The 144179-nt window shown below is 44.1% G+C and overlaps 1 protein-coding gene across 1 annotated transcript; it reads left to right on the plus strand.

Annotated features, from left to right (window-relative positions):
• Positions 1 to 4191: 4191 nt before the first annotated feature.
• Positions 4192 to 77563, plus strand: LOC141083506 (tetraspanin-11-like). The gene is made up of 8 exons (XM_073567810.1): positions 4192 to 4380; positions 18037 to 18134; positions 27473 to 27664; positions 65748 to 65822; positions 66340 to 66444; positions 67166 to 67327; positions 69106 to 69192; positions 73315 to 77563. Exons 2-8 carry the CDS (start codon positions 18048 to 18050, stop codon positions 73390 to 73392), a joined length of 786 nt encoding a protein of 261 aa, XP_073423911.1. The 5' UTR covers positions 4192 to 4380; positions 18037 to 18047; the 3' UTR covers positions 73393 to 77563.
• The last annotated feature ends 66616 nt before the right edge of the window (positions 77564 to 144179 follow it).

Genomic DNA, 144179 nt, shown 5'->3' on the forward strand with positions numbered 1-144179 from the left:
AGAGTGATTAATTCTATAAAGAGACCCCAAGGTGTTGCTATAGTTCAGCGTGGAGGGCACAAGTGGAATGTGACCAGTTTCCTCTGCCTGTAGACACGTCGCGCATCTTCCGCCAGGATCAGCCGAATCATTCACTGCGCCTGAGCGGAATTCGCGCAGGCGCAGTAAATCAGACCACCGCCATCTTTGTGCAGACAGATAGCGCCGGTCACATTAAAACTGCGCATGCGCTCCTCCTGTACAAAGATGGCGGCGGTCACTGAAGCATTCGGCTGATCCCAGCGGTAGTGTGTTCACGATGGTATTCCGCTGGTGGTACAGCGCAAGAGGCTGCGTACAGCTTATACAGTGTGTGTGTGTGTGTGGTGCGTACGTCATATACAATGTGTGTTTGTGTGTGTGTGTGTGTGTGGTGCGTGCGGTGTATACCATGTGTGTTTGTGTGCGGTTCGACGGTGCAAGAGGATGGTACCACCAGCAGTTTCCATATTGAGACACACATCACTTGGGTGTCCCAATATGGCGGTCGGTGAACTTCCGATGCTTGGATTTCTGGGATCAGGATGTGAAGACATTACAAGGTAAGTATATATTAAGATGTTTTCTGCATTGTACCTAAAGTTGGCATTTCTCTACTATTTTATTGAAATCGGGGTATGGTTAAAATATTAAAGTTTTTGATATATATTTATCAAATAGCTTTTTCTAATAACCGATACAGTAGCCCATGAAATTCTATTATGCATGAAGAATGGAGGCAATTATAAGAACAGATGTACTTATCAATAAATAGGGTGGCAGTAAATCATCTCCCATGGCTTCCACTACATGGTGCCTCTTGATGAATTAGGTGATTTTTACACTAGAGTACTAAATACATTTTTACAGTTCTTTACAAAGCTGTCCGGAAGCACTAGCTTTCAATGGGATCAGGCAATACCCTAATGTCTTTGGGACCTGGTCTATATCCCTATATGGAAAGAAGGTTGGTTGTCTCCCAACCGCTAATGATCCCCTTTAAACTTTGTACTAAGCTGAATATACTGTATATGAAGGAGTTGAGGATGATATATAAGTCAGAATGTCTTCAATTTTTCTAATGGAGGTTATCCAAGATGAGACAACTATGGCTGCTTTCTTAAAAAAAAATCAGACATGTTTTTCTAATTTTGGACAACCCGTTCAACATTCCCACCCAACTGTGAGTCGATTCACACATTTTTTGGACCAGCAGAACAGAGTACAAGTCTGACACGTTGTGAATGCCTGGAGAGGATGGTGTAGGAGTAGTTCAAGCTCAATATCAAAGCTATCAGCCATGTTTTTCTAATTGTGGACAACCCGTTCAATATTCCCACCCAACTTTGTTGGATCACTAAGCAGCCATTGCCTTTACATAGTATGATTTCATGCGACTAATTAGCCTGGATGAAGACAGAGTGACTTCTTCTTACCCCCGTCTGGTACGCATGAACTCTGGTGCATTTCCTAACAATTTCTCCATCTATGACTCGAAAGGAGACTGAACATCACCTGTACATAGTTATGGGGGCAGATATATTTGCCTAAATTGATTTATTTACTTGGAACCACTTGGACTTGGACCATGGAAAATGAATAGCTAATTGACTGCTCTCGAAGAGTGTTTCAGGCATGCTTAGTAATAGTTCACTGACTCGTGTGGAAGAGTGTTGTGGGCATGCTCAACGATCTATCTGTAAGAAAATGTTAGCTTTCACTGTTTTCTTATTTGCGTTGATAGCAAGATGACCGCTGAGTGATCTCTAAAGTGTAAGCCTATCAGGAGACATATTGTACTTCATGATAGTGGTAATATTTCTTTGATATCACTTGTGTTTATTTCTGAAAAAATCATAAATTTGGTGAAAATTTTGTAAATTTTGCAATTTTCCAACTTTTAATTCTTATGCCCTTAAATCAGAGAGTCACACAAAATAGCTAATAAATAGTTAATAAATAAATTTACTATGTGCAACATGATGCCCATATTGTTAGGATTAGAAAGAGTGCTGACTACTGGGTTGCCACTCTGTTAGGTCCACGGTACGAGAGTAAATTTTGCCAGATGCCCTCCTCCTGGAAAGGGACCTTTGCGTTCTGGAGTATCGATACACACTTGTAGACAATCTTAACAGTGGTTTTCTCCTAGACAGCAGTGAGGCACACAATGAACATCACAATTATAGACCTCCAATCCCGGGAACGTTGAGTCGTCAAAGCAAAAACATTAGCAGCAGCAGCAGTGTAAGTGCAAGAAGCAATTTCTGTTAGTCGTTTCATACATTTTTTGGACCAGCAGAACAGAGTACAAGTATAACACGTTGTGAATGTCTGGAGAGGATGGTGCAGGAGTATCATAAACTCAATATCAATGTCAACAGGGGGAATTTGGACCCTTTTGCATTTTGGACTTCAAAAATTGATGAGTGGCCTGAGCTCACCTGTCACGCCTTGGAGGTTTTATTGTGCCCGGCAGCCAGCATTCTCTCAGAACGTGTCTTCAGCGCTGCTTGTGGTGTCCTGACGGATAAGCCTATCTAGCTGCCCCTGAAAGTGCAGACCGCCTAACTGTCATCAAGATGAACAAGTCATGGATCTCTAATGACTTTTGTACCCTAGATGCAGGCTGGGCAGACTAGGCAAATGTATAGATTTTAGAGTCATGTATTGATCTCGCAGTATTGCACTCTGTGACACCTTTGTCGTGGCTTCTGTGCCTGGTATTGCTGTTGCTACTGATGTTACAAAAATCAGTTGGGTCTCCATCTTGTGGGTTGCCTGTAGTCGAAGGCGTGTCAGAGGCCCATTATACTATTTGTACTCTGGGGAAATTGATGACACTTTAGTGGTGCGTGACAATATTTTTTTAAAATGTGGAGACTCCAAGTTGGGTCTCCATCTGGTGGGTTGCCTGTAGTGGAAAGGGTCTCAGAGCACCATTATACTATTTCTACTCTGGGGGAATTGAGGCCATTTTACTAGTGTGTGACAATAATTTTTTTTTAAATGTTTGCACTCCAAGTTGGGTCTCCTTCATGTGTGTTGCCTATAACAGCAATGCTCCCAGACTGGCAGGCCTCCACTTACTTTCAGTCAACTACTTGTATTACTTTTCTTAAATGTTTCTAACAATAGTAGTCTACGAAGCTGATATTTGTGCCACCTAAGCAGAAAAGCAGGCTGAGCTGTTGCATGAGGTATCAGGGCTCCCAGCACAGCAGGACTACGCGGATACCTCACCCACATCGTCTTAATTTCTAACTTAAATTCAAAGCTCTAAATGCTGGCCCAGACCCTAATACCTCATGCCTGACTGCTGCTGTGCCATTATAGCATTTCAACTGTGGGTCAATTGATGCCACTTTTCGTGGTGTCAGACCCTAATTTTTGGAAATGTTTGGACTCCAAGCTGGGTCTCCTTCATGTGTGTTGTCTGAATTTGGCAAGCAGAACTCTCACAGCACCAGGCCTACACGTGACACTCATCCACCTGTTACTGATCAATGTTTCAGCTAGAAATGCTGCTCAAAGCCCTGTCCCATGTATCCATGCTGCGCAATTATACTATTTGTACTCTGGTAATAGATGTCACTTTTCCTGGTGTCTGCCTCTAATTTAAGTTGCTTTGGCAGCTTTATGTCCCCCCCCCAAGGTGTTGTCTAAGCGTTTGGTTTTGCCTCCCATTGAATTCAATGGGGTTCGAAAATGTTTGGCGAACTGATATATTTCGCCGATCCCTTAAAAGGTTCACTCATCTCTACTAGTAAGCACTGTTTTGTAGCTGGCCAGGATCATTGGAGAGAGCTGTTACCTCCTAATCCCAGCAGTGCTTACAAGCTAGAAAGCAGGGGTGGTCGGCCTCCTAGGTAACCGACTGTAAACAAAAAAAGAAAAGTGTTAATATCTCAAAAAGAGGCTGCAAATATTAACAAGCAGTAGATTTCAAAAGTGCTTGGTTTTACAAGCCCTATTCAACAATATCCATCTCTAAAAAATGGGAATAACCCCTTTAATTTCCCAAAAAATGAGGCACTGGAGGCAAATATATACTTCATCCAGTAGATGGCAGCAGTCAACTACCATCGCGGCTCATCTCTACATGGAAAAAGTTGGAGCTCCTCCAAGCAAAAGTTCAATTAGTTTTCCTCCTCATTCTCTGAAACTATCATAACACAGGATCTGCTTCAGTCAGCCTAATGATGAGACATGCTCGTTAAAAGCCGCTGTCTCATGCTCAATAAAGCCACTAGCTCTCGGAAAAAAAAAAAACCCCTTCATCATTGATTACACTGTGTTTTGTTCAGTTTCCGCAGAGGACACATAAAAATTCTCCTGTTCAACAGTAAACACAACAAGGCGGTAAGTGAAGGCTGCAGAAGCCTATGTTATAGCATTTTAATACGGATTATAATAGTCCGATTGTCATTATACTTATGTGGTCCTTGTAGATATGTCCTTTGGGTTAATAGTATTTATGTATAGATGTAGCAGAGCTGAATGTGTCATTTAACTGTTTCGCTTGTGCATGATGATTACTCTGCAGTCCTTCGTAAAATCACATAATGAAACCTCTTGTTGGCGGTTATATAGTAAATATCGTGGAGAAGGTCATTGATTTTGATGTAGGTAAAGCTGATTCATGTTAATCAATGTGTCCAATTAACCTTTTGTACTTTACATATTTTTGGCTGTTATTTTGACTATGGGAACACCTGTGGTGATGTAGCAGAGCTGAATGTGTCATTTAACTGTTTTGCTTGTGCATGATGATCACTCTGCAGCCCTATGTAAAATCACACATGTAGTTAAAGCTGATTCATGCTAATCAATCAATGATTCTAATCACCGTATTGTAGTTTACATAGACTTGTATTGTTCTACCTTGACTATGGGAACACGTGTGCTGATGTAGCAGGGCTGAATATGCCATTAAACCCATTCAAGGCTGCATCGCTGAGGACAATAAAAGCTGCCTAAGTGGAGATAATGTGTGTAGGATTCCTTGCTCAATGAACAGGAACACATCAATATATCACAACCTCATAACTCTATTACTTTTTTATGATTTATGCTTTAATTTTGACATAATCTACTATAAAAAACAGAAAATTTTGCTATAAATTTGAACTTCAATGATTTTTTATATGATTTCTCTACACAGTTACGTGTACACAGCTCGGATGCAGACCTATATGTCTTGATGGTTACGGAGTAGTAAATAAGAAACAAAACCTTTGTACAGTCATATTCTGCAGTCATCTGTTTGGCTTAGTGAACACTATGTTTGCACTCATTGTCAATAGTATACGTTGGAAAGATTTCCTAAAATGTACCTCCTCCGTATACCATTATGTAGTCATACGTTGGTATACATGACTCATTAGGGCCAAAAGAAAACCCCTATAGTTTTAGTTAGGTGGTTTAGTGTGTACAACTGTATGTTACCAGGTCCCCCGTCCTCACTATATTAATGTTTACCATGTCTCGTATCCTGTGTCCCGTTAGTCCAGTATAGCTAGTCCTTGTTCACGTGTCCGCTTTGGTGGTGTCCATACCATGAAACCGCATCGGCGGTACCTGAACTGTTTCCTGAGACAAGTGTGTCTAACCTGCCCCTGTGGCCATCCCATTTGTTATACGGAGACTTCACAGTCTGAACCTGTCCCAAATGGCCATCCTGTCTACACAGTCTGAACCTGTCCCAAGTGGCCATCCTGTCTACACAGTCTGAACCTGTCCCAAGTGGCCATCCTGTCTACACAGTCTGAACCTGTCCCAAGTGGCCATCCTGTCTACACAGTCTGAACCTGTCCCAAGTGGCCATCCTGTCTGCATAGTCTGACCCTGTTCCAAGTGACTGTCCTGTCTACACAGTCTGAACCTGTCCCAAATGGCCATACTGTCTACACAGTCAGAACCTGTTCAAAGTGGCCGTCCTGTCTGCATAGTCTGACCCTGTCCCAAATGGCGGTCCTGTCCGCATAGTCTGAACCTGTCCAAAGTGGCCATCCTGTTGGCGCAGTCTGAACCTGTCCCAAGTGGCCATCCTCTCGGCACAGTTTGAACCTGTCCCAAGTGGCTGTCCTGTTGGCACAGTCTGAACCTGTCCCAAGTGGCTGTCCTGTTGGCACAGTCTGAACCTGTCCCAAGTGGCTGTCCTGTTGGCACAGTCTGAACCTGTCCCAAGTGGCCATCCTGTTGGCACAGTCTGAACCTGTCCCAAGTGGTCGTCCTGTCTGCATTGTCTGAACCTGTCCCAAGTGGTCTTCCTGTCCTGTCTAGGAATCTGAGTCATTGGCTAGACCTGTGGGGTCAGCTGCTATTGCCCTGGAGTGTAGCCTGGTAGCTACCTGCCACACAAGCTTGACTTCACCACTAGAGGCTCCAGTGAGCACCAAGGTAGCTGCTTAGTCATGCCCCTCCAGGGTAAGTCCAGTCTGTGGCACAGTGAGTCCACGAACCATGTGTGCCACCTGAGTGCATAACAGCTTAACTTAGACATATATGCCTGAATGCTTCTCAATTTCCTACTTTATCTCTACCAGGGAGAGAGTAGATAGATTAGGTCTCTTGCCCACTAAGGTTATCAACTGAAACCGATCTGCCCAATATTATCTTAATAGCCTTCTCTATTACCTTGGGTGACAATAATTTGATCATATAGAGTGGTCAACTTCGTACTGTCAATCTAGACAGATCTACTGAATAATATCTCAAAATCTACTCTCTTACCAATGGTGGCAGCAGTGTGGGCAAATAAAATAGGAAACTTACTCACAAGCGTTGCCAATCTGTCCAAAGCTGCCCAGATCTAATTGTCTTCCACGTTACCAACAATCATGACATATAAATTAGGCAACTCAACCATTGGTATCATCAACAAAAGTCTGACCAATAGTTTTTCAATATTCCATTCTATTGCCATGGGTGGCAGTAACTTGTACAAATGGAAATGGCAACCTATTCATTGTTATTGCCAACCTACACAGATCTGTCGACTGCTGCTCAATGCCTTTGTCAATTACTAGGGAGTCCAGCAGGGCAAGCAAATAAAATTCAGCCATTGGGACAAAGATTTGCCCAAAGTATCTTTCGCTCTTAGCAGTGGTGGCAACTCTGTTGGTCAACAGAATAGTCAGCTAAGTAACTGGAGTCTTCAACACAGACAGAGCTGTCCAGTAGCTTAGAATAGTATCAGCAACCTACCTACCTACCCATTGGACATATTAGTCAAACAGTTGCCCAGTATCTTCTCAATGTCCTTCAAGACAAACAGCAAAGAGTTTTCCAATATCTTCTCAATGCTCTTCAAGACAAGAAGCATTTAGGTCAAGTAGAATCTTCAGCCTACTATCAGTATCGCCAACCTAAGAAGATCTGCTCCAATGGATTCTTAATGCCCTTCTCTCTTTTGTCAGAGGTGAGATAAAATGGAATAGGCAACTTATCCACTGGCATTGTTACACAAGACCGATAAAGTCAATACCTTCTTATCTGAGGGTTATCGGCAGTGATAACAGAAGGGCAAGAACTTCCTTTAGGAAACAAAGAGGTGTCATATACCAGCACCACTTATTCTTTACATCTTCATATGCATTCCTGACTATAGGTGAGCAGATCGAATACATGTCCAATGTTTAAGAATTTGTTATACCCACCATTTTTTCATTGCTTCAGGCAGAGAAAGATCACATAACCTCTGGTGGGCTGTCCCATAATGCCTTCCAGCTATCGCATCATCTGGTGTAGCACATTCCAATCAGGAAAAACTATCGGAGCCAGTATAAAAACAGAAGCAGGAAATGCAGCAGTCACTTATGGTGAATCAGGATAGTGAGAAGACATCACAGCTCACAATTTAGCTGGAAAGATAGGTAGGAAAAAAAACATAAAACAATGAAGAAACTGCAAGGCCACATTCACATGTTGCAGCCGCATGGCGTAACTGATACAAGAACACATCGTTTTTCAGAAATGTATAAAATGGCGATATGTGCATGCAGCCTAAAGGAAGTGTGTGTGACATTAACATGCGAATAAGACAGAATAGTGTCATATAACTTTTTCTGGGCAACTGATGGCTTTGGAGAAATTTTGTGTTAGGTTCAAAGTGAGTTCGCAGGTCGGTGTGGTTATACGAGCTCTGAGGATCGGTGCAGCAGGCAAGAATATACACAGACTTGGCACACTCAATTCCAGAAGTACAGGTGCGGCAGAATGAAGCTAAGATTAATGCAGAGATGGCAGAATGAGGGTTAACCCGCTGGATTGTGGGTGTACAGAATCAGAGAGTTAGGGCACAAATGGAGGGAATCTAGATTCTTACTCCTAAGACAAGGGTTCGTGTCATACTGTGCCTTAAAAAGGATTAGGGAGATGATGACGTTAATAAGCCACAATGGGAAACGTTCAAAATCCGACGTGGAGCACAACAGAGGGCAATAGATCCAGGTGAAGGAAGCGGATACACGTGTACAACATTTTGATTCCAAATCTGATAAATTTAAATTTGGAAATATTCGTCATCTCCACCCCTATGTTACGGTATATACCACGATATCGGCAATATATTCCAGTTTACGCTCCTTTTCCTCGGTGCATCATTTCAGAATAAACACCTCCAACCATCATCCTCGCTGTAAGAATTCGTTATCGCGCCCTCTGATTTTTATTAACGAAAGGGAATGAGAAATTCCCTGCTCATTTTTTAGCCCTTATATTGGATATACTTTACCACGTAACCAAGTTTCACATCTGTCTACTCTCTTCTTCGCTCGGATGTATTTCACCAGGCAGAAAACACTTATTGAGTTCATGACTTATTAAAATTGCAATTTACCACGAGGGGAATCGGAACTGCACACAGATGGGGTAATTTAAGTTAAAAAGAACTCCGAATTGAATGTGTTATTTTCCTTCTGTGTGTTCGAGCTTCTTTTCACTACTTAAGAATAGGTAATTTAGTTGCGGAAGAAACGGCAAATTCAGGTCAACGGAGGTTTTATTCTCCCCATCTCGTATTAGAAGCATACGTAATTACACAGAGAAAGATTCTGTACAATCGCAATGATCGGAAAGATAAAACAGCTTAGATGACTGAACTCCATTTCATTGACTTGACCCCATAGTTGTACAAAAGGGGATCACATCATTACTGTTCTGCCTTCATACACGTTGACACGGTGTGCAATTTAGCATACAGCGTAAACCACCTTCTATCTTCCAAAATAAGCAGACTGTTCTCTGTAGTCTAGCTTGTTTATTGGTGAAGAGTATAGAACATGCGGTAAAACTATAAAGAATACAAATGACATGGGTAAGTATTGGGCAGATGATCACACAGCTAACACAATTGTAGGAAGTATACGGTGTGATGCAAACTTTACATAGAAATACACAGTGTCATGGTCCAGTCTGGAGTTTATCTTCTGCCGTCTTCACTCCGGACAGGTCATGCGGGGGTTAATCTCCTCAGCCTCGTTCTGGAGCTAGCTGGGCTATTTCAGTCTCTCACAGCCTGCTGACCAGTGTTAGTGATAGCTCAAGCTTCCAGTTTAGAGTCTCTGACCCTTGTACCTTGGTGATACTCCTGCCTTTGACTGATATTCATGTGTATGATAGGGACTGATCTCTGACCCCGTCTCTTGGTATTCGTCTCTGCTGTTACGTTCCCTCTCTGGCATCTGACCCCCTGGCTTGTACCCCGACCACGTATTTCGTCTCACGTTTTGGACCCCATGCTCATGTTCTGGCTTTCTGACTCTCGGCTTGGTATTTTGACTACGTGTATTGCTGCTCCTTCTGGTACTTCTGCTAGTTTCTGACTCGGTTCGTCTGACTATTCTCTCTGATTACGTGTGGCACCTGTGCTGTTGCTCAGGGTTGCTGCTCTTAGTGTGTAACCTCTCTTCCCTCACCAGCTCCCCCTTTTGGAGGTTTCACTACATTATCACTAACCAATACATTTAAACGGGATTTTGCACTTTTTTTTCCTCTGGCCATGGATCTGCTGCATAACTTGGCAGATCAAGTGTCCAGTTTGACGCAGATGGCGCAGGACTTTTCTGTGAATCATCAGTCCCTTGTCATGTCTCATACCCACTTACAGAAAGAACTGACTGAGACTATTAAGACCATGCAGGGAAACACCTCTCATATTGTTTGTCCACCAGGTGACTCTGTAGATGTTATTTTGTACTCTCCTGAACCCTCAGTTATACTTCCTGACACATTTTCTGGCGAAAAGGATAAATTTCACATATTCAAGGAGAGTTGTAAATTATGGTTTTCTCTTAGACCCCGATCGTCTGGGGATGAGACTCAGCGGGTGGGGATTGTTATCTCCTTACTTAGGGAGGGTCCAAATCCTGGGCTCTCTCGTTGCCCCCTACTGCCCCTGAACGGATGTCGGTAGATAGGTTCTTTGAGGCCCTAGGACTTATCTATGATGAACCGGACCGTGTTAGGGTGACAGAGGACACTATTATGGGTCTGGGGCAAGGGAAGCACTCAGCCGAATGGTACAGCTCCGAATTCCGTCGATGGTCCACTGAGGTGTCCTGGGACGACTCCGCACTGAGATGTCTGTTCAGGAAGGTACTGTCAGATTGCTTGAAGGACGCTCTGGCTCTCCATCCACCTCCCAGCTCATTGGAGGAGGCTATGACTCAGGCTCTCCGTATGGATCAGAGACTGCGGGAGAGAGGTGTTACTCCACTAGGGTTTCCGTTTTTCCCTGCTAACGCTGATGTTTTGCTTCCATTTGAACCTATGGAGGTGGGAGCCACCAACCCCCAGGAGAAGGAGAGGAAACGGCGACGTGATGGAAAGTTATGCTTTTACTGCGGAGATCCCGGACATTGGAAAAAAGACTGCCCCTCCTGTCCTCCGACTAACAAGCGGCTGAGTCTGGGTGATAATCGTGGAGGTCACCTAGACTCTCAGGTACCTTTTTCTTCATTTTCAAAGATACTGCTAAAGGTGGAACTTGGTGTTGAGAACGGCTTTTTCCATACGTCGGCTTTTGTAGACTGTGGGTCATCCCTGAACCTGATTGACTCTAAGCTGGTGGCTCGCTGTAGATTAGGGACAGTTAGGTTGGGGACTCCCTTAAAAATTGTGGCTATTGACTCTACACCTCTCACTAAGGATGGTCTCCATTTCATTTCTAAAGAACTCACCCTCGGGTGGGGGCCCTACACCAGGAGCGCATGTCATGCTTTGCTTTGGATAACCTCCCTGCTGTCCTGGTGTTAGGGTTTCCCTGGTTGCAACGGCATAACCCGGTTATTGACTGGGGGTCCCGGGATATTGTTAAATGGGGACCTGGTTGTTCTGAAAATTGTCTTGCTACTGTGTCTGTCATCCGTCAGTCTGGAGGGTATTCCGGAGTACCTGAAAGATTTTGAGGATGTGTTCTCCGAAAAGGAGGCTGAGGTTCTACCACCACACCGCCCATTTGATTGTGCCGTGGATCTTGTTCCCGGTGCCAAATTGCCCAAAGTCCGGCTGTACAATCTCTCCGGCCCTGAGCGGTCTGCTATGAAGGAGTATATCTCTGAGAGCCTCCGTAAAGGGCACATACGGCCATCTGTCTCTCCTGTGGCAGCGGGGTTCTTTTTTGTAAAAAAGAAGGGTGGTGGTTTACGCCCATGCCTCGATTTTCGAGAACTGAATAAAATAACCATAAGAAACACTTATCCTCTCCCACTGATACCTGATTTGTACATCAATTGTCGGGGGCCAGGTGGTTCTCTAAGTTGGACCTCAGGGGAGCGTACAATCTCATCCGTGTGCGGGAGGGGGATGAATGGAAAACTGCATTTCTCACCTCTGAGTGTCTGTTTGAAAATTTGGTTATGCCCTTCGGTTTGACTAACGCACCAGCGGTATGCCAGAATTTCATTAACCATGTTTTTTCTGATTTTATTGGACGCTTTGTAGTTGCTTATCTTGATGACATACTCATATATTCTTCTGATAGACAAAGTCATATGGGTCATCTTCATGCGGTTCTCCAGAGGCTCAGGGATAGCTCACTCTTTGCCAAATTGGAGAAATGTTCATTTTTTACTCAAGAATTGTCCTTTCTAGGGGTCATCCTGTCCACTGAGGGGTTTCGTATGGACCCTAGGAAGGTACAGGCCATTGTAGATTGGGTGCAACCCAGAGATCTCAAGGGTCTTCAGCGATTTCTGGGTTTCACCAATTATTATAGAAAATTCATCAAGGGGTTCTCTCAAGTGGTCAAATCCCTCACTGATCTCACCCAAAAGGGGGCGGATCTCAAAAACTGGTCAGCTCCAGCTGTTGCGGCGTTTTCTTTTTTAAAAGAGCATTTCATGACTGCTCCGGTACTGGTTCATCCTGACTTGTCTAAAGCATTCATCATAGAAGTGTATGCCTCTGAGGTGGGAGTGGGGGCTGTGTTGTCCCAGGGGCCCACCACATTAACTAACTTAAGACCTGTGCCTTCCTTTCTAAATAATTTTCCTATGCTGAAAGAAATTATGATGTGGGTAACCGAGAGTTGTTGGCCATTAAATTGGCTTTTGAAGAATGGAGGCATTTTTTGGAGGGTCCTGTCCATCGTATCACTGTCATTACAGATCACAAGAACCTGTCTTACATTGAATGCGCCAAACGTCTGACTCCGAGACAGGCAAGGTGGTCACTTTTTTTTTCCCGATTTCAGTTTTCCATCGCTTTCAGACCAGGTTCCAAGAATGTGAATGCGGATGCCTTGTCTCACAGCCTAGATCTGGTATCGCCTCCTGAGCCTCCTTCCTCCATTCTTCAGCGCGGGGTGGTGGTGGCTGTGGTGTCCCCGAGATTGGAGCAGGAGATTCGTGAGGCCCAATCTCTTGCTCTTCTGTCCATACCTGAAAATAAGCTCTTTGTGCCTGTCCAGTATCGGTTAAGGGTGCTTCGAGAGTTCCACGACTCAGCTCTGAGTGGGCATCCTGGAATCTCGGCTACTCGTAAAGCCATCACTAGGCTGTTCTGGTGGCCCTCGTTGGCTTCTGACGTCACCGGTTTTGTGTCCTCCTGTGAAATTTGTGCCCGCGCTAAAGCCTCCCACAACCGGCCGGCCGGGGAATTGGTGCCACTGCCAATTCCAGATTGACAGTGGACTCACCTGTCCATGGATTTCATCACCGATCTCCCACCCTCTAATGGCAAAACCGTGATCTGGGTAGTTGTGGATAGGTTCAGTAAACAAGCACATTTTGTACCCTTAACGGGCCTTCCTAATGCTGAGACTCTATCTAAGCTATTCATTGAGCATGTGATTCGGTTGCATGGTGTGCCTGTCAGTGTGGTGTCTTATAGAAGGGTGCAATTCGTGGCAAAATTCTGGAGAGCTTTTTGTAAAAGGCTGGGCATCAGTCTGACCTTTTCATCGGCCTACCATCCCGAGACCAATGGTCAGACTGAAAGGACCAATCAGTCTTTGGAGCAGATCCTGTGGTGTCTTGTCACATCCAGACAGGATGATTGGTGCTCTGTGATACCTATAGCGGAATTCGCCTTCAATAATCATGTCAATCAGTCTACTGTTACATCTCCTTTCGTCTGCAACTATGGGTTTCACCCTCATTTTGGTGAATTCTCCAGACTAGATTCGGAGTGTCCAGGGGCTGATTCGGCCTTTTTGCGGTTGGAGGAGGTTTGGAGGGAGGTTCAGAGAAACATTGGGGAGGCTCAGGGCAAATATAAATTTTTTGCGGATAAACGACGTTCGGTGGGGCCGACTTATCAGGTGGGGGATAAGGTATGGTTATCCACCAAAAACATAAGGCTGAGAATTCCCTCTGCTAAGTTGGGTCCCAAGTTTATTGGTCCATATGAGATTTTAGAGGTGATTAATCCTGTGGCCTTTCACCTGCGTTTGCCTCCGTCATTACGGATTCCTAATGTGTTCCATAAGGCACTTCTGAAGCCGTCGGTGCCTTCCTCTGATGAGTCTCCCTCGCACCCGCCACCTGTTATGGTAGATGGTCAGACCGAGTACGAGGTGGAACAGGTGGTGGATTCTCGCATGTTCCATCGTTCACTTCAGTACTTGGTCCATTGGAAAGGATACGGTCCTGAGGATCGGTCATGGGTGCCGGCGCGTTCGGTCCATGCGGATCGGTTGGTCCGGGCCAATCACGCTCGTCATCCAGGGAAGCCTGGGGGTCCAGTGGCCCCCCATTGAGAGGGGGGTACTGTCATGGTCCAGTCCGGAGTTTATCTTCTGCTGTCTTCACTCCGGACTGGTCATGCAGGGGTTAATCTCAGCCTCGTTCTGGAGCTAGCTGGGCTATTTCAGTCTCTCACAGCCTGCTGACCAGTGTTAGTGATAGCCCAAGCTTCCAGTTTAGAGTCTCTGACCCTTGTACCTTGGTGATCCTCCTGCCTTTGACTGATATTCACGTGTATGACCCGGACTGATCTCTGACCTCATCTCTTGGTATTTGTCTCTGCTGTTACGTTCCCTCTCTGGCATCTGTCCCCCCGGCTTGTACCCCGACCACGTATTTCGTCTCTTGTTTTGGACCCCGTGCTCATGTTCTGGCTTTCTGACTCTCGGCTTCGTATTTTGACTACGTGTATTGCTGCTCCTTCTGGTACTTCTGCTCCTGCTAGTTTCTGACTCGGTTCGTCTGACTATTCTCTCTGATTACGTGTGGCACCTGTGCTGTTGCTCGGGTTGCTGCTCTTAGTGTGTAACCTCTCTTCCCTCACCAGCTCCCCCTGGTGGAGGTTTCACTACACACAGGTTTCTAATTACATCTACTGTGCACTGGCTGCTATACAGTTAATAACATCTCTGTACAACACTGCATTGCAAGAAAAGATATTAATCTTACCAGATATGCTTTACCAGGATAACAAACTTACCAGGATAACGAACTCAAGTTGGGTAGTTAACAGGAGGACAAATAAACATGTGTGTCCTATGAAATACACAGAAGAAAAATGGCATCTTCCTCTTCCCAGAATACATTGCTTCAATCCCACAATGCAACACTATGTCTGCTATTAAAGGCACAGGCTATAATGCTATTAAAGACAAGGCTATTCTATAAATTCAGCCACCACTACATGGTGCTATAACTAAACCAGCACATAATACAAACATATTTGCCCTATATTCATAGGTCAGAACAATTACATTGTGCTGCTGGCAGGGACGGTCTGGGGCTGAAATTCAGCCCTGGCCTTTGAAATCGCATAGGCCCATGCTGTCCCAGTCCTGAGCACCAGATGGGATATATTACTAATATTTCCCTGGATGGAGGAAAGCAAGATTTACTACAAGACCAATATTTCTAATGATATCCGTGGCCTGCTGCGGTAAGTGATGGAGTCAGTGACTTTGTGATCCATCACAACTCTTAGGATATGAGTGCCTTGAGAGCACAGATTCTGCTAACAATGTAGCAGACAAGGCGGCCCACAACCAGACCAGCCCTTCTGGCATTTGCCAGAATTGCCAGATGGCCAGTCCAGCCCTGGCTGCTGGAGTGCAATTCACTTTCTTCTATAGACCAAAGGCCTAACCCAGTATCAGAACACCCAACTATCTGATGCTATATTGGACCCCAAAAGTCAGACACAACCTCATTTGGAGTTAATTTTTTTTTTACATTGCTCTAAATTCTTGGTCATATTGTTTTGGAAAACCATGGTATATTAATAGATAGAACAGATTGTTGCAAAATCAACGTTAAGATTATGATTTGTTAAGGATGATTCTTATGGTATTAGACCATCTTCAAATTCTTCGCCAAGATCTGGAGACAGGTAGTGACTTCGTACAGTTGCAAAGTCATTGAAGCCCTAGGAATCCTACAGGTTGTAGCAGATTTTGCTACATGGATAGGCAACCAAACACAAAGGAGGTATGGCTTTTTTGAAGGGTACCATGGTAAATTCCTCATGCTGACATGGCTTCCAAGAAGGTCTTTGGTAAAAATATGAATAGAGTCTTAGGTATAATTTGGAATAGCATAGTGATTTCTGGTCCTATGTCATGATCCCACCTTGGTAGACCCTTGCTTTCTCCATTGAATCTCATGTGGGGTACAGCACCTTTGAGATAGATTTTGTAAAATTCCCCCAATAGTATGGAGAACATTTTGGGATGTAAAGACTAAAATAACAATGAAGAACATCTCTTCTTGAAATAACCTTCTTTTACGGGTTCACAACAAGTGAATTCTGCATCAGTTCTTGGATAGATCGATCGGGCCGATGAATTATATATAAGCTGAAATGTTCTTCAGATAACTGTCTTCCATCAAGCTGCGAGCTGGAACCATTTTTTTAGGTAAAATGCCAAAATTAAGTCTATTATTAATAAGATCTTTAACTCTGAGAACTCCGAAAGCTTCACAGATTGCACCAATTTATCAATATTCTTAAAGGGAACCTGAGAGCTGACACGTTACCCGATCCACGGACAGCATGTAGGAGACTCTGAATGAATTCAGCCAGGTATGCTTGACTCTGAAACTGAGGCTTTTCAAAGAAAACAATATTTTAAAAGGTGGCTGGGGATTTTTGATAATTTGTTTTTATTTTTCATATCCCGGATCTAAAAAAAAAAAATCTTGCAATTTCCAAATTCAGACCTAACATACTCATTCTTTCTGTTCTTTACATGGACATTAGCAGCAAGAAACAGACTCAATTTTAGAAGTGTAATCTGGGCATACTTTAGTCTGAGACAAAGGTCATTGTGTGGGTAGGTGGAGGAGGTGAGCTGTAACATCTGCTATTGTGAAACGTGGATCCTATGTTATCTACTGTATATAGAGGTGTTATCAGTCACTGTACAGGAGGAGGAGGAGGTAAGCTGGGATATTACCTATTGTGGATGATGGATCCTGTGTTATCTACTGTATATAAAGATGTTATCAGTCATTATACAGGAGGAGGTGAGCTGTGATATCACCTATTGTGAATGGTGGATCCTGTGTTAACTACTGTATATAGAGGTGTTATCAGTCATTATACAGGAGGGGGAGGAGGTGAGCTTTGATATCACCTATTGTGAATGGTGGATCTTGTGTTATCTACTGTATGTAGAGGTGTTATCAGCCATTGTACAGGAGGAGGAGGTGAGCTGTGACATCACCTAGTGTGAATGGTGAATACTGTGTTATCTACTGTATATAGAGGTGTTATCAGTCATTGTACAGGAAGAGGAGGTGAGCTGTGACATCATCTATTGTGAATGGTGTATCCTGTGTTATCTACTGTATATAGAGGTGTTATCAGTCATTGTACTGGAGGAGGAGGTGAGCTGTGACCGTACCTAGTGTGAATGGTGAATACTGTGTTATCTACTGTATATAGAGGTTTTATCAGTCATTGTACAGGAGGTGGTGATCTGAGCTGTGATATCATCTATTATGAATGGTGGATTCTGTATTATCTCCTGTATATAGAAGTGTTCTGTCATTGTACAGGAGGAGGAGGTGAGCTGTGACATCACCTATTGTGAATAGTGGATCCTATATTATCTACTCTATATAGTGGTGTTACCTTTATTATATTTCTGTGATCATAAATAACGAGACTGCTGTAAAGTTTTCTATACATAACATGCATTCTGAGGCTAATACTATATATATCTATATAGGGTATATGGAAAAATTATCAAAATGCTTTAAAAATATTTAAAATACATTATTTAACTTAAGTATCTGATTTAAACAATGGGTTATTTTCTGATGACACGTTACGCCTATAATATTGTTTTAGGGATGTACATGTATGTAGGGATCTAATATGGAAAAACTCTTTAATTAGCAGATAAGGTTGAAGCAAATAATATGATGATAACAAAAAATGGAATCTCACTTTAAATCATTATTTGTCTCGGTGTCTATGAGATCCGTCCTGGTCCACTGATATTTACTCTGCAGAGAACAGAAAATCAATTGTTTACTAAATACAAATATTCTCTTTGAAGCGTTTAGAACACGAGCGGTTCGTAAGTTATTGACTGTTTATTTTTAGATTCGGCGGAGATGGGTCATGCTCTGGATGAGGAGAAGGATGACAGGGGCACAGTCTGTGTCAAATATCTGTTGTTTTTGTTCAATTTCTTCTTTTGGGTAAGTTCATCTTTTCAAGAGTTGGATTCAAAAATTCTGATAAATTTGTTTCTGAATTTCATTAAAACAAAAAATAGAAAATTATTTTTTGACTCTTATATTGACTGCCTTAAAGGGAATCTGTCACCAAATTTTTGCTCCCCCATCTGAGAGCTGCACGGTGTAGAGGCAGAGACCCTGATTCCAGCGATGTGTCACTTACTAAGGTGCTTACTGAAATTTTGATAAAATCACAGTTTTCCCTCCTGCAGATCTTCCAGTTCTCTGAATGCTGAGCTCTGTATAACCCCGCCCACACCGCTGATTGGTAGCTTTCTGCCCATGAACACAGAAAGCTACCAATCAGTGCTGGGGGCGGGGTTCTACAGAGCTCATAAACATGCTTGACTATTTGGCACCAGGTTTACCATTCCTGATAAAACTGTAATTTTATAAAAACTATATTAAACAGCCCAGTAAGTGACACATCGCTGGAATCAGGGTCTCTTTTTCTATATTATGCTTCTCTCAGCTTAGGTGGCAAAAACCTAGTGACAAATTCCCTTTGAGAGCAATTTAAAGAACATTACCTAGTTCTGACTGTTCAGAATGTCACGCTTGTAGATCGTGGACTCACTGCACCATGGACCGGGGAGCGTTTGGAGGGACGTGACTAAGTAACCACCTGAGTTTTCACTAGAGCCCTTGATGGTGGGATTAGCCTTGAGCTCAGGTGGATGCCAGGTGCTACACCAGGACAGATCCCAGTACTGCAACAGTAGAGCCACGGGCTAGGACAGCAAGGCAAGACTGGATACACATGGTACTGACCAAGGCACTGGTTCAAACCTGACAGACCCTGGAACCAGAAATGGCACGTGGGTTTCTGGCACATAAATGGGGTGAACATAAAACTCATGGGGCCCCATAGCAGTAGTATGATGCACTCTCCATAGTCCTCCCTATAGTATTATGCACCCCTCATAGTTCTCCAAATAATATAAAGCACCCTTCATAATCCTCCATGCAGTATAATGCACAGCCAATAGTCATCCATGTAGTTTTATGCACAGCATATAGTTCTACATGTAGTATAATGTACAGCCCGTCCTGGTACAGTGGGTACGGAAAGTATTCAGACCCCTTTACATTTTTCACTCTTTGTTTCATTGCAGCCATTTGGTAAATTTAGAAAAAGTTCATTTTTTTCTCATTAATGTACACTCTAAACCCCATCTTGACTAAAAAAAACAGAAATGTAGAAATTTTTGCAAATTTATTAAAAAAGAAAAACTGAAATCTAACATGGTCATAAGTATTCAGACCCTTTGCTCAGCATTGAGTAGAAACACCCCTTTGAGCTGGTACAGCCATGAGTCTTCTTGGGAATGATGCAACAAGTTTTTCACACCTGGATTTGGGGATCCTCTGCCATTCTTCCTTGCAGATCCTCTCCAGTTCCATCAGGTTGGATGGTGAACGTTGGTGGACAGCCATTTTCAGGTCTCTCCAGAGATGCTCAATTGGGTTTAGGTCAGGGCTCTGGCTGGGCCAGTCAAGAATGGTCACAGAGTTGTTCTGAAGCCACTCCCTTGTTATTTTAGCTGTGTGCTTAGGGTCATTGTCTTGTTGGATGGTGAACCTTTGGCCAAGTCTGAGGTCCAGATCACTCTGGAAGAGATTTTCATCCAGGATATCTCTGTACTTGGCCGCATTCATGTTTCCTTCAATTGCAAACAGTCATCCTGTCCCTGCAGCTGAAAAACACCCCCATACCATGATGCTGCCACCACCATGTTTCACTGTTGGGATTGTATTGGGCAGATGATGAGCAGTGCTGTGATGGGTTCTGCTAAGTCGATTTCTAGAGTGGACCCTCTGGGTCGTGGCACCCACCCCGGGCGAGCTGACCTTGTGAGGACCACCCCCTATACAGGGAGTGTCAGGGGCAGGACCAAGGGGGTGAGCCACCACGACTGGTGGAACCAGACGGACGGCTCATGGAAGACACAAGTGTGAGTGTCTGGCAACAGGGAACGTGCAGGATACAAGCAGGGTACAAGCAGGGTACAAGACAAGGCAAAGCAGAATCACAGGGTTTCTACAGTAAAGCATGGTCTCAGGGTTTCACCAGGTTCAAGACGTAATTGCGAGGACACAGTAGTACATAGCAAAGCGCGTGAGAGGGCACACCAAGATTCAAGGCATGGTACGTGCTAGGTGGCATGCCAGGGTCCAAGGCATATTGTGTGCTAGGAGACATGCCAAAGTCCAAAGTTCACGGCATGGAGCATGTTAGGGAACACACCAGGGTCCGAGGTTCAAGGCAGGGTGCGTGTTGGGAGACACGCCAAGGTCCAAGGCGGGGTGTGTGCTTAGGAGACACGCCAGGGTTCAGGCAATGACCTGAGTAATAGCAGAGTTCTGGCTAGGACCTGCGCATGCTTAGGGAGCACGAGGAAGCAAGCCAGGGAGCAGGCAAGGGCCTGCGTGTGCCAAGAGGCACGAGGTGCACAGTGCAGGGACAGCGTGATTGCAAGGAAGCACAGAGGGCACGACTGAGGCACTGGCAGGCTGGTCGGGCTGAGGCACAGAGAGGCGGGCACGACTAAGGCGGGCATGGCTGAGGCACAAGCAGGCGTGCATAACTGAGGCGGACACGGCTGAGGCACAAACAGGCGGGCAAGGCAAGACCAGGCGCGTGCATAGGGCACGTGGGGAAAACAAGGCAAGGCAAGGCTAGGCAAGGTACAGACAGAGTACAGAGCATAGAGCAGAATGTAGGCTGAAGCACAGAGTCGGGTAAAGAGAAGAGAAGCGGAGCGTATGCTAGAGCCCAGAGCCGGGTCAAGGAAGAAACTAGGTACAGAGCTAGGAGCGGAACGTAGGCTAAGGTACAGAGCCGGGTAAAGAGAAGAGAAGCGGAGTGTATGCTAGAGCCCAGAGCCGGGTCAAGGAGGAGCACTGAGTATGAGACAAGACTTGTACTAAAGGAGCACGATAGGTCAGAATACAAAGATAGAGCTCAAGGCAGAGTACATGGCCAAAACAAGTACAGACAGCACGGTGAGGCATAGTACAGAAACAGGGTTGTGCAAGAGAGCACGATAGGACAGAACATAGGAAAGAAGCAGCGCCTGTGCCAAAGGGGCACAACGGAGCAGGGGAAAGGAAAGCCACACAAGGCAAGGTACAGGACAAGAGGCGAAGTACAGGACACGAGGCAAGATACAGAGCATGAGACAAGTACAAGCACAAACCACAAGACGATACAGGACACAAGACAAGTACAGGACACGAGACTTAAGTACAAGCACAGAGCGTGTGCGGAGAAGCACAACAGGGCAGAGTGCAGGGGCACAGAATACGGGGAGCGACCGAGCAGAGACCAAGCTGGCCTAGCAGGGAAGCAACACGATAATCAGGCCCCTCCCATAGGAAGAGGCGGCCTGATATAGGGCATAAGCACTTGGACTTCCGGGTCAGGACCATAGAGAGTACTTCTGGGTCAGGTCCTCCAGAACCATAGCGAGGACTACTGGGTTGGGTCCTCCAGGACCATAGAGAGGAACGCTGGATCAGGTCCTCCAGGACCACAGAGAGGAACCGTTGAGTCTGATCCACCAGTACCATAGAGAGGATTTCCAGGTCGGGTCCTCCAGGACCATAGAGAGGAATGCTGGATCAGGTCCTCCAGGACCATAGAGAGGAACCGTTGAGTCTGGTTCTCCAGGACCATAGAGAGGATTTCCAGGTCGGGTCCTCCAGAACCATAGAGAGAGTCGCTGGATTAGGTCCTCCAGGACCATAGAGAGGAACCGTTGCATGCAGCATGGAGATGAGTGCGCACCGGACACAGGTGTCAACCGAAGGATCCAGCACAGGAGATGTGCGTGCGTACCAGCAACGGCGCGCAGCCGTAAGGTGAGATGCGCGTGTGCACTAGAGGGGGCTCCCGGAGTGGCCGTGATGACCCTGCTCCGGGGATCATGCGGTGCAAGAGTGGCATGACAGGCATGACAGTGAGGATAATGCAGCGGAAGAGGCATGACAGGCATGACGGGCGTGACAAGTGCCTGGTTCTCTCCACACATACCACTTAGAATTATCACCAAAAAGTTCTATCTTCGTCTCATCAGACCAGAGAATCTTATTTCTCATAGTCTGGGAGCCCTTCATATGTTTTTTAGCAAACTATATGCAGGCTTTCATATGTCTGGCAGTGAGGAGAGGCTTCTGTCCAGCCACTCTGCCATAAAGGCCCAACTGGTGGAGGGCTGCAGTGATAGTTGACTTTGTGGAACTTTCTCCCATCTCCCTACTGCATCTGTGGAGCTCAACCACAGTGATCTTGGGGTTCTTCTTTACCTCTCTCACCAAGGCTCTGCTCCCACGATTGCTCAGTTTGGCTGGACGACCAGGTCTAGGAAGACTTCTGGTGGTTCCAAACTTCTTCCATTTATGGATTATGGAGGCCACTGTGCTCTTAGGAACCTTGAGTACTGCAGAAATTCTTTTTAACCTTGGCCAGATCTGTGCCTTGCCACAATTCTGTCTCTGAGCACCTCGGCCAGTTTCTTTGACCTCATGATTCTCATTTGGTCTGACATGCACTGTGAGCTGTGAGGTCTTATATAGACAGGTGTGCGCCTTTACAAATCAAGTCCTATCAGTTGAATTAAACACAGCTGGACTCCAATGAAGGAGCAGAACCATCTCAAGGAGGATCACTAGGAAATGGACAACATGTGACTTACACATGAGTGTCTGAGCAAAGGGTCTGAATATTTATGACCATGTGAGATTTCAGTTTTTGTTTTTTAATAAATTTGCAAAAATTTCTACATTTGTTTTTTTTTCAGTCAAGATGGGGTGCAGAGTGTACAGTAATGAGAAAAAAAATGAACTTTTTTGAATTTACCAAAGGGCTGCGATGAAACAAAGAGTGAAAATTTTAAAGGGTTCTGAATACTTTCTGTACCCACTGTATATGTTCTCAGTCCTGGTATATAGCGCTCATCCTGGGCCCCATCCTGATATGTGTCCCCCATCCTGGTATATGGCCCTCATCCTGGTATTTGTCCCCATCCTGGTATATGGCCCTCATCCTGGTATTTGTCCCCATCCTGGTATATGGCCCTCATCCTGGTATTTGTCCCCATCCTGGTATATGGCCCTCATCCTGGGCCCCATCCTGGTATATGTCCCCATCCTGGTATATGGCTCCGCTGTCATTCAATACATAGAAAAAAACACAATAGTCCTACTCACCTTCCCAGCTCTCCCATGCCACGTGGCGTCTACTTCTGAAGCCAGCAGCTGACTTTGGGGTGCAACGAGAGCACTTGATGTCCCTGTCATGCACTCCCAGTCACGTGTATGCAGATGTCAGCTGCTGGCCTCTGATTGACAGGCATTGTGTATTGCGGCGCACAAACCTAACTGTTCCGTGATTACATTTTCACAACCCAGCAACTATTTACATATGACAGAGACTCATTTTTTTTATTATTTTCCCTATTGTGGACACTGGACAGTTTTAGATATCATATTTTTATACTTCTTTATGTTTTTCTATTATTCACCAGCATTGATAATAAGGCAATGACAACAACAATGGTGAACTTTGCGGTCTCTTTAAGTTTCTAATTTTTCTGTCTTTCATTGCAAACATTCACGTTTTGCCAAAATTGCGGGAGTGCGCATGCATTGACCGCTAGCTCACTTGGACTTGTGATGCAGCGGACTGTAGCCATTACCACCCCTCTTCCATAGATTGCTGGATGACTCACATGACCATGATCCCAAGTCATGTTTAATCACGAGACTCATTTGACTAGCGCTTGCGCCATACCCTCCATGGACGAATTATGTCATTCACTGAGTTCATTTTCATTGGCCTATCAGGGTATTTAAACTGTGACATCTCTTGCCATGACACGTCCCCACACAGAAGAAGCTGGGCAAAACGCGCGTCGGGCAGGGGGAGACTCTCACTATAGCGATTTACTTGTTAGGTAAAAACATCTATAGTGGGTGGTGGATGTAAGCATGCCCCAGGACTTTGACTGACTGCTGGTTCTGTACTGATGTGCTGCACCACAAGCTGTCAATCAAAGTTCAGGGGCTTGCTTACAACTGCTACGCACAGTGCTGTGAGCGACAACTATAACCACACCATGACTGAAAGCTGGTGGCTCCCAGGAGGAATAAAGTTCCTTTTTCTCCCTGGAGTCGCTCTTTCAGTATGGCACCCAGCACCTTTCTAACACTATTATCCTGTGGTTTAACCCTATATCTGCAGGTAATAGCATTATGACACCTGGCTTGTTCCCTTTAACCCCTTAGTTCACTACAGGATTTCTGCCAGACTGACTGATTCAGGGTTGAGCAAAAGTAGCAAACGGTGAAGGCGACTATATTTCATTTACGTCTGGGTTTAGTGCTCCTATAAAGGGTTAAAGACCAGCGTAACCCCTTTAATAAAGCACACAATTGTCTACAATAAGCAATTCTTCATCTGCGGGGGCCTCCTGGAGGAGCTGAGTAATCAGGAGCCTACACGCCGCTGACTGCTGGACGCATAATCATATTAGACAGAACTTAATAAAAGCAAATATCCGACACTGAATTATTAGGATCCGCTTCCATTATAGTCATGGATTCTTCATGCATCAGCCCTAAGGTGAAATCGAAAATTTTTTTTTTCCCCCTACAGTCCTCCATAATTCAGTTTGCTCAGTGATACATTACTGTGAAAGCAGCCGGTCAGCTCACACGTCCCATGTAGATGTATATTTAATATGCCTCGTGAAAGATACTCCCCGAAGGAATCTGCAAATGGGGCTGATTGTAAACCGCGCAAATCACAAGACCGATCTCTCCCCTAGGAAAGCTCTCTCCGGGACATTTTTTTTTTTTTATTCATCGAGCTATAAAGGTTGAAATTATCACGGCTGAATAATCCTAATATGTGAAAAACCATAAGCAGAAAGAAGAGCGTTTTTCTTCCGCTCGGTAAATGAAGGGTGCGGGGCTAGTTCCTTAAGACTGCGGCAAGGAAAACTGGCTGTTCTGACCTATTTTATCTGGGATTCGGTTCAGCTCATTAATTATTCGTCGAGTCGTTATGCTAATTTTCCCTCTATTCATGGCCATATTAGCAACTGATCGGGAAGAGTTGTAGAATGGCGCCTTTAAGTAACGGCTCTAAGATACGGTGGTGTGGGGAGAGGTACTCATCTCTTTCGTCCCGGCACGCTACGTGAAGATGAGGGTCCTGGCTGGGTGTGTAGGCTTCGTTTATGGGGGCGTTACGCCCTTGAAGGCCGCATCATGCTGGTGTTTTTGGCTGGCTAGGACCAGACGTTAAATAGTTCAGGGAGACCACCACTCTCGAGAATAAACTGTCTTTTACTTAACACTAACTAGGTGGGAACGATGTACAATAGATAGCGGGTGCATAACTTCACGAACGTCTCCTTTACGGTACGGCGCTTCTTCACACACACTCTACTTCTTCCAAGCTTACTTGTTTCTGCCTCAAGTTTCTCTGTCTTCACCACAACCCAGCACGGTACTACAGTCCAGTAAGTAAGAGTCCAATACTTCAACCCGCGGCTCCCCGTCTTTGTCCCTTATGGGAGGTAGCTTGCCACTATGGCCTTTACTCAATTTGCTGACTTACGCCTTGGAACTCCTGCCCAGGGCACTCTTTGTCTCACGTTCCCTGTTCCATCAACCCGTTACATCTCCTGCTTGCGCACTCGAGGCTGTACTGTTAGGTGTCCTGTCACAGGACCCGTCTCCAGTTCCTGACTCTATCCTTCGGTCACTTCCCTCTCGCTCTCTCTACTCAGGATCACGCTATCCACTGCCTTAGTCTCCACTCACGTCAGGGACCTCCAAGTCACGCGGCTCTGCTCAGTAGTCAGACCTCAGGACTGCTTCTGTTGCATGCTCGAGCCTATCTCACTTCCTGATAGGAAATTGTCTCTGTCCCTGGACCTTAGCCCTTCCACTCTGGGCTAGTCCCAATCATTAACCCTAACTCTCTCTACTGTCGGTCAAACGACAACGCCGTCAATTATAACGCATGTCACAATACACATTAACCATCATAACAATACGCGTGTCTGCAAGGCAGAATGTGGGCAGTATGTCAATCTCCTTACAGAACAAGAAGGACACAGGGATCACCTTAGGATTTTGAATTTCTTGATGGCACCCTAGAAGCCAGAGACATGACTAATGGGTGCAGGGGTGGCACCTGGGCTCTAATAATAGTGGGTCCAAAAGGTCCTTCTATCACATATGAGAAGACCAATATTATTATGGATGCATGATAGCTGTGGGCCCTGTTGGAGATTCAACTTTGAGGATCAGCAGCTTAAATTTGCAGGGATAGAATTAACATTGGCTCGACTGAGTCTTCTTGATTTCTGGGGAGCTTTCTTAGGTTAGGGAGATCACTTCTATCAATGACCCTTGGTTTGGTTGATCTACAAAAACAGGTCAGTCTTGCACTTATTTTCCTAAGTCTCATTCCAACGTCCATTTTTCATGCATAGCACTAGTACCTGTGGCATGGAAGGTCCACAGATAATCAATGAGACATGTCCAATTTTGATCCATGGGTCTGATCCAAATCATTAATGCAAGTCAACGGGTGGAGAACATTTTTTTTTTTATTTTTTCACTTACAAGAAAATCGGATGACACTCGTACCTCACTCTGATCAAACTCTGATTTGGGTCTGATCAGAATAACTTGTCGGTTTTTCTCATATGACACATCGAGACAGCTGTCCCCCAGGCAAAGGCCACAAATATACCGTATAATACCCTGCAATCCAATATTTTATTTCTGAGAAATTCACGTTTTTCCTAAAATGTAAATGAGCTGTTAAGATCTATGGGTTGAATGTAGATCTCCCTGAGAATCTGCCTTCCAGAGCTTATTTTCCACTGTGAGACATGTAATGACTGACAGTCTGCTCTCCTGATCTACATGTCTCACATGCCTAACACCCCTTTTCATTTAAAATAAGCTCTGGAGGCAGATTCTAATGGAGATCTATGTCCAGCCCATAGATCTTAACAACTCATTTACATAAAAAAATGTGGATTTCTCAGGAATAATAATCTTTTTTTCTGTTGCGCATTGTTCTGTCTACAATGGGAGAGAAATGTGCTTAGCCCTCACCAGTCATCTAGCAGCTAAAACAATTCCACCTGCTTTGAAGGAGGTCGTGGCCCTATTACCTCTTGGGCCCCTCAGGTTGTACCGATGATTTGTCCGCCCCTTGTGAATTCATTGATTTAGAATACTTTTTGTGCAATTGTTCCTTTTTCTTGCAGATTGGAGGAGCTGCGGTCATTGCAATGGGTTTATGGACTTTACTGGAGAAAAGCAATTACATCGCTTTCCTTGCGAACAGTACCCTGTCAGTATCGGCATACATTCTGCTTTTCGCTGGCGGTGTGGTCATGATCACCGGTTTCCTTGGCTGCTGCGCTTTGATTCGAGAACATAAGACCTGCCTTTCGATAGTAAGTATACCCAATGGCGTGCTAAAGGGATTGTATCAATCGGTGTCACCGGTGGCCGTTCTCTCCCCTTTTTCCTTTTCCTTTCAGCAGTTGTTGTATCCAATAAGCTAAAGATGTGAAAGGGTTAAGTCGGTTTTACAGATACGACATGCTCAGTCCAAGTATGGACCACATTGTCCAACCCGCCCCCAGGTCTACTGATCTGAATTCAACTGCCTCGTAGGCAGATATGAGGCAGGTTTGTTCAGGTCAAGAAACCTGTAGCCGGTCCGGCAGTTTTGGTCCAAACTCAGACCAAACAGATGGAAGTATGAAACGTGGCTTAAAGAGTAAACGTCATTTTCATTTTTATTTAATAAATCAATAAGCAACTTTGTAATATATCTTATCAGAGATATCTGCTTCTTTCTCTTCTTGGACTGATCTTTCATTCTGAATTCAGGGGTAAAATCTGTAATATCTGTTTTCAGTGATGACTGATTTCCTCACTACTGAGATACGAGATGACAGTTGGTGCTTTTAAAATTCTATGGAGGAGAGAGAAGCTAGAGACAGACACAAACATTCTAGGGAGGAGCTAGAGGCAGACACAGACATTCTAGGGAGGATCCAGAGGCAGACACAGACATTCTAGGTAGGATCAAGAGGCAGACACAGACATTCTAGGGTGGAGCTAGAGGCAGACACAGACATTCTAGGGTGGAGCTAGAGGCAGACACAGACATTCTAAGGAGGAGCTAGAGGCAGACAGATATTTTAGGGAGGAGCTAGAGGCAGACACAGACATTCTATGGAGGAGCTAGAGGCAGACACAGACATTCTAGGAAGGAGCTAGAGGCGGACACAGACATTCTAAGGAGGAGCTTGAGGCAGACACAGACATTCTAGGGAGGAGCTTGAGGCAGACACAGACATTCTAGGGAGGAGCTTGAGGCAGACACAGATATTCTAACATAGTAACATAGTTTTGAAAGCTGAAGGAAGACCTTATGTCCATCTAGTTCAGCCTATTTTTAGTGCAGCTGTTCTGCATTGTTGATCCTGGGGAAGGCAAAACACCCACAGAGTAGAAGCCAATTTTCTCCATAGGGAAAAAAATTCCTTCCCCTAAGCTGGGTCAACCATCTACCTATAATATTCTGTTATTCGTAACCTTCTATACCGTTACTCACAAGAAAAGCATCCATTCCTTTAAATTCATTCAGTGAGTTGGCCATCACCACGTCCTCAGGAAGAGAATTCCAGAGCCTCACTGCTCTTACCGTGAAGAACCCTCTTCTATGCTGGTGCAGAAATTGTCTTTCCTCCAAACGAAGAGAATGCCCCCTTGTTCTTGTCACAGTCCTTGGTACAAACAGTTCATTGGAGAGATCTCTGTATTGCCCTCTGATATACTTGTACATATATATTAAGTCTCCCCTAAGTCTTCTCTTTTCTTGAGTAAATAGACCTAATTTTGATAACCTTTCTGGGTATTGTAGTGAACCAACTCCATTTATCATTTTAGTAGCCCGCCTTTGAACCCTTTCAAGTTCAGTAATGTCTTTCTTGAGCACCGGCGTCCAAAATTGCACACAATCCTCCAAGTGTGGTCTAACGAGTGATTTGTACAGAGGGAGAATTATGTTTTCATCTCGTGTCCCCAGACCTCTTCTAATGCATCCCATCACCCTATTTGCTTTGGTGGCAGCTGCCTGACACTGGGCACTCCAATTTAGCTTCTTATTAACTAAGATGCCTAAGTCTTTTTCCATGTCTGATTTCCCCAGCAGTTTCCCATTTAGTAAGTAATTATGGCATCTGTTTCTCCTTCCCATGTGCATAACCTTACACTTATCTGTGTTAAACCTCATTTGCCATTTTTCAGCCCAATTCTCCAATTTACTCAAATCTGTCTGTAGTTGCAAACTGTCCTCCTTTGTGTTAACGACCTTACATAGTTTTGTATCATCTGGAAATACTGATATTTTACTGTGTAAGCCATCCACTAGATCATTAATAAATATATTAAATAGTAGGGGGCCCAATACAGACCCCTGTGGTACCCCACTAGCAACCCTTGCCCAATCTGAGTATGCCCCATTAATAACCACTCTTTGTTTTCTATCACTAAGCCCGCTACCTACCCATCTACACACATTTTCCCCAGCCCGAGCTTTCTCATCTTACTGACCAATCTTTTATGTGGGACAGTGTCAAATGCTTTACAGAAGTCGAGATAAATGACATCCAATGATTCTCCTTGGTCCATTTGAGAGCTTACATCCTCATAGAAGCTGATCAGGTTAGTTTGACAGGAGCGATCCTTCATAAATCCATGTTGATATGGAGTTAAACATTTCTTAACATTGAGATATTCCATAATGGTATCCCTTAGAAACCCTTCAAAAATTTTACCCACAACAGATGTTAAGCTTACCGGTCTATAGTTTCCAGGTTCCCTTTTACACCCCTTTTTGAATATTGGTACCACATTTGCTTGCCGCCAATCAAAAGGAACAGACCCTGTTTCTATAGAGTCTTTAAATATAAGGAATAGAGGCCTGTCTATCACATTACTTAACTCCCTTAATACCCGAGGGTGAATGCCATCAGGGCCTGATGATTTGTCAATTTTAATCTTACTAAGGCGGTTCTGCACTTCTTCCTGGGTTAGGCAGGTAATACTTAATGGGGAGTTTACATTATCACTCTGCATTTCCCCTGGCAAATCCTTTTCCTGTGTGAACACTGTTGAGAAAAAAGTATTTAAAACATTTGCTTTCCCCACATCGCTCTCTATGATTTCACCCTCATTGTTCTTTAAAGGGCCGACACCATCAATTTTAATCATTTTGCTGTTTATATAATTAAAGAATAGTTTGGGGTTTGTTTTACTTTCCTTAGCAATGAGTCTCTCAGTTTCCACTTTTGATAAATGTATTTGTTTTTTACACATTTTATTTTTTTCTCTATAACTTTTTAATGCTTTTTCATTGCCTTCTTGTTTTAGCTTCCTAAATGCCTTGTTCTTGTTATTTATTGCCGTTTTTACATCCTTATTTAGCCACATCGGTGTTCTCCTGTTCTTAGCCCTTTTATTTCTGTATTATTTCCCATTTATTTTCTGTGCTCCTATTTTTGAGGACATTGTCCTAATCAATTCGGGGAAGGTCCTCTCTAAGCTGATCACACTTTGCTTTCCTGAAATTCAGCGTTTTCGTAACCCCCTTCCAGGGCACCTTACTGAAGGACAAGTGGAATTGTATTGTATTGTGGTCACTGTTCCCTAGGTGCCCATCGACTCGGACTTCTGTTATTCTATCTGGCCTGTTGCTTAAAATTAAGTCCAGAAGGGCTGTCCCTCTAGTTGGGCCCTGCACAAGTTGTGACAGATAATTATCCTTGGTCACTGACAGAAATTGGTTTCCTTTCTGAGATACGCAGGTTTCAGTTTCCCAGTCTATGTCGGGGTAGTTGAAGTCCCCCATAATAATCACCTCATTGGAATTTGCTGCTTTCTAGAGAGGAGCTTGAGGCGGACACAGACATTCTAAGGAGGAGCTAGAGGCAGACACAGACATTCTAGGGAGGAGCTAGAGGCAGACACAGACATTCTAGGGAGGAGCTAGAGGCAGACACAGACATTCTAGAGAGGAGCTAGAGGCAGACACAGACATTCTAGAGAGGAGCTAGAGGCAGATACAAACATTCTAGGGAGGAGCTAGAGGCAGACACAGACATTCTAGAGAGGAGCTAGAGGCAGACACAGACATTCTAGAGAGGAGCTAGAGGCAGACACAGACATTCTAGGGAGGAGCTAGAGGCAGACACAGACATTCTAGAGAGGAGCTAGAGGCAGACACAGACATTCTAGAGAGGAGCTAGAGGCAGACACAGACATTCTAGAGAGGAGCTAGAGGCAGACACAAACATTCTAGGGAGGAGCTAGAGGCAGACAGACATTCCAGGGAGGAGCTAGAGAAAGACACAGACATTCTAGGGAAGAGCTAGAGGCAGACAGACATTGTAGGGAGGAGCTAGAGACATACACAGACATTCTAGGGAGGAGCTAGAGGCAGACACAGACATTCTACTTCAAGTTTTACAGAAACAACAGTTCCCGTTCTCCACAGAACTTTATGAGCACCAACTGCCATGTCCTGTCTCAGTAATTGGAAAGTCTGTATTCACTGAAGAAACACTTTACCTGTGAATTGAGAATTTTGTGAATTAAAGATCAGTGAAGGAGAAAACAGCAGATTTCTCTGATAAGATATATTACAAAGTTTCTAATTTTCACATGTACTATTGATATATGGGAAACATTATTTTTATACATTTTAAGATACATATTTTTAAAATGTTTAGAAAACCATTATTCATTTCCTTTACACTTCACAAATATTTGCTACTTTGTGTTGGTATCAATAAAATGCATTAAATTTTATGGGACCAAAGTGAAATAAGTTAACAGGGTATGAATACTTTTTCAAGGCAATGTATATGCATTCTGTATGTACATAAATATTTTCTTTTTTTAATAGGTTGTTATAAATCTCACTTTTTTAAGGGTTAGTCTAATCTCAGAGACTTATACAGTATGTATGCAGTGACCGCAATCATAATTTATCATTTCTTGAGATATTCCACTATTAGACTAAAAGGCTGAGCTGTGCATATATGTATGTAGTGAACTCAACCCCCTAGAAGCCTAGATAACCTAGAAGTTATAATTTAAAGGGGCAATCTTATCTCTGACATTTATGGCATTACATAAGAAAGAAATATAATTGTCCAGTGGATGCAATTACAGCCTTTAGTCTGGTCTCTTAACCCCAAAACCAACTGGTTGAGGTGGAGAGAAAGAATGAAGAAGTGTGCATAGAGTGCTCCATTTTGTCTTATCGGAGATATGGGGGAAAAAAACAACTGAATGTAGGGGGATGGGCATGTTGCCAACACCCCTTTAGAAGCCTTAATTTAATGTTGTACAGTGTATGGTGTAGTGTGTATTGTGTGATACGTAATGTTATGTGATGTTAAGTATAATGGCCACCAAGTGGCAATAACGTTGTTGTAGTCTGCCCAGCAACAGACAGTAGGTAAGGTAAGATAGAATTAACTGTTGGGACTAGCCCAGAGAGGGTGGGGCTATGCAGCAGGATCAGAAAAGACTTCTTAATAGTTAGTCAGAAAGAGCCCAAAGTGTGCAGAGTAAAAACCTCAGACCCTAGTGTCAGCTGTGCTGCATGCAGTAGGTGTCCCTGTGGCAAGAGATGAACCCCCGGAGCAGATAGTAAGATCACGTAAGAGAAGATATAGCAGAGAAGAGAAGCGAGTAGCAGTTCAGAATTGGGACAGAGACAGTGAGAGAAACAATATCGGGCCCTGGGACAGGAAGCCTGGCAGGATGGTATGGAGTCTTCGTCAGAAAGGAAGCAAAACATAAAGGGAAGCAAAATGAAGAGAATATGTATATCACTGTAGCTACTGAGTGTCTACGGTAAAGAAAGTCACTTTATGTAATGAGCCCCCCCTAGTGGCAGCTGCTCAGAGAAATGATTGTATCAGTGAAAACGTACCTGTAATTTTTTGACTATGCTGTCATGTATAGAGAAAAAAAATACTATTACTGTCCATTATATGACTTGCATGTTGCAATTTTCACCAGTTTTCTCCCTCTTCAGGCTCTATCTCCAATTTTCACTTTTCTTTGAACTAGTAGGTGGAGAATAGCTGCTGAAATGTTTCCATAGAAAGGCACAAATTCCTGTTCTTCCCTTATTTCGTACAGACACAGGCAGCAGCAACATGGAAAATATTATACAGCAGGACAGAGCTGTGTTGCTGTGAATCCAGCACTGGCGTGACATGAATTTGCTGGAAACATGAAGCATGATCTGCACTCTGTTGAGTGCACCTTACTCTTCTTCCTCCCTACCCTCTTTATAGAGTAACAAGGTTTATGTAACTTGACTCCTCACTGTTCTGGCAGTCCAACTTGTGGGATTTGAGCTTTTTTCTTTTTTTTTTAAAGTAAATGGTGAGCTCAGAAGACAGGATTAGAGGGAGAAGTGGCTCATAAGGGGAGAAAGAATCAGGTTTTTTTTTTTTACTTGCTTGTACTATTGATTTATTCAAAGTTTGATGATAACTGTTAGATTGATGTCGTTCTGAACGATCGGACCCCTAAGAGTCAGCAGAATGGGGATCCCTTGTCCTGTCTCTTCCAACCGTAAGTTTTTGGACAGAATTGCGCCCTAATGCACCTCCATAGGGGTATTGTGTTTTTGCCCTGTAATTGCAGCTTTAGCAATTAAAATCAGATTATAACTCCCATCACCCAATGAATAAGCACCAGAAATGTGTGTAGATGCAGAAGTTTTGGACTGCAAATTTCTATTTTAATTTCCTGTTATACAGCTCGAGTGAGGATATCTTTAAAGGGAATCTGTCACCTATTTTTTTGCATATAAGATGCGGCCACTGCCATCAGGGGCTTATCTACAGCATTCTGTAGATAAGCTCCTGATGTAACCTGAAAGATAAGAAAAATGAGTTATATTATACTCACCCGGGGGGCGGTCCGGTCGGGGTCGCGGTCCGGCTCTGGTGCCTCCCATCTTCTAGCGATGACGTCCTCCCCTTTGCTTCCCGTCGCGGCTCCGGCACAGGCATAGTGCTCTGCCCAATTGAGGGCAGAGCAGAGTACTGCAGTGCGCATGCGCCGGACCTCTCTGACATTTCCTGGCGCCTGCGCACTGTAGTACTCTGCTCTGCCCTCAACAGTCCCACTGGAGAGAGCACTGCCCCTGGAAGAAATGAGTGAGAGGAAGGGAACCTCACCCAGAGCAAGGCAGAGCCATGGCATCAGACACCGGCGAGGAGACAGGGAGAAGATGTCGACTGTCTACAGTGAGAGGTCTGCTCTGCTCCGTTGCGTGGAGGCGAATCGGGCGAAACGCCGAATTAGATCCAATGGTCCCGTCTGTGAGATTCAACCTGAAGGGGAAGAAGGGACGCCTACCCGAGTAGTCCCCCGAAGTATATCACGCTCTGGCCTGTCACAACATCCCGAAGGAGGGGAGAAAGTGCCACGTGTCCCTGAAACGCTCACTCCCACGGTTCCCGATGGTGATGAGGAAGAACCACTTGCCTTGTTCTCTGAAATGGATAGTTCGCCGCCCGCTAGATAGCTGCTCCATTGAACTCGGACGTACTCCCGTCCTCTATGACCCAACCTGACTCTACCACTCAACCTGAAGTTCTGAGTACTCTTAACGAGAAAATTCAAGAGGAGTCACAAAGTACACGCTGGTGTTTAGCCCCTGCGGTATGTACAAAACAACTTTTTTTGGCAGAATATGGTGCAAGAGAGGCATAAATGGATGCGAAAATTGTGAGCATCTGACCCACCTCCAAAGAACATAAAGGATCCCGAAGAACTCTCGCCCGTGGAATGGTGAGTTAAAGGAGAGGAAGTGTGTAAGGGGGAGGACCGCACCACGGGTACCTGATTGCCAGGGCCGGAACTGACGAGGCTGCATCCCCTGTTGCCTGGGGGAAGTAATAGTAAGCTGGACCAACCTCCAGACCAAGGGGGGATATAAAGAAAAAGTGCGCGCACCAGAGGGAAGTTTGGCGCCAACCCAGGGCAGCGCGCAGTAAGGTGAGTGGCGTTCTCCATTCCCCCCCACCGAGTACCGGCACTGCGGCAGCCCCCGTCATCTGCAAAGGGACCGCTGTAGAGAGAGAACCCGGGCGTTCTGCAGCAGTTCAGAGAGAGGAGTGCTCCATCCTGGGAGCACCAGCATTGCGCAGGCTAGCGTCCGCCATCTCCGACGTGCAGTGTGTGCCCGGTGACTAACAGAGAGTAAGGCGCCATATGCTCATTGTCCGTGAGTACAGTGCACATGCCACATAAGAGTGACCGGGTACAGGACAGACACTACCACCCTGATTTTGCCAGTTTATATTTGCCAAGCCACGTTGGGCTCGAACAGGACTGTGGCCTGCACCCTTGTCAGCTACTGCAGCATATGGACTAGGGGTTCAGTGGAAGGTAGCGGAAACCGACCACTTCCGCCAGAAGACGGGGAATTGTTGTCTACAGGATCCCATTGGAAAAAACACCACATCAGCCGTTGTCGGCGCCATTGACTTCATAGTCTGAGGAACTAATGACTTTCTAGCTGGATTCAACAGAACTGCCTTTACCCTATCCTTTGTTCTTTAACTCTGAATATCCTTTGCAAATTGTACTGCTTAATCCCCCATCTGGCTGTTACCTCTCTGCGTGGAGTATTCCACTGTATACAGTAGATAACACAGGATCCGCTACTCACAATGGATGATATCACAGCTCACCTCCTCCTCCTGTACAATGACTGATAGGCTAGCGCCTCTATATACAGTAGATAACACAGGATCCACCATTCACAATAAGTGATGTCACAACTCATCTCCTCCCTTTCCTGTACAATGACTGATAACAACTCTGTATACAGTAGATAACACGGGATCCACCATTCACTATAGGTGATGTCACAGCTCACCTCCTCCCCCTCCTGTGCAATGACTGATAACACCTCTATATACAGTAGATAACACAGAATCCACCGTTCACAGTAGGTGATGTCACAGCTCACCTCCCCCTCCTCCTGTACAATGACTGATAACACCTCTATATACAGCAGATAACACAGGATCCACCATTCACAATATATGATGTCACAGCTCACCTCCTCCTGTACAATGACTGATAACAACTCTAAATACAGTAGATAATACAGGGCCCGCCATTCACATGGAGTGATGTGATATCACAGCCGGCCTGGTTGAATGAAGCATTTCTGTACATATGCCTCCACTGCTCCATTACCCATCTATAAGGCTGGCTTTACACATCTGAGATAACCGGTCCAAGTATGTCCATGGGTCTCCAAATCTGAACTCAACAGTCTCATACATGCAAAAAACATCCAGCAGGAGGGCACTGTAATGGGGTCTACCAAGCTGGGGTACCTCTTTCAGTACCACCCCGTGTTTTCGGAGGTCCACTCTGCGTTGGCTGGAGTCTGAATGAATGACGCTGGCTGGAATCCCTGGGTTACATGGGCGCATATAAGAGATCACTGCTTCTCCACGTATTTCCAGTCTGACAACACTTTACTCACAGGACACAGAATATATCACACAGATACAGAGGGCAGGTCAATAGAAAAGCGGCAGGCCAGACATGCATTACAAAAGCCACAGGTGGCCGGAGCCTGCCAATGTTTACTGTGGAAATTACAAAGGTGGGGGGAGGGCGGACAAAAGGGGAATGCTGATGCATTAGGGACATGCATCTCACATAGAACCTATTATCCATACATATAACTGCACAACATATTCTTGGTGCTAAGTGGTTCGGTAACACGTAACACGGCTCACCTTTTCAGCGACGCGATCGGCATACACAGTCTGATCCTCAACGGATCGGTTTGGGGATGACCGAAGTTTATGGGGTTGGTACAAGTTCCGTTTGTCGACTTAGTCCATCGGCGTTACTGTTTTGTTTGCCGGGTCTGTAGTGGATGGTGAAGTCCAGAGGTTGTAGGGCTAAACTCCACCGCAGCAATCTGGCGTTGTCTCCAGAGACCCGATTAAGCCAGACTAGGGGATTACGGTCAGTTAGGAGGGAAAACTGTCGTCCATACAAATATGGTTGCAACTTCTTGAGTGCCCATACTACCGCCAGGCACTCCTTCTCGATGGCCGCATAGCTTACTTCACGGGGCAGTAGTTTCCGACTCAGGTAAGCTACTGGGTGTTCTTTGCCGTCCGGCCCGACTTGGCTTAGTACTGCCCCCAATCCAAACATAGAAGCGTCCGTATGAACAAGGAAACGTTTAGTTGGATTGGGTGCGGCCAATACAGGGGTATTGGTGAGGGCGCCCTTTAGTTGGCAGAAGGCTTCCTCACACTCTGAGGTCCAGGTTACCTGGCGGGGTTGGTTCTTACGGGTCAAATCAGTGAGGGGCTTGGCTACGCTTGCTGTAATTGGGAACGAATTTCCTGTAATACCCCGCTGTCCCTAGAAACGCCATGACCTGGGTTTTAGTGCGTGGGATGGGCCATTTGGCTATGGCCTCAATCTTGGCTGGTTCTGGTCGCTGTTTCCCACTTCCCACCCAATGCTCTAAATATTGAACCTCTGCTTTGCCCATGTGACACTTGTTTGGGTTCAGGGTGATTCCGGCCTGGTGGATCCTGTCCAATACTGTCTCTAGGTGATTTAGATGCTCTTCCCATGTCGCACTGTAGATGGCGATGTCGTCTAGGTAGACACAAGCATAGTCCTGGAGACCATCCAGAAGCCGGTCAGCCAGCCTTTGGAAGGTCACCGGGGCATTCTTCATCCCGAATGGCATAACTCGAAACTGGAATAAGCCGAACGGGGTGACAAATGCCGACTTGGGAATAGCGTCAGGACTAAGGGGAATCTGCCAGTAGCCTTTGCATAGATCGATGGTGGTCAAATAGTTTGCCCCCGCCAGCCGGTCTAACAACTCATCCACACGCGGCATGGGGTATGCATCCATCACTGTTTTCTCATTGAGCTTACGATAGTCTACACAAAACCGTGTAGTCCCATCCTTCTTGGGCACTAACACTACGGGGGATGCCCAGGGACTATCTGACTCTTCAATGACCCCTAAACGCAACATCTCTTGTATCTCTTGTCGCATCCCCTCTCGTACAGACTCAGGGACGCGGAAGGGGTTTTGTCGCAAGGGGGTCTGATCCTGGGTCTCAACCTTGTGTTGTGCCAGGCGAGTGTACCCCGGTCTCTCTGAAAACATCCTCTGTCGCAGCCTCAACAACGCCTCCGCCTGTTGTCTCTCCCGGGGGCCTAGGTCTTCACCCAAGTGTACCTGGTACCATGTTTTAGACTGAGTCCTTTCCCCTAAGACATCCGGCAAGGGAAGTCCGGTTAAATCCTCTGCTTCAGGTGCACAGATGGTCACTACATCTTCAGGGCGCTCCTGGCAGGGCTTCAGCATATTCTGCTTAGTGGGCTCTAACACCAGGACCTTCTATCCTATTTCCAAAGTGCGTTCTCTGGCCCTCCGATCGTACCATATGCGCTGGCGCCGCTGGGTCGCCTGCATGTTCTCACGTACAGACTGAGTCAGCTCCTGTAGGCGGTCCCGGAATTCCAGCACATAGGGTACAATAGGTACCCCTTCTATGAGGCCCTCCCCTTCCCAGTGTTCCAGCACGAAGTCTAGGGGTCCCCTTACCCATCTCCCGTATACCAGCTCGAACGGGGAGAACCCCGTGGATTCTTGGGGCACCTCCCGATAGGCAAACAGGAGGTGTGGCAAGAATTTCTCCCAGTCCCTGTAGGTCCTGGTAAAAGTCCCAATGAGCTGTTTTAATGTCCCGTTAAAGCGTTCACACAACCCATTGGTTTGCGGGTGGTACGGGGCGCTTCTAATGGACTTTGCGCCGCACAGCTTCCACAGTTGGTTGGTCACCTCTGCTGTAAACTGGGTACCCTGGTCCGAGATAATCTCCCAGGGAAATCCAACCTGTGAGAAAACCTGGAGCAGGGCGGCCGCCACCGTTCTGCCAGTATGTTAGGTAACGCAACCGCCTCTGGATACCGTGTGGCATAATCTACCACTGTCAATATATACTTTTTCCCGGACGGACTGGGTTTGGCTAACGGCCCTATCAGATCGACTGCTACTCGGCTAAATGGTTCCTCCACAATGGGAGGGGGCGTAATTTGGCCTTACATCGATCCCCCCTCTTGCCAATGCGCTGACAACTGTCACAGGTCTGGCAGTACTGACGAACATCATAGGTTACCCCCCGGCCAAAAGAAGTTTTGTGTCAGACGATGCCTGGTGCGACTGACCCCGAAGTGCCCGGCCAAGGGTATATCATGAGAGATTCGCAGTAGCTCCTGCCTATACTTCTTGGGAACTACCAGCTGTTGTTTTATACTGGGGCTCGTCCCTGTGTGGTGCTGCTCTGTGATCTGGTAGAGGAGTCCCTGCTTCCATACAAACTGTTCCCCTTCCAGTACTCCTCTCCCCTCCTGTGCCTTCCCACGATATCCCTCTAATGAAGGATCCTTAAGTAACTCCCTCTTAAATTCATCTGGGGTGGCCCAAGAAATGTGTCTGGCTATAGGAATACGTGCAGGGCTGGGATGTCTTACCTGGGCCTCCTCTGAGTATGATTCCGCCTCCGCAGCTCGAGCTTGTCTCCGGGTGGTCACAGGATATGTCTCAGCCAGAGGGGCCACCGAGAATGCAGACAACATGGGCCCCAAGTAATTTCCCAGCAAGACGTCTGCAGGCAAATCCTCCATCAAGCCGACCTCAACAAGGCCATCCCCGACTCCCCAGTTCAGGTGAATCCTGGCAGTGGGTAGTCGATGTATAGCTCCCCCTGCTACACGGACTGCCACTGTCCGGTCCGTCTTCTCTTGGTCCCGGACAAGATGAGGCTTCACAAGGGTCAAAGTTGCTCCGGAATCTCTTAGTCCCTGCATATGTTTCCCATTAACCCACACGACCTGTCGATGCTGTTGTCGATTATCTGCCCGGGCTGCCTGCACAGGGTCTACTCCATGCAGCACTTCCTCCATCTCTTCCACCCCTTGGTTAGTCGTAGCCCCCAATGCCGGGTCAGCTTCGCCTTGATAGCAGTGTACAGCAGCCCGGCTGAAGGTAGCTGTTCCCGCCTTTGGCCACTGGGTATGCTGAGTCCGGTTGGGGCATTGTCTTTGCAGGTGGCCCAGCTGATGGCAGGTGTGGCATCGCGCCCCAGGGGGACTGTGGTAGGCCGGGTTTCTAGCTGGTCCCCCTACAATCTTCTCTGGTTTGGGGCCCTCCAGGTCCATGGGCGGGCCCCTAGTGACCACCTTTGATCTGGAGAAATGCGGCCTCCTGGCATCATGATGTTCATCGGCCAGATGAGCGGCTTCCTCAAGAGTCGTTGGCCGCCTGTCCCGAAGCCATTCCTGTGTCTCGGGGTTTAGTCCATTAAAGAATCGTTCTAACAGGAAGAGCTGGAGGACGTCCTCCTTAGTGGTTGCTTGGCTCCCTTGTACACACTGTAGCAGTGACCGCTGTAATTTACAGGCCCATTCAGCGTGGGTATCGGTTACGTGTTTTATAAGTCCGCTGAACTTTTGGCGATAGGCCTCTGGTGTCAGCGCATACCGGGCCAAGATCACTTCTTTGATCCACTCATAGTCCATACAGTCCTCATCAGGAACCGTGCGATAGGCGTCCGCTGCCCGGCCTGTCAGCTTGCTGGCCAGAATCTGAACCCGTTCCTGCGGCTTCACTTGATGAAGGGCACACTGCCGCTCAAAGTCCTGCAGAAAGTCATCAATGTCTTCCTCTGCCTCCCCCAACTGTCGCAAGGCATTATACTGGATCTTTTTGTGGCTTACTGTTGAAGGTACCTGGTCGAAGGCCAGAGCTCCCCCTGCTCGCTGGCTCTCCTCTCTCCGCTCTGCCATCTCCATCTTGGCCAGCTCCACTTTGGTCCGCTCTGCCATCTCCATCTTGGCTAGCTCTATCCTGGTCCGCTCGGCCATCTTTTCCTTCAGATCAGTACGCACATCAGCCATCACCTCTCGTATGATCTCTACTGCAGGGTTCGGGCCATAGAACGCCAGTCTGTTCTTTACCTCCTTCTGGAATTCGGTCTCCTCCACGTTCACATTGGGGGGCGCTGCACTGTCGTGTTCCATGATGGCTGCTATCAAATCTGCTTTTGTTTTGTTGCTGGCGATCAACCCTCGGGCTTCCACCAGATCTTTTAATGTAGTCCTCTTTAACTTCTGGTAGTTATTTTCCATTCATTCTTTTCCTCCTGTAGAAGGGGTATCAAATCCCGCTGTCTGCCACCAGTGTAACGGGGTCTACCAAGCTGGGGTACCTCTTTCAGTACCACCCCGTGTTTTCGGAGGTCCGCTCTGCGTTGGCTGGAGTCTGAATGAATGATGCTGGCTGGAATCCCTGGGTTACATGGGCACATATAAAAGATCACTGCTTCTCCACGGATTTACAGTCTGACAACACTTTACTCACAGGACACAGAATATATCACACAGATACAGAGGGCAGGCCAATAGAAAAGCGGCAGGCCAGACATGCATTACAAAAGCCACAGGTGGCCGGAGCCTGCCGATGTTTACTGTGGGAATTACAAAGGTGGGGGGAGGGCGGACAAAAGGGGAATGCTGATGCATTAGGGACATGCATCTCACATAGAACCTATTATCCATACATATAACTGCACAACATATTCTTGGTGCTAAGTGGTTCTGTAACACGTAACAGACACATCATTAGTGATGAGCGAATGTGCTCGAATGAGGGGTTATCTGAGCATGCTCGAGTGCTAATAGAGTATCTTTGGCGTGCTTGAATAACATGTTCGAGTCCCTGCGGCTGCATGTCCCGCAGCTGATCGAGAGCCGCAACACATGCAGGGATTGCCTAACAAACAGGCAATTAATGTGACAGCTGCAAACGATCAGCAGCTCTGTTTGGCTGCAGCGGTCATGTAAGACACCACTCCACCACTGGATGCTGATGCCACGAAAATGTCAGTCTACACAGTATCAAGTGCAGAGGAGTGGCCCCCAATCTGGTCTCTTTATTTCTCACACCATCCTGTGCCCATTAGGGTTATTTTGTAAAGTGGTGGACAACCCCTTGAAGCTAGCCGACCACTGGGATTACATTTTTACAAATTACCAATTGATTTTATGTTTATAAATGAGAAATGTCCTCCGGTCTTTGAATATGACCATTCTTGGTTATCTGTTGGATCATGTGGGGTAGTTGGGGGAACAGGAGGTAATTGAGTCTTAAGAGACCCTTGACATAAATAATTGTCTCCAAAGTTATCCCCAGTGGAGTTGTCCAATGCATGACCTTTGAGGCCTAGTGTTCTGTTTTGAGCCTGGGCCTCACTTATCAATACTGTCTTTGTTGCCCATAGCAACCAATAAGAGCTCAGCTTTCATTTATAAAACTGCTCTGGTAAAATGAAAGCTGTGCTGTGATTGGTTGCTAAGGGCAACAAAGACAATTCTTCTTTTAGACACTTTTCATAACTCTGCCCCTTAAATGTCAATCTAAAGTTAGTTGTCCTCCTTCGTGTGAAGAATTCTCACTAGCTATAATTAAGACCGACATCTGCTATCAGGAAATTATATATTTAAATTAATTCAGTAAAATGTATCTGTAGCCCAATACATGGATAATTCCGAAAAGGAAAAAAAAAATGTTTGATGTCCTGATTCTATCTCTCTACAAAGCGGGCAAGAAATAAAAATAGCGAATGATTTAGTGATGTTTATTTAAATAATTTTTGCATTTTTTAGTGATACACAGTGCTTAATTTTTATGTCATTTGCTTTTGTTGATATTAGGAGAAAATGGGAAAAACAGAACATATGTGTCTATCTTTCACTTTTTTTATTTATTTGTTTTTTAACAACCACAATATTTTTATATATTGGATGGATTTTTGGGGGGCAAAATTTCCAGTGGTGTCTTTTTTTTTATTATTGTTTTCTTGATTTGTTTATTTTTTCATTTATTTTACTCTTTGGTCCCCCTTGAGATCTTAAAAGACCCCTGGGGGGACATATTAACATAATAATGCATAATTTTCATTGCTGATTTCTCTGGTAACTGGAGCTGATGTATAAACCCCAGTTACAGGGGAAATACAGGATGCATGGCAAAGTTTACTGGATCCCCTAGCATCCCCTGTTCCTCCCTTACTCCAAGCAATCACATGATCACTGGGTCCTGAGGAGGAAGAACTGACAGTGCTTCGTAATTTGTATACACAGGCGCTGGTTCAGCATTGTGAATACAGCAATCAATCGAGAAGGTAAATATGGTAATAAAGTCTCACTAAACGCAATTATGTCAGGAAATTGCTATCATAAAGTGAACATGTATTTCCCTTAAAACCAGATATTTTATTATCTCTATTATAAAACACTTAACCCAGTGTGAAGGGTAACAAAAAGAAACCCAGATACATACAATACAAAAAATGCCTGCCAAGACCCTACAATATGCCTATACTGACTCCTTCCTTGCCGTGGAGGTTGGCACCCTAAGAAACGATTGTTTGGCGCCCCCACTCAACGTGGACTATCCCTCTCTCCCCTGATATAACCCTATAAATATAGGTGGGAAAACAATATAGCAAAGTAAAGAAATGAAAGGAATAGATCCTTATACAATATCACATTTCATATAGTAGGTTTAACTATCCAGGATTGGCAGAAAAAAAAAGGACAAAAACAAAAACCAAAACACATGCCAAAAAAACAGGCAGATATATCAATGGCAGGTATATGATAAAAATAGTTCTAAAACACAGCACAATTCTCATATAAATGAGTAATAATATACCCCAGTAATCAATAGACTTCACAGTAATTGAGGATATCCAAACATAATAACTCCCCAACCATATAAACAACAAAGCTCCATAGAGCAATATGCATAGATATAACAAAACAAATGAATGGGACTTACCATGAGTTGAGGCCACCACGACGCGTTTCCCGGTTAGAACGGTTCATCAGGGGGAATAGATGCTGAAGATGCTGGATACCATGATGATACTGTATCTCGTTTCCTCAAAAGGGATTGTCTATCAGCAAAGTGGGCTTCATTGTATGGGCCATGCAAAACCTCACAAGGATAATCTCGAGCTCTAAACCTATCATATAAGTCATCAGCCTGCCTCCTAAAGGTGCCAAAATATGTGCAGTTCCTTCTTATATGCATAAATTGCCCCTTTGGTATCCCCCTTTTAAGGGGAACAGGGTGATGACTAGTCCATCTCAGGAGGTTATTAGTAGATGTTGGCTTGCAGTAAGTACAAGTCCTGATGCTCCCATCAGGCTCTTTAGAAATTGTCAAGTCAAGGAAATTTATCCTTCTGTCGTGATGTTCAGAGGTAAATCTAAGTCCAATCTGATTAACATTGATGGTCTCGATGAAGCGGCGAAACTCAACCTCTGAGCCAGACCAAAAGACCATTATATCATCGATGTATCTGGCCCAGAGACTGATATACTGATTCCACCACTCATCTCCCTCTCCAAAAATATGGGTTTCCTCCCACCAGCCCAGGAAGATATTTGCATACGTGGGGGTACAAGCGATCCCCATCGCAGTACCTCTGAGCTGGTGGAAGTACTCCCCATCAAAGAGCTCGAGATTGTCCTTGTGAGGTTTTGGATGGCCCATACAATGAAGACCTCTTTGCTGATAGACAATCCCTTTTGAAGAAGCGAGATACTAGGGATCAGGAAGATACGATGGACAATCTGAGAGAGTTTATCAAGTCCTCAAAAAGCATCGGGTGGTACTGTTGGCAGATCCGAACCTTAGAAAGTTTGTGTCTCCAAAACGGAGTGTGACGTATAGAAGGGGTAGGTCAATTGGAGACCAGCTAAGTCCATAGCTTCTATCATAGACCGAAGAAACCAGTGACCTGGTTAGACAGAAAATCTTTTGTTTTTTTTAGATGTGGTAATTGTTCTAAATGCGGCAGGATGTGCCAAGGAAAAACCTATAGTAGTTCGGCAAATGGTAGAGTTTTCACCATCAGGGACTTTGGTAATTGTAAATCTACGGGCCTTGCTTACAAAGCTACCTGTACCTGTCCCATGGATTATATTGGGAAGACTATAAGGGGATTGCTGGTCAGGGTAGGTAAACATCTCTGTGATATCAAGAACAAACGTGATACACCGGTGGCCCGTCACATGAATGAAGTACATGATGGATGCCTAAATGAAATTACATTTAGTATGATAGAATTGGTTAAACCAAAAGCAAGAGGGGGGATCTGGACAAGATCATACAAAGACGAGAGGCTGAATGGATTTTCAGGTTGCAGTCCCTCACCCCGAAGGGGTTAAATGAGTGTCTGTCATATGCGTGCTTTATCTAAATACTTGGTTGTGCTGGTCTTTTTGAATTCCTGTTTTGGCTATTACCCTCGTATTTTTAATAAGTTTATGCCGTGAAGTTACATACTATGCATGTATTATGATATAGTCTAACATGCTCCTGATTGTGGGACCTTTTCATATTATTGATTATAGTTTTTCTATGGATATTTTTTAGAACAAAGCTAAGCATGCTCTACTCCCGTAAGGATAATCTTCTTTGATTAAGATGTATACACCACTATGGATATTTTCTGTGTTTTTGCACATCATAACAGACTCCTATTAGGTATGATCGTTATATTATGGAGCTGTAGATTCCCATAAAGCAGAAGTGACGACAGTCACATGATCGGAGCTTTGGACTCCCGAAAACGGAAGTGACGACAGTCACATGATCGGAGCGCATCCTGTGAGTCCTTGGAGCGCAAAGGGCTGTATTGTGGAACGCACGCCAGTGTGGACCGCAGGTGATAGGGGAGGGGGGCATGCAGTCATTATATGACCCAGGAGTGATACCGCCGGCCATTGGGTGGGCGGAGCATATTATGGCGATTGATCAAACGGGGGTTATTTAAATCCGCCCTTTCTGACCGCCGGCCATGCCCAGTATCATCATGGCATCCGGCATCTTCAGCATCTATTCCTCCTGATGAACCGTGCTAACGCGGAAACGCGTCGGGGTGGCCTCAACTCATGCTAAGTCCTATTCATTTGTTTTGTTATGTCTATTCATATTGCTCTATGGAGCTTTGTTGTTTATATGGTTGGAGAGTTATTATTTTTGGATATCCTCAATTACTGTGAAGTCTATTGATTACCGGGGTATATTATTACTCATTTATATGAGAATTGTGCTGTGTTTTAGGACTATTTGTATCATATACCTGCCATTGATACATCTGGCTGTTTTTTTGGCATGTGTTTTGGTTTTTGTTTTTGTCCTTTTTTTTGTCTGCCAATCCTGGATAGTTAAACTGTCAGAGTGACAGCCAGCTGCGCTGTCACTCGGAGAACCAGGGCTGATTAACAGGCAGCAGAGTGTTTAGTCACCGCGGTTAGAGTCTGCAGCGCTGGCAACAGTAACTTGGCTGTAGGACCTGCGGGGAGGGCGGAGCAGTGGTGAGACTCCCAGAGGTCGCAGGACCTGCGATCACGTGACCGCGCGTCAGAGGGAGTGGGCGGAACCACGGACAAGCTCCCGGGACGCTACCAGCTGTACAGAGAATGCTGTGGCACAGAGAATTACAGTAGTGAAACATGCAATCGGGTCATACACGGGGCAGGCGGCAAGGTACAGGAGGGAAGTACAGAGGCAGGTCAATCAACATAGCCAAGGGTCATACACAGAACAGGCAGCGCGGTACAGGAGGGGTATGCTCAAGAAGGGTCAGAAACGTAGCCAAGGGTCATACACAGAACAGGCAGCGCGGTACAGGAGGGGTATGCTCAAGAAGGGTCAGAAACGTAACCAAGGGTCATACACAGAACGGGCAGCGCGGTACAGGAGGGGTATGCTCAAGAAGGGTCAGAAACGTAGCCAGGGGTCATACACAGAACAGGCAGCGCGGTACAGGAGGGGTATGCTCAAGAAGGGTCAGAAACTTAGCCAGGGGTCATGCACAGAACAGGCAGCGCGGTACAGGAGGGGTATGCTCAAGAAGGGTCAGAAACGTATCCAAGGGTCATACACAGAACGGGCAGCGCGGTACAGTAGGGGTATGCTCAAGAAGGGTCAGAAACGTAGCCAGGGGTCATACACGGGACAATCAGGAAAGCACAAAATCAGCAGGCATGAGACCCAAACCAAGATGGGACCGAATCAAACACCAGACAGACAGACAAGGATTGGCACGAAGCACAAGCAGCACAGGGTCAGGCACACTCAACTAGGAGTATAAACGAGAGGGGACTGCACTCCCCTGAAGCTATAAAAACCCTCCCCAGACCCAAAGAGGCGCTCTCCCCATTAACTCCTACACCACCTGCCCAGCATTCTAAATAAACCATGACATAAACCTACTATATGAAATGTGATATTGTATAAGGATCTATTCCTTTCATTTCTTTTCTTTGCTATATTGTTTTCCCACCTTTATTTATAGGGTTATATCAGGGGAGAGAGGGATAGTCCACGTTGAGTGGGGGCGCCAAACAATCGTTTCTTAGGGTGCCAACCCCCGCGGCAAGGAAGGAGTTAGTGTAGGCATATTGTAGGGTCTTGGCAGGCATTTTTTTGTATTGTATGTATCTGGGTTTCTTTTTGTTACCCTTCACACTGGGTTAGGTGTTTTTATAATAGAGATAATAAATTATCTGGTTTTAAGGGAAATACATGTTCACTTCAAACATGGTAATAAACCATGTTTATCTTCTATGTGGGGAGTCTGGCTGTGTCTGACAACCAGCTCCCACTCTCACAGTTTTTCTCCCATTTGAAATGGATCCATTTTTTGCTTACTGGATCAGTTTCAAGTGGAAAAAAAATGGATGCATGTTTAACCCCTTCACCAGCTTGCGATTTTCCATATTTGTATTTAGGTATTTTGCTTCTGGAGCGCCCTCACTCACCAGGGCCGTGGGGTACTCGGTACCGGGCTGGTTGATCTTCTCAATGGGGGGTCGTCACGGCAGCGGTGACCCGGTCCGTGGCCCTGGGGCTCCATTTCAAAGGGGGGTTGTTGTTTAAGATAAGATAATCCTTTAATCGTCCCACCATGGGGAAATTCAGAGCATTACAGTAGCAAGGCAGGAACAAGTACAGATACAGATGCATAAAGGCATTACATTGACAGTAGGTAGGTACATATATGAAAAAAAAAGATATAACTGGACTATCACAACTTTGGATCTATCAGTTCACTGTTTGGGTCGTTCTCCGTTTTGGACAGTGCTGGTTATACAGCCTAACTGCAGCAGGAAGGAAGGACTTTCGATAGCGCTCCCTCTCACATTTAGGATGAAGTAGCCGGTCACTGACAGTACTGCACATCTTTGTCACGGTCTCATGCATGGGATGGGAATCATTCTGCACCATGTAGCACACCTTGGCCAGTATCCTCCTGTCGCCTGCTTCCTGAACTGGATCAAGAGGGCATCCCAGGACAGAGCTGGCCCTTCTAATCAGTTTGTCCAGCCTATTCCTGTCCCTGGTTGATATGCCACTACCCCAGCACGCCACCCCAAAGAAAATGACTGATGCCACAAAAGAGTTGAAGAAAGATGCAAGGAGTGCCCCTCTAACTCCGAAGGCTCTCAGCCTTCTGAGCAGATAAAACCTACTGTGGCCCTTCCTGTACACTGCATCCAAGTGATGGGCCCAGTCAAGCTTATTATTGAGGATCACACCAAGGTACTTATAGGTGTCGACTATCTCAATGTCATTTCCCTGAATGTTCACCACTACTGGTGGATTTTTTCCCTTGCGAAAGTCCACCACCAATTCCTTGGTCTTCCCGGAATTAATCCTAAGGTGGTTCCTCTGACACCTTCAAGTGATTCGTGACGCCACCTGTGTTGTTCGGCAATAGAGATGTAAGCCGACGCTGCAGATAGATCCTCTGGGACAGATGGTGTGGTGCAGCAGTGATGTTATAGCCCTCCACAGGCAGGGCTGTAGTCCCAGGGCAGTGTAGGTGAAGTGACACCTAGATGGTGTAGTGTCAGGCGCAAGGGATGTAGCAGTGCTGGGCAGGTTGGCGCCAGAATAAGCGGAGGACACCAGGGCATGTTGTTCCAAAGCTTTACTCACAGTCTGTTGCAGGTACAGGTGCCCGCATCCGTGCCGTGTCCTCCGGGTCAGGAGCTCAGCCAACTTCCAGACAAGATGAAGTACTCCTTTCCAACACTCCGCCAACATATGTGCCTTTTCTGAACGTCTCCTCTTATAGCGCCTTTGAGTGAAATACTCTCTCAGTACTGAGTTACACTGGAGTGCCTCCTGTCAGATGTTCCTATGAACTCTACTTGTACGGCAGACAGCTGTAGCCTGCTTCGGGGACTCCTTGCTATTAAGTCGCGGCTCACTAATATGTTGCTGTTGTGTGGGAATAAAGTGGTCACTACTGCTATTCCTCCGGTGTCAGCTGCAGGACCATTAATATCCGTACAACCTCGGGGACCGGACCCCGGCCTTGCGCTTAGAACTTGAAAAGGGTTCTCCTCTAACCCTGATCCTTAGTCCTCCTATTCTCCTCACGTTCCGTGCTAATCCTTCTTTCCAATGGAGAATCAAGCTTCCTTTCTCTGTCTCTTTCCTGTGCCAGCAGACCCAGATCACTGTGGCCTGCTGCAGCACTTCCTTCTTCCATCCCTCTCCCGGGGATCTTCTCTGTCTCACACTCCGTCCGTCTACATCCTCACTCTCTGACTGAGTGACTGGACTGACTGACTGAACTCAACTCTTCCCGCTCTTTTAGGCGAACTAAACTCCACCCACCTCCCAGCACGTTTTGTGTTCCAAGCAGGGAGCCACCAAGGGGTGCTATGCTACACTCCAAGCAGGGAGCCGCCGAAGGTGCTTTGCTACACTACTGTGTCGTGTGGGGTGCAGGTGTTGGAGCGTGGTCAGGTGTCTCCACCTTACCTGGATGGTGGGGTACCACACCTCAGGAGGAGGTGCAGTACCTATGTGGCGACTGAACCCTCAGGGGCGCCACACTTCCCTTCTTCTCAGAGCAATAACTTTTTTTAATTTTCCATCAGGATAGCCATATGAGGGTCTGTTGTTCTTTTTGCAGAACAAGTTGTACATCTGAATGATTGATTTTACCATATTGTCTACTGAAAAACGGGAAAAAAACTCAAGTGCTGTGAAATTGCAAAAATAAGTGGAATTCCACAATTGTTTGGGGGGGGGGGGGCGGGGTTATGTACAATGATCACTAAATGCTAAAACTGACCTGCCATTATGATTCCTTGGGTCATTACGAGTTCACAGACACCAAACATATCTAGGTTCTATTTTGTGAAAAAAAATTCCAAAGTTTGTAAGAAAAATAAATGTCGCCATTTTCCGAGCTCCATTTTTCGTGATCTGGGGTTGGGTGAGGGCCTATTTTTTGTGTTTTTATCGATACCATTTTGGGGTAGATACAATGTTTTGATTGCATTTGTTATTGCAATTGCAATTTGTTATTGCATTTTATTGCAATATTGCGACGACCAAAAAAACTTAATTCTGGCGTTTTGATTTTTTTCTCATTACGCCGTTTATTGATCGGAATCATTAACTTTATATTTTGATAGATCAGGTGATTCTGAACGCAGCGATACCAAATATGTGCATTTTTTATTGTTTTATTTTGAATAGGGCAAAAGGGGGGTGATTTATGTTTTTACATTTTTTTTTATATTTTTTAAACTTTATTTAAAAATGTTTACTTGCTTCAATAGTCCCCTTAAGAGACTTTGAAGCTGTGATCGTCTGATCATCTGTGCTACACATAGCAGGGCTTCAAGAGATTTACAGTGACATGCACGGGGTCTACTGCAGACCCCCAGCTATCACGACAACCCACAGCGCCCCACCATCACGTGACAGGGGCGCCGATGGGAGTGTTAAAAAATGCAAGTTAAATGCCGCTGAGATTGACAGAGGCATTTAATATGTTAACAGCCGCAGGTGGATCTCAAATCCACCCGTGGCTGTTAAAGGCGCATGACAACTGATCATACCAGCTGTCATGTGCAGGGAAAAACGCAGGCTCAATGCTGGAGCCTGCATCAGATGCAAGGAGACGACCTTGGATGTCCCTATACGTCAACGGTCAGACAGGTGTTAATGGATCCGTTCTCCATAGACTTCAGTGTTAAAAAAAAATGGATCCAGCTGAAATCAGTTTTTTATAAAATGGACAAAAAGTTATGAAACTGTCTAAAAGAAAAACTGTCAATCACAGAGCGGTTTTTATTATAATTCTTATATAAAGCTGCACCATTATTAATTGCAACGGGCAACAAAGAGAATTTATTTCGACAGTTTGGATCAGTCTTCGGCTGCACAGATACAGTATGTCCTGACAATGTGCATACATGAAAGGATGGGGTCGTGTGAGTGGTCAGACATAATCTGCACCCGCTGATCCCTTTTATCTTCCTTTTCTCTATCTCGGCACATCTTGGAACATTAGATTTCACCCATTCTATGTTATTTCAGACTAGTTCAAAGCCATCCACCCAGAAAATGAGAGAGGCACTGCTAGTCTTATAGAGAAAGTAGGGCATTCATTCTCAAAATAGTGCAGCACAGTTCTTAACCCCAACTAAAAACCACCGCACGTATTATTCCTCAGCATATGGCTCTAGGCATCTATCCACAAATAGCAGGTACAGTACAATTTGTTAGTACGATTTCAAGTTTCAGAAAAGTATCAGGGGATCCCCTTCCTATGTACATAGAACTCGCTTCAGAAAGTTCCAAACGTCTTCAGCAGCTTAAAGGGTTTGTGAATGGTGGATCCTATGTTTTGTACTCTCTCCATGCTTAGTGTGGCACATACAGTCACACAATGCAAAGATTGAGTCAACTTCTCCCCTTTTTATCTGGTTTCAGGTGTAAATTTTCATATTGCCAACAGCTGTTACTTGCCACAGGGGAGTTTGAACGAGCATCACATGCTTGAAACTGAAATAAAATTGTTTACCCACAATTTTCAAAAGATATCATCAATTTTCTATGGCTCATTTTGGGGGTGTTGAATGAGATTATGTCCAATTTGCCTTTTTTTCTCATTTTTTTTTTGTGTTGTTCCAAAACATACAAAGAAAGTAAGCATGTGTTTAACAAAACATGTGTGATTGTAATGATTTTCTGGGAGAAATACTTCATTTTCTGGAACAATTTTAAGGGTGCCAACACTTTTGGTCATGATTGCAGAAGTGAATCTGTTGGCAAGTTATTGCTTTTTAATGTGAGAGCAGCATAATGCAGGGAATGAGACCATGATTACAGTGATGTGTCACTTACTAGGGTACTGTAACATTGGCTATAGTCACTTCTCATGGACAAGCCATGAAGAAGGGAAGTCAAGAAGTCTGCGGTTAAATGCCAAGAGAGTACATGAAAGGCAAAGGAACAAGACAGAAGCGAAAACGAGTCACAGTCCGAGGTCAGAAGTCCAAAACAGTACTGGATCTAGACAAAGGGGCTAAGCAAACGAATAGTCAAAAGGCAAAGTCCGAGGTCACTCAGCAAAAGATCAGAGCAACAGAACACAGAAACTGAAGACGCACATACTGCCGAGCAAAGCTACGACTGGCAATGGTCTGACCATTGCCTGCCAGCTAAATAGCCAGGCAATCACCCTGAAAGGGTGACACATGGAGGAAGCCCAGTAGGCCCAACCTGTGATTGGACTTCTAGGCAATCCTTAAGTTGTATGGAGATAGCCCATCATGCCCCAGCCCCTGACAGGATGGCTAGACTATTCCTAATTAGCATGAGGATAGTCAGCATGCCCCAGTCCCTGATTGGGCGGCTGGGCTATCCCATTAACAATACTGACAGCCCAGCCCATCCTTTTGGGATGGCTGAGCTGTCACTCACGGCGTTCCTAGGACACAGTGATTAGCTGAATCGCGACAGCTGCTTTTTGCAGTTTCAATAAAGTCAGTCTTTTATCAGCATGCGATTATCACTAGAGGACTAGTTGTCTTGTGCAAAGTAGTCCTGCTGTTCTGTGTCACCCCGCCCACACCTCTGATTGGAAGCCTATGCACAATGTACACAGAAAGCTTCCAATCAATGTTGTGGGTGGGGTTATACAGAAGTCAGCATTCTAAGAGCTCATAGATCTGCAGCAGGTAAAACAGAGATTTTATGAAAATTACACTAAGCAGACTAGTAAGTGATACATCGCTGGAATCAGTGTATCTGTCCTTATGTAATACAGCTCTCAGATTATATAGCAAAAACCTAGTGATAGATTCTCTTTAAGGATTAGCAAATTGATTATAAATGAGTTTTAGCAAATCTGAATTTTTGGAAATTCGATTTGCGTGTAGGCCTGGCTGGTCACAATTTTGCTGCTTCATTTAGGCCAATCAGGCGTTAAAAATTGAGAGAAAATCAAACTCCTTCTAGCCCTCTCCATTACAGCTTCCTGCCAGTCCTCCGCTGGCTTCAAAGGCCCCCACTTCGCACCAGCGGCGGTCTCGTCACCAGCGCTACTGGCTTTGGTTAGACCTCGATGCACGTTCTGAGGTCACGACCTGCACCTTTCTACGTGAGTGTGGAGTTAAGATGAGCCAGAGGAGTATAATTTTTTTCATTGTTTTTTCTTCAACCCTTTCTCCGCCGTACTTCTTATTATGCTTTAGGTTTGGGATAGATTTTCTTAACAGCAATCAGGACTCGATTGTTTCTCTTCAACTAAATTGATGGGACTCTAATCTTCATTTGAGCAAATCTGCTGAAGTCAAATTTTGCCTAATCATGTCTCTGATGGTAATGAGACTGCTGAAAAGTCTTCTATGCATAGTATGTAGTATGGGGGTCTAGTATTAAACTTGGTAGCCAGTGTCCAGTGTGAAAATTCAGAAGCTAAATTGCCATAAAATCTTGATTTAAGCAATAGTTTCACATTTGAAAACAAGTGACAAGGAAGGAGAATACGATGATAGTTTTTTTATAGTCGCGTATTAGTTAGTATGAACCATTGTTTATGGGATTATGGGATCCCTGCAAGGTCTCCTCTGCCAGGAGCCCAGGATTTTCTATAGCCCAGTGGGACTAATTTGTGTAGGTTAACAAAGTGTTGATAAGATGTAAGTGGGCAGAAAGGGAATAAAAGGAATATTAACTCCTCGCTACGCTTTGTATTGTGCGCAAAACACATTTACAGGTAACATGGGGGCAAAGTCTGGAAAACAAAGGCGACTTTTATGCCACATATGGCTCCAGTACAAGTTCCTGTTGCTGAGATTAGTACCGTACATTGGTTTTATTCATTAGAAACATAGGTTAACAAAATACCTGAACTCTCCATAGATAAAGTCACACTAATTACATGTTTTGTTACTGGGTTGAATAAAAAGCCTTAAGAATATTGTAATCCGTCAATATTGAAATCCTTAAAGGGGTGGTCCGAAACTTACATTTATTTTAATCCTAAATGCGTATCTATTTAATGTCATAATCTAATCTCTTTTCTAATATACATTGATTAAAAAAGTCCCTATCGTTCCCTCACTACTCTATCCAATGTGACAGCGATGGAGGGGAGATACGCATGATGGCGTCAGAGATGTAAAACCGGAATCGTTTCCTCCAGCACACTAGGTGTTGGGTCGGTTTATTGAAAGTTATATTATGAGCTGGTTTTAGTGGACATTCATAGAGCGGGAGGGAGGGGTCCACCGCATCTCCACATGCAGAGTCCTGACAGGACCTGTGTGATGTCAGGATCATGTGATCAGTCACATGATGGAAAGTCACATGGTCTGGCTTTAAATAGCTGAACTCCAGGGTTAGTCTGGGCTGTTGGAAGCCTGGAAAGGAAGACTCCAGGAAAGTGCTTGTGCACAAAGTGCTTGTTCAGGGACACTGTGAACCCTGAATGGGCTGACCCCCACTAATGCAAGGACTGCACGAAGTGCTACCGTTTTGTTTTCCGGTTTTGCCCAGAGGGCTGTATTTTCTTTACCACACCTTGGTTTATGCCGTACTAATAAACCAAGTGCATCCTTAAAAGTGCAGTGTTCTATTTACTACCTACGTGTGCAGCCGAGTGAGCCGTTCTACCACACCAACTACTGTTTTTGCTTACTACTTCATGTTTAATGACGCTTTGTTTGAGAATCCCAGTGCAGTCTCTGCCCCCACCCTGAAATGAAGGATTGTCAGTGATGTCCGTTTCGCCGCTGGATTAGTCCCTGCTCTACTATGCGTTTGTCGGTTGTCAATTCAGATGTATGCTCACTAGGATCTTGTCACTGTGCAATATTCACAGTGACAGTGCGCTCCCTCACTGGCGCTGATGAGAAGTGATGCGCTGACCAGAAAGTGCACTGTCATTGTGCATTGTAAAAATAAAACCTGATGTGCAGGAAAAGCAGAGAGCAGCACCACCCCCATGGCTGTTCTCTGCTCGATCGTTCTCTCCTTACAATGCACCCTTACAGTGCCTTCTCTTGCAGGCTTGTCACATCTCATCAGAGCTGGCGAGGGAGTGCACTGTCACTGTGCATATTGCACAGTGACAAGATCCGACTGAGCATACGTCGGAATTGACTTATTCTTAGTAGAGCAGGGATTAGTCCAGCCCCTGAAACGGACGTCAATAGCCCAGCCACAGGAGACATAGGCTGTGACAGTGACTGCCCCCTGATGATGACTCATTTGAGTATCCCATCATACAGTTGTGGCCAAAAGTATTGACACCCCTGCAATTCTGTCAGATAATACTCAGTTTCTGCCTGAAAATGATTGCAAACACTAATTCTTTTGTATTATTATCTTCATTTAATTTGTCTTAAATGAAAAAACACAAAAAGAATTGTCCTAAAGCCAAATTGGATATAATTCTACACCAAACATAAAAAAGAGGGTGGACAAAAGTATTGGCACTGTTCGAAAAATCATGTGATGCTTCTCTAATTTGTGTAATTAACAGCACCTGTAACTTACCTGTGGCACCTAACAGGTGTTGGCAATAACTAAATCACACTTGCAGCCAGTTGACATGGATTAAAGTTGACTCAACCTCTGTCCAGTGTCCTTGTGTGTACCACATTGAGCATGGAGAAAAGAAAGAAGACCAAAGAACTGTCTGAGGACTTGAGAAACCAAATTGTGAGGAAGCATGAGCAATCTCAAGGCTACAAGTCCATCTCCAAAGACCTGAATGTTCCTGTGTCTACCGTGCGCAGTGTCATCAAGAAGTTTAAAGCCCATGGCACTGTGACTAACCTCCCTAGATGTGGACGGAAGAGAAAAATTGACAAGAGATTTCAACGCAAGATTGTGCGGATGTTAGATAAAGAACCTCGACTAACATCCAAACAAGTTCAAGCTGCCCTGCAGTCCGAGGGTACAACAGTGTCAACCCGTACTATCCATCGGCGTCTGAATGAAAAGGGACTGTATGGTAGGAGACCCAGGAAGACCCCACTTCTTACCCCGAGACATAAAAAAGCCAGGCTGGAGTTTGCCAAAACTTACCTGAAAAAGCCTAAAACGTTTTGGAAGAATGTTGTCTGGTCAGATGAGACAAAAGTAGAGCTTTTTGGGCAAAGGCATCAACATAGAGTTTACAGGAGAAAAAAAGAGGCATTCAAAGAAAAAAACATGGTCCCTACAGTCAAACATAGTGGAGGTTCCCTGATGTTTTGGGGTTGCTTTGCTGCCTCTGGCACTGGACTGCTTGACTGTGTGCATGGCATTATGAAGTCAGAAGACTACCAACAAATTTTGCAGCATAATGTTGGGCCCAGTGTGAGAAATCTGGGTCTCCCTCAGAGGTCATGGGTCTTCCAGCAGGACAATGACCCAAAACACACTTCAAAAAGCACTAGAAAATGGTTTGAGAGAAAGCACTGGAGACTTCTAAGGTGGCCAGCAATGAGTCCAGACCTGAATCCCATAGAACACCTGTGGAGAGATCTAAAAATGGCAGTTTGGAGAAGGCACCCTTCAAATATCAGGGACCTGGAGCAGTTTGCCAAAGAAGAATGGTCTAAAATTCCAGCAGAGCATTGTAAGAAACTCATTGATGGTTACCCGAAGCGGTTGGTCGCAGTTATTTTGGCTAAAGGTTGTGCAACCAAGTATTAGGCTGAGGGTGCCAATACTTTTGTCTGGCCCATTTTTGGAGTTTTGTGTGAAATGATCAATGTTTTGCTTTTTGCTGCATTCTCTTTTGTGTTTTTTCATTTAAGACAAATTAAATGAAGATAATAATACCAAAGAATTTGTGTTTGCAATCATTTTCAGGAAGAAACTGAGTATTATCTGACAGAATTGCAGGGGTGTCAATACTTTTGGCCACAACTGTATATGCGTATTGCTGTTGCTGATGCTTTTGAATTTGGGTCAGGTTAACCACGTCGGGTACATGCATTGCAGTCTGTACTCCGACCTTAAAACTCGCAACACAAACAGGTGAAACATCAGAGGCAGCTGTGGCTGCACAGCAATAGGATGAGCAGAGCTGGAGCCACTGAAACTGCTGAAGCAGAGTTGAAGCAACAGCAACTGATGAAGCAGAGGAGTAATCTAGAAGAAAGTAGGATAGTTAAGCTGAGTTTGCAGCAGAATCCAATATGGGGTTATATAGGGAGATATAGATTTAGCAAGGTAACACAGCTTACTCAAAAGCAGAGCTGAATTTGTCACAGAGTCCAGACAAAACTGGCGCACAGCTATAGCAGAGTTTACACAGTAGCAGAGCTGTGTTTGCCAGAGAGTTCTAATGCAAAACTGGCAGAGAGGTATAAACCACAGAAGAAACAAGGATGCCAACCACTCAAATTCTCAGGAGAAATCTCGCCATCTGAGCCAGGTTAAGTGATGTCAAAGGAGCGCAATGGCAACCTGGTGCACAGAAGAAGCAAGCACATTCGTTGGCGTTGCTCAGCACTAGATCCAAGGCAGATGAATGACAAGGAGATACAGATATGATGCTGAATGGAGTATAAGCATGGGTTAAAAAATATTTGCCATTTTTGAATCATGTTTATCCCAAGAAAATAAAATTCTTCTTTCCCACTATCTTATGAGCCCCATAAACAGAGGTCGTGGGTTTCAAGGTCCAATTTCCTGGCGATGAAAAGAGATATTCTCCATAGATCTCTGCTGTCTAATCAAAGATGTGCTGCTATGTTTGGGCTGACCCAAGGGGGCGCTGTAGCAAGATCCAACATCAGTCACAACACAGAGTATTCCGCTAATCCCAAAGCTTAGTATACGCCGCTAATTCAGTCGCTGCTGCTTATATTGCTTTACAACTCATCCACTGAGACGGCGACATGATTTATCACCGCCGAATAAAGTGTCTCTGACAACAAAACGGAATATTAATTGATTTTCTAATTACTCAAAACAAAAATGAGTGACAATAATATCTCTAAATTGAACTTCTGATTATGTTACATAAAATACACATTAAAGGGAACACTGATTCCCCGGGAGTGTAAACTTACTGAAAACTTTAATAATCTCTCCTTCCTAATCTCATAGAGTCCTATCAAGGGGCCCGTTCCCCAGACAAAGAGCCATCTGTTTTTGGAAGCTTCTAATATTGGAAGTCGTTCTGGGGGACAAGCAATACTTCTGCAGAAATTAACATATTAAAATAATAAAAAATAAAAGCAGTTACAAAATCAAATTTAGAAAAATCTTTTCTTTTTCATCATTTGCATAGGATTGTCCCAATTTTTTTTAACTATAGGTTAAGTATTTGGTGTTCGGCATGGAAGACCCTTCATGGGGGCAAATGCAGAATTTTTAAAGGCTTTTTTTCCCCAAATCTATTAGGGCTTATTGCAACCAATGGGATAATAATATTTGGGTCCAGATGAAAATCATCACATAGTGATGATGTTGCACAGAGAACCGGTCATTGCAACGGAGGCTATAAAGGCTGGATGGCAGCTGGAGCAATGGAGGCTGAAGTAGCAGAATAGTGGAACAGCAGAGCTGGATATGACTGGACTAGACATGACTCGAGTCGCACCCGTGGGGAAAAGGGCCTGACAATGTAGCAGAGCTAGGTTTGTTAGGACACGTACTTGTGATGTAGCAAAATTCTTCAGTATGACAGAGTGGTAACGTAGCAGAGCCCAGTGACATCCAGGCGCTTCTCAAAAAATTAGAATATCATCAAAAAGTTAATTTATTTCAGTTTTTCAATACAAAAAGTGACTCTCCTATATTCTATAGAGTCATTACACACAGAGTGATCTATTTCCCGTGTTTATTCCTGTTAATGTTGATGATTATGGCTTACAGCCAATGAAAACCCAAAAGTGATTATCTCAGTAAATTAGAATACTTTATAACACCAGCAGAGTTCAGTGATGTAGCACAGCTGGGTTTCTATACACATTAGATCAGACCCGGGCAAACTGTGGCCCACAGGCCACATCCGGCCCTCTGTCTGTTCCAGTCCAGCCTGCAGTCTGAGACAACCAAAGGGTTGAAACAGTGGCCCATGGGATGCACCATACCCTCACCCATCCGCTGCCCACCCGGCGCCTGCTGTCACTACTATCTGCATTCTCACAGAGGTGAATACATTGGTGGAGGATGTGACCACCAGCTCCATTTTCCACCAATCCAGCGTGTGAGACAGCTGACGCGATGATGTCATTTCATCGTGCTGCTGATGAGACTCAGTGCACTGGAGACCGGGACAAAGTGGCGGGGAAACGGGAGTGAGGTGAGTATATGTTGTTGTTTTTTTTAATGTGTATGGGATATTTGCATGTATATACAGTAGATATGGGGCTCACATTGTATATAGCATGTATATAAGATGTGGGGCTCACATTGTATATAGGAGGCTATGTGAAGCTCATGCTTTATATAGGAGGCTATGTGGGGCTCACACTTTATATATGGTGGTTATGTGGGGCTCACACTGCATATAGAAGGCTATGTTGGGGCGCAAACTGTATATAGGAGTTTATGTGGGGGCTCATTCTGTATATAAGAGGCTATGTGAGGGCTCATACTGTATATAGGAGGCTATGTGAGGGCTCATACTGTATATAGGAGGCTATGTGAGGGCTCATATTGTATATAGGAGGCTATGTGGGGGCTCATTCTGTATATAGGAGGCTATGTGAGGGTTCATTCTGTATATAGGAGGCTATGTGGGGGGCTCATACTGTATATAGGAGGCTATGTGAGGGCTCATACTGTATATAGGAGGCTATGTGAGGGCTCATACTGTATATAGGAGGCTATGTGAGGGCTCATACTGTATATAGGAGGCTATGTGGGGGTTCATTCTGTATATAGGAGGCTATGTGGGGGCTCATACTGTATATAGGAGGCTATGTGAGGGCTCATTCTGTATATAGGAGGCTATGTGGGGGTTCATTCTGTATATAGGAGGCTATGTGGGGGCTCATACTGTATATAGGAGGCTATGTGAGGGCTCGTACTGTATATAGGAGGCTATGTGAGGGCTCGTACTGTGTACAGGAGGCTATGTGGGGGCTCATACTGTATATAGGAGGCTATGTGAGGGCTCGTACTGTGTATAGGAGGCTATGTGGGGGCTCGTACTGTATATAGGAGGCTATGTGGGGGCTCATACTGTATATAGGAGGCTATGAGAGGGCTCACACTGTATATAGGAGGCTATGTGATGGCTCGTACTGTATCTAGGAGGCTATGCAGGGCTTGTACTGTATATAGGAGTCTATGTGAGGGCTCATACTATATATAGGAGGTTATGTGGGGCTCATATTGTACATAGGCGGATATGTAGAAGCTTATACTGTACATATGAGGCTATGTGGGGGCTCATACTGTACATATTTCAGCCTATTGGTTCAGCCATCCACAACAGTCACGGTTTTCACGTGCCTTTCGGGAATATTAATTGCCCACCCCTGCATTAGACTATTGGATGATCCAACCTAAATCAGTGGGTTCGGATGACTTTTGTCTGATGTGTATGGGACTTTTGCTTCCAGGATCCCTCAGAGATAACAGCTAATTGCAGACGCACATAACTGTATCCGGGAACACTTGCAACGAAAAATTTTTACAAACGTGCAAGAAATATAATCCAGATTCAGCTGCAAGATTTCAGCAAAAGATGCTGACGAATGAACAGTCAATGAAAGATGGAATAAACAAATGTTTTCAAACTTTTTTGGCTATGCCTTATAGGGCCTTGGGCACAACCCCATTGCATCCCCCCCAATACTTGGGCACAACCCCATAGTATCACCATCAAATACTGTACAGGTATTAATCCATATGCCAACAAGTTATACAAAATTTTACTTTTTAAAAATATATATATTTTTTTATTTTTTAGTAGCATATGAATTTTATTTTTATAAATAATCTAATACTAAACAAAAAGAAATAAAACAACAAGACACATACAAAGGATATAATTCCGATTCCGGGTTTCATGTTGTCAGTCTGAGTACAGTTACTTTTTATTGAAGATTTCTACACAGAATTTCATTTCTTGATTATCCATGCACATATTGTGCTAAATATATCACCGGCGGCAGCACTTTTATCCCTGCAGGAGGCTCGGCAATAAATCTGTTCTTTGCTTCTTTGAAGGTGAGTCCTACTGTTAAAATCTGATCCCACTCATTTTCTTGCCGGGATTCCAAGAATTCCTTTTCTTTTTTTTTTATTTCTTAGGAGATGTCAAATGCGCACGGCAATAAAACCCCACAGAAATCAAATCTCTTAATTTTCCATTATTAGTTTTGATTTATGCATTTGCAGAACCTCTGGTTAAGACTATAAAACTCTGACATGGGAGGAATCTCATCCAGTAATTAAATATGTTCCGTTCTTCATCATATATTTAACAGTAATTAGTACTTTTTTTTTTTTTAGTTTGAAGCTATATTCATATCAAGAGCTGAATTCAAAATTCTGATAATTAGGAACACAAACCTTAAGGCATCCCCTGCTGGTTCAGGGTCTAAATGGAGCACATTCTGCTGTGGTTATGAGGTGGAACCCGGTGGTGCAACAAGAGCCTGATGGGCCTGGATGCAAAATTTGACACCCTCGTCATGTTGGCCAGATGTATGGGCCCTTGTAGTGTTATAAATCCTATGGGCATCCTTGGAAGGACATCCAACCGAAATAGAAACTGTCGCTGGCAGGCCTACCTTCCGCACGGGCCTGGTCGTGGGTGCGACCACGATCGAAACACCCCTTTACATTTCCCAGGGTTTTTCTGAATATATTCTGTACTTTCTACAGATATTGGGGTAACTTTTTTAAAGGGTTAACCAGGACTTCCAACACCGCTCAAACCCACTGATTAGTGGGTGACTGAATGTTCACAATATACTGAGCTATAACGGCACGGCTCCATACATTGTGTAGAGGCCATTTCTTTCTCCCTGACCATATCACTCTACCCTGGTTACTCCTCTCTCTCTACAATCATACACAACCTTGGAAAATTGCCTTATATGTTAATTCCTGCTCGTGTGATCTCCCCTCTGTGATAACTTGGATGCTTTACTCCCTCTCCACACTCTGATCTGCCTTATACAGTCTCCTACTCCCTACTAGTGTCTACACACACTAGAAGTAGGGAGGGGAAAAGCAGAGACAGTAAATCATGTCATCCCTGGCAGGAACACTGTACTTTTACATCTATGTCGGAAGCAGCAGCACAGCCAACTATGTGAATGAGTTCTACAGATTCCAACGCAGCAAAATAGTTGGAAATGTTTCATCAAAACTACTTAGGAATGTGCTTAAATATGCAATTAGGAGCCAAAAAAATGGAAAGAAATGTATTGTAAAGGTCCACATAGCCTTTAAGGGGGTTGTCCACTACTCTGACAACACCTTCTCAATTACCTTATTGCCCCCCTCCCTTGAATCCAGAGGAAGCCAGAGACCTGCTATGAATTTGTACAGTGTGTAAATCCAGCATGCAAGTTGCTGGACCCCCACCCATCAGATATTGATGATCTATCCTACAGTTAGGTAATCTATAAAGAATTCCTGGATGACCCATTACAAGGCTATGGACATCTTTGATAAGAAAAAAAAAGTGGTTACCTTGTGTTAAAAAGTTTCAAGCAATCTTTATTCCTTCTCCCTGGCCCTTACGCTCTACCCTGGGTACTCCTCTTTGTAATTATACACAGCCTATGTAATATCTTACAAAAATTTCCCTGAATGTTGATTCCTGGCCTTTGAGATCTGCCCTCCCTGATAACTTGGATTCTTTACTCCCTCTCCACACTCTGATCTGCCTTATACCGTCTTCTTCTCCCTACTGGCATCTACCAACCTTAACAGAAGGGAGGGGTAACGCAGAGACAGCAGATTAAGTCATCCCTGACAGTAACACTGTGCTCTTAGATCTGTCAGAAGCAGCAGCGCAGTCAGCTATGTGAAGGAGTTGCACAAACTCTACAGCAAGTTGTAAACTTGATACCATGAACTCGCTGCCCGTAAGTTAAGACATTACAAAGTTGTATTTTTTTGCATGTTGTCCCAACAGAATGCTTATTGAAGGGTTTTTTCACTTTAAGAAAAGCGGGCCCCGAATGCTCTTACACCGGAGTATAAAAACATAGAGACCGGAAAAGTGGAAGAGATCCGGCGATGGACCCAGGGATGTAGAAAAGAAAAAGAAAAGAAATGTGGTTCAGCTTTGAGACTGTTTTTAGTATTGCAGCTTTGACACAAAAAATTGGTCTCAACTGCAGTACCCTACTCCACCTATGATCAAAGGAGGCGCTAGTGATTTTAGAAAATGGACTAATATAACAAACAGAGGGATTTTTGGGCCCCTTCAGACACAAGAGACCTGTGATTTACTACCTCCGCACCCCCTAGGCCTACACCCCAGGATACAGTACATGCCTATTCTTGCCAATGAAGTTAATATCATGACAGATTCTGCTTCTTGCTTTGAAGTGGGCTATATATTATAATCACAGCCGATCTGCAGTGCGGGGAATATATCACAACCCGCACACATGATGTTGGTCTGATACTTCTGCATAGATATCGACAGGAATTTGTGCGCCGCACGTCATCTAGAAGAGAAGATAATGTGCTGCTCATGACATCTCTGATCTGCACCATCTGTCCCACTGCCGGATACGACTAACTGCTAAATATATGGAGAGTTTAGAAAATCAGTTTCGAAAATGGAAATAGTTGGAAGGATTCCAAAGGAAAGTCTAACCCTATCCCACAAATCAGGACGAGGACATTTTTCTATCACGTAAATAATTGTACGAATGATTCTGTATAGTCTTAGTCTCATTCAAATTAAAGAAACTCTCCTCCTCTTCCTCCTGCTCCTCTTCCTCCTCCTCCTCCCATCCAAGTGTTATCTTCTTCTTAATATATTGCAATCATCATATTATACAGCACTGTGTACTTACAATTGCTCATTTTGCCTTTCTACCCAGATAATTCTTCTCCATCAAGAATTGACATAGGGACATAGAATTGTAGTTCTAATGATGACTCACGCAAGGGGGAAAAAAGACTTCCTGTTTCTACATAGAGATTAGAAGGATTCAGCTAGTCAGTTTTTAATCGCGAGATGTCAGAGACTTGATGGAAAAGAGAAGAATTAGCTGGGTAGAAGGGAAAAACGAGCAATTGTAAGTACACAGCGCTGTATTATATGATGACTGCAATATAATAAGAGGATAAAAACTTTGATGGGAGGAGGGCTTCTTTAAAGGGGTTGTCCTGCGGAAAAAAAGTTATCACCTATCCACAGGATAAGTTGCCGATAGGTTGGTGGCCTGCACCGATCGGCAGATCAGGGTGACTCATCCCCAAATGATGATCTTTTATCTCTTGGTATGACAGGTCTCTGCTCCATTCATTCTCTATGGGGCTGCCATAAAATGCCGAGCGGGGAACGAATATAGTGCTGGATGAGCATGTGCGCTGCAGCTCCATTCTAAAAAGTCCCCCATCCTGCCGATCAGTGCAGGTCCCAGGATTTGGACCTCCATCGATCCACTTGTTTTCACAAGACAACCTCTTTATTCTAGTCCACAAGTTGGTGTGAGACTTTGGATGTGAATCTACAATTCTGAATACATAAAGAAATTGCGTTTAAAGGGGTTGTCCCAAACTATTAGATTGGTGGGATCCCGACACCCAACACTACCACTAACCAGAATACGCATCCAGAACACCCAAGCTCCACACAATGTCTAGGGGCCGCTCTTGGCTAATTACATCTCAGGCCCTATTAATGTGAATGGGAGCAGAGCTGCAGTGCTTGAGAATAGCACCACCTGCTGGTCATAGAGAAAAGCTAACTGTTTCTGTTCCGTCTCATATTCCACATAGCTGATGGAGAGGTAACGGATACGAATGAGGAATACCAAGCGGAAATCCCATGTAATGGTGCCGATTGTTTCCTTTTCTTGCAGTATTTGGCTATCCTGATCTCGGTCTATACAGCAGAACTTGCGGCTGGCGTCCTCTCCTATATGTACCACGAGACAGTAAGTACCGGAATTGTTATTATAGTCAAAACCAGAAGACAGGAGGAACTTCTGAGGGACCCAGGTCCTGACTACTATTACCACCATAGGGTCGGCCGAAGACAGCCATGCACAAATGAAGCTGTGTCAGGGCTGTTGCCCCTCATCAGTGCAAAGACACTCGGTTAGCTCCCGCTCATCACTAGTGGCCACCATTATTTTCCAGCACTGTCTTAGCTCTCCTGGGCATGGAGGTCACTAGAGCGTCACAGGTGGCCACTGGCATCCTCTTCCACTCCTCCATGATGAGCTGGTGGTTGTCAGAGACCTTGCTCTCCTCCACCTTCCATTTGAGGACGTCCCCCAGATGCTCTGTAGGGTTCGGGTCTGGAGACATGCTTGGTCAGCACCTTTGCCCTCAGTTTCTTTAGCAAGGCAGTGCGTTAATAAAAATTCATATAAAGAAAATAGATTTAAAAAAAACTACATTAAAACCGCCATATACTGCAAAATAAACTTCATAATTTTCTATGAATAGATAAGTGAAGAACTTAAAGAAAGTCTTAACGAAACCATCGTGCACCACTACGGACTACCAGGGATGGAAGACTTGACTTATGCCATTAATCACCTACAGCAGGATGTAAGTTTTTCTATGATACTGATGTATTGGGGCCCCTCAGTCACCAGGGTCCAGATGGGACTATTTTTTCTGTGCCCCCAATAGCTGTGCCGAGCCCCTATATCTTCCTTTCTCATTGCAGATCTAGTTACTTGCAGTTTTTTATGTGATTTCTTGGTAGACTTGTGCTTATAGTAAGTAGTAACCAATGTAAGTGAGCAGAGCTGCAGTATAAAGCATGGGGGGGGGGGCAAAACAACAGCTGATGTGTCTACCTGTGAATTTTAGTTTATCTCAGTGTCCTATTATACCAGTCATCCTCAATCTGGTTATGGTGGGACTTGTAGTTCTGGAGAAGCAGGTGAACCACAAGTTCCAGATCTTGACTTTATGCAATGCCGTAATTTCATCATTAGTCAAAGCTCTGGAAAAGTATAGAAAGAATCAGTCATGGCAGGCGTATCAATACTAAAGGATTCTAACAATACCTTTACAGCTGTTTTCAACTTTCTCTTATTTTTAGCTCATTTTTGCTAAATGGAAACCATCAGCAAGCAGGTCTGATGTTGTGATAGGTTCTGTTTTTAATAAGTAGTGTCGGAATGCATCAAATCGCAGGGCTTGCAAGTATTGACGCACGAGAGTAGTGGCAGATCCATCGTCAGCAGCTTGCTGACGGTTTCCAGGGTTAGTGGTCTTTTGAAATGTAGCTGGTCTTTTTTTTTCCCCCTGTACATTGCAGTTTAGGTGTTGCGGCAGCGAAAGTTATGAAGACTGGAGTTACAGTTTTTACATCAGTACAGCAGTGTATAGCGGTCATAGAAAAGTGCCAGACAGCTGCTGCAAAACTGTGACGATAGCCTGTGGGGAACGGGACCACCCCTCCAACATATATAAAGTGGAGGTAAGAGATAATGTATGGCTTCTATCCTAATATTGGGCAATGCCAGGGCTGGTTGGCATTGGTGGCCTGGGTTGTTTCGCAGCATCCCCAAAACTAGTCAGACCCCAGGTCAGTGGGGAGCGTCACATGCAGATGTCCCAATGTCTAAAAGTAGAAATTAAATTAGAGGGATATAGATTATCTCGCCACACAGCATGATGCCCCCACAGTGCCAACCATATATTGTATTATGCCCTCACAGCAAGATGCCCCCAAAACGCAGCATGATGCCCCCACAGTGCCCACCATATATTGTATTATGCCCTCACAGCAAGATGCCCCCAAAACACAGCATGATGCCCCCAAAACACAGTATGATGCCCCCACAGTGCCCACCATATATTGTATTATGCCCTCACAGCATGATGCCCCCAAAACACAGTATGATGCCCCCACAGTACATTCCTCGACAGAATAAGCCATTACAATCGCGCATACACTATGATGCCACTAGTGTCACCCAGACACATCATGAGGCCCCCACAGACCCCCTTCATACATTATGAAGTCACCAACCATATGATGCCTCAAATATCTCCTCAAACACTGTGTGATGTCTCCCCCAACACAGTATGATGACCCCCACTTTTCCCACATAATAGTATGATGTCCCCACAGCCCCCTACATATATAATGAAGCTTCCGCACATTATGATACCCCAAACGTTTCTCCCCACACAGTACGCTGCCCCATAGATCTCCTCAATACATTATGAAGCCCCCAATATCTCCCCCAAAACAATATGATGCCCCCAGTGTCCCCAACACACAGTGTCATACCCCACCACCCCCTATATATTATTAAGCCCCCACACATTAGGATACTCGACGTGTGTGTCCCCACACTGTGCATGATGCTCCCACAGACACTATAATGCCCCTAATATCCCCCACAACACAGTATGATGCCCCCAGTGTTCCCAACACACAGTGTCATACCCCCCACCACTCCCTACATATATTCATAAGCCCCCACACATGAGGATACCTCACATGTCTCTCCCCACACTGTGCATGATTCCCCCACAGTCCCCACACACAGTATGATGCCCCCAATATCTGCCCCAACACAGTGTGATGCCCCCAGTGTCTCCAACATGCAGTATCATACCACAACACCACCTGCATATATTTTAAGCCCCCACACATGAGGATGCCCCACATGTCTCTCCCCACACTGGGCATGATTCCCCCACAGTCCACACATGCAGTGTGATGGCCCCACAGTCTCCTCACACAATAAGGTGCCTCTACAGTATCCCCCCAATCAGAATGGTGTCCCCAGTGTCTCGCCCATACAAAGTATGATGCCCCCGCACAATCACTCCATTTGCAGTCACCTGACCTGACAGTCCTTCAGCACATGTATGGCCACCATTCTTTTAGGTGTTTTCAATTGGGGGCCAGGTGAGGCGTGGGTAACAGAGGATGGGGGTCCTGCCAACTTCTAAAACCAGGGGCCTATACCAAAAGTTGGGATCTCAAAGCCTTAGTGAAACATATCCTAGACAGATTTTTTGGCCAGAGTCTTGATGTCCGACCTGTAATTAAACATCTCTTGATTGGTGAGGACCACCTAAAATGAGACATTTAGGTGCAGGTTGCACCCGTGGCGTGTCACACCACTGTTCTGCCAATATATGACCATATGACAGATAATTGTGCCCGTCATAAATAACCATCAATCCCGTAACTCCATATTATCCAAACCCGTCTGACATTGTCCCTTCTCATTTCAGGGAGGATGTATTACCGTACTGCAAGAGTTTATACAGGAGCATCTTCTAATCATCGGAGCAGTTTCTGTAGGCATCGCCTGCTTTCAGGTAGAGCACATTCAGGGACTTGATTCAGGTGTTTGTCAGCAATTATTTCCGCTACAGAGCTCCATTCCTGAGGTCAAGTAAAGGAAGCGGCTACAAAGGACATTTACAACATCAGAAACTCAGGCAGCACAATTTACTGCTTTCAGGTTTAAATAATAAAGAATTGCACTGTCAGAAGCTGCCACTAGGGGGAGCTTCAGAGCACACTGTTCGTGCATTATGCTTAGCGGGGGGCCCTGGTGCAAAATTTGGACCTGGGCCCCCACCTATATGTTGGCCAGATATACTAACCCTTGTAGCGTTCTAAATCGTAGAATTACATTATCTAATGTAATAATGTTTCCCAACCTGCACTAATGTCAACCATCCTGGGCCCCTTCCTGGTATAATGTCCTCCATCCTGGGCACCTTTTGGTAATAATATATAATGTTCTCCATCCTGTACTAATGTTACCCATCCTAAGCCCTTTCCTGGTATAATGTCCCCCATCCTGGGCCCCTTCCTGGTATAATGTCCTCTATCCTATGCACCTTCCGGTAATAATATATAATGTTCCCCATCCTGTAATAATGTTACACATCCTGGGCCCCTTCCTGGTATAATGTCCTTCATCCTGAGCACCTTCTAGTAGCAATGTCCCCCATTCTCTGTACCTTTAGCTAATATTGTCCCCCATCCTAGGCCCTTTCCTGGTATAATGTCCTCCATCCTGGGCCCCTTCCTGGTATTATGTCCTCCATCCTGGGCCCCTTCCTGGTATAATGTCCTCCATCCTGGGCCCCTTCCTGGTATTATGTCCTCCATCCTGGGCACCTTCCTGGTATAATTTCCTCCATCCTGGGTACCTACCTGGTATAATGTCCTCCATCCTGGGCCCCTTCCTGGTATAATGTCCTCCATCCTGGGCACCGTCCTGGTATAATGTCCTCCATCCTGGGCCCCTTCCTGGTATAATGTCCTCCAACTTGGGCACCTTCCTGGTATAATGTCTTCCATCCTGGGACCCTTCCTGGTATAATGTCCTCCATCCTGGGCACCTTCCAGGTATAATGTCCTTCAACCTGGGCCCCATCTGGTAATAATGTCCCCCATTCTGTGTACTTTTCAATAAACAATGTCCCCCATCGTGGGCCCCTTTAAGTAATGTCCGCCATCGTGGGCCCCTTACTAGTGTAATGTCCTCCATCCTAGGCACCTTCCTGGTATAATGTCCCCCATCCTGGGCACCTTCCTGGTATAATGTCCTCCATCCTGGGCACCTTCCTAGCATAACGTCCTTCATCCTAGGCCCCTTCCTGGTATAATGTCCTCCATCCTGGCCACCTTCCTGGTAAAATGTCCTTCATCCTGGGCTCTTGCCTGGTATAATGTCCTTCATCCTGGGACCCTTCCTGGTATAATGTCCTCCATCCTGGGCACCTTCCTGGTATAAAGTCCTCCATCCTGGGCACCTTCCTGGTATAATGTCCTTCATCCTGAGCCCCTTCCTGGTATAATGCCCCACATCCTGGGCACCGTCCTGGTATAATGTCCCCCATCCTGGGCACCTTCCTGGTATAATGTCCTCCATCCTGGGCACCTTCCTAGCATAATGTCCTTCATCCTAGGCCCCTTCCTGGTATAATGTCCTCCATCCTGGCCACCTTCCTGGTAAAATGTCCTTCATCCTGGGCTCTTGCCTGGTATAATGTCCTTCATCCTGGGACCCTTCCTGGTATAATGTCCTCCATCCTGGGCACCTTCCTGGTATAAAGTCCTCCATCCTGGGCACCTTCCTGGTATAATGTCCTTCATCCTGAGCCCCTTCCTGGTATAATGACCCACATCCTGGGCACCGTCCTGGTATAATGTCCGTCATCCTGGGCACCTTCCTGGTATAATGTCTTCTCTTCTGGGCACCTTCCTGGTATAATGTCCTTCATCCTGGGCACCTTCCTGGTATAATGTCTTCTATTCTGGGCACCTTCCTGGTATAATGTCCTTCATCCTGGGCCCTTTCCTGGTATAGTGTCCTTCATCCTGGGCACCTTCCGGTAATAATGTCCTTCATCCTGTGCCCCTTCCTGGTATAATGTACTCCATCCTGGGCCCCTTCCTGGTATAATGTCGTTCATCCTGGGCCCCTTTCTGGTATAATGTCCTCCATCCTGGGCACCTTCCTGATATAATGTCCTTCATCCTGAGCCCCTTCCTGGTATAATGTCCTTCATTCTGGGCACCTTCTTGGTATAATGTCTTCCATTCTGGGCACCTTCCTGGTATAATGTCTTTCATCCTGGGCCCCTTCTTGGTATAATGTCCTCCATCCTGGGCACCTTCCTGGTATAATGTCCTTCATCCTGGGCACCTTCCTGGTATAATGTCCTCCATCCTGGGCACCATCCGGTAATAATGTCCCCCATCCTGTGCCCCTTCCAGTAATAATGTCCCCCATTCTGGCCCCCTTCCTACTATTATGTCCCTATCATTAGCCCCTTCCTGTCATAATGTTCCTATTTTTGCCCGGATTTCTCTGCGCCGCAATACATTTCTGCTGAAAGTGCATGCAACTGAAATAAGTGTTTTTGGGCCCCCCTTTTGCACAGGCCAGGTTGTGGTCGCACCCTCTCAGACCACGAACGTTACACCCCTGATGCATAGTAATACCACAGTATGCAGTATGTTCTATGCTCCCTCTAGTGGTATCAGGTGGCAGACACAATTTTTTTTATTTTATTGCCATTTTTACGCAGAGGATAAAGATATTTGAAGAAATTAATTGTCACATTACAACCAATTTGTTAGAGAATTAAATTAACCCCTTTATGACCCAGCCATTTTTTTTCCCATTTTTTTGACCTTTTATCTTTTTTTAGATTATTTGAGTTTTTTTTTTTCCAGTCGACATAGCAATATGATGGTGTGTTTTATCACTTTACCATCTAATGCGCTAAATCTACTGTATGTAGAAGTTTTATTGGACATTGTATAGATGGGGAGGAGGTGAGCTGTGACATTAACCTTTGTGAATGGTGGATTCTATGCTATCTAATGTATATAGAGGTGTTATCAGTCATTGTACAGGAGGAGGAGGTGAGCTGTGATATCACCTATTGTAAATGATGGATCCTGTGTTATCTACTGTATATAGAGGTGTTATCAGTCATTGTACAGGAGGAGGAGGTGAGCTGTGACATCACCTATTGGGAATGGTGGATCCTGTGTTATCTACTGTATATAGAGGTGTTATCAGTCATTGTACAGGAGGAGGGGGAGGTGAGCTGTGACATCACCTACTGTGAATGGTGGATTCTGTGTTATCTACTGTATATAGAGGTGTTATCAGTCATTGTACGGAGGAGGAGGAGGTGAGCTATGACATCACCTATTGTGAATGGTGGATCCTATAGTATCTATGCTATGTACAGTAAAGATGTCTATGGAACTTTCATTGTGATCATTCTTGTAATGATAATTAGGCTGCACAGAACAGAAAGCATACAGTCTAGTGTGCGGCTTAGCGATCAGTGTGAACAATTGCAAGGTTTTTATTTTATTTAATAGATATAGAGATACAGAAAACACATTCTAATTTATTTTTTAGCCTGATTTACCCAATAGCTCATTTTCTGATTACTCTTTCCCTTTAAACTCAGATTTTATTCCATCTGCTTCCACTTCGCAGCGCTGGCATCATAAAGTGTCTCATGCCATGAAAATATCAGATAATTTATATTGTAACAGCCAGGATCCCCCTCCTGTCACCACTTGCCCCCTCTTATAACAATAGACGTGTCCCTTGCTCTCAGTGCTTCTTCATAGAATCTAAATCAGAATTGATAATAATTTAGCAAATGTTGAATAAAATTGAGATTTTACATATTAACGTCATTTAGAGAATGACAATGTCTCCATCTGCTGGACAAACTGTAATACTGCCAACTTCAGTGTTACAGATTCATTCTATGGGAATTGAGAGTCAATTTGGACACGCTAACCCCTTTAAGAAAATCCACAAGTAACACATTGTGACTTAATTCATCTTCTTGTTTTGGTTCATTTTCTTGTTTTTTTTATGTATAGACTTTGACATTTTTTCCACAAAGTATTGATGGACTCTTCTATTTTATTTTTTTTGTCAGCTGGCCGGAGTGACGCTGAGCGCCTGCTTCCTGCATATCCTCTACAAGGAAGAAAAGGAGGCCTACAATGCCATATAAGCAACCAATATCCCAGCTCTACCCAGCAGTTTTTAGACATAAGGCAGATCTATCACCAGAGTTCACAATACAAAACTGTATACATTATTGTATCTATGTTAGACCTGATGAAACCGGTCGACTTACTTTGAAAATTCATGTCGAACTGGCTCTCTGATCGTGATATTAAGATGAGCATTGTATGATGAGTCCAGCTAGAAAACTCTAAAGCCAAAGAGCACTCCGTCTCCTCCAACCCAGCCTGACTGACAGCTGCAGCTTGTACTGAGCAGTGTGAGAGCACAGCAAGGAGGAGGGACGCTGAGGCACCGCCAGTCAGGCCAGGTGAGCGGAGACTGAGTTACACTTTCATAAAGAAATATTCTGATGTAGATTTTGGATGTCAGGTGTCAGAGATCTCTTTAGTAATGCTTGCAGGTTGTATTGTGAAACCGGGTGACACATCCGCTTTATCACAGCCTAACAACTTGCTACCTGTACGCACAAAAAATGCTAAAACTTGCTTCTCACAGCTGATAGTTTGTTACTTTAGCATCACACAATTGTTTCTGTGATTTTTACATCAGGGGCACCAATTGTTTTCCTGTCTAGGTAGCTGGTTGCAGTATAGCATTGCATATATAATAATACATAATGCACACTGTGGTGTCACAGTGCAAGGGTAATGATCCTAGTGATATTACAGTGCACAAATAATGCACACAATAGTGAACTCACATGCACAGTGATGTCACAGTACAGGGATAATGCACACAAGAGCGTCACAGTACAGGGATAATGCACACAGAGATGTCACAGTACAGGGATAATGCACACAAAGATGGCACTGTACAGGGATAATGCACACAGTAATGTCATAGTACAGGGATAATGCACACAAGAACATCACAGTACAGGAATAATGCCTGCAATGATTGTACAGGACAGAGATAATGCACACAGTAATGTCACAGTACAGGGATAATAATCACAGTCATGTCACAGCACAGGGATAATAAAACAGTGATGTCACTGTACAGGGATAATGCACAGTGATGTCCGGGGATAATAAACATATGCATACAGTGATGTCACAGTACAGGGATAAGCAAAAAAGTGATGTCACAGTACAGGGATAATGCACACAGAAATGTCACAGTACAGCGATAATGCACACAGAAATGTCACAGTACAGGGATAATGAACACAGAAATGTCACAGTAGAGGGATAATGAACACAGTGATGTCACAGTACAGGAATAATGCACACAGTGATGTCACAGTACAGGGATAATGCAAACAGTGATGTCACAGTACAGGAATAATGCACACAGTGACGTCACAGTACAGGAATAATGCACACAGTGATGTCACAGTACAGAGATGATGCACATAGTGATGTCACAGTACAGGAATAATGCACACAGTGATGTCACAGTACAGGAATAATGCACACAGTGATGTCACAGTACAGGAATAATGCACACAGTGACGTCACAGTACAGGAATAATGCACACAGTGATGTCACAGTACAGAGAAGATGCACATAGTGATGTCACAGTACAGGAATAATGCACACAGTGATGTCACAGTACAGGAATAATGCACACAATGATGTCACAGTATAGGTATAGTGCACAGTTAAGTTACACCACAGGGACAATATGCACCGTGATGTCACAGTTTAATAATGATGGCACAGTAGAGGGTTAAGGAACACAGTGATGTAACAGTCCATGAATATGTCACACTGTGATGTCACAGTACATATGCACACCCATTGTATTGAAGCGTGGTATGCACGTGGCATGTTTTTCACACAGACCGTATGCCCATGTGAATAGCCCACAGACATGTACCAGCGCCACGGTCAAAATACGTCCAGCACACGTGCACACTGATGACACACAGATGATATCCATGTGTCATCAGTGTGACACGTACTGGTGCGTGGGAAAAGCCATACAGTTCATGCTAATCCCAGGCATCGGGTGCTGAAGGCAGCTCTCATCATTGTCCCCTGCTCTCCATGCAATCAGCAAGAGCAGACAATGCTGAAGATAGTTGTCAGTGGCCAGCATGTGTCTAGCATGTATTAAATCAATTTAAAAAAAGCATACAGCATGGGCTCTCGCATATTTTTCATAACCAGCAGAGGGAAAACCGACCCCTGAGGGCTGATATTAATAATCTGGCAAAGGGGCTAATAGCTCTAAATGTTCCCAAGCTCTTAACAACTGTCACTGCTGTTTGCTTAGCCTTTACTGGTTAGTTTACAGGGGGACCCCAGAAAATAAATGACCTATGGTCCCCCAATAAATTCTAACCAGCAAGGCCTAAACAGACAGCTTTGGGCTGATATTAATAGCCAGGGAAGGGGCCATGGATATTGGCCCCCCTCCAAGACTAAACACATCAGCCTTCAGCAGTCCCAAAAATGGTGCATGCATGAGATGCGCCAAATCTGGCGCTTGGCATCGCTCTTCCCTCTTGTCTTGGTGCGCTGGAAAGTGGGATAATAGGTTTGGGGGGGTTGATTTCAGCTTTTTAATGGCAGCTGACATTAAGCCCAGGGGAGAAGCGTCTATAAGATGCCCCCATTACTAACCCTATAATCATATTGAAATAAAGACAGAGCCAGAATAAAGTCTTTTAATTGAAAGACACAGACTCCTTTATTTTAAATAAACACTTCCCACCCTCTTTTACCTAATTAATTAGTGTGAAATTAAAAAAATAATAAAACATCATAATCCTCACCTGTCCAACGATAATCCATTTGTCCCACACCATAATCCTTCTCGGCTTCATCTGGATGCCTTGTTGAGCGGTGCCATGATGTGACCGCTCACCCTGGCATCCAGGAGGCACTGAGCTGAGCGTCAGAGCGCAGCCTCAGTGACCGGAGGTGATGTCATTGAGGTTACCGCTGGTCACCGAAGCCGCGGTTCCCAAGGGCAGCTCATTGTGATGTCACAGTACAGAAATAATTAAAAAAAGGGGTTAACATGGGGCTTCATAGTAGAACTAAAATGGGGCCATATTCAATTGTCCACATCCCCTTCCATTATTTAGAATCATCACTAACGCCATCTTTACAAGTGGAAAGTGACCCCATAGACACTAGTACGCACATTCCAATCCCACACGCCCATTGCCCAGGCTGATTAGCTCACGTATCATTGTGTAGACAGGATGCACTCAGCTGTGAGGAATATATAGATTTCTGTTCAATGACAGCAAGCAGAGATAAAAATTACAAGACCTGAGAGCAAAATAGAAAGTTGACTAACAAGTCAGTGCACAATGATCAAGCTTTAATTTAGAATGATGAATTTAGTTAAGAGGATGACTTAAAGGGATTGGAGACTTTATTTTTTTATTTTTACTTAAATGATTGTAATTGGGGCTAAAAAGGATTTTTGCAATTGGGTCTAGTTAAAAATTTTGCACCGTTTGCCTTCTACAGCCTTTGTGTTACAAAATGAGTCAACTGAGAATCCGCCAGTGAGGCTTTTAAAAAATCTGTAACTCTTTAATCTGTCTTTTTCTTAGCTCCTCTCACCTAATTTAGGGATACTGACCACATCAAAGTTGAACGTGTAGAGAAAAAAAGAGCCTATAATAGAAAAACTATGCAATATGTGTAATTAAGCCTAATTGCAAAAATGATTTTTAGCCCCAAATACATTCATTTAAATACAAAAAAAAAATTGTGGACAACCACTTTAAGGACCCTTTTACATGCGACGATCATCGATATAAAAAGATGATCGGTGCTTGTTTGAAGGCCCCTAATACATAAATGGATGCAAATTTCATATGGATCATCAATAACTAGAGCAATCGTTTGGTCCTTATACAGTTTGCATGTTGTCAGCAGCGCATTCCCTTTTTTAAAGGAGAAGTTGTGCTGCCCACAGTGATTATTTTTTAGTTTGTAGTCTAGGACTCCCGGATTCCTCCTCAGTTGAGAAACCCTACTGATTGGTACGGTATGTTATTTGGGTTTTCTGCCTCCCAATCTTGGTGTCCTGCTTAGACCGTGGCCTCTCACCAATGTGAAGGATACAATTAATGATGGTTTTCTACAAGCCTGAAGAAGGAATTACTCCCGAAACGTTGCTGTAAACTATGCTACAAGTGATGTGTCACAGCGCTGTCACGTGAATAAAATATATGACGAAGTTCGCCTGGAGTATGAAATGCTGGCTCTTTCTTCTTGAGTTTCCTATCGTTGTTATATCACTTCTGTTTCCTAATCATAGGGGTGCAATCAGGAGCGTTACGACCGTGGTCACAGAGGTCATGACCGTGATTGGACCCATATGGGTGAGGGGCCCACCGGACGCCAGGACAAACTTCAACTGGATGTGCGTCGATGACGCACATTCAGTTGAAGTGTATTGTGGAGCAGAGACCCGTTGGGTCCATTGGTGGCGTTACAAGCTGCCGATCAACCGGAGGTCAGCAGTTAATGCCATTGTACACGTGACCAGAACGCATGGTAGTGACGTCATGCGCTCCCATCAGTTGCATGCTGAAGTCAGCTGCTGGCTTCATAAGAGGACGCCTTGCGGAGGGGGAGCGGAGGGAAGGTGAGTAGAATTGTTTTTTGGGGACATACAGTTGTGGCCAAAAGTATTGACACCCCTGCAATTCTGTCAGATAATACTCAGTTTCTTCCTGAAAATGATTGCAAACACAAATTCTTTGGTATTATTATCTTCATTTAATTTGTCTTAAATGAAAAAAACACAAAAGAATTGTCCTAAAGCCAAATTGGATATAATTCCACACCAAACATAAAAAAGAGGGTGGACAAAAGTATTGGCACTGTTCGAAAAATCATGTGATGCTTCTCTAATTTGTGTAATTAACAGCACCTGTAACTTACCTGTGGCACCTAACAGGTGTTGGCAATAACTAAATCACACTTGCAGCCAGTTGACATGGATTAAAGTTGACTCAACCTCTGTCCTGTGTCCTTGTGTGTACCACATTGAGCATGGAGAAAAGAAAGAAGACCAAAGAACTGTCTGAGGACTTGAGAAACCAAATTGTGAGGAAGCATGAGCAATCTCAAGGCTACAAGTCCATCTCCAAAGACCTGAATGTTCCTGTGTCTACCGTGCGCAGTGTCATCAAGAAGTTTAAAGCCCATGGCACTGTGGCTAACCTCCCTAGATGTGGACGGAAAATAAAAATTGACAAGAGATTTCAACGCAAGATTGTGCGGATGTTGGATAAAGAACCTCGACTAACATCCAAACAAGTTCAAGCTGCCCTGCAGTCCGAGGGTACAACAGTACTATCCGTCGGCGTCTGAATGAAAAGGGACTGTATGGTAGGAGACCCAGGAAGACCCCACTTCTTACCCCGAGACATAAAAAAGCCAGGCTGGAGTTTGCCAAAACTTACCTGAAAAAGTCTAAAACGTTTTGGAAGAATGTTCTCTGGTCAGATGAGACAAAAGTAGAGCTTTTAGGGCAAAGGCATGAATATAGAGTTTACAGGAGGAAAAAAGAGGCATTCAAAGAAAGGAACACGGTCCCTACAGCCATACATGGCGGAGGTTCCCTGATGTTTTGGGGTTTCTTTGCTGCCTCTGGCACTGGACTGCTTGACCGTGTGCATGGCATTATGTAGTCTGAAGACTACCAACAAATTTTGCAGCATAATGTTGGGCCCAGTGTGAGAAAGCTGGGTCTCCCTCAGAGGTCATGGGTCTTCCAGCAGGACAATGACCCAAAACACACTTCAAAAAGCACTAGAAAATGGTTTGAGAGAAAGCACTGGAGACTTCTAAGGTGGCCAGCAATGAGTCCAGACCTGAATCCCATAGAACACCTGTGGAGAGATCTAAAAATGGCAGTTTGGAGAAGGCACCCTTCTAATATCAGGGACCTGGAGCAATTTGCCAAAGAAGAATGGTCTAAAATTCCAGCAGAGCATTGTAAGAAACTCATTGATGGTTACCGGAAGCGGTTGGTCGCAGTTATTTTGGCTAAAGGTTGTGCAACCAAGTATTAGGCTGAGGGTGCCAATACTTTTGTCTGGCCCATTTTTGGAGTTTTGTGTGAAATGATCAATGTTTTGCTTTTTGCTTCATTCTCTTTTGTGTTTTTCATTTAAGACAAATTAAATGAAGATAATAATACCAAAGAATTTGTGTTTGCAATCATTTTCAGGAAGAAACTGAGTATTATCTGACAGAATTGCAGGGGTGTCAATACATTTGACCATGACTGTATATATATATACCAGGATGGCGATTATATATAACAAGATGGGGGACATGTACTGTATATAAATACCAGAATGGTGGGGGATATATACCAGGATGGGGCCAGGAAGGAGAACATATATACCAATATAGATTAAATATATACAGTATATATAGTTGCGCTCAAAGGTTTACAAACCTTTTTGCTTGATTGTGGATACTTCACACTAGACCTTGGAAATCAAGGTCCCAGAGTCTGGAGGAAGAGTGGAGAGGCCACAATCCAAGCTGCTGGAGGTCTAGTGTGAAGTTTCCACAATCAGTGATGGTTTGGGGAGCCATGTCATCTGCTGGTGTAGGTCCACGGTGTTTTATCAAGACCAAAGTCAGCGCAGCTGTCTACCAGGACATTTTAGAGCACTTCATGCTTCCATCTGCCGACAAGCTTTTTGGAGAGGGAAATGTCATTCTCCAGCAGGACGTGGCCCCTGTCCCACACTGCCAAAAGTACCAATACCTGGTTTACAAACAAAAGTATCACTGTGCTTAATTGGCAGCAAATTCGCCTGACCATAACCTCGTAGAGAATCTATGGAGTATTGTCAAGAGGAAAATGAGAGACACCAGACCCAACAATGCAAAAGAGCTGAAGGCTGCTATTAAAGCGACCTGAGCTTCTATAACCACTCAGCAATGCCACAGACTGATCGTCTCCATGTCACGCTGCATTGATGCAGTAATTAATGCCAAAGGAGCCCCAACCAAGTATTGAGTGTATTTACTGAACATACATTTCAGTTAGAGTCAGTTCAAAGATGGCAACTAGATTATTACAAGGGATGGAAGGCCTCTCATATGATGAGAGGTTGGAAATGCTGGGCTTGTTAAGCTTAGAAAAAAGACTCCTCAGAGGAGATCTCATTTACATGTATAAATATGTGTGGTCAGAATAAAGGACGTCACTTGACTTATTTCTTCCAAAGACGATACTAAGGACCAGGGGGCAGTGATTATGAGTGGAAGAAAGGCGATTCCAGCAGCTAAATAGGAAAGGATTCTTTACAGTTAGAGCATTCAGACTGTGGAAAGCCCGACCGCAAGAGGTAGTAATGGCAGACACTATCACAGCATTTATACAAGGGCTGGATGATTACTTCAGCACACATAACATTGTAGGTTATAGTTAATTTAGTGACAAAATGTATAATAAGTGGAGAAAGGTTGAACTTGATGGACCGAGGTCTTTATTCAACCTATAAATACATAGCTAGAATTGTGGACTGATATAGAAACCATATTGATAGATAGCAATAAAGAACATTTAAATAAATAATGCTTGTAAAATCAGGCGGGCAACAGGTGGGCAATGATACAACCCTGTTCCCTGAGGAAACAAAAGCTAAACGCGCGTCGGGGCCCCATCACAACATACAGGCATCATAAAAATGGGTAAGAGGTCTTTTTTACACCTTGTAAGAGTACTTACCATGCTCCAATAAGTACATATACTTGCAACACCGTAATCTCTGGCTGTGCATCAAGTTTTATTGTGATATTACTGAATTGAGATTTGTTACTTACTATTATACTTGTGACTGCCTTTGATTAACTGTGAATTGTAATTGGTGTAATAGGTACCTTGTTGTTCCATTTACTATTTTTCCCTCCATCCATCTTTGCTTAGGGACTCCCAAAAATGTAAGATGCTTATGTGGCGCCCCTTAGGGTTCAGTTGCCACAGAGGTACTGCACCTCCTCCTGAGGTCTAGTGCCTCACCATCCAGGTAAGTTGGAGACTCCTAACCACGCTCCAACACTTGCATCCCACACAACACAGTAGTTCAGCAAAGCCACATTGAGGCTCCCTGCTTGGAGTGTAGCAGAGCACCTTTGGTGGCTCCCTGCTTGGAACACGAAACGTGCTGGGAGGCGGGTGGAGTTAGAATACATAAAAGAGCAGGAAGGTTTAGGATTTCAGTCAGTGAGTGAGTCAGTGGCCAGAGAGAGAGGAGAGAGGATCCCTGAGAGAGGGATGGAGGAAGGAGGTGTTGCAGCAGATCACAGTGACCTGTTGTGAGCTCATTTTCGGGTTTGCCTCTGGCTTCTGGTGAGGGTTATGGAGCCGGCTGTGCTGACAGAGGAGTAGTGAGTTCTCTATCTGGACTCCCTCTGTTGGTGAAGGGAGGTAATGAAGCTGATCTAAATGGCAGAGACCGGCCACCTGAGGAAGAGGACTGCGATTGGACATCAGGAGTTTCTGTTTGGATTTAAGGCAGCCGACTCCCTAGTTTCTTGCTGGTGATTTTTCCTGACTGTGGCTTCTGGTTTCCAGTTTGGTTCCTGCCTTCCTAAAGCTAAGTTTTCTCTGCTATTGTTCATATGAGTTTTTGTCTGGTTTACTTAGTTTTTATGTTCAGCCAGCCCTGGCTGGGACTGGGCTGAATCCCCATTTTGTCTCTGATCAGTTGATCTCTTTTGCTCTGTCTTCAGAATATACCTGAGTGCTGATATAGTGATTTGAAGTCTAGCGACTTCAGGGCCTTTTTCTATCTGACGTGTTGGACATTCTTTTTGGCAGGGTTTTTTGCGTGATTGCAGACAGCAGCTTTTCTTTCCTGTCCTTTCTAGTTAGCGAGGGCCCCATCATTTGCTCAGCCTATCTTTCTACCATGTGTCTGTGTTTTCATCTTGTTTCACCGACAATACATGTTGGGGGCTGTCTATTGCTTTGGGGTCTGCTCTGGGGCAGTTTAGATTTTCCCTTTCTTTCTTTAGGCTTATTTAGTTCTCCCAGCATGATGAGGCGTCTAGGACCACCATAGGCACGCTCCACGGCTACTGCTAATTGTTGTGGATAGGATCAGGGGTCTGCAATCCACTAGTTACCAACCTCTCTGGTTTTCTGGGCTTAGCTTGCTTTTTGTTTTTTCCTCCTCGGTGACTCATTCATAACAGTGACCTGGGTCTGCTGGTACGGGAAAGGAAAGAAGGAGAAACACACTGAACAGAAACCTGATCTTCCATAAGAAGGGAAGACTAGTACGGAACGTAGGAGTAAAAGGGAACAGAGGATGTGGGTTAGAAGAGAACCCTGGAAAACAAAAGGCAAAAAACAAATATCCTGAACTAAAAAGAAAAAATAAACTGCAAATAATGCATAAAGCTAATAATAATAATAAGGGTATTTAGTAAACATAATTTTGATCAAAATAATGTACACGCCATCCCGCCACGTCACGGCAATCCTTGTGAGACAGTCCCTACTCTAGTATTTAAAACCTTTTCACTTGCCAAGTGACGTGAATGCGAACAAGGATCGAGCAGCTGAACCGCTAGTAAAAGCTTAGGCCAGACAGGATGGTTTTCCCAGCTCAGAAACAGGGTGGTCACACCCATGTGTTAATATGCACTTACATTGTGCATACACATTAACTTACTTTCTCAGTTCAGATTCGTTTTTTATTTTTTTTTAGAAGAGAACCCTGCCTAGAAGTTCTAAGCGCAAGGCCGGGGCCCGGTCCCCGAGGTTGTATGGATACTAATGATCCTGCAGCAGACACCGGTGGAGTAGTGAGTTGTAAATGCACTACTCCCATCTAAGACTTGGAGGCACAACAGCAACATTGATAGAGAGCCGGGAGTCAGGAGCAAGGAGTCCCTGAAGTAGGCTAAAGCTGTCTGCCGTACAAGTAGAGTTCTTGGGAACATCTGTCAGGAGGAACTCCAATGTAACATGGTACTGGGAGATCTTCACTCAAAGGCGCTATAGAGGAGACGTTCAGAAAGGCACATGTTGGCGGAGCGTTGGAAGGGAGCATTCCATCTTGCCTGGAGGTTGACTGAGTCCCTGACTCGGAGGACACAGCACGGAGGCAGGCACCTGTGTGTACTACAGACTGTGAGTAAAGCGTTGGAACTACAAGCCCTGGTGTCCTCCATTTATTCCTGCGTCAACACACCCGGCACCGCTACATCTGGGTACCAGCTTCTACACTGCCTGCGCCTGTCCTCTACCCCTTACATCTACACTGCCCTGGGACTACAGCTCCACCTGTGGGGAGCTTCACTATCTTGGCTGCAACACACCACCAGTCCAAGAGGATCTGCATGCAGCGTCGGCTTAACATCTCACTTGCCGAACACCACAGGTGGCGTCACGAACTATTCATTAAATTAACTACATTCCACCATTCAATCTCCCTATTACTTGGGCGCCCAGGGCCACGGACCGGGTCCCTGCTGCTGTGACATATCCCACTGATACCGACCCGGTACCGAGTACCCCACAGCCCTGGGAGGGCGACCCACTTATCTTGTCACTTTATATACTATGGCTGTCCCATAACTTATTTAAGTAATGCCTACATTGTTGCACCATGGTTGTATCATTACCCGCCTGTTTTTACAAGCATAATGTAATATGTGGAGTAATTTGTATTAATATGTCTTGTTCATGTGACTATAGATAAAGAATTTTGTTATAAACAAGGTTCAGGATTTATTTCTGATTCTATCCACATAAATGTAACAAGGGCGACCAGGGGATGGTAGTCAGAGCCAGGGTCTTAATGGCACAGTACATGAATGGAGTCCACTGAGCCTACTGCAGAAGCCGGACATCACAAAAATCTACATGCTGGAATTTGGGCACCTGAGACCCCTTCAGCATGGGGCCCTCCTGAAGTCCTGGAGACCCGTGGTGCACTCCTTTAGTCCTTATTTTGTAGTCCTTCAGAAACCAGGGCAACAGTTCTGTCCAGAGGCCTGGCAGTGCCCTGCGTCATATACGTCTGCCCTGTTCAAAGATTCTGGCAGTTCTTTGGAAGCTGTAGCTTCCTTTCCACCTGTGGCTGTAAGCACAGCCCACACTGCTAACTCTTGCTGTCGCTGACCGAGCAACAGTGCATAACAACAGGCAGATTACAACTAGTGATGGGCAGTCTGGCTCTTTTTGGTGATCTGGCTCTCACGGCTCCGCTCACCAAAAAGAGCCAGCTCTTATTGGATCCTAAATGGATCCCTATTGCATAGCTGCTCAGGCATTCAAAACCCCGCCTACCTACCGCATAAACCTCGTCCACTTTCTAGGAACAAATTAAATTGCTGAGTGGGCGGAGTTTTGTTCGGGTGGGTGGAGTTACGTCCGCCGAGCATCGGGATTTTATGCCCAGTGAGAGCCATTCAGGGATTTTAGTGGCTCTCACTGGGGTGCCGGCTCCCATCGTTCACAGCAGGGAGCCGGCTCTTTGTGTTGGATCGTTCGCGAACGACACATCACTAATTACAACAAATAAAGGAAAACACATTACAACCAAGGCAGTTAACAGACAAGAGGCACAAGGGTGACATAGTCATGATCCATTTTTGGATTGATGTCAAGTCTGGATCCTCAGATATAACTTTTTTTCCTTTCAAGTCATCGGGGGTTAAGGTCAGTTTTTGCCCCCGTGGCTGCTGGTGTACTACAACTGTAGTTGGTCTGCTGATGGTTTTTTTTTCCCCCGGTGGCAACTGGTGTTACTGCAACTGTAGTTGGTCGGCTGCTGGATTCCCCCCCCCGGTGGCCGCTGGTGTTACTACACATTTAATTAGCCAGCAGGTGGTGACCACCCCCCCTCCTTCCTATAAAAGGTCGTCAGGTGCTCCAGATCACTGTTAGCAATATTGGTCATTTGGAAGCCAACCGTGCAGAGGGGGTTCAGCTTATCTGGAGCAGTGGTGATGCTGCTGGATGCTGATCGGGTGCCTTAATCTGCTGCTGGGAGTATTGGCAGCAGATAAAGCTAAGTTTTGGTTTTTGGTTGCTTTACCCCCATGGTGTCTGTTTTATATTTCCTTTCGTGTTATTTGATGCAGTACACTGCGGGTTTAGCTCAGGGCTAAACAGGAGATAGGGACTTGGGCCTCACTACCATCAAGTGTACCCCCAAGTTAAGGAAAGTCAGGACACCTACTTAGCCAGAGGGGCAGTTCAGGGGCCCAGGTTCCACGTCTCCTGTTTTCCCCTTACTTCCCCGTGACAGACACGGGAGGAGAGGGTGCAACTGAGGCCATCTCCTTACACTCCCCCCTCCTTAAACATGGCCGTCACTAGCCATGCCAAGCTTGGCAAAAAATAACAGACAACAGTTCATAAAGAGTTCTTTAACGGCTGGTTATCCACTTAACACCGGCGGCCACAGTCTCTGAAGTGTGCCTCATTTAGACCCAACAGTCCGTTCTTGTGTAGGGGTCCACGTGACCCTGGTCCTTCTGGGGACAGCCTCCCCTTCCTTCCCTTCAGCGGACCACGGGCCATTTTGATAGTGGTGGGCTGCATTTAAACATGGGGCCAGTCCAAGAGTACGTATGGGGATAAAGTTCAGGAGCAGGCTGTCCAGCAGCCTCATCCGGAGTCCACTGTAATTAACCCCCATGGGGTCTTGGTCCCGTGATCCAGTAAGGGAGGCAACGGGTGCAAACAAAACTGGGAGGAGGGGAAGTCAAACAACTTCGGCCATTAACATGAGGCCACATCAGGTGCCATTGTCCTTCATGCGCCCTGCAAAGCTGACTGCCCTCTTTAGGATGCGGAACAGTCCCTTGGAACAGTTGGGTGCAAGCAGCACCTATTAACATCATTTCCTTAAAGGGACCACATCAATCTGGACATGACCGCTGTGTCGCATAGTGGGCCGCATTAGCCCTTGTACTACCACATAGATATTTGACAAGGAACCACTGGAGGCTGAGTCCCCACTATTCTTCCGGCTCCGCATTCCCTCCACTGGTGGTCCTGCGGCTCCTTGAGTTTCTGGCTCTGTAAACACCTCTGCGGCAGCCCCACTGCTCCGAGGCACCGCTTTCTCCTGCACGGCCAGGGCAGCTGTGGCCATAGCAGCTGACCGTTTCACCTGCGGGGTCCCCTGCAGTGGACTGATTTCAAAGTCAGAGGCCATTTTTATGGCCACAGCGTAGGGCCCCCGGGGTTCTTGTTCTTTGATAAAATCCACATAGTCCCCCTGTCGGAGAGGATCACGGAGCATGAGGGACCTTGTATTCAAATAGACTTTGGCCCCAAGGTTTAACTACTGCAAGAAGCTGTAGCCCCTATGCAGATCAAGGTACCTGACAGGACCGAGGGTCATCCGGCCTGCTGCTCTTCTTCTGCCTGGACACTATAGTTCCTCGCAGATGCGGCGCTCCCGTCGCGTTTTCTGCTGGATCACTTGGTGTTTCCACTCGGATTCCATAGGCACATATGGTTCCTCTGCAACCACACGGGGCTCCTGCACATCTTCGCTACGGGTGTCAGCCAGAGCTGGCGCAGCCTGAGGAAGCGCTGGGGCCTGTGCTGCCGAAGCCGAGGACCCACGGAACAGCTCCAGTGAGGACGGCGGGACAACAGGAAGCAGGTAAGCGGCCAACGAGACAACAGGATAGTGCGATTGAGAGTTTTTACTCACCGCCGTTCCCAATATTATCCGGCTGATGCGGCCGCAGGGTCCAGCAATTGCGGCCTACACGATGCCTCGCAGGACCGCCTCCAGCATCTCCTGTTCACCCGCGGGCTTCCGTCGGGGCACTGCTGATCCTTTCACCTCATAGTCCTCTGCCTCCCGAGGTAGCAAAGGTGGTCGTTGGGATGAAGACTGCTCCTCTAGGTCTTATGTCCACCAGACCTCATACTGCAGGTCCATCTCCACCCAGACCTTGGCAGCCCATACCGCCGTAGTGTGACATATTGTGACTCTTTCTTTCAGCAGATAATGGCACCTCGTCCCACTCCAGGTAGTCTGTCTTTCCTGGGTCCCACCCATTCGTGGGTGGGGTCACTTCCTGCGGCTCCACCCATTTTTCTAAGTTCAACTGTGGGGGGTGTAGGCTCTGTCTTCACCAGCACCCAGTTAGGGCGGGCATTCATCACAACGGAGCGTGGCCAATTTTCTCCTGGCGCCAAATTCTCTGCACGACTCCCCCAAAAGGTGTCAATTTACCCATTTTTCACACCAACGGCCGCCATCTTCTCCATAGCGGTCATTTGTAAATCAGTGACATCCATCATCTTTACTTCTTTTCTTGAGCAGTGGTCCACTGCTCAAAGTCTCTATCATCTGCCTACAATACTGTAATGGGGGCAACAAAGCATAAGTCCCAAATTCACAGTCATAAAATACAGAATCGCTGTCAGCCTACAACACCATTTCTTCCAGTTCAGACAGCACATCACCCATTTCAGATTCATAGGTCTTTACGCTGCGGGGGTCCATCATGCCGCCACTACGCCAAGTTTAACAAGGGCGACCAGGGGATGGTAGTCAGAGTCGGGTTCTTAAAAGCACAGTACATGAATGGAGTCCACTGAGCCTACTGTCAGCGAGCACTCCCCTGGTCCCTTGCACATAGACAGTTGGGACCAACACAACCTTCCTCACGACGTACCTTGTTCTTACTCCAGCCGCAGTAGTCTTGGCACAACAGAGACAGAAAAAGCAACCGTTGTCCAATGTGGAAAATAACTTATTTAATGTAACAGGAAATAATGAATAAAGTGACAAAAATACATCACTGGAGTCTTGATCTCTCCCTGACGCTGACTACTTCCGTACCCACAACATCTGCAGAAGCCGGAGATCACAAAAATCCACACGATGGAAACTGGATGCCTGAGACCCCTTCAGCTTGGGGGCCTCCTGAAGTCCTGGAGACCCGTGGTGCACTCCTTTAGTCCTTATTTCGTAGTCCTTCAGAATCCAGGGCAACAGTTCTCTAATGTCCGAAGGCCTGGCAGCGCCCTGGGTCATATATGTCTGCCCTGTTCACCGATCCGGGCAGTTCTGAGGAAGCTGTAGCTTCCTTTCCACCTCATGGCTGCAAGCACAGCCCACACTGTTAACTATTGCTATCCTTGACCTAGCATCAGTGCATAACAACAGGCAGATTACAGCAGATAAAGGAGAACACATTACAATCAAGGCAGTTAACACACAAGAGTCAAGAGGTGACACGGAAGGAGGAGAGGGTGCAACTGGGGGGACCGGCCATCTCCTTACATATATATATACTTCTTCTATCATGAATCTAAGCACCCAAATGTTCTTTATTAACTTCTTTTTTCAACCTATGTAACTATGTAAAGTGCTCTCTGTAGCACCTGTACCAGGAATGTACGTAGGGAATTTTCCTAGACCTTATACCTCCCAGAACAATATGGACTCCTTTTGCTATCAGTCCACTGTATCTTGAACTTGACCTTGTCACTAATGAACTCACTAACATTCTCCTTTCAGAAAGCACAATCCTGTCCCTATCTCTAAGCTCTCCCACTGTGTGCTAGTCCCAACACTTTACTCTATCTGTCCCTTCAGCCTGTTGCTGGGCAGATCTCCATTACAAACACTATGCATCTTATAACATTATGCACTCAGTATATTACCCTTACAAAGCCTATCACACTCTATCTTACCCTAATGTCCCTATCTTATGTACTAAATCCTAATCTATGTCTTACCCTATTCTTATTTTGCACTGTACACTTATCACATTATGCATACCCTTTACATTACCTACACCTTACCAAATCACCATACATAACAATTCACATGACTACCTAATATATTTCAAAACCGCAGGACATAGTTTACACTTCACATGACACCACCCATGTTTTCAGGAGCAGGGACGTGACAATACAGTCCACACCCTTACACATTACACACACAACCCATTGATGCAAATTGGCACCATGTAATACAAGATCTCTCCAGTGGTGGCACTGCAGGTTAAATGAACAGCTGCTGATAGGATCCCAGATAACCGATCACTGTGATCATCTTATCATTGGGTAAAGTTTCTTACAAAAAAATAAATAAAATGATCAACTTGGGATATATTTTTCTCCAAAAGGAGCAAAGTTTCATAAGAATCTCCATTTACTAACGTTGTTTTTTTATGTCACATGCATACCATATAAAACAGCGATGATAACACGCGCAAGATCTTTTTCCATCTCATTGGAAACCATTATAAGTCAACGGGGTCCATCGGACATCAGATTTGTCGCAGGATTGTGGCATTGCCAATGTGAACAGAGCCTAAAAAATATAGTAGCAAATATGTGGAATTGTTTTTAAGAGAGACTAAGGTGTATAGTTTCTCCTTTTAAAGAACGCTGTGTAAGGAGACTTATAGGCCATGTAAAGCTCATTTGAAAATATAAATATGCAAATCTTAAGTTGCGAAGCCCTTTAAAGGGTCCATATTGACTTTTAGGATTACTACTTCCAATAGGTGGTACTAGAATTCCCATTAAAGAGGCTAATTTTTTTTTTAAAAAAAAATTTTAAGAATTTTTTTTTCTCAAAGTTGTTATGCACAATTATTCCACCAGGAGTCCTCATTGTCCTAAGTTGGTGGAATTATCTTACAGATCATAGAAGGAAAAGTCATGAAGCTTCGGAAAATGAGAGAGGGTGACATTGCGGGGAAAGAGGTACGCTCGCCACCTTCCTTGTCCTTATTTACGCCTTGTGTCCCGGTGATTTCTGGACACGTAGGGTCTTGTGTTATGTAACTTCTGAGATTTTTTTTCTGCTTATTAGGAAGACTCCAGTCTAATAAATTAACAAAGTGCCTTCAATGTGCCAAAGAGACGAGCAGCGGCATAAAAGAAACATGAAATTAATTGTTATGTATGAGATAGAACTGGGTCATAGAGAAGCAACCAATTAAGCTGAAACCATAGAAAATACAGAATTTATTATCTACGGTCACAATCTGGAAATGCGGCAGTGTAAACTCGATACCGCTCAACGCCGGGGCGCAGGGAAGAGGCACAATGTTTAATTGGACATAATTCATCCTCCTGTCGATATTACAGGGAATTTATTTAAAGTGAAACTCTGAATTGAATTATTCAGGATTTCAGTCAGCAGTCGTAAAATATAGCACCTATGTAATATCTACACATTGGTCATTGGGATGGTTTTGTTTTTTTTTTCAATTAATTTAGAAAGCACCAAAAAGCTGCTGTAGCACTTGAAATTTATAACATGTGCCCCAATTATAAGAATGGAACCATGCATACCAGGACCTGGGTTGGGGGGGCCCAATCATACCAAGATACTATTATTAAAGAGAAATGAATATTCATTGCTCTCCACGCCCATGGACATGGAATACAGTGAATATTAGTTTTTCTTTAGCAGCGGGAACAGGAGCTAGCCGCAGCCTCCTGTGATCCGCTGCTCCGCCGATGCGCTCCCCCCACCTCCCCATCACAGCCAGAGCAGATACATCTGGACTATAAGACGCACCCCCCATTTTCCTCCTCATTTTTGGAGGAAAAAAGAGCGTCTTATAATCTGAAAAATACGGTAGATAGATTATAGATAGATAATAGATAGATAGATGAATGCTAACACCAAACCTTTTTCTCCACTCATGGTTAGTGGCTGGGGGAAGCTATTTATTGTCAAACTACTGTGTTTTCTCTAAATCATAATGATAACCCAAAACATCCAAATGACCCTGATCAAAAGTTCACATATCCTAGTTATTCTGGCCTGATAACATGCACAGAAGTTGACACAATGGGTTTGAATGGCAACGAAAGGTAACATCCTCACCTGTGACCTATTTGCTTGTAATCAGTGTGTGTGCATAAAAGATGAGTGAGTTTCTGGGATCCAGACAGACTCTTGCATCTTTCATCCAGCCACTGTCATTTCTGGATTGTGAGTCATGGAGAAAGAAAAAGAATTGTCAACGGATCTACGGGAAAAGGTAGTTGAACTGTATAAAACAGGAAAGGGATACAAAAAGATATCCAAGGAATTGATAATGCCAGTCAGCAGCGTTCAAACTGTGATTAACAAATGGAAAATCAGGGGCTCTGTAAAAACAAAACCACAGTCAGATAGACCAACAAAAATTTTGTCCACAACTGCCAGGAAAATTTTTCGGGATGCAAAGAAAAACCCACAAATGACATCAGCTGAAATACTGGACTCTCTGTAACTAGCGGTGTGGCTGTTTTAAGATGCACAATAAGGAGGCACTTGAAGAAAAGTGGGCTGTATGGTCGAGTTGTTAGAAGAAAGCCATTATTGCACAAATGCCACAAAGTATCTCACCTACAATACGCAAAACAGCACACAGACAAACCTCAAAACTTATGGAACAAGGTAATTTAAAGTGATGAGACCAAAATTGAACTTTTTGGCCACAACCATAAATGTTACATTTGGAAAGAGGTCAACAAGGCCTATGATGAAAGGAACATCATTCCTACTGTAAAGCATGGAGGTGGATCACTGATGTTTTGGAGATGTGTGAGCTACAAAGGCACAGGAAAATTGGTCAAAGTTGAAGGAAAGATGAATGCAGCACGTTATCTGCAAATACTGTAGGTAAATTTGCAATCAACAGCCCAGAAGCTGCACAGGGGACGTACTTGGACGTTCCAACCTGACAACGATACAAAACACAAGGCGAAGTTAACATGTCAGTGGCTACAGCAGAACAAATTGAAGGTTCTGGAGTGGACATCTCAGTCTCCTGACCTCAATATCATTGAGCCACTCTGGGGAGATCTCAAGCATGCAGTTCATGCTAGACAGCCAAGGAATTTACAGGAACTGGAGGCTTTTTGCCAAGAAGAGTGGGCAGCTTTATCATCTGAGAAAATAAAGAACCTCATCCTCAACTACCACAAAAGACTTCAAGCTTCCATTAATGTTAGAGGGGGCAATACAGGGTATTAAGAAATGCGGTGTGTGAACTTTTGATCAGGGTCATTTGGATGTTTTGGGTTGTCATTATGATTCAAAAAGAGAAAACACAGTAGTTTGACAATAAATGGCTTCACCCAACCACTAACCATGACTGGAGAAAAAGATTTGGTGTTATCATTGATATTCTCTGAAAAAAGGGCCAAGAAAGCAAAAATTCTGCCGGGGGTATGTAAACTTTTGAGCACAACTGTAGATAGATAGATAGATAGACAACTAAAGAGATCTTTTCCTATGACATGAGCGCCTATTGGCCGTCATTGGGTCTTTTTCCTGACTCTCGCCTTTGAGCATCATGTTCCCAGCACTCTACACCTGAGATTACTTCTTCTGTGTGGGTGAAATCTGAGATCTTCTTTTCCGAGTCAGTCGGAACCATAATTTCATCATGAACTGTTTTGTCATCTTCGGGAAATAAACTATTCCTAATTGTGTTCTAGATTTCAGCGAGTGTCGACATCATAAACTCCCGACTAAATATATCAACTGATTATTCTTCTCCTTCTCCACGTAAATTCACGAAAGGCGCACAATAACAGAATTATGTGTAATTTGCCAGCCTCCTCCCCCCGCTCAGCAATTATTTCAAGTGATGGATCTCATGACACTTCTGCTTCAGAAGAGCGATTACAATGGAAAGTTGCAGAGCTCCATTTGCCTTTATTATGGGTTTCTATTGTTTAAAGCTTTTTATTCTGTCTATTGACCTAAAGTGCTTCATATAGATACAGCAAAAGTATTCTGATAATAGATGGTGAATATATATGGAAGAAGCATGGACCATCTTACCACCCATTATATACATCGTAACAAATACATTAAACCAATGTAGCAAAGTTATTGATACAACGAGTCTAACGGATACATTTAGGGAGACCCCTGAGCCCCGGGACACAGAAGGCTGTGATGATCTGAGTGTTCCGACACCTTTCTGTGAGCTATGGTAGCCCTTCTGAGGGATCTGAACCGACAGTTTTGGCACTGACAACCATGTTACGGATTCACCAGATCATCCTTGGACCATTTTTGGGAGGTACTACCCACTACAAACCATAAAGACCTGCTGTTTTGGAGATGATCATGATCTCATCCAGTTTTCACAATTTGGCCTCTTGTGATGTTGCCCATAAATCTACACTTGATCCTTTCTCCGACTTCCAACTAATTAACGCCTCTTCATTCACTTTCCGTATATAAGCAACCCCAGACAATCTCCACTAGCTCAAGAAAATAATCAATATTATTCACATATCAATATCAATGGTATTAATATTAAGGCTGATGGCTCGGTTTACCAGCAGGAGGTGTTATCCTGCATCTGACTACAAAAGGATTGCTTGTAGTCTGTTACCTTGGAGACACATAGTTCTATTTAGTAGAGGTAACAAGTAAAATATAGAAAATTTGTAATGGAGACCCAGTAAAAATTTGATTAGGTTTTTTTGTTTTAAATGCACTGGGGCAATACAATAAAAAAAATCAGTTGTGAAGGTGAAAATAGCCTTTAAAGTGGAATTATCATTTGCTCAAAATATCAGAGTTACACACATTGTAATATTCCCCAAAGTCCCCTGATTCTACCTTTCTTTTCTGTTTTGTGCTGTGTTGCTCCATTGCAGAGATATTCACATTTCTTTCTTCTGGAGCGCAGTATGTGAAATCTCTGCTCGTAGGGCAACTGGTCCTTTCTTCAGAGTCTTCCCTGGGGGCGTTCTCTTTCAACCCTTATGTCCTCAGATGCTGCCACAGCAATGATTGGCAGGACTGGAAAGGGTGCGATGAAAGTGCATGCCTCCAGAAAAGACTCTGAAGAAATGCACAGTTGGACTGCAAAGCAGAGATTTCAAATAATGTGCTCCAAAAGTAACAAATGTGAATATCTCTGCAATGGAGCGACACAGCACAAAACACAAAGAGGGAAGCTCTATGCTGAGCGACGCCATGATCAAATGTGGGTGTCAGCTCTATTTGAGAGCTGACACCCCCCAGTAATGCCCAAGATCGGTGTTAGCACCAATCGTCAGTGTTTAACCCCTCCGATGCTGCTGTCAGTAGTGACCACAACATCAATGGGCATCGCAGAGGGAGGGAGCTCCCTCTCTGCTCCCATTGGCAGAACATGATTGTGAACACATTGTGCCGATGGTCTCAATGGTGACCCCAAACTGAAAGATGGCTGCGGGGTCACCCAGGGACATAGGCCTGTAAGCTCCTGCTCAGTGCAAGAGCTAACACACCTCCTCACTGCCTGCGACGCATTGTTCTAGATCAGTGATCAGTTAGTGGAAAGTTGATGTCCCATCCTTTCAAAAATTGTAAAAATATAAAAAAAATCATAAAATAAAGACCAGAAAAAATATTAATCCAATAAATACATTTACCGTATTTATGTAAAAACAAAAATAAACAAAAAAAGTGCACATATATGGTATCTACGGGTCCAGAACACCAGACCTATAAAACTGTCCCACTAGTTAACCCTTTCAGTGAACTCCGTAAAAAAAAAAACACAGGTAAAAAAATGATGCTTTATCATCGTACTCCCAAACAAAAAGTGAAATAAAATGCGATCAAAAAGGTAAATGTAAATTAAAATGGTACCGCTGAAAATATAATCTTGTCCCGCAAAAAACAATCCATCATGCAGCTAAATCAGCAGAAAAATAAAAAGTTATAGCTCTCAGAAAAAAGGATGCAAAAATAATTATTTTTTCTATATTTTTTATTGTGCAAAAGCAACAAAGCATAAAAAATATATAAATGTGGTATCGCTGTAGTTGTACTGACCTGAAGAATAAAGCTGCCTTATCAACTTTATCACATGAGAAACGGCATCAAAGAGAAAAAAGGAAAATTCATGAATTGCTGCTTTTAATTCATTCTGCCTTGCAAATATCAGATTAGAAAGCAATCAAAAAATGAAATTTGTCTGAAAATGGTATCAATAAAAATATCAACTTGTCCCTCAAAAAACAAACCCTTCCATGAATATGTTGGCCGAAATATGGAAAAATTATAGCTTTCAAAATATGGTGATGCAAAAATGTTGTAAAAAATAAATGAAGCCAATTTTTCACCTGCTGTTGATTTGTTCACTCTGCTTCCCAAAGATCATAGTAAGGCTCAGCTCACATTTATCCTGCGCTCTACGCTGAGCACTTACACCATTGTTTCCGTGTAAATCTCTGAAATATGTGATTCAGATGGAACCCACGGCATAAGATTCCCAATAATGAGGCAGATGAAGGCACTGTGAAGGCTGTCTGTCCTATGATCTGGCTGTGTCTGTCTTTTTAGGCGTGCATAAAAGTGCCATCGGCCACAGTTTTGTGCACTTCATTATAGTGATTGGATCCTTTTGGGTTTCATCTGAATCACATCACTCGGAGATTTAGATAGAAACCCTGATGTAAGTGCTCAGCGTAAAGTGCTGGATAAATGTGATCCCAATCGTTATGAAAAATGCTCCCAATACAAGATACAAATCAATCCACAAAAAGGCAAGTATCCAATTAAGGCTGTCATCTGTGAACAGGAATATAGGGGTCTTCCATGTTACTGGTGGCACAAAGGCTCTGGAAAAGTGAAATGGCTTCTCGCCCCCCAAAAGAAATTCAGCAAATTCTGCACTGCCAAATCCAAATGCCCCCCTCCCTTCTGAGCTCCAGTGTGCCTAAACTATAATTAGTTTCCACGTTTGGCATTTCTGTAGCAATGAGAACTCGCCTAATTTACGGGTAAATGAAGCACAAGCTGGGCATAACGGACTGGTCACTACAGCAGCAATTTGCAATTTTTAAACTTGTAAAAAATTTTTACACTTGTGAAAAATTTTTACACTTGTGAAATTTTTTTGTGTGGGTTAAATGTGATTTTTTTTGTGGGGGGGGTCTAAAGCTAAATTTAAGTGTAATTTTTTTTCTCCTTCCACATTCCATTAGTTCCTGTGAAGCATCTGAAGGGTTAATAAACTTCTTGGATGTGGTTTTGAGCCACTCTGGGGAGATCTCAAGCACGCAGTTTTGAGCACCTTGAGGGGTGCAGTTTTTAGAATGGTGTCGTTTTTTGTATTTTCTGCCACATAGACCCCTCAAAGTCACTTAAACTGTGAGGTGGTCCCTAAACAAATTGCTTTGTAAATTTTGTTGGGAAAATGAGAAATCTCTGGTCAACTTTTAACCCTTACAACTTCCTAACAAAAAAAAAATTACGTTTCAAAAATTGTGCTGATGTCAAGTAGACATGTGGGAAATGTTAGTTATGAACTATTTTGTGCGACATCATCTGATTTAAGAGCGTTGAAAAAAAGTTGAAAATTGCAAAATTTTTTCAAATTTTTTCCAAATTTCAGATTTTTTTCACGTATTGATTAAATTTTACCACTTTCATGAAGTACAATATGTCACGAAAAAACATTCTCAGAATCAGCGGGATCCGTTGAAGCATTCCAGAGTTATTACCACATACAGTGACACTGGTCAGAAGGGTGAAAACAGGCTGCGGGGGTGAAGGGGGTGTACACATCTAAGTGAACGCGGCAGGCGGAGGGTAGAATGTCATACCATTCATAGCTTCTTTCATAAGATGGTTAGATGTAGCGTCTGGCATTACGCCTCATTATGCTCCAGTGGTCTATTTAATGGTTGGGTAAAATATAGCGCCCCCTGGAGACCTAACACTTAAATACAGTTGCCTGGTATCATAAATGGTTTAAAAGGTAAAGAATCCATGTTCTTTAATAAGTCATTTTCCATGTGGCAGTAGCAGCTTCTTTCTTTTTTTTTTATTTCTGAGTCATTATTTTGTTCCACACAAATTACTTTTATTTTATCGCTGACTTTTTCCTATTTCCACCGTGAAACTTTCAGCCCAGATGAGGTGGAGGGCAGTAAATTACTGCAACACTTGACTGTTACCGGCTATCATTATTCTCGTACCACAGGATTGATGTCACTATATGAGTGTAACAGACAGATCGTAACTTCAGAACTTTCCTCTCACAAGAAAACAAAATGTTCCGGAAATAAAAGTAAATAAGCCGAAGCCGTAAAGAATCGCGTCATTTCTCCATCATATTCCTAAGTCAGAATCAATATCAAACTGGGGTTTAACTTGTGACATAACATATAAATATATCTATAATCTTTCTATTATCTATCTATCTATCTATCTATCTATCTATCTATCATCTATCTATTATCTATCTATCTATTATCTATCTATATATCAATTATCAATCTAACTATCTATCTATTATCTATCTATAATTTACCTATGCATTACCTATTATCTATCTATTATCTATCTATTATCTATCTATTATCTATCTTTCTATCTATCTATCATCGATCTATCTATCTATTATCTATCTATCTGTTATCTATCTATCTATTATCTATCTATCATCTATCTATCATCTATCTGTTATCTATCTGTTATCTATCTATCTGTTATCTATCTATCTATTATCTATCTATCATCTATCTATTATCTATCTATCTATCTGTTATCTATCTATCTATTATCTATCATCTATCTATCTGTTATCTATCTATTATCTATCTGTTATCTATCTATCTATTATCTATCTATTATCTATCTATCATCTATCTATTATCTATCATCTATCTATTATCTATCTATCTATTATCTATCTATCTATCTATTATCTATCCATTATCTATCTATCATCTATCTATTATCTATCTATTATCTATCTATCTATTATCTATCTATCATCTATCTATTATCTATCTATCTATTATCTATCTATCATCTATCTATATATTATCTATCTATTATCTATCTATCTATCTATCTATTATCTATCTATCTATCTATTATCTATCTATTATCTATCTATCTAAATATAAAATACACATGCAGCACTAGCAGAAAAAATGCAAAAAGCCTCTCAGACAAAACCAAACCTCAAAATATCCAAAAGAAAAAAAGGCAGCACTCCATAGTCCCATGTTCAATGATTTACTGACCCATCATGCCAGGGCAACGTTTCGTTCCAAGTGTGCAACTTTTTCTGCACCACCCGCATTTGTTAGGGACAGGTCCTGGCGGTAACACACAGCCATTACCTGCCGGGGATGCTTCAAACACCTGCTTTTGACTTGTGCTGTGCATGTGTGCTGCATGTCATAAAGGGGTTAACCTCTTCCATGCTCCTGCTATCTGAACATGTGCTACATAGAGACAGGAGACTAGGAATCCCTCAAATCCGTGTGTACTCTGTGTGGGAGACATTGTCACAGATTGCCTCACCCCACTAGCTCAGAGACAACTGAACATTAAACATACAAGTCCTAAGGGGTAACGTATCTCCTTGTAGAGAGTAACGTGCCTGACATGCCAGTGTAAGGAGATTTATAGGCCGTGCATGCTCCTCTAGGAAATTAAACATGTGAACTGCCTCTTCAGAGAGCAAGAGGAATAGAACTCAAGCACCACCTACTGGAAGTAGCAGTCCTAAAAGACAATATTGACCCTTTAACAAGCCTTGCCACATATCTTGGCATAAAATCCAAACCAGATGCTCAGTGCACCGACACCTGTTTTGGGTTGTTTGACCCTCATCAGTGCAAATCAAGAGATCTGATTTGGTCAATATTGACTTTTAGGATTGCTATTTTCAGTAGGTGGCAGTAGAGTTCTAGTCCTATTCCTCTTTGAAAAGGTAACTTCCATAAATGCAAGTCCTATAATGGATACAAATGGTGTTACTCCTCAAGTGCAAAGGGGTAAGGTTTTTCCTTGTGGAGAGTGACATACTTGACATGCTAGTGTAAGGAGACTTATAGGCCATGCAATGATCCACTGGGAAATAAAATGTGCATATTGTCTCTCCAGAGCAGCAATATTGACCCTCTAACAAGCCTTGTCACATGACTTAGGATAAAAGCCAAACCAGAATCTCAGTTTGCAGACATGTATTTTGGGATGTTGCCGTTCCTCAGTGCAAAGCACTGTTGTATGCGAGACCTCTGATTGGGTTCTAAGGCGCAATGTCAGACCTTGTGCAGAGTGACATGTCTGCCATGCGCTCATGAAAGGATCGATATTGACTTGTACGATTGTTATTTCTAAGAGGTGGCAAAAGAGTTCTAGTCCCTTTCCTCTCTGAAGAGACAATTTTCATATTTTATTTCCCAGAGGAGCATTGTACGACCTTTAAGTCTCCTTACCCTGCAAGTTCAGCATGTCACTCTCCACAAGTAGAAACATTACCCCTTAGACCCCAGTCAGAGGCCTCACATACAGCCAAATCAGATCTCATGCATTGCACTGAGGCGTGGCAAACACCCTGAAACATGTGTGCGCAAATTAAGATTCTGGTTTGGCTTTTATCCTAATTCATGTGTCAAGGATGAATATTGATTTTTAGGATTGCTACTACTAATAGGTGGCACTAGAGTTCAAGTCCTCTCCAAAGAGTTATTTTGCATATCTTCATGCACACACACATGACAACTTATTCTGAAAAGTCTGGCACACTTTAAGGATTTTTTAAGAATTTCATTGAATTTTATTTTCCATGTGCCTGATGCCTAATAGTAAGAAAGGTGGAATATGGAGAGAGCAGCAACTGAAATATTAGGCATTTGGCCCTTGAACACACGGATGGATATGGGTACACAGACGGCGAGATGGAGTAGAGCACTTACCACTAGCACCTTCCACTGTAACAGAAAGCAGCCATAGCTGAGACCTGGATTTGTAATGTTATCCCCCTTCATGGGCGCCTGTGTTTTATCACCACATAATGCAGAATTGTCTCGGCTGTTATAACCTCTGGCGGGCGGCTACTCTGGAAAACTGCAAATGCCAGAGGTCCCACTGAGACACTTATTCTTGTCTAGGTTGGTTATTTTGTATAATGGTCATGCCTAAATGTCCAAGAGCAGGAGGGTACTACTGTACAGTCATACAATTGTGTCCAAAAGTATTGACACCCCTGCAATTCTGTCAGATAATACTCAGTTTCTTCCTGAAAATGATTGCAAACACAAATTCTTTGGTATTATTATCTTCATTTAATTTGTCTTAAATGAAAAAAACACAAAAAGAATTGTCCTAAAGCCAAATTGGATATAATTCCACACCAAACATAAAAAAGAGGGTGGACAAAAGTATTGGCACTGTTCGAAAAATCATGTGATGCTTCTCTAATTTGTGTAATTAACAGCACCTGTAACTTACCTGTGGCACCTAACAGGTGTTGGCAATAACTAAATCACACTTGCAGCCAGTTGCCATGGATTAAAGTTGACTCAACCTCTGTCCTGTGTCCTTGTGTGCACCACATTGAGCATGGAGAAAAGAAACAAGACCAAAGAACTGTCTGAGGACTTGAGAAACCAAATTGTGAGGAAGCATGAGCAATCTCAAGGCTACAAGTCCATCTCCAAAGACCTGAATGTTCCTGTGTCTACCGTGCGCAGTGTCATCAAGAAGTGTAAAGCCCATAGGCACTGTGGCTAACCTCCCTAGATGTGGACGGAAAAGAAAAATTGACGAGATTTCAACGCAAGATTGTGCAGATGTTGGATAAAGAACCTCGACTAACATCCAAACAAGTTCAAGCTGCCCTGCAGTCCGAGGGTACAACAGTGTCAACCCGTACTATCCATCAGCGCCTGAATGAAAAGAGACTGTATGGTAGGAGACCCAGGAAGACCCCACTTCTTACCACGAGACATAAAAAAGCCAGGCTGGAGTTTGCCAGAACTTACCTGAAAAAGCCTAAAACGTTTTGGAAGAATGTTCTCTGGTCAGATGAGACAAAAGTAGAGCTTTTTGGGCAAAGGCATCAACATAGAGTTTACAGGAGAAAAAAAGAGTCATTCAAAGAAAAAAACACGGTCCCTACAGTCAAACATGGCGGAGGTTCCCTGATGTTTTGGGGTTGCTTTGCTGCTTCTGGCACTGGACTGCTTGACCGTGTGCATGGCATTATGAAGTCTGAAGACTACCAACAAATTTTGCAGCATAATGTAGGGCCCAGTGTGAGAAAGCTGGGTCTCCCTCAGAGGTCATGGGTCTTCCAGCAGGACAATGACCCAAAACACACTTCAAAAAGCACTAGAAAATTAGAGAAAGCACTGGAGACTTCTAAAGTGGCCAGCAATGTGTCCATACCTGAATCCCATAGAACACCTATGGAGAGATCTAAAAATGGCAGTTTGGAGAAGGCACCCTTCTAATATCAGGGACCTGGAGCAGTTTGCCAAAGAAGAATGGTCTAAAATTCCAGCAGAGCATTGTAAGAAACTCATTGATGGTTACCGGAAGCGGTTGGTCGCAGTTATTTTGGCTAAAGGTTGTGCAACCAAGTATTAGGCTGAGGGTGCCAATACTTTTGTCTGGCCCATTTTTGGAGTTTTGAGTGAAATGATCAATGTTTTGCTTTTTGCTTCATTCTCTTTTGTGTTTTTTCATTTAAGACAAATTAAATGAAGATAATAATACCAAAGAATTTGTGTTTGCAATCTTTTTGAGGAAGAAACTGAGTATTATCTGACAGAAATGCAGGGGTGTCAATACTTTTGGCCACAACTGTAAGTAGAGATGGGCAAACCCAAACAGTAAAATTCGGCGTCTGTACCGAACACCTACTGTTCGGGGACGGACATCACCGCGAAGTCCATGTTACTGTTCAAGTTTGGCCCCCAGAACCAGTGGCAGATTATAATGAGGTCAATATGGGCGGTAGCCCAGGGCCCAGTGGTGTGGGGGGGCCCACCAGTCCAGGGTAAATCGCCCCATTATAATCCGCCACCATAGTGCCACCGTCCACCACAGCCCCTCAGTGATAAATCCCTGCTCAGTACTCTGTGCGTACAGGACCTGTGATGAGGTCACAGGAGGGGAGGAGTCAGGGGTCACATGATCAGGGGCCTCGCTGTATGCAGCACTCTGCTGTGCTCGTTGTCATCATGCTGAATTAGGGAAGTATGTGTGGGGTCAGGAGGGGTTTACAGGGTGGATGTAGGAGACATGTGTCTGTATGAGGTGTACGGAGCAAAGTCGTGTGTGTATGAGGTGTAAGGAGCGGAGCCGCATGTGTACGAGGTGTACGGAACGGAGCCCTGTGTGTACGAGGTGTACGGAGCGGAGCCGCGCATATATGCGGTGTACGGAGCGGAGTCGTGTGTGCATGAGGTGTAAGGAGTGGAGCCGCCTGTACAAAGTGTACAGAGCGGAGCCCTGTGTGTACGAGGTGTATGGAGCAGAGCCGCGCGTGATTGCGGTGTACGGAGCGGAGCCCTGTGTGTGCGAGGTGTAAGGAGCGGAGCCGCGTGTGTACGATGTGTAAGGAGCGGAGCTACGTGTGTACGGAGCGGAGCCACGTGTGTACGATGTGTACGGAGCGGGGTCGCGCATGTACGAGGTGTACGGAGCAGAGCCGCGCGTGATTGCGGTGTACGGAGCGGAGCCCTGTGTGTGCGAGGTGTAAGGAGCGGGGCCGCGCGTGTACGAGGTGTAAGGAGCGGAGCTACGTGTGTACGGAGCGGAGCCACGCGTGTACGATGTGTACGGAGCGGGGTCGCGCATGTACGAGGTGTACGGAGCGAAGCTGCACGTGTGCGAGGTGTACGGAGCGGAACCAAAACCAATTGCGGGGACACCACAGTTCATTCAGAAGGGATCCAACCAAAGCCTGTATGAACAAGTCACAAATACCAAAGAAGAAATAAACAGGCCATAAAAAGGGGATCACCAGAGGCAGGGAAATGGCATGCACATATTTAAAGTTTACTGGATATAGAAAAAACATGCAAAAAACATTAAAACCATTAAAATTAGCCACACATGTGACATGACTACAACCATCAATAGGCTCATAATAGAGCCAACCACCTAAAACACCACAAATATTTACTATAAATAAAGACCTGATGGTTTTTTCTATGTCCAATAAACTTCAGGGTATGTGCACATGTATGCAGAAAATTCCTGACAGAAAACCGGACTCCTCCCCAGAAAACGCGCGTTTTTTTTCCGCACTTTTTTGCGCGTTTTTTGTGTTTTTTCTGCGCGTCCCCAGTCTCATAGAAAATAGCTAGAAATGCGGATTTTTCCGCAAAATTAATGAGCATGCTGTGTTTTTTTACCACAATGCGTTTTTTTTGTGGAAAAAAACGCATCAATATACACAAAAAGTGCAGACTTCATTAAAATGAATGGGATGCTTCTTCTAAGCGTTTTTTTAAGCGTTTTGCGGGTAAAAACGGTTAAAAAACGTGAAAAAAGCTTACTTGTGCACACAGCCTTAAATATGTGCATGCCAATTCCCTACCTCTGGTGATCCCCTTTATATCACCTGTTTCTTTCTTTTATGCTATTTGTGTATGGAGCGGAGCCGCGCGTGTGCAAAGTGTACAGAGCGGAGCCGCGCGTGTGCGAGGTGTACTGAGCAGGGCCGCGCGGGTGCATGGTGTACGGAGCGGAGCCGCAAGTGTGCGAGGTGTGCGGAACGGAGCCGCATGTGTGCGAAGCCGCGCGTGTGCGAGGTGTGCGGAGCGAAGCCGCATGTGTGTATGAGGTGTACGGAGCGGAGTCGTGTGTGTGTACGAGGTGTACGGAGCGGAGTCCTGTGTCTACAAAGTGTATGGAGCTGAGCCGTGTGTTTACGGAGCGGAGCGAAGATGCGTGTGTACGAGGTGTATGGAGCAAAGCCACATGTGTACAAAGTTTACAGAGCAGAGCCATGTGTGTACTGCGTGGAGCTGTGTGTGCGAGGTGTATGGAGCGGAGCCGTGTGTGTACGAGGCATACAAAGCAGAACCGTGTGTGTATGAGGTGTGCGGAGCCATGCGTGTACAAGGTGTATGATAGGGAGCATTCATACTTCCCATCCGTCCCAGATTTTGAGAGTCTGCCCCACTGCCCCACCGGGAGCTTAGTTTTCCAGGGGACACATGAGAACACGGCGGAGCTCCGAGGAGCACTTGAAAACTCGCACGTGACATTCCATCGGAAGTGACATGCTGGAAGCTGACCGGAAATGAGGTAATTTCGGGAGGAGATTGTGACGGAACCATGGAGGCACTTCAGGAAATGCTTCAGATCATCACCATGTCCTCCTCTGACAGTGCAGACAGCGGGATCGCCTTGGACTCAGGGATGTCAGCCATATGAGTGGATCATGATATGTCCTGCACGAGGAGGCTCAGGTGGGCACTACAATGTGAGCTGGACTGATATAGTATCTTTATAGAATCTTTCTTTCTTTCTCTCTCTGTTTCTTTCTCTCTGTCTGTTCTTTCTTTCTTTCTGTCTCTGTTCTTTCTTTCTTTTCCCTCTTTCTTTCTCTTTCTTCTTTCTTTTGCTCTGTTCTTTCTTTCCCCTCTTTCTTTCTCTCGCTAATCTTTCTCTCTCTCAGTTTTTCCTTTCTTTCTCTTTGTGTTCTCTTGTTCCCCCCTTTCTTTCTCTCTTGTTTCTTTCCCTTCTTTCTTTCTCTCTGTTCTTTCTTTCCCCTCTTTCTTTCTCTCTCCCTCTCTGTTCTTTCTTTCCCTTCTTTCTTTCTTTCTCTGTTCCTTTTTCTGTCCCCTCTTTCTTTCCCCCTCTGTTCTTTCTTTCTCTCTCTGTTCTCTTTCTTTCCCCTCTGTCTTTCTCTCTGTTCTTTCTTTCTTTCCCCTTTCTTTCTCTCTATTCTTTCTTTCCCCTTTCTTTCTTTCTTTCTCTCTGTTCTTTCTTTTTCTCTCTGTTTTCTTTTTTCTCTCTCTGTTCTTTCTTTTCCTCAGTACCAATCAGTTTTCCCATAATGCCAGCCACTGTGCCCATAATGCCAGCCACTGTGCCCTCAGTACCAGTCAGTGTGATCAGCAGTCAGTGTGATCAGCAGTGCTATATGAGTGTGGTTGGGGTGTGGAAATGGGTGTGACTAGTTGTTAAATGGGTGTGGTCGGGCAGCCGGTAACCAATCATCATAGTGGAAGTCGTCTGTTTCCATCAACTTTGTTATATAAAGTCCTTTGTTTGAAATACAAACAAAACAAAGGTTTAATTATTTATTTAAAAATAACAAACACAGTTATACTCACCTAACGCCCTTTCCACTGAGTCTCTAGTCTCCTGTAATAAAACAAAACTAAAAAACAACTATATCCCTCACCTGTCGGATGTTCTGTCCCACGCCATAATCCAGGTCTGGAGATAAATAGTTTTCAACCTGGAGGGTGCCAAGACGTGACCGTCCAGGCTGAGAACCACTGGGAGAATGAGCTTCTGCGAGTGCAGCATCAGTGACTAGCGGTGACGTCATCAAGGTTGCATGGGAAGGAGGGATGGCTGGCTGGATGGATGAGAGATGGATGGATGGATGGATGAGGAATGGATGGATGGAGGGATGGATGGATGGATGACAGATGGATGGATGACATATGGATGTGGCAATGGCTGCATGGAGGGATTAATGGATGAGGAATAGATGGATGGAAGAGGGATGGATGGATGGATGAGGGAAGGATCGATGGATGGCTGGATGGATGAGAGATGAATGCATGGATGAGGAATGGATGGATGAGGGAAGGATGGCTGGAAGGATGAATGGCTGGAGGGATGGAATGATGAGGGAGGGATTGATGGAGGGATGGATGGCTGGAGGAATGGATGGAGGGGTGGCAGAATGGAGAGATGGCTGGAATTCATAGTGTCCCACGCTGTAATCCATCTGTCCGACATATACTCTTCAGCATGAAAGGTGACATCAGGTGACCGTTCATGCTGAGAAGCAAGGAAGAATGAGCTGCAGTGAGCGGGCCCTTGAAGTACAGTGATCACCACTAGCACAATGAGAAAATGTCTCACAGTGCAGCGGTGAGTTCACTTCAGTTCACCATGATTAATTTCTACTGGTGAACTGCGGTGAACTCACAGCTGCACCATGAGATTTTTTTCTCACTCTGCGAGCGGTGATCTCACCGAGGTCACTGCAGTTCATTAGCCTTGTTGGAAATGCAGCCTCAGTGACCTGCGGTAACCTCGATGGTATCACCACTGTTCACTGATGCTGAGCTCTCAGCAGCTGATTCATCAGTGGTTTCCAGCCTGGACGGTCACATCTTGGCACTGTCCAAGTTGAAAACTACTTATCCTTTGACATGGATTACGGTGTGGGACAGAACATCAGACAGGTGAGGGATATGGTTGTTTTTTATTTTTGTTTTATTACAGGAGATTTTGGCTTCAATGGAAGGGCGCTAGGTGAATATAACTGTGTTTGTTATATTTATTTACCCTATAACTATAGGTAAGCCCATGGTGACATCAAGTCCATTACTAACCCAGACAATACAAAGGTGACATCAACCCCACAAATATGAATCCCACTTGCCACCGCTACAGGGCAAGTGGTAAGAACCGGGCAAAACGCCAGAATTGGGGCATCTAATAGATTCACCTTTTCTGGGCAGCTGTGGGCTGCTATTTTTAGGTTGGGAGGCCAATATCCATGGCCCCTTACCAGCCTGAGAATACCAGCTCCAGCTATCTGCTTTAGCTTGGCTGGCTGTCAAAAATGGAGGGATCCCATGCCATTTTTTTAAATTATTTAAATAATTTAAAAACCAACATAGGTACCCCTCTATTCTTGATAACCAGCCTTGTTAATTAGGACATCTGAGGGTTGCAGCCCCCAGCTGTCAGATTTGCCTGGCTGGTTATCAAAAATACAAGCGAACTCAAGATGTTTTTCGTTTTAAATTATTTATTTAGATCGCAGGCACTGGCTGATGAATACTCCCATCAGCCGCTGTTATTAGTTGCAGCATGTAGGCTAATGGGAATATTAGTCTCATGAGCAGACGCCAGTGACCGGAGATAGACTTTTTACCTCCAATCATTTGACAGCGTGGGAACCGCTTGTATCTGACCAGTGGTAATGATTTTACCGATGTTTAGAAGCAGTATTTGCTGTGTTGTCATGTACATGACAGCATGGCAAACATTGGATGTTCAAGCCCCCCATTCAAGTGAAAGGGTTCCGGTCCGGGTACTGTTCTGGTACCCGAACCCAAACTTTTTTAACTGTTTGGCCAAACCCGCTGGACCCAAACATCCAGGGGTTCGCCCATGTCTAGTCATAAGTATTCAAGCAATAAACTAACTATGCAATCAAGCTTAATCAAGTGCTGGATAGTGTTTGACTGTAATACCAGATATGGCCTATTGGTCAGAGTGGCGCTATTTCTAAAAAAAAAATGTGCAGTTTTGTTTTTGTTAGTCTATAGAAGTCCTTTAAAGCAATAAAACAGAACAATCTCCATTATTTCTAGATAAGATGGAGTAAAAGTGAGACAAGTTGTATACTGTGTCGCGGTCATGTTTAGCAGCTGCACTCATCAGGTCAGGTGACGGCATAACCCTAACCTCAGGGATATGTAGACTCAGAGCAGGAGTTCTACGTTATTCGTCCCCTGAGCAGGGGATATATTTGCACACAGTATAGTAATACAAAGCATTGATCCTGACAGTATATATGTATCTGCATTTAAAAAAAAACAAAAAAAACTTTATTGACATAAAATATAATAAAACTGAAACTGGGAACATTACAATGCTACATCTGGAACGAGGAAAAATGCCACCCAAACACCGGCCGTAAAATGATTATATTATGTGTGGGTCACGTGCTCCAATGTAACGAGGCTAAAATGTTACAAGAAGCATGCACGCCATTTCCTGAGAGTGCACAGGAAAATCACTGTCCGGACAATTTATTTTTTGCCTTAATTTAATAAAGGGAGATGACAAGTCAGTAAATTATTGCGTACAATGCAGGAATCCAAACTGCCTCCAAGCTTCAATTCAACTACAGTCGTAAGCAGGAATTTAGCATAAAAAAATAACAATTATCTATATAAAATATATATATAATAAAATTATATATACTATATAAAATTGTTTGTATACAGTATAATAAAAATTATATATAATTATATTTAAAAATTATAGATAGATAAGACTTACATAAATATATATATACTAAAGGAGAATTCCACTTAAAATTTTAAATTGGTCAAATATTAGTTTTTCAGGAGTAAGAGTGTAGTCTATCAGCCCCTGCTAAGGACTGAATTACACTGTGACTTTAAGAGACAATGTTCCCTTCTGATTTTTGTGCAGTTGGACTTGTTCTTTACCATCTGCAGCTTGCTGTGTGTTGGTTTGAGCAAGAGCCAGAAAGTTTCTGATCCGGAAGTGGAGACAGTGAGAAACTGTGTCAGGAAGACAGAACAATAAGGGTGTCTGAACACTGAGAGCCTTAAAAAACAAATCAGCAGCTTTAAGGGAGAGGATCGTGCTCGGATACTGCAGGGTTGGCTAGCAGGACCATTTGAATAAGAAAAGCGGCACTGTGAGGGATTCATAACATGTGAGTACAGCATAATCTGTGTGTCACGTGGACCCGTCCTGTGTGATGCAACCAGCAGGCCGGTAACTAAAACAACAAGACGCGGCACGTGATACTGTCCTGTGTGGCACAGCTCGCAGGCTGGTAACTAAAACAACAAGACAAGGGAAGGGAAACAGTTACAACGGTGGGCCCTGCGATAGGGAAAGGGGACGTGGAGACCTCCTGCACTCCCCTGAGGCAGTGTCCCTAACGCTACTAACATTCCCTATGCCGGTTCCGCATCGGGCGCCGATCAGGAGCCTGTCGCCCTAGCACACCCTATACCTATCCCTTGCTAGGGAGCTGGGTGGCGCAGGCACTGGCCCCACCGCTGTACTAATACACACTATGGAAAAACACAAACGGGGAAATACAACTTAGCTTTACTCTGTTGCACTTGCTCCTGGCAACAGAGTCCACCACCAGAATGCAGCTATCCTCCTGAATTGCTGCCACCAAGCTCTGTCAAAGCTACAATGAAATCCCCTCTGACTCCTTCCACACCAGGGCTAAGACAGTGCTGCAAGGAACGCTCTCCAGCTCCTTCCTCCACCAATGATGGTTGGAATGAACACTATCACCAACACTGATTGCAACACCTGTGACTCTTTTATAGCAGAGCCAGCAATCACACCTGCATTATAATCATGTGCACTTAACTAAAGAAACTAGAGTGCAATGACACTCACCACCAGCGGGGACAAACTTAGAACAAACGACACCACAGTGCAATAATCCTAATGGCCACCGGGGACAAAAACCAAACTTAAGCACAGCTTAAGAAAAAAAAAAGGTTACCTGTGCTTTTTATCAGTCCTGATCCAGCATGGATCATGACAGTGTGGGGGTCTCTATGGGTCATCATACTGTGTGGTAGGCACAGTGGGGACATAATAATAAGGTGGTCTTTCTGTGGGGCATCATCCTGTGAGAGAGCACTGTAGTGGCACTGTGGAAGTCTAACAGGCTCACTGGTAAAATTTTCTTTTACTGCATAACTTGATTACCAGGACATTTAAGCACTATAGTAAGTGCCGGGGATGCAGTGTCCTTTAAGCACTGGGGCCAAGGGGTTCACAAAATGACTTTTTGACCCTTATGAGAAGTCAAATATTTTTAAAGACCTGTGATAGTTGGTGGTCCTGTTGGAGATTTTACATTGGAACCGATGAATACATTCAGATGATAGCAAGCACATTTCTGAATGAATACATCTTCTATAATAAACAGAGTGACTAGCTTTATGCTTCTCTGTGTTGGTTCAATACTTGAGATTAACGGGAACCTGTCAGTAGGTCAGTAACCTACAGACAGTGTCAGGTCAGCGCTGTTATACTGATTAGAAAGATACCTGTGTTGATGAAATCTGTCTTGTGGTGTTGTTTAATTTTTTTGTAGTTTTCAATTACTGATATTTTTGTGCTCCAGGGCGTCCTGTTGGTGGGACTGTGAATGGGCTGTGGGCAGACCTGTGGGTGGGGCTTTATGTGGGGCTCTGCTTACATATTCATCTGAATGACTTCTGACATGTCACTGATCCCTCACTGCCCAGCACTTCCAAGCTAATGTCAATAGGTGGATACTAGTAGCAGCCACCTCTATATACAATATACAAAAAAAATTGCACTGTATTGTGCTAAAGCATGTAGACATGGAATATATGAAATATGAATATCAATACTGCTCTGGATAATAAGAAAAAATTGAGATGCTTAGCACATAATTTGGCCAATTCATGCATGCCCAGCAACCAACGACAAAGTGGTCTACTAGGATCCAACCTACCCGTAAATGCAGGTTTTTCTGAAAGTGGTATCCACATTCACCCAGGAATTCAAACTTCAGCCTAAGAGAGGTATTTACGCTAGACATGTAGGTTCCCAGCAGCGTGAGACCACCTTGTTGTTGGTTGCTGGGCAGGCATGTATTGGCCAATTTATGAGCTAAGCTTCTCCATTTTTTCTTTTCATCCAGAGCAGTATTGCTATTCATATTTCATATATTCGATGTCTACATGCTTTAGCACAATAGAGTGCAACTTTTTTGTATACTGATTAATGATGGTCGAGTAGCATCGTTGCTCGGGTGATCTTCGATTATTTTGGTGTGCTCAGAGATTTAGTTTTCGACGTCTCAGTTGCATGATTTGCGACTTGCAGACAGGCTGAGTACATGTGGGAATTCCCTAACAAACAGGCATTCCACAAGTGTATTCAAGCTGTATACCAGTTGCAAATCATGCAGCTGAGGCGACGAAAACTAAATCTCCGATGACACCAAAATACTTGGAGACCACCTGAGCATACTCGGGGAAACCCGAGCAAAGAGTATACTGCCCTCTATTTTACATAACGAATATAATATATATTGAAAAAAAATTCTCATTCAGCAGGGGGCACCTGTGCTGCAGTATCACCACATTATGGGATGTCAGGAGAACATACAGGCCCCTGGGAACCATGCACACTACTGATCATCACATTATGGGTTTTCATGTCTCAGCTTGGATCCACCATTCACTTTTATTTTCAGTCTAGCTTGTACTCCAGACCTCAGGCAGTGGATTATTCTATTTTCCAATGAGCATCATAACATCTTTTTTTTTCCCCAAGAATTCAACAATTTATATCAGTAAAGATTTTCAATCTTTGGTTCACCGAGATCCGATGTGAGATTTACGTGTTCCCTTCATTTTCCGATCATTGTACACTCTACATCTTTATCTGTTGTGATAAAACACTCCGGGATCGCCTTTGCTGGGGTCAAAGGTCACGTGCGTTCAGCATGAAACTCAGGCGCAGAGCTGGTATTCGGGTATAACTGACACTCGGTCAGGTTTATTAATGGTGAAAGCAATGCATAAAGAAATAAAACAAATCCTTGCCTGTCCGGCACTAACTAAACAAAGTACAACCTAACTACCAACTGGCGGGCTTCTCCCGTCCAGCCAAACCACAGTTGCAGTGGGCACTGCTTTCACTCACGTGTGTCTCTCACACAGACAGGCTCTCTGTGTTCCCAGGCTGAGACACTCACACAACCACCTGGCATCCTTTTATATCCACCTCCCATTATTCATTAGCAAGCAGGTGCGATACTGACCAGACTAGGCCACATAGGAAAGGAATCTGGGCGAGATATACCTGCCCTCATCCACTATTCCCACATGATTCTCACATATCCCCCCCCTCTGCTCAGACCTCTCCGGTCGAGCAATGACACCCGCCAAACAGTGCACTCGGGACAGGGCATCTACATTTCCCATCTGTACCCCTGGGCGGTGCTCCACCGTAAAAGTGTAGGCCTGCAGGGCAAGGAACCACCGGGTCACCCGGCTATTCCGTTCCTTGTTCAAGTGCATCCACTTGAGAGGGGCATGGTCCGTGATCAGCCTGAACTTTCGGCCCACCAGGTAATATTTGAGGGCCTCTAGAGCCCACTTAATGGCGAGGCACTCTTTTTCTACGACTGCATACCTTTGCTCGTGTTTATTCAGCTTCCTGCTGAGATAGAGGACTGGGTGTTCCACTCCGTCCCTCACTTGTGAGCGTACTGCCCCGATACCGGTATTAGAGGCATCCATTTGTACCACAAACTCGCTGCGGAAGTCCGGAGTCACCAGTACGGGCTGAGAGCAAAGTGCCCATTTTAGGCTATGGAAGGCTTCTTCAGCCGCTAAACTCCATTTAATCATGACGGAGTCTTTCCCTTTTGTAAGATCTGTCAGGGGGGTAGCGATGGCTGCAAAATTGGGTATGAACCGGCGATAATAGCCGGCGATCCCCAGGAAGGCTTGCACCTGCTTCTTGTTGACAGGTTGTGGCCAGTCCTGAACCGCCTGAATCTTATCAACCTGGGGTTTAACAACACCCCTCCCAATTACATACCCCAAATACCGGGATTCTTCTAGCCCGATGTGACATTTCTTGGGGTTCGCGGTTAGACCTGCCTCCCACAGGTCGTCAATCACAGCTTGTACTTTCTGGAGATGAGTCTCCCAGTCCAAGCTGTAAATGACAATGTCGTCCAAATAGGCCGAAGCGTACTGCCTATGTGGCCTCAGGACTCGATCCATCAGTCTCTGGAAGGTCGCCGGTGCTCCGTGCAGTCCAAACGGCATATACACATACTGAAATAGACCTTCTGGGGTAGCAAATGCCGTCTTTTCTCTGGCAGCCTCCGCCAGAGGGATCTGCCAATACCCCTTTGTTAGGTCTAGGGTCGTAATATACCGGGCTTTTCCTAACCGATCTATTAACTCGTCGACCCGGGGCATAGGGTAGGCATCAAATTTTGAGACCGCATTCAGTTTCCTGAAGTCATTGCAGAACCGGATGGTGCCGTCCAGTTTAGGAATTAGCACAATCGGGCTGGACCAAGCACTGTGCGATTCCTCAATGACACCTAACTCTAACACTGCCTTCACTTCTCGGGAAATGGCTTCACGGCGCGCTTCCGGGATTCGGTAGGGCTTTACGTGAACTGTGACACCAGGTTCTGTTACGATGTCATGTTTCATTAGCGTAGTCTGCCCGGGTTTTTCTGAGAAAAACTTTTGGTTGTGAAGTAGAAACTGCCTGACCTCAGTCTTTTGCCGCTCCGAGAGAGTCTCTGCAACCCGTACCTCCGGTACGGTATGCGAGCAGACGGGACGGGCCAGCTCCGCTGACAAGGCAGACCGATCTTTCCAGGGTTTTATCAGATTTACATGATAAATCTGTTCAGGTTTCCGCTTACCTGCCTGGTATACTTTGTAGTTTACTTCACCAACTCTTTCCTTAATCTCAAAGGGGCCCTGCCACTTTGCCAGGAACTTACTGTCCACCGTGGGGACCAGGATCAACACCCTATCTCCGGGTGCAAACGTACGGATCTTGGCGCCCCTATCATAGATTCTTTTTTGGGCTCCTTGAGCCTGTATCATGTGTTCTTTGACTATAGGCATAACAGCCGCAATACGGTCCTGCATTTGTGTGACGTGATCTATCACCGTTTTAAACGGAGTGACCTGACCCTCCCAGGTTTCTTTTGCAACGTCTAACAGTCCGCGAGGACGTCGGGCGTACAATAACTCGAAAGGCGAGAATCCCGTGGAAGACTGGGGAACTTCCCTCATGGCAAAAAGCAAATACGGAAGTAAATAGTCCCAGTTCTTCCCATCCTTGTCTATCACCTTTCTCAGCATCTGCTTCAGAGTTTTATTGAACCGTTCGACCAACCCGTCTGTTTGAGGGTGATACACGGATGTGCGTAACGGTTCGATTTGTAACAATCGGCAGAGCTCCTTCATTACCCTGGACATAAAGGGGGTCCCCTGGTCGGTGAGAATCTGTTTTGGTATACCGACCCGACTAAACACATGCACCAGTTCCTTGGCAATCGTCTTGGTGGCCGTGTTACGCAAAGGGATGGCCTCCGGGTAACGAGTGGCATAATCCAAGATGACCAGGATATGTTGGTGTCCACGTGCAGACCGTGGAAGGGGCCCAACTAAATCCATCCCAATCCTCTCAAATGGGACTTCAATAATAGGTAGGGGTACCAAAGGGCTACAGAACCGGGGCTTAGGTGCAGAGGCTTGACAGTCAGGACAAGACTCACAATATACACGAATATCGTGATGCATGCCTGGCCAAACAAAACAGTGTAATATCCTTTCGGTGGTTTTCTGGACTCCCAGGTGACCTCCCATCACATGTCCATGGGCCAGGTCCAGCACCTGCCGCCGGTAGGGTTTTGGCACGACTAATAGTTGCACCGTATCTTCCCCCTTTTTCTCTATCTGATAGAGTAAATCATTCTCCAGAACCATGTAAGGATATGCCTAGAGCCAGGTTCTACGGGTACCCCATTTATCACTTTTACATTTGTCCTAGCCTGAGAAAGGGTAGGATCCTTTATTTGCTCGCTTTGGAAGTCATCTTTCTGAACTTCTAAATCCGGCAAACGGGGAGGTGGACGGCTGTCGGCCTCCTCCTCTTACCCGGTCTCCTCCGTATCACCCGCCATGACTGAAAACGGGAACTGCAGGTCATTTCCCGCAGACTCTTCCCCCGAGTCTTCCGGGGAGACATCTTCCAGGGGTTCGAGACCCCCACGTGCCCTGGGAGAAAAATCATGTACACTATTACCCGAGGGCATCAACTGATTCTCCCACAATTGCCAGAAGTGGGGAAAATCCCGCCCAGGATAACATCATGCAATAACGCCGGGACGAGTCCCACTTTATGTTGCACAGACCCATAGGAAGTAGTAATGCATATGACCGTGGTGAGGTACGAACAGGTGTCTCCAACTCCATGCACACACGTTACAGAAAATTTGTCTGATGGTCCAGTCGGGGCTGACACCAGACTGGCCTTCACCAGAGTCACCACACTTCCCGAGTCTAACAATGCCACCACATTTTTGCCATCAACAGTTAAATCACACAAGTGTTTCTCCACATCCTTTTGACCGGCATTCACACTCACTACCCGTGCAACCATAGACATGCGGTTTTTAGAGTCTGTGACGTCGCACTGCATGGGTTCAGTAGTGACCGGACAGTTCGCAGCAATATGTCCCATCTCTTGGCAGCGGAAACACCTAACGGTCCCCTTGCTTAGACCATAGTTCGTTACTCTCGGCCTCGCCGTGCGGGCAGTCCCATTTTCCTCCCCCACTGTCTTAGGGATTTTTCCATCTCCCCTACTCCCTGGAACAGTCTTACCGGTTCCACGTGGAGATGATGAAGAACGAGGTGGGGTAGCGTCGTCTCGGAGTCCTTCCGCCACGGAGTAACGTTCAACCAGATCCACCAGTTGATCTGCCGTCATAGGATTTCCATGGCTTACCCACTTCCTCAGGGCTGGCGGTAGAGCTCCCAGGTACTTGTCCATGACGACTCTCTGGATTATCTCTGGCGCTGTCAACACCTCGGGTTGTAGCCACTTCTTCGTCACGTGGATCAGGTCGAACATCTGTGACCGCGGTGGTTTATCTGGCTGATAAGTCCATTGATGCACTCTCTGTGCACGGACAGCGGTCGTCACTCCCAGCCGGGCCAAGATCTCGGCTTTCAATTTGTCAAAGTCCTGCGCAGCTTCAGGCTCTAAGTCATAATAAGCCTTTTGGGCCTCACCGGAAAGAAACGGGGCAATCAGGCCGGCCCATCGTGCCTTCGGCCATTTTTCTCGTACCGCCGTCCGTTCAAACGTGGTCAGGTATGCCTCGACGTCATCTTCGGTCGTCATCTTCTGCCAGTACCGACTCACGTGAATCACTCTCGACTCGGCTTCCAGGTTAACCTCAGGTAAGCTTGCCAGGCGCTGCGCCACCTGCTGGAGAAGCGAACGATCGGTAGCTGTCATGTCCACCAACTCCTTCAGCTGGGCCATCATCACCCGATTAGCTTCTTGCTGGACGGCGGTGGACTGTACCAGCGCTTTCACCACGTCCTCCATGCTCATGCTTGCAACGTGATGCCCGCGTTCTCCACCACAATGTGATAAAACACTCCGGGATCGCCTTTGCTGGGGTCAAAGGTCACGTGCGTTCAGCATGAAACTCAGGCGCAGAGCTGGGATTCGGGTATAACTGACACTGGGTCAGGTTTATTAATGGTGAAAGCAATGCATAAAGAAATAAAACATAAAATAAATCCTTGCCTGTCCGGCACTAACTAAACAAAGTACAACCTAACTACCAACTGGCGGGCTTCTCCCGTCCAGCCAAACCACAGTTGCAGTGGGCACTGCTCTCACTCACGTGTGTCTCTCACACAGACAGACTCTCTGTGTTCCCAGGCTGAGACACTCACACAACCACCTGGCATCCTTTTATATCCACCTCCCATTATTCATTAGTAACCAGGTGATATACTGACCAGACTAGGCCACATAGGAAAGGAATCTGGGCGAGATATACCTGCCCTCATCCACTATTCCCACATGATTCTCACACTGTGTATGTACAGCTGCTCCACAATGTAAACCAGCCCGAAATAAAAGTCTTGATCGTCCTTTACCATGACTCTTGCTAACTGATACTTTGACAACACTTCTTAAAGTCTTCGTTGGAACGACGCATCCCATTGTTCCCAGCATACCGAGAGGTACGCGGTGTTTGGAATAACTGCATGCCTCTCGTACAGCTGCGCTGTCTCCAGTATTCCTGTATCTCTTGCGTGCGCCGGGGCCATCATTCCAAGGCTCTGCTCCACCAGGGACATGGCTATGCTCAGGGAGTACAGTCACTTGCTAAACAAACATGACAGACTCTAATGATGTTTTACTATCTAACACATTCTCTGTTTTCTTTTTTCTTGTCAACTGCGTAACCTGAAGGACAAAAATACAGCAAAGAGTTTTATATGGTCAAAAATAAAAACTCAGAACCCAATGTGGAGTACAACCAAGAGCGGCGTATCCAGGAGAAGGTGGTGAAGCCCTGGATACCCGAATCCGGTGTGTAACATTCCCCTTCTACATTACATTTCTTGTCCTCTCTACCTAAATTTGCAATTACAGAAGATGGAAATGTATGGGTTAAACTGCGCTGCAGTCTTGTGTTGCCCTGATTAAGTTTTAATACATCAAAACGAGTTGACAAATCAACCGAAATGTTTTGATTCCTGGCTTCTTCTTATCATCCCTCGACCTTAGCGCAATTTAGCCCATCCATTTCCATCTTCTGCCTTGAACTTGCCTCGTGGGTCTGCAGCAGTCTAAGTCTGTCTAATGGTTGTGTGAATACAACCCGACCAGGTGAGCATGATTTGCGCTTCTGCAAATTTCGTTATATGGGTTTTCCGGGAATAGAAAAAAAAAATAATGACAGAAAAGTCATTATAAATTAATCAAAACCAAAAGAAAGGAGCCAGTTTATAGGTTGGTATACGTGCAGCGTGTAGGAGCATGTTCACACGGGCCATTACACAGACGAAACCTAAGGTAGAAACAAAATCAACAAGTAAAAAGCAATAATGTATTTAAATGGCATAGGGTACTTAGTCAACACTGTTTTTGATCAAAAAAAGAACAAAAGCCATCCAACCACGTCAACGTGTACCCAATTTTGAGATGGTCCCTATCAACTCAGGCCTCATCTGAATGGGGAGTGAAGGAAATCCATGCATAGCTCGCAATTAAAACCTTGTATGGGAGAGAAGGGTGTCGGGCCCTTGAAATTATCCGCTGACACCATTATAGATAAGAAGACATGACGTCCAAACCTCTCATGACTGAGTACGGTCACTATGTTCTTTCTGCGATGTTGCGAGTTTATAATAAATGTCTCAAATTTTACCCAATGTGGGTAAATAGAAATGTTCAATTACTGAACATCGCACTGAAAATTATCCATGCTTTATTTTTTTTATTTAAATTAGTCCCGTCATGCAATACTACATTTCCCCTGCGGGGGCAGCAGAGGAGATGTGTGCCACTCGTAGCTGCTCTTGCTGATCAACTGATCATCGTATTATCTATTATTTTAGCTGTTACATACGGCGTTTTACATATCAGATGCTCTTCTTATTTGTGTAGAAGGCTAATTAAATGTCAAATTGCTCCTTCTTAGGAAGCTAAGACTTGTGTTGCTTCTACCTTAAAAGTGAGATCAAAGGCTCCTTTCCATCAACAGATCAAACATTTCCAGGGATTTATACTTATCCATCCTAAACAAACAGACCAATTTTCTACCACCTACATGACTAAGCTAGTGCACAGCCGACATCTGGCCGTGTCACGTACAATGAAGCCATCTAAAATCTCAGCAAAATGATCATGTCTTCTGTACGGATATTTCCCGCAGGTCGGGGGTTTACATTCTAAGGGGGCTTCTTACATCCATCATGTCTCTATAGCAAATACATTATGTGAGACTACTGTAAAAAGCATAAGCTGTGCAGATGCACAACGAGCAGGAAGTATGGCTGTCTGGTGGTAGGAAATCTGTAGAATCTTAGCACAGCTCCGGTTGAGACTGTAGAAAACAATACTTACCAAATGCAAAATTAAAAAAATGTAGATTTATGGGGTTGTATCATCAGAGCCACAATCATCCAGATGTGATCTTTCAAGGGAATATCATACAAGGACAGGTTGAGTCTGCTGAAAAGGAAGTCACTTTCTATTCTGACTCATTGAAGGTGTTAAGCTATGTTCCCACGTTGCGATTTTGCTGCTTTTTTATGCAAATTTTCAGCTGCGCTTTACAGTACTAGAAAAAACTATGAGATTTCAGAAATCTCACGCACACACATTGTTTTTTTTTTCCTGACTAAATTGGAAAACTGCTGCGTTTTCATAAAACTGCAGCATGTCACTTCTTTCAGGTTTTTTTTTAGTATTTTTTTACCCATAGAAAGCGATGACTAAGTGCAAAAATGCAGGTATCAAGTTTTGCTGTGTTTTTAGTGGGAAAAAAAGCAGGTATAGCAGGATATAAACCCATTTATTTTTGTGATTTTTCCCAAGTTTAAACCATAATGTTTTGGCCTCCTCACCTGAGAATGGCATATAGAATTAGCACAGTTTAATTAAATTAGTGATATGTACAAAGTAAACATTGGCCGACCAAGGTGTGAAATTGAACACTACCTGATCAACTCAAAGGCCGACCAAAGTGTAAAAGTAAACAGTGTCCTACAAACTCAATGCTTCCCAATGTCCTAGGTAAACTATTCCCGACCAATTCAACTCCCCCCGCTGTTACGTTTCTAATTGTGTATTTTTTCATGTGAACGTTTTTGCTCACTTTTTTCAGACATAAACATCTTTTTCCATTAAATAATTTGATCAAATTGCCCTTTTTTTCCAAAAATGGTTTTATGGCTTCACATATGTCTTGCGTTTGTGACCTGTGTTCTGTGGTGGAAGCAAAGCTGAACTTTGGGATCCTGAAAAATGTAGCAAAAAAATAAGCAAAACCAGCTTGTAAGCAGCTTTTTTACTGCCAAGAGAGTAGGTTTTGCCTGCAGAAAAAACCGCAATGTGTGATCATAGCCTTAGGCTCACCTTGTGAGGCGGATCCTCTAAGTCCTAGGTCCAGGTGGGCACACAGACTTCTGACCCTGAGCTTTGATACAGCCAGCAGGAAGGCATGTGGGGAACGAGAATTTGGCAAACTCAGGAGGGAGCAGCAGGATAGATGAAGTGGAAACTAACAGGGATGGAAGTAAGTTAAAGCACAGTGTGCATGGGAAGTGGAGCACAATAAACATAGGAGTCTAGAGTCTCAATCCCAAAACACAGGTGGACCTTAAATAGGCCTAGGGAGATGATGTCATTGATCCATACCTGGCAACTTGCAAAACTCAACGTGGAGCACAACAGAGAGCAGCAGACTCAGAGGAAGGAAGTGGAGCCTGGGATAACTGGGGCAGGTGTGTAACAAAATGTTCTGAGCAGGAGAAGCTATGTCATCTTTATGCCTTAATAGAGCACATGATTATCAGGTTGTTTCTCTGAAACAGATAAACATCTTATATTCCAGAACTTCCTTCACAATTCTGCAGACTCCAGAGCTGAAATCTCCCATTATTCCTTGCTTGCTAGCCTACTGAAACCCCCCCCCGGGTTGCCAATTGATGGGCATCAAAGAAGATTTTTAAATTCACAATATACTGCAATATTGCGCTATTGCAGTATATAGAACAAGAAATCAAACAATTGCAGGTTTAAGTTCCCTACAAGGACAAGAAACGATTAAAAAAAATTTACAAAAATTAAACACTATAAAAATAAATGTTTTTTCCGAGTCATCAATTGTGACTTTTTAAAAAATTGCAAAGTTTTGCGCATCTCTACTCCAGTCCCCCGCCCTTGGTGTATTTTCATGTAAGCCAACATATTTTTTGCACTTTTTGTGTTTTTTGGCCCCAATAGGCAACTTTTCGCACTCAAAGTCACAAAAACAGTTCAAGACAGGAAGAAAGACCAGTTTGTTTACTTTGTGCCAAATTCATGAATCGTGTGTGCCATTACCACAAGAGTGAAAAGGAAAGTGACTTATAAACCACAAACGATAAATCAGAGCCCATGTACTAATCAATGTCATAAAAAATAATCATTGATTAGGCAGTGTGTGAGCCTTACTTCAGCCTGCAGTACATCACAGAAAGGAGAAAGAGTAAGAAAACGTGAATATGAAGAAGAGGAAGAAGAAAGAAGAAAAGGAAGAAGAAAAAAAGAAGTAAAGGAAAGAAGAAAAACAACAAAGAAGAATAAGGAAGAGGAAAAAAGAAGGAAGAAGAAAAGGAATAAAAAGAGGAAGACAAAGAAAGAACAACAAAGAAGAAAAAGAGGAAGAAATAAAAAGGAAACTTCAACCTGCAGTAGATCACAGAAAGAAGAATAAGGAGAAGAGGAGGAAAAGTAAGAAGACGAGAAAAAGAAGAAGAAAGAAGAAAAAGAAGGAAGAGGAAAAGGAAAGTAGAAGAAAAAGAAAAAAGAATAAAGAAGAAGAGGAAAAAAGAAGGAAGGAGAAAAGGAAGAAGAAATAGGTAGACAAATAAAGAAGAACAAAGAATAAGAATAAATAGTAGAAAAAATAGGAAGAAAAAGGAAACTTCAGCCTACAGTACATCACAAAAAGAAGAAGAAAGAGAAGAGGAGAAAAAGTAAGAAAATGTGAAAATGAAGAAGAGGAAGAATAAAGAAGAAAAGGAAGAATAAGAAAGAAAAAAGGAAAGAAGAAAAAGAACAAAGGAGATTAGAGAAGAGAAAAAAAGAAGGCAGAAGAAAGAGGAAAACAAAGAAAGAAGAACAAAGAAGAAGAAAAAGAGGAAATAAAAAGGAAACTTCAGCCTGCAGTACATCAAAAAAAGAAAAATAAGGGGAAGAGTAGGAAAAGTAAGAAGACGAGAAAAAGAAGAAGAGGAAGAAGAAAGACAAAAAAAAAATAAGGAAGAAAAGGAAAAGGAAACAAGAAGAAAAAGAACAAAGAGGAATAAAGAAGATTAAAAAGGAAGGCAGTAGAAAAGGAAGAAGAAAGAGGAAGATGAAGAAAGAAGAACAAAGAAGAAAAAGAGGAAAAAATAAGGAAGAAATAAAAAGGAAACTTCAGCCTACAGTACATCAAGGAATGAAGAGGCAGAAGATAGAAGAAAAGGAAGAATAAAAACAACACAGAAGAAAAAAAAGAACAAAGAAGAAGAGAAAAAAGAAGGAAGAACAAAAAAGAAGATGAAGAAGAAAGAAAAGAACAACAAGAAAGAAGAGAAAGAAGAGCAAAGAAGAAGAAGAGGAAAAAAAGAAGTAATAAATTTAAAGGAAACTTCACCCTGCAGTAAATCACAGAAAGAAGAAGGCTGAGAAGTGGAAAGAAGAGGAAGAAGACGAAAGCAGAGAAAAAAAGAAGGAAGAAGAAAATGAAGAACACAAATATGAAAAAAGATGAAAAAAGGAAGAAGAAGTAGATAGAAGAACAAATAAAAAGAAGAAAAGGAAGAAGAGGGAAAAAAGAAGAAAGAAGAACAAACAAGAAGAAGGGGATGAAAGATGGAAGAAGAAAATTAGTAAAAAGGAAGAAATAAGATGAAATAGAAGGAAAAAGAAGAATCTCATAATTTTCCAGATCTCTATATTTATATCTGAGGCGCACAATGTTGTAATCAATGTCATAACAATAACTATTGATTAGGCAAACAAGCTACATTGCTCAAAAGTAAGAGATGAATGTAAAATGATGTCATGTTAATTGCATCTTCCCCTAATTATGCTCATTTCACAATAAAATCAGAGGCAAAGCTCTCAATAAGTTCCATGTCCATGATAAACACCAATAAACGAACATGATAGAAAATACATACGGCCAGAACATAACGGAAGTGAGATAAATAGAAAACATCTTCTAATTAGAGATGAAAAACTAACTGATTGCTGAAAAACAAGACAACAAACATATTCCCTGTCCTAGTCTCAAAGTTTTAAGGTAAATTAGCAATTTCTAAAAAAAATAAGTATTTCTATAGTTTTATGGTTACATTTCAAAGGCAAATAATGGGGTTGTGTAAGACATGACAGCGCCACCACTGTCTATGACTTTGTCCAATATTGTAACGTTCATATGGAGGTGAGCTTCCATATCAGATGAGGAGTGTGGCGCTATAGAGCCATGTTTTTCTTATATGCTGCATTTATCTGTCACTATGGGGTTTTCTACCCAGCTAGGGTATCTCCTAGACACTAAACTGTGCTTCTGATATGACATGATCTTATCAAACATTGTCTGATGTGGGTACTTTTTGGGCCCTCCAGAAGGAATGATTGTGAGCTCCCACACAGCATCTATATAGTAGAAATGAGCCAATCGATTTGTAACAAATCACATTTTTTATGGATATACAGAGAAATTCAAATTCACCAGAATCCAAATTTTTCACAATTCAATTGAAATGTTGACCAGCCAGGAGCTATGTTTCTGGATAAAGAAGGGCCAAAAATGGTTAAAATAATATTCATTTTTCATGGTCCCTCTTCATAAATCAACCGTCACAGCCAAACCTCCAATGGTGTCCTCCGTCATACAGTAAATCTTTGATATTTTTTCTTCTGGGTAGCTTACACTGCCTATGTCCAGTAGGCCCACTGCGGCGCCCACACCATTACATAGCCATGTCACAAATATCAATGATGTTTATCATGGGCCACATGATGTCCACTGGCCCATTGAAGATTAGCAGTATTGGTGACATGTAAACATCAGCATTGGCAGAAAAGTTATAGTGAGGGCTGAGGAGAGGTAACTATAAAAAAAAATCACCCCTTCCTGGGAGATATGATTGTCACTGACGTTTTGGGAATGTCCTCTCGTAAACCTTTATGGCCAAATAATGTGTCAGAGCTTGAGCCCAATCAGGATTCTGTGGGGTTCTTATAGGTCTGTCCCCCTGTTATGAAAGTTTTGGGTCCTCCTTCTACAGGTAAACATGCAACATGCCCAATTATTCTTTCCCCACCATCTGCTGTGAGGATGGAGGTGGAAAACCACTATAAATGTTAGAAAGTTAACTGGGCTGCCAAAATTGGTGGGGCTGGCTATCACTCATCAGTTATGCACAACCACCTAAAGGAGTTCTCAAAAAATGTAATAAAAAGGCCCTCATCACATAATTCAAATGGCAGCCCGTTCTGGTCACATATCACGACTGGGTGAAGTTTGAAGACATACTGTTACCGAGACCTGTGTCTCAACTGACAGCAGAGCTGTATTGTAAGCACACATACCGGGACTGCCAGAGAAGGGATGTGACAGGAGAAGAAATACATCTTCCATTCAGCTGACTGAGCATAGAAGACTGATTCTGGAGAAAAAATCCTTTGTGCTCAGTCAGCCAAGGAGAAAATTTATTTCTTCTTCTATAACAGCCCTTCTCCTCAGCTCTCAGAGGTATGTGTCCTTACAAGACAGTTCCTTTGTCAGTTGAGACACAGATTTCGGGTCATGCGTTCATTTGAACTGCAGCCTGTTCAGACATGTGACTAGGATGGGCTACTATTCGAATTACATGATGAGGAATATTTTAAACATTCATGGAGAATCCCTTTAAGTCTTGCTCATGGAATATAACAGCTAAGTGGACCAAGTGGCACCAACATGAAGCCATAAAGGTATTACACAAGAGTTAATACTTCCTTGAACCTTAGGTTATTTTACAACACGTGACCCATTAATTAACCAGTGGTCCGAAGGTGCAGTAGATGTAATGTCTACTCCTATATGAATATCATGTCTGAGACAAGACCCTCAATTATAAAAAATGCACAGTTCCCCAAGGTCGTAAGGAAGAAGAAGGAACCTGGAGTAGGATCAAACTTCTATATTCTCAGTCCTAACTATGCAAAAGAGGATACTAAAGAGCGGCCTTCATTTCCTTTCCATTGAGTATACAGTTTCAATTGAAATTACCCAGTAACATTTTAAAGCCATCACTAATCCTTTATCCCGCCACAGAGATACAGATGCCTCAGTATAAGCTTCAACAATATGTCATAAGAAGCCGGACAGATTAACCAAAATCCAGGATACTGTTTCCTCTAATGAAAAGAAACCTTCCAGAAGGAAACTCACAATATAGATTAAAATCCATTCTGTGGTCATTGCCTGCTTCCCCATCTCTGTATTACCGTGATAGATCCAGTAGTCCAAAAATATTACCGTATATTGTTAACTATTGCTCTAAGCAATTAGCTTGAAACCTTGATATTTCAGCATTTGTTGATCTTAGTTCCCTCTAGTAGTCACTAAACCCCAACATTCACCATGATTTTGAATATTTGCGGACCTGGATCACTTTTCTTCTGTTTACTGTCCCAAGGCGTTAAGATTCTGTAAGTGTTGAAAATTGGTTTGACACCCTCTTACAAATATCACGGACTGCATTTTCTTGGAAAAATCTAACTAAAGTGATAAATGCAAGAGCATAAAAGAGTTGCTTTGTGAGTCATGGGGAGTTTGGTGATAGCAAAGGCATGTCTGCCCATAACTCTTGGATGTGTGTTGTTTGAGCTCTGCAAGATATTTCAGAAAATGCAAGAAAGATCAAAAACGTAAAGTAAAGGAGTGCCGCTCCAGGGAAATAGACAGTGCCAACAAGTAACCGGTAAGAAACTTCATTGCTGCAGTGCAGTGGTTGTAGTCTACCCCAGGAGGAAGAGATTAGTCTATCTGGATGAGAGAGCCACTATTATAGAGAGAAGACAAGGACTGCCACTACAGAGGGGATGATGGAAACTTGGAAGGGTGTATCCATTGACAAGGCAAAGTTTAGTAGTCATAACTAGAGTTGGGATCACATAGGCTAATTCTTGATAGTGAAAATTGTAGCACAAGTGTCTGAATTTTGAAGCCTGAAAGAATTACCACATCAGAGACCGTGTCAGGAACTGTGACACAATAACTCAGTGAGTTGGCTACAAGAGTGTGCAAATTGCCAGAAAAGAGCTACATCAGCCTGCTAAGTGAAGGAGCCAGTAATGTGAAGGAGATGAAGAGATTGCACCTATGTGAAGGAAGTGCTGCAGAGGTGTTTGCCAGCAGACTGTCACAAGTGCATGCAAGGGACATCAGTCTTATTGTGTTGCTGTAAACCAATTATCTACCTCTGTTAAAACCTTTTAAAGAGACTTTGCAGCCAGGGTTGGTGTCACCACCTGGCGCATCCAGGCAAGTACCAGGTCCCTGAGCAAGAGGGGGTGCCCACTCGCCATCCAAGACACAGCCACACTATGGGGCCCGTAAGTCAGGGGGTCCCTGCCACCGGGCCCCCACCCCATCGTGCTTAAAACTTTTTAAAATACTCACCTCTTCCTCTGGTCTCTTCCGCGTCTCTGACATCTTAGGGCAGAGACATCAATACAGCACACCCTCTGCCAAACAGTGCAGAGGGTCAGAAGATGCTGAGGAGACCGGAGTTGCAGCCAGCAAGGAAAGAGGTGAGGTGAGTATTTTATTATATATTTTGTATGTATGAGGCATTATATGGGGCCTATTCTGTATGGAGCATTATATGGGGTTGATTATTCTGTATGGAGAATTATATGGGGTCTATTATTCTGTATGGAGCATTATATTGGTCCCATTCTGTTTGGAATATTATATGGGGTCCATTATTCTCTATGGAGCAATTTATGGGGTCCATTATTCTGTATGGAGCAATATATTGGGTCCATTATTCTGTATTCAGCATTATATGGAGTCCATTATTCTGTCTGGAGCATTATGTGGGACTCAATATTCTGTTTGGAGCAATATATGGGGTCCATTATTCTGTTTGGAGCCTTAAATGGTGTCCATTCTGTATGGAACATTATATGAGGCTCATTATCTTGTATGCAGCAATATATAGGACCCATTATACTGTATAGAGGACTATATGGGGCTCATTATACTGTATGGTGGACTATATGGGGCTCATTATACCGTGTGGAGCAATATATAGGACCCATTATACTGTATGGAGAACTATATGGGCCTCATTATTTCTGTATGGAGGACTATATGAGGCTCATTATACTGTATTGAGCACTATGTGGTGCCCATAGTACTGTATGGAGGACTATATGGGGCTCATTATTCTGTTTGGAGCACTATGTGGTGTCCATAATACTGTATGGAGGACTATATGGGGCTCATTATACTGAAGGGAGGACTATGTGGTGCCCATAATACTGTATGGAGGACTATATGGGGCTCATTATACTGAATGGAGGACTATGTGGTGCCCATAATACTATATGGAGGACTATACTGTCCAGTTTCTGACCTATTGTAGATTTTACAATAGATAACACTCCTGTAATGTACGAAGTAAGTGAAATCTTTGGCATTTTACAAGACCTTTACTTCTCTGCCATATCTGTGCATCATGAATTGTGGTACGTGCTAAAGGAGCTCACTGAGACTCTTTTGCCCGAGGACCATGAAAACCTGGAGCCGGCCCTATTTGTAGCCATTAAGCTTGTTGCCTCCCACTGAGCAAAATCCACTTGATCTGCTTGGAGTCCATCTGCATTACTTTTGCCGTTCCTGAGGGGTCTAGCATGTCCATACTACCTACAGGTAACTAACAAACTAAAGAAGCGCTCTGTAGCGCTATAGCATGCAAACATGAAATATATGAAATTTAATTTGCAGTTCACATGTCATATTTTTCATGTTTGCATGCTATAGTGTGACACCCCAGAGTCCGGTTGTCACAGTGACATCACCTCCCTCTAAGAGGTGAAGTCATGCTTGGAGGCAGAAAGGGAACCCCATGCCAGGTAACAGAGATTAAATCACAATTCCTGCTGCAGGTCAGAAAAGGGAGCTGCCTTATAAATTCTGGCCAGCAGATGGGGTTGGTGAGTCAGCTAGAAGTCAGCTGAGGGGGTTGTCATGGAAATGAGAGCAACTGTGAGCTGTGAGGAGAAATGACAAGGCAGTAAAACGTACGGTAAAAAGATCTTTCTGGAAGGTCCAGTCAGTTCAGGAGAGGGAGCTAATCTGAGAGGCGTTTAAGACAGGCAGCTGAAAAGGAAAAGGACACGAGCAGAGACGGAGAGGCTCAGGGGAAGCTAAAATACTGCATATAGCAGACCCCAGAGAGAAGCGCTAATAGGGAGAAAAGGGACGTCAGAGTCCTGGGTGGTCAGGAGCTGTATGTTCTGATCGCCGAATCTGAAAGTACAGGGAATTGTAAATTCCTGTGCGACATTGAACACCTGAGGGCACGGCAGCGGATAAGGAGCCCGGGGCTGACGGTGAAAAGGACGGTACCCGTGGAATAGGCTCACGCTGACAGCCGTACAGGTTAGTGAAACCATCACGCAACTGAGGGTCGCAGCATAGTTATATACAGCGGAGACCCACACACAAAGCGCAGAAGGAAGGTCCTAAATCCCCACCTGGCAAGGTGGACCCCCTGAATGCCTCCAGGCGAGCCGGACTCATTCCATCACCTGTATGTGGTACTCCGGACTGCAACCTATTGCCAGTAAAAGGTAAAGAAACTGCACCTCTCTGTGTCCTCCTCTCATTTCTCTGCACCCCAACGTTCACAGCCATTTTGACTATTAATTTAACATCTTTGCCCTGGGACTATTGCTCTACCTGTGGAGAGCCATTGTCACCTCATCTGCGACACACCAACAGTCTCAGGGGAACAACACCGCAGCGCTGGTCACCTCTGACCAGAATACCACAGGTGGCGTCACGTATTTAACCATCTATAAACTTTATCTTCATTCTTACCACATAAATACCACACAACTTTCCCCTATTTTATTACTGGACGCCTCTAGGCCATGGACCGGGTCGCCACCGCCGTGACACCGTCCCCCATTGAATTCGACGGGCCCGATACCGAGTACCCCCAGGCCCCCCGGGGCGCTCCAACAGCACTACTTATTTTGTTAGTTATGTATGGAGAAGATGCTACTCTTAGTAAGCACCTGTACACACCTGATTTCTGTTTGGAAGTGACGGTCAGTCTTTTCATATTTCCATGCTACCTATAGGGGCACACCACATCATAAATAGCACAAGCCATGTCCAGACTCAGTTTTTTTCAGTTTTGGTCCTGCTTTTTGTACTTTACATAAACAGGTGTGTGGCTCCCCTTTTTTGGAAAATGTTTATTTTTTTATATAGATTTCCAAGGCCAGGTCTGGAAAGTTGGGACCAAAGTCCTACTCTGCTCTTATCTATTTTTATGCCTGATGCCAAATAGTGCGGAGATCCACAACAGTTAGGTAATGTCCCGATTAGGGTCACCTTGACGTTGTGGGATTGACCTTTACGTTTTTTTATCAACACAATGTTAGCTTAGTACCCTATGTTATTTACACGTATGATTGCTATTAAATTACTTACTACAGAGTAATTTTGTTTTTATCTTAGGTTGTGATGTTTATGAAAAATGTGCACGGGAAGGGAATAGGTTAATTTTAAAAAATCTGCATAATTATCAAAAAATTCTCCCACCATTGTTTTCTAGTGTTCTCTGTTTACATTCTGCACTTAACACTTGTCAAATGTCTCACAACTTACCGCTGCGGTCAATCAACTAGCTTTTAATTCTGAAGAACAGTAGACATTTGTTGTGCATGCCGTGATAAACTGTAAGAAGTACTCAGTGGAAAATTGTTGAAGTGGTGACTAGTTTTTTTTCTTTATTTAACCCACACCCTGTTCTTGCCCATGTTTTTACAAATCTGAGGAAATCTCTTTAAGGCATGTAGATTATATATCCTGCCTTCCTTTATGATTAGAGAGATGATAAAAAAAAGATCATGAAATACACTGCTGCATGCAATACTCCATTTTCCCTCTAGTGGCCGCTGCAGGGAAAATAAACAGTTGATGGAAACTTTATGTGGAAAAATCAGGCGATCACCACGTAAAATCACATATTAAAGGCTCTGTGATGAGCCTAAAAATGTAAAGTTAAAATTGTTGCTTGCTGCTAACAATCTAGAGACCGTCAACCTCTAGCAAAGAAATAAGAATAAGGTGTTGTTTTCTTTTCCTTTATGATAAAAAAAACTATCTTAGACATAAAAAGATGATTAATTGTGCAATTTCGAATGCTTAAGTTTGAAAAGAACATCATCGTATGGAGCGACGGAACTGGCGTCTGCGCCATCTGTCGTAACAGAGATGTGAGAATAACGAGCCGAGACAGACGGCTCATTTTAGAGTCTTCACAGGTGATCAAATTGTTTTAGCGAAAACTCAGATGTTATTACATTACCACCGTTGTTACGGAGAAAGATCTGACTGGAGATATAATCCCATAAGCAGCAAAACCTGTCGACACCTATTACAAACAACTCAAGTAGTTTCTATCAGAGATAAGTAAAAATCAGGTCAATATTCCGCGGCCACCGGATGGGAGCTCTGCGAGCTGCCGCCTCTCTGCTCTTGATTAGCTAGCCTTGCTCGATGTCTTGTGTACTTCATGGAGCAATAACGACATTGTGTCAGGCCAGCTAATCAAAAGAGGAGCCGCGGATGCCGGCAGGTAGGAGGCGGTTCACAGGGCTTCCGTCCACCAGAAGCCACAGAATACTGACGTGGACACTAGACCAGGGTCTTGAGAATTTGCTTGGCTTTACTTGCTATTGAAACGTACAACTGGTGTCGACAATAATATGAACTCAAGATAGCCTCCATATTAATCTAGCCCTGCTCACAAAGGAAGAGGGACTTGGCTATAAGAATGTATAGTTAGTGGTCACATCTTGACCGTGATAGCTGAGGTGGTCTAAGGACCTCACTGCCACACAGGAAAACATCAGTATTATTAATGGTAGATGGGAGATGGCTGCCCTGGTACAGATTTTGTATTGATGCCCAGAAGCTTCTGGTTGTGCCTTTTCATGCCATTCATTCATTCAGAAGCAAAGATGAGAGATTCGATTAGATTAGGATTTACGGCAATTTGTGTTGAATTTTTAAAAAATTTAAACAATTGGTGATTCGATTTGTGTGAATTACAAAAAAAAAATGCCCACCTCAGAAGGAACTATCATAGTCTATAAAAAAGTATAAGCAGGGAATGCAGCAGCCATATTATAGTGAATCTGGATAGTAAGAAAATATCACAGATTAGCCATAGAGATGAAGAGGGAGAATTATAAAACAAAGAAAAAACATTACAGAGAAAGGACAGCAGTGAAAAACAGCTACCATCCGTTTTACCCATAGATGTTGAGATCAATTGAACATTACTAAGGCTTAGAAAAGTGTTTAATACAGTACTAGGAGGCCTCAGAGTGTTCCGCACGTGTTTTCAGGGTGATTGGAGGCTTAGCAGTACTTGAGATTGGCAGCAATTTCTTTGTAAAATTCGATGAAGCTGGCAAATTCCAGTTTAGAATAGAGATTCATAATTCCTTTCGGGAAAATGAAGGTCCCCTGTCTGGTCACCCACCAATTAATAAAGGCTCTCAAGACTCAGGAACAAGTGACCTTTTAAAGGAGACTATTTATCTTCCTAAGAGGACAATTAATAAATGTCCATCAAACAATATTGAGTTAGAAAGTTAGAAATTGACAATTTGGTGTTCTAGGCCTGCAAAAGCAATTGCCCGGGAGGCAACCGCAACATGTGCAGTGGCCAATTTCTCTCCTCTGCTCTAGATGAAGCAATAATGGTCTACTGATTGAGCGCCAAGAAATTAGAAGATAGATGTGAGCGTTCTCCGGTGCCTCATCACGCAGGAGTAATTGATGGATCAATGCTAATAGTACATTGTGTTTCTGGCACTGTAGTGTGAGTTATGGTAGGCACAGTGTGTTTGGTAATATTGTAAGGGGCACTGCGGAACTGGCACAAGTATAAATGTTTGATAAGTTGACTTATCCATGGAGAATGATGCAAAATATAGAGATCGAGATCAGTAATGAGCGGTCATAGGGGAGCGCTCAGGAAGCAGCCCAGGAGTAGAGGGAGTGTCGGGTCCCACTGCAGCTCCAGCCAAAAACCTCCAGTGGAAGATAGGAGCAATGAGGACATCCACCTGATGAAGACGGACCCTCCGTTGAAACGCGTTGTGGTTTAACTCCATCTCCGTGTCCGCGTCTTCTTCACAAAATATAGAGATGACAGCATTTGTGCGTGTCTCTTTGCATGATAGTTCTTGAAAGTTGTGAAACATAGAATACATCTTGACCACCATGTTGGTGGGTGCATGCCTAATTGTGTTGGTTGGAGACTGGAATACATGACAATACCTGGGAACCAGCCAACTGTGCATATAAAGAGTACTTGTAAGATGGTTACAGTGTATGTCTACAAGAATTGCCCCAAGAACAATAGTCCTGACTTATCAAAAAACTGAAAAAAACAACTAAAAACCCTGTGGGATAGAAAAATGCACCAAAAATCCAATACAATAAAAACAATCAAAAATCTTAAAAAATCAAGGCATAATAAAATCAAGAATTAAAAGGCAAGTACCGGGTCAGCCTAAATCTTTAACATAAGCGCATGAATCATATATCACATGATAGTGAGAAGGAAAATGTTTATAACAAGCCACAGAGTGAACTATAAGTATGTAATTACCAATCCAAATGGTAGTTACATACCTATACACAAAAGATCACCTGACCAGAGAGTCCCAAGCCCCAACGCGCGTTTCGCCCTGCTTCCTCAGGGAGCTTACACAAATACTGTGCTAGTAAATGTTCAAGATAAAGTACCATCCATGTGAATGGTGACCCTAGTTATTAATAAATTCATTATTTTATGCTAAGTTTTGTGTCCAAGAGTTTCTGTGTTCTCATTGAATTACTTACCATTTTACATCCCAATAGTTGGTGCGACAAAAGTGAAATTCCCACCTATCAGACCGTTTTAGAGCTTTGAGGGTGGTGCATGTACGTTTGGTCTATAATATTGACATCATAGGTCTCCAAATGTGTCTCCAATATGGCCACCTTGAGGAAGCCAAGCTTCAGCATAGTTCTAAATCTCCAGAACTATGGTTTCAGCATAAATTTGATCCTTGGAAGAATTTTTGAATCAGCATTTAATGAGGGCTTATGCACTTTAGGACATTATTTCCGACGTTGTAAATTACCCTGTTAATAGTGTAAACTGCGGCCTCTTGTTGCCAGGTTTACAGCTGTGTTTAAACTTTCAATTCCCAGACTTAATTAATAATTAATGGCTTCCCCGCTGCTTGGGTTTTATTTTATTCCTCTGTGAAGGATTTACCTGTCACCCTTCGATGCATCCCGCAGGCCTCCATGTTGTCACCAAAATTACACAATTTCTGGCTGCCAATACGTTTCTTCGCACCCGGACGAATTTAACTCCAGCTTTTTAAATCAGGCCGCACTTGCAGGGAGCGTGACAAGCCAGCACTTAAATAATGAACCAAACACATTTATAAGAAGGTGTCAATGTAAACACCTTGGAGAAAACTTCATTCACACTGAAAGGAACATAAAAAAGTCAATTGGAAATGTACAACATGAAATCAAGAACAATGGGTTTTTGGAATAAAAGAAAAATAAATTCTTCCCTCTGTGTCAGAACGTGAGGAAAATAGCAAAGAAAATCATGCAGTAAATAATCATATGAAAGATATTTAGATTACATGACCACACACGTAGCCTAATCCTGAAGAAAAGGTCCAACACTGGACCCAAGAGGGTATAAAAAAATTGCTCTAAATCTACTCAATCAAAAACTATAGAGTTGAGCCGATCTTTCGAAACTCGAATTTGCCGACGTTGTCAAATTTTCACAAAAAAATTGACGCAAATAAATCTGTGTGTATATCAATAACGGAAAGCTTTTAATTACTTGGAAAATGCTACAGGAGAGCGAGGACCCTGCTGACCAAAAGAGCTTACACTCTACAGGAGAGAGAGGACCCCAGAGAGGTCCCCACTGACTACGCGTATAAGAGCTTACACTTTACAGGAGAGAGGACCCCGCTGACCATAAGTGCTTACACTCTACATGAGACAGAGTGGACCATGCTGACCATAAGAACTTACACTCTACAGGAAAGAGAAGACCCCACTGACCATAAGAGCTTACACTCTACAGGAGAGAGAGGACCCCGCTGACCATAAGAACTTACACTCTACAGGAAAGAGAAGACCCCACTGACCATAAGAACTTACACTCTACAGGAGAGAGAGGACCCCACTGACTATAAGAACTTACAATCTACAGGAGACAGAGAGCGGACCCCCTGACCATAAAAGCTTACACTCTACATGAGACAGAGTGGACCATGCTGACCATAAGAACTTACACTCTAGAGGAGAGAGAGGACCCCGCTGACCATAAGAGCTTACACTCTACAGGAGAGAGAGGACCCCACTGACCATAAGAGCTTACACCCTACAGGAGAGGACCCCACTGCCCATAAGAGCTTACACTTTACAGGAGAGAGATAGCGGATCCCGCTGACCATAAGAGCTTACAATCTACAGGAAAGAGAGAAGACCCCGCTGATCATAAGAGCTTACACTCTACCGGAGAGAGGACCCCACTGACCATAAGAGCTTACACTCTACAGGAGAGAGGACCCCACTGACCATAAGAGCTTACACTCTACAGAAGAGAGAGAGGACCCCGCTGACCATAAGAGCTTACACTCTACAGGAGAGAGAGAGGACCCCGCTGACCATAAGAGCTTACACTCTACAGGAGAGAGAGAGGACTCCGCTGATCATAAGAGCTTACTCTCTACAGGTGAGACAGGATCCCACTGACCATAAGAGCTTACACTCTGCAGGAGAGAGAAGACCCCACTGACCATAAGAGCTTACAATCTACAGGAAAGAGATAGGATCCCACTGACCATAAGAGCTTACACTCATGTTCTTTATAGATGGAAAATTGCCTCTTCAAATCATCTCTTTTGATGGGGTCAAATATTCCAAATCTGTTACGGTCTACCCTCGTTATTTTTTTTAACATTGCTCTATCCTAGTAATGTTTTAGTTGTGCTCTGATATTTTCACACATTGGTGGAGATGTGTTGGGCCTCTTAAGTTCCTATACTCAATTAGACAAGGTGCTTGATAAAGATTCACGTTACCCAAAATATGAACTGTCTATGTAAGCTCCAACCTAACATAGCATCATTAAAATACATTGTGTATAATAATAAGCTTTCGGTTGGGGAAGAGTGGTCAAAGACGGAAGAGATATAGATGTTCACAGGAGGAAGTTAAAGGACAACTTTCCTCACAAAGAAGCCAGAAACTTGATGGTTATTGAGTATCATCAGAGGAAACTTGCTTGAAGGGTATAAAATGAGCTTGCTAGAGGCATCAGCTTAGTGTCACCCAGTACCTTGGGACTTAGGACGCTAGGCAGGTCCCTAGAACCAGGGAGACACTATCTATACTTGTCCCCCAGATTACTCCTGAAGGTGGAGATGTCGGGTTCACATGCCTTGCTATGCTACTATATCAATCCTAATATGTCCCCTTCTCCACCCAGGAAGGTGGAAACTTGAAATGTATAGGATAATATTAACCAGACAATCAAGGGAAGACAGAGAGAGATAGATGAAAATACCAATCATACAAAATGCACTCACTTTATAACAGAGTGGAACACAGGAGAGTAAAAGGAAGGGTAAACCAAATAGAAGAGGATGAGTACATGCACACAAAACTCCATACAACAATCTCCTGAACAAAATCTCCAAATGCGTAATCCAACAACGAACTACACCTCCAACTCCCACCCAGACAGAAAAACTGAAACTAGCAATTCCTCAGTGCCAGAGATGAGTATATAGCAGAGTGGAGTGGCCAACACTGAACAGCCCAGTCAATCCAGGTAGGAAAACTCCAGGAGCTTCCATTGAATAGACTAACCCTTGCACTGCCACCAAGGAAAAAACCTGCACTGTTTAATAAGATGGTGAAGTACTTCTAACCAGTGCAGGAGTTTTTGAAACCAGATTACGTAATCTCCCGGACCTTTTCTTCCGCAGTATCTTGATGACACTTAGTTTAAACAGAGCCAAATAGTTGCTATACAGAACAATAGTGGTTTAGACTTTATGCAACCTGCTGGCACCTTCATTTGCACTCCAGCACAGTCGCTATGTCACAATGAATGTATCAAAGCAGTCTATCAGTGCTTGACCCTTTCTTGGTTGACTCTCTAGACAACATTGCACTGCTGTAGCAGGTCTAGCAATCTCACGTGGTTTACTTTCTAGTTACCCATATACATTACCTTACACTCAGGTAACAGTGTCTGTGCTCACAATCTCTGTGGTGGCAAATCTCTTCACTCATAAACATCAGAAGAACGACTCCTTCCATTATGGCTAGACCTTGCACTCTTATGGGAGGCTAATTTTTACAAGGCTAGAGGATTCGTTCTTCACTAACAGAAAATAAGCCTCACTGCTCCCTCTGTGGTGATAATTCTTGCCTTTTCTATTTGTAATGTGATCTGATTTCTTTCACCCAGGACATAATGTGTCAGCAATTCTACAAGCTGGAGTTATCAACATTGCTCCTCTGTGGCCCTATATATAGCCTTGGAGTAGCGCTTCATAGTTGTCAAATGCTCCTCACCCCAACTTCTATCTAGCTATTATGCAAACAGTGTCAGCATGCTTTCAGCCTGTATGTATGTGATCTCTACTGGTGGGAAGCAGCAACCTTTTACTCTGTGTTATGCCTTCAGAGGCTTATAGATATATTTACTTGAATAGGAACTGAACTGCAGCACTCAAGGCCTGCTATTACACACTGTACGGAGCTGTGCTCTGTACATTATGAACATCCACCCACCATGGGAGCTGCAAATAGCAGATTGATGAGGAAGCTGAGTGTTGGACCCATCTGATTTTGATGACATATACTAAAGACAGGTAATCAATATTTAAGTCCTGGACAGCCCATGGTTAAAGGTGTCACGAGTGTGTCAGATGCAACAGACGCTCTGCATCTGACTGCAGAAGGTCTCTGCATTTGGCATTGCAAATGCCTTCTTAATCCTTCTGACTTTTGGACCCAGCAGCAACCTCCCTGCGGCTCTAGATGACAAACCTGGACCTGGGTGTTTATAAATCCCCAGTCTGCTGCAAAGAGTCACCACTGATATTCACATTTTCCCTTGTGAAGGCCTGGAGCTATAGCAGTCAGTTAACTTCCTCTCTGGAGCTGTTTGAGGATCTTTTGTGTTACCTCTCTGAGTCTCCTCAAGCTATGTTCATTCCTCTTGTCTGTCTACCTTTTTGTCTTTAGTTTACAGTTGGGATTGACCAGTGCTCACCCCTTCCCCTTTCCTATCCAAGACCTAGCTCTAGGGAGATACAGCGCTTTGGTTTCCTGCTCCGGGATTGGTGAGGAACCAATTTAGGGATGGTTGGGCAGGGAGGGTGTTAACAGATCTGCCTAGAGGTTTCTACTCACCCTTTCCCTACTATATTGGCTTCCTTCCCCTCCTCTCTTCATGTTGCACTTAGTCTTCCCACACTGTGCATGACAAAAGGTAGGGATGAGCAAATCTCCCGAATTTTCTTTTTAGGCAGGTTTGCGCAATTCATCTTAATAAAATTAGTCCACCGTCTCCACTCTCTCGATCTTCTGGTGCGCTCCTTTTTGACACTGATGCCTGTGATTGAACTCACATAGTCATATGGGAAGAGACGCAAGTCAATTATGTGTATCACTTCCCCACGTGACCAGGTAAAGCCAATCACAGGCACCAGCACCAGAAGAGGGCGCACCAGAAGATCCAAAAAGTGGAGGTGGAGAATCGGGGAGCTGCAGCTTCGTAATTAATTGAGAAGTTGAACCAAGAATAGATGAGATTATGTGATTTATTATCTTTTAACCCTTTCTGTGTCCTCAAATGAAGACAGCAAGATGCTGATAGAACCAATGTCCTCATTAGAGACAATCACTAGAAGCGTTACTTTCAGGGTTAGTCATTTCAAATTATGAGAGTCTACTATCTGTAAAGATGCAGACTTTATCCTACAGAAGGAGAGGTAAAACCTGGTGAAAATAGATGTCACAGCAGTTATGAAGCTCCTTCGAGAAAATGCTGATCAAACCGGTAAATGACTCGTTGTCATTACTTCTGCAAATGTAGATATTCTACATACTCTGCAGAGAACAGCTCGTTTTCTTGCAATGTGTAAATGCATCCCACGTGTTTGAAGTCGACAATCGAGCAGATGTTTGATAAAATCTTTGAAAAAAAAAATCATATTTTATTTATCTCGATTTCTAAAATGAAAGCGTAGAAGTCACAGATCTCTATAAAACGACAGTGTAAACAAACCCGGCATCCTACGAGGAAGTTTTAATAATTTACTGTCTATAAATGTTCTACACGGGCAGTGACAGCTCAGTACATCAAGAGTTTACGACAAGTAAACCCACAGCAAGAAGAAAGGCGTCTCTGCAAATGCCACCAGCAAGTGTTGAGTAGTATCCGATGTTATGGCTTCTTGTAAATTATCAGAAGCAAAATTTAAAGTTCCTGGACCCCTTTTCAGCCCCTCAAAAACATGGGTCTAATGCAACTGCAACATCTGCACCCCTCGTAACACTGACTGGTATAAGTGAGCTCTTGATTGTACTTATTTTTGAGGGCCTCTCTCAAAACATCAAGAAGTCTCCTGGAAAAGGAAACACCTCCTGGACTCTCAGAAGATCTACCTGGTGCTACCGAAACCTCCTTGAAAGCCACCTTTTACATTGCCATGATCAAAGTTTCAGATGTCCAGAAGCTAATTCAAGGGATGTGAACTGGGGATGTAAAAAAAACTACATGATCGCCGATCTACCAGAATACATTTTTGAAATGTTAGAAGTTTTGCCAAAATAGTAACCCAAGACTCAGATAACCCCCTTTAATGTTATCTTCCCATCGTCTTGAAGCACTAGTTGTGTGTTTTTCCACTGTTCTTGGAGGTCCGAGCAGTGGGAAAACCTTTAACCAAATTATATTTTGGGAACTTTTTTTTACAAGTGGTATTCATGGGTCTTCTGACCTCGATAATTTCTGCCAAAATCGTGTCTCATTTTGGACTGTTATCCCTCTTGTTCCCAAACATTATGGCCTTTTGTAGCCTATTCTATGGCCACAGTCTGGTGACGTTTTTCACGAAGTCCATACCTCCATGTTTCGATTAAAGGGCTTTTCTCGAACAACATTTTTATATTGGAGTTGCTGTGGGTACCACTTGATTTTGTCAGGGAAAACTTTGACCACAAAATGTAGATTGCCGGAGAAAGACACACCCACAAAATTAAGTATTATAGTGCAATCATTCAGCTCATAGAGATGGATTTCAAGGTAGGACGCCCCATCTATGACATCCATATGCACTTATAGAGCAGATGGACAATGGTCACCTTGGAAAGAATGTTTGGGGCAATACTAATCTCAAACCAAAATGAAAGTGTCTTAAAACAAGCATTGGGAGGCCAGGCACCTCCCCTGAGGAGCTCTTTTAGGGTGAATAGTAGAACTTTCATGGGCTCTGTCCCCAACAACCTATGTTAATTAGACAAAAAAGGTTTTTTTCTATATATTTTAGTGAGGCAAACTAGATAAAATGCAATTAAAAAAAGTTATTTCCTAGAAGTCATTTTTTGGGGTGTAGTGGTCAGAGGCATAACTAGAAGCTATAAGTATATTTGCCAACTTTCACAGGATGGTTTCCACAAAATTTAAAAGGGTTGCAAAATTTTTACGTGTAGCCATGCCCTCTTATGGAGGACCTTTCAACTTATCCTCTACACAAACTCATTCCCCAAGCTCTTGAATGTGGCATTGACTGCCATCCAGGGCTTCATCTGGTGAAAAAGCACTGCTTTGGAAAAGTTTAGGAGGTACCCATAAGAGTCGTCAACTTTGCCGCTAGTCTAGGAGGTCTCCCCTTTTTTCTGTGAGCCTCCTAAAAGTTTGGGGAAAAGTTGACAAGTGTAAATTATGCTGTTTATAATATCGGTGTCTTTTTTGTGGCAAAGGCTACGTTGGGTCCATCCAAAATCAGGACCCCTTTGAGACTGCTACCTCTCCACGTCCTATAGCTATGGCGGTGGTGGTGAAGCTTGAGGAGTCCTGTTTTGTAAAAGTTTAGGAGGTACGCATAAGATTCGTCAACTCTTCCGGTAGTCTAGGAGGTCTCCCCTTTTCTCTGTGAGCCTTCTAAAAGTTTGGGGTGAAGTTGACAAGTGTTAAATATGCTATTTATAATACCGGTGTCTTTTTTGTGGTAAAGGCTACGTTGGGTCCATCCAAAATCAGAACCCCTTTGAGACTGCTACCTCTCCACGTCCTAAAGCTCTGGCGGTGGTGGTGAAGCTTGATGAGTCCTGTTTTGGAAAAGTTTAGGAGGCACGCATAAGATTCATCAACTCTTCCGGTAGTCTAGGAGGTCTCCCCTTTTTTCTGTGAGCCTCCTAAAAGCTTGGGGAGAAGTTGATAAGTGTAAAATATGCTATTTATAATAGCGGTGTCTTTTTGTGGCAAAGGCTATGTTGGGTCCATCCAAAATCAGGACCCCGTTGAGACTGCTACCTCCCCACATCCTATAGCTACGGCGGTGGTGATGCAGGTTGAGGAGCCCTGTTTTGGAAAAGTTTAGGAGGTACGCATAAGATTCGTCAACTCTTCTGGTAGTCTAGGAGGTCTCCCCTTTTTTCTGTGAGCCTCCTGAAAGTTTGGGGAGAAGTTGACAAGTGTTAAATATGCCATTTATATTGCCGGTGACTTTTTTGTGGCAAAGGCTATGTTGGGTCCATCCAAAATCAGGACCCTGTTGAGACTGCTACCTCTCCACGTACTATAGCTATGGCGGCGGTGGTGCAGCTTGGTTCCGCAAATCAATTATTATGTATGGGTAATTTTTTTTTTTTACTTTGGAGTCTTAGTAAGTCCCAGTCATTTTCACGCCGTTACAAGTCAGGAAATATGAGCATCTGCAATTTCATGCAGCAAGCATAAATTACGACTATTAATGCTCAAACAAAGCCTGACAGGTCTGATAACAGATTTAATACGGCAAGTTTGGTTAGAAGAAGCGAAACACAAGAGGCAGTGTAATCGGATAAGGAAAGGGGGAAACAATTAGATGTATACAGCACAAATGCTACAAGTCTGGGGAGCAACGAACAGGAACTCGAACTCCCAAAGAAGCTGGAAGATTTGAATATTGTTTCAATTTAAGACCCTTTGGGGTATTAGACCTTTGTGCATTTTTAATAATAGAAATCCTGTCTTTTATATATAACATATCCTCAAGTCGAAATTAACATGATCTCATAATGTAAATAAGTCCATGCTGCTGAATTTATTGACAGCGGTTTCGGAGAGAGAAAAAAAAAATATGATTAAGTCAAAAAAGTTTGAAATCAGTTTCTCTTCCCGGACTGGGAATATTTATGGCTTTATGCTACTGAGAATTTCTAGCGCTGGTACGCAAACTTGTAAAAGTTAGAATAATAAAGGAACCGGTTTGTAAACATTTATAAAAAAAAAAAATGGAGCCGGTTATGATGTTGAAAAATTGTAAACAAAAATTTTCATCAATTTTTCACTCGGTAGAAGATGTTTAAAGGGAACCTGACAGCTGATGCATGCTAGACGATCAATGTAGCATGTATGAAACAATGGCTGTAGGATTCCAGCCATACATGTTGAACTCTACGGCGTTTCAGAGCCAACGGGGACCGAGCCGTACAAGGGAGTCATTGAACATGTGGGACTTCGGTGGCTTCTACCCGCACACTGCCCTGGAATGACAGGTGTTTGCATATACATGCATGAACACAGAGACCTGTCAATCTAGGGCAGAGAAGCCACCGGAGATTCACCTGTCTGACTAGTCTCCCACGACTGCATTTTAAGTATGTTTGACTCAAACGCCGCAACTTTTCAGAGTTAAACATAGGTGGCTGGAATGGTGAAGCCCATGTTTGATACATGCTGCCCGTGGATTGGGGTGCATGTATCACCTGTGAGGCTACCTTTAGATGAAAGGGGTAGCTTGCCAAGATGAGTGAGTAAATTCGCTGCACCTTGGTCTAGCGGTCTCACAGTGGGTGAGGGAGAAGGTGCACAACAACGGGGAGAGGGAAGGGAAGCCCAAACACTAGGGGAGAAGGTGGGGTGGAGAACCTTAGGCAGATCTAATGACATTCTGTCTCGCCTGATGTCCTTAAATAGGTTCTGCACCTATGGTCGAGCAGGAACCTAATCCCTGCTTGACCCTAGCAATAGGGAGGGGATGGGGTGCGCGTTAGTCAGCCCCCACTACAACTAAAGACAGAGAGGGAGGGCAAACAAGGGGATACACTTAGCTTGAGAAGACCACTGAGAAATCATGCCAGCAATCCTCCAAGAGTACTCCAAGACACGAGCCGACTGCTAGTACTTCCAAGCAGACAGAGGGAAATTGAACTAATACTAGCACCTTGCTCAAGAGACTGAAGGTATTTAAACCTTCTACCAGGATGTGTTAATTAGCAGCAGAAAGTGGAGGTTACTGTTGGGTCCTAGAGGGAGAAGATTATCACTCATTAACAGAGATGCAAAAATCTGAAAGGTTATTATAGAGCTAAATGCAATGACCTTCTACAGCCGGATACAGGATGTCTGCCTGTCACACCTGACACACCCATGACAAACGGCCATATTAGTATTCTGTGGCGGCCAGACGGGAACGAGAGTCCTGCAAGCCACCTCTTATCCACTGGCATCCCTAGCTCCTCTTTTGATTAGGTGGCCTAAGGCATCATCATCATTGCAGCATGACGCACACATTTGCCATCGCCAAGACTTGATAATCGAAAGATGATCCGGGGATGCCAATAAAGAGCGCTCCTATCTGGCGGCCAAGGAATACTGACATAGCCGCTGGAACAGGGTCCTCTGAATCGGTTCTTTCTTCACTAGTTTGGGTTAAGGATATAACTACCGTAGTAGCACCCATTTCTGCTGTTGCATAGCCCACCGATGAACCACTGAAAACTTTGCCAAGGGGGAAATTCCAGGGGTCTTTGACTCTTAAAAGAACATGAAGAACTGTTTGGGAGACAAACGCGCTCACACAGTATCGCCTTGTAAGTTTAGGGAAAGGCAGAAGTATGCGCTCACCTGACGGTGTTGAGTGAAGACACCTGTGGACGCGTGTAACTGCTGCTGTGGCCCCGTGGCTGGAGAAGATAAACTTCTTTCAGATGACTAGTTGTAGAGGAGGACAACATCACGATGATCGGGCAGCGCTGCGGAAAATAAGAAGACTTTTGTGTTTCAAAATGTTTTTATTATTTACCAACGCGTTTCGGCTCTTGACCCACACATTTGTCAAAGCCAAAAAATAAATAAAAAGTCAAATATATTGGAAACATTTTGGAATACAAAAGGTTTCTCATTTGTACAGTGCAGCTCATTCATTGTGATACACTACTCTTAAAAGAACATGACTCCAATAAATGACTTTAAATTGAACCACAAATATAGTTTGTGGTAGGGAAACGATCCAGAAATAATCAGCCGTGTATAAATCCTGCAAAGAACACAGAATTAAACTCCTGTCCTCTTAACCCAAGCGGGTGAGGATCATAGATATTTTGTTATACTGCGGATATAGCATTGGGGGGAGGCTCCTGCTGCAGCCAGTTGTCTTGCAGCCACAGAGAGAACAGAGAGGAGGAAGATTGGGACATGGCTGAACTCCTGAGTCACACACAGAAGATATATTGCTCTGCTATGAGACAAAATTCGATCAAAGGAAAGAAGCGCGCTGGACACTCGGGGACATCAACCAACTTTTCTTGCATCCAGATTTCAGGGATCACAAAAATCACATTACAAATTTTAAACATTCTGTGATTGTAATGATGATAAACTTTTGCCAAAACCGATCTTAAAAAAAGTTGTGTTTCCTAACTTATTTACAAAATGGATATTATGCAGGGGTGCAGCAGACTCAGTCATCACCCCGATTCTGAAGTTGGCACAAAGGCGCCTCTGCCACATAGAAAGACACCAGTATTATACATTAAACATGGTAGCTGGGGGCCCAGATAATTCATTGGGGACCAAGAGGTTTCATTTTACTCTAAAATAGCACTTTCCTCAGTTATATACAGTATGTTTGGCCAGCTTTAGCCCGCTGTTGGGAACTGTTGTATTGCTACTGTCTATTGTACTCTGATCAATTGTCTGATCACTTCCATCAGTCACAATTAGTTGTGGGTGAGCAACTAACTGACCAAGGGGCTCTGCAAAGTCACATTATTACTCAGCCACTCACAATCCATCCTAAGAGACTAAGAGGAAATAACACACAACCATCCGGCCATACAGTGAGCACAATTATGCACTACGATGTTGGGTTCATTATACGTTTTCTGTGTGTTTGTGCTCTGTATATATGTGTTATCTATGTATCCCAAGTGCAT

Source organism: Dendrobates tinctorius, unplaced genomic scaffold (genome assembly GCF_039654945.1).
Source record: "Dendrobates tinctorius isolate UK_male_01 unplaced genomic scaffold, ASM3965494v1 ptg000020l, whole genome shotgun sequence".
In the NCBI taxonomy this organism is placed as follows: Eukaryota; Metazoa; Chordata; class Amphibia; order Anura; family Dendrobatidae; genus Dendrobates; species Dendrobates tinctorius.

What these genes read in the sequence shown, in the direction of transcription:
- LOC141083506 (XM_073567810.1), top strand. Translation starts at nt 18,048, where the DNA reads ATGGGTCATGCTCTGGATGAGGAGAAGGATGACAGGGGCACAGTCTGT. An exon ending in ATAAGACCTGCCTTTCGATA is followed by an intron (nt 27,665 to 65,747) that starts GTAAGTATACCC and finishes CTTTTCTTGCAG; the next exon opens with TATTTGGCTATCCTGATCTC. An exon ending in TTAATCACCTACAGCAGGAT is followed by an intron (nt 66,445 to 67,165) that starts GTAAGTTTTTCT and finishes TGTACATTGCAG; the next exon opens with TTTAGGTGTTGCGGCAGCGA.